The sequence below is a fragment of the Anastrepha obliqua genome, chromosome 5, assembly GCF_027943255.1.
Source record: "Anastrepha obliqua isolate idAnaObli1 chromosome 5, idAnaObli1_1.0, whole genome shotgun sequence".
NCBI classification, from domain to species: Eukaryota; Metazoa; Arthropoda; class Insecta; order Diptera; family Tephritidae; genus Anastrepha; species Anastrepha obliqua.
This window is the reverse complement of record NC_072896.1, coordinates 110,777,601-110,921,779: the sequence shown is the minus strand read 5'-3', so window position 1 is coordinate 110,921,779 and position 144,179 is coordinate 110,777,601. Positions and strand designations below refer to the sequence as shown.

Sequence of the window (144,179 nt, the reverse complement as noted above, 5' to 3'; positions counted from 1 at the left end):
AGTCGGTAGGCGCCACGTCGAACATATGTGTGTGACACACTAATTAGTTAAAAACTGCCTCTTTCTAAGCAGAAAATATTACCAGCACTACCCTAAATTCCAATTTTGACGTCTCTGATGAGATTTAAAAAAAAATGCTGTGGCCCCAGAGGATCTTATTTGCTGAAAGTGCCTTGGCAGTCAATGTGTTAATTTTGTAACATAAAAATTTGCAAAATTTTCTTTAATTAATATTTGTTTAACGAAACGTAAGCGTAAAAAGTTATGAACAACTTTTTTTTGTCACTTTTGAAAAGCACAGCCGTAAGATTTTTTTCTTATTTTGCTTTCACAATTTCTTAAAATGAAACGCGCTTAAACACTTGTTTTTTAATATATACTTCTGCTCAAATATGAACGAGACGGTATCAATAAAACGGTCCGCGGATGACATATGGCAAAAATAAATTTTTTATTTTTTTGGTAGGACTGTTATAAGTTTACATGGCAAATTTCAGCGTGATATGCCACATAGTTTGTTTTCTGTGCTACTGTAAACAAGTCAAGTTCGAGTGTGTTCTTCGAATTTAACGATGGAAATTCAAGTTGAACAAAGAATTTGTTTGAAATTTTGTTATTCCAACAAAACTTCGGCTTCAGACGCCTTAAAAATGTTGCAGACAACCTATGGGGACTCTGCTCTATCGCGTGCACATGTTTTCCAGTGGTACAAATCGTTCAAAGAGGGCTGTACATCGGTTGAAAGCTTGCCTCATGAACGTCGTCCAGCAACATCAGTAAACGACGAAAACATCGGAAAAGTAAAGGAAATTGTGCTTGAAAATGGCACAAATCGCAAAAGCGGTTAACGCTGAATATTATTTAGACGTTTTAAAGCGTTTGCGCGAGAACATTCGTCTTAAAAGGAAGGAATTGTAGGACAACAAGTCATGGTTCTTGCATCACGATAATGCACCAGTTCACACATCATGTCTTGTTCGCGATTATTTGAACAAAAATAATGTTAATATCGTTCCGCAAGCACCGTATTCGCCTGATATGGCTCCGTGTGACTTTTTCCTGTTTCCCAAGCTCAAGTTGCCGCTCCGTGGAAAATATTTTGAGACAATTAAAGTCATATAAGAGAATTCGAAGAACACACTCGAGCTTGACTTGTTTACAGTAGCACAGAAAACAAACTATGTGACATATCACGCTGAAATTTGCTATGTAAGATTATAACAGCCCTACCAAAAACAAAAAAATTATTTTTGCCATATGTCATCCGCGGACCGTTTTATTGATAACGTCTCGTTCATATTTGAGCAGAAGAAACACTTCAATATTTTTTTAATTTTTTGAAATAAATACACTGAAAACTCATTTTTGTTTAACTTTTTAAAATAAGATATAAGTAATTTTTTTTTAAACAAATTTTTAAAATATTTCTTTTATTCCTTCATTGTTTTACTTTAAATACTATAATAATACTAATATACTTAATTTGTATTTTTTAATATTTTAAAATAAAATATGCTTAATTTTTTTTTAATTTTATAAAATAAAATACTCAAATTTTTCTTTCAATTTCTTAAAAAAATACACTTAAAAAAATGAGTTTAATTTTGTAGAAGAAACCATACTTAAATTTTTTTACGTTTTTTTTAATAAAATATATTTAAAAAAAATTTTTTTAAATTTTTCAAATGAAAGACACTTAAAGTTTCTTTTGTTCACAGTTTCTGTGTTTTTAATAAAACACACTTAAAATTAAATTTTTTTTTAAAGCACCTAAAAACAATTTTTTCAATTTTCTAAAATAAAACATCTTAAAGTTTTATTTTATTAAAGCAAATTTTAAGATTGTTTTTTTATTTTTTAAAATAAAATACAATTAATTTTTTTTTTGTTTTTTTTTTTATTAAATCCACTTAAACAAGTTTTTTTGTTAATTTTTTTAGCGAAACGTATACGTAAAAATGTTATGAAAAAAATTTGCTTATCTAAATGTCTGTTCTTCGCACTGATCTCTCCATCCGCAAACTGTGCTTTGAGGGTTGTGCTAGGGCTATCTTTCCGAGCAGGCAAGCCTGCAAGGAGGGGAGAGTCGTCACGGATATAGATACTTCTGTTTTCACTGACGGATCCAAGATGGAATCTAGAGTGGGAGCGGGGGTTTTCTCTAAATCAGCCAATATTTCAGTCTCTTTTAAACTGCCGGAGACGAGCAGGGGTTTTCAAGCAGATGTCTTCGCGATCCTGCAGGCATGCAAAATGCTTTTTCCGATAGTCAAGCTGCGATCAAGGCCCTGTTGTCGCCATATTGCAGCTCTCTTCTGGTAAACTCCTGCAAGGAGGAACTCAAACATCTCGAACGTGCAGGAAACATTTCCCTCATCTGGGTTTCTGGGCACAGAGGGAAATGACATTGTCGGTGAGCTTGCGAGGAAGGGGTCGACAGAACCGGTTTCAGCTGTCCCCCTCTCAGACATCGGTGTCCCCTTGACCGGTGTTAAAAAGAAACTACACAATTTCTTTCGAAAAAAAAGCGCAACACAGATGGAGGTCTGTCTCATCGTGCCCTATTTCGAAAACACTATGGCCCCAATATGACAGAAACAGAACGCTTAAAGTGATGGGAGTCCCCTGCCATTCAATTTCCAAACTCATTGCGGTGTTCACTGGTCACTGGGGGATCGATACTCATGCGGAGAAGCTTGGAATTCCGTACAACCCCTATTGCAGAAGCTGTGGATATCCTCCACAGAAAGAGACTGTGGAACACTTTCTCTGCAAATGTCCGGCTCTGGCAGCTAGGCGCTTGAGATTCCTTGGCGTGCCCTTTAGGGATGACCTGAAGAAATTCTCCAGCCCAGATCCCTTTACTCTCCTCCACTACATCAACAGCAGTGGATGGCTGTAGACGGTTTTTCTCTTCCCTAATTCTTTTCACAGGTAGTGGTCCACATTATATTAGCAAAGCGGCACGTCAGTGCTACTTGAAGTGTGCCTGTACTCTTGCCATTTTACCTACCTACCTAAATGCTTAGAAAACCATTGTTTTTGTCACTTTTGAAAAACACTACCCTAAAATGTTTTTCTTATTTTTCTTTCAAAAGTTTTTAAAATAAAACACGTGTTGAGCTTCCAATATTTTTTGGTAGCTATGTTGCGAAATAAAAACTAAGTTTTTTAATACGTTATAATTTATATTTTAATTTAATTGCGTGGCCGTGTTTACAAAAAGTTCAACTGCTAATGCTAATTTGCGAATATTTGCACGTATATATATATGTGCATATGTAACTGTATTAGGCAAGCGAAAGGAGGAGTAATGTTATGTATACATATCTTATGCTAAGTAAATGCCGGCGTATACTTTGTATTTTTGTATGCCGTTAAGCGAAAAGGAATATTGTAAGGAATGTATAAAAACTGAAAAATAATATAACATGACATTTTAAGGTGACCAGCTTATATAAATTATAAATATTGGCTATAGTTAAGCAGTTACTTTGTAGGTTGTGGAACGGGATTAGCTGCTGCTCCGAACATCCTCCCCCCCGTTGAAAGGTCAGGGCTTTCAACAGAAGCATTTACAGGAAGGACGCACAGCTTATTGATAGCTCTACGTGCAATGCCAGTAGGTGTACGCAAGACGGCTACTCGTGCAACATCGTCAGTTCCAGTGATGAGTTCAACTACCCGTGCCAAAGGCCATTTTAGTGGAGCCGTGTTTTCCTCTTTGATGCACACAATGTCGTTGACCTGGATGCTAGGCTGAGGCGTCCGCCATTTAGCTCGCTGCTGTAGAATAGTCAGATATTCTTGACTCCAACGCTTCCAGAAAATTTGTTGAATGTAGGATACGCGTTGCCATTGGTTGAGCCGGTTATAATTCAGCGAAGTAAGATTAGGTTCAGGAAAAGCGGTTGGTGGGCCACCAATCACAAAGTGACCTGGCGTAAGCACATCAAGATCTTCTGGATTCTCTGAAAGTGGAACAAGAGGTCGCGAATTTATTATAGCTGTTATTTGACATACCAAAGTACGCAATTCGTCAAATCCAAGAATTGAGGACCCAACTGAACGATATAGATGCTGCTTGGCTGTTTTAACCGCTGCCTCCCATAGGTCCCCAAAATGCGGCGAACGAGGCGGTATGAAGCGCCAATCAAATCCATTGCTAATGCAGTAGTTATTAATTGCGCTACGATGATTTTCATTGAGGACTAAATTTCGTAAGTCGTTTAACTCGTTTCTAGCGCTTACAAAGTTTGTGGCGTTGTCTGACCAGATGCAGCTAGGTATGCCGCGCGTAGCGACGAAGCGTTTGAGAGCGCCTAAAAAGGCGTCAGTAGAAAGATCTTTTACTAGTTCTATCCAAATTGCCTTTGTTGAAAAGCAGATGAAGACACTCAAGTAACATTTTTGTGGAGATTTGTTGCGAATTTCAGACTTATAATAAAATGGGCCACAATAATCTACCCCAGTTATCATAAAAGCCCGTGTAGTCTGAATGCGCTCTTTAGGTAAGTCAGCCATGATATGCTCGAGAAGACGCGGTTTTGATCTACAACATATGATACACCTTCGTATGGCTCGCGCAGTAGTTTTCCTTCCTCCTATGGGCCAAAACTGCATGCGAAGAGAAGCAAGCAAAGACTGCGGACCTGCATGGTGGTACTTACGGTGATAATGTGTTATTATGGCGAATGTCAGTGGGTGATCCCTTGGAAGGATGCATGGATGACGTGCTTCAAAGCTGAGCGTTGAATGTCTTAGTCTGCCACCTACACGAATAAGGCCAAAATCATCTAAAAATGGCGACAGCGAAGCGATGGGGCTTGAGGCGTGAACAAACTTATTGTTTTTCAAAGCCACATACTCGGACCACAACTGCGCCCTTTGAACGATGCGAATCAACAATTGAGTACCGCGATGAATATCCTCAAACGTGAGTTGCGAAGTTCTTGGTGAGATTCTGCTTGTTATAAACTTGTTTACATATCCAAAAATACGTTGCATCTTGCCAAACGAATTTATGTACTTAAAGGATAGTGTTAAGTCGGTTCGATCATTTGACAAGAGCAACACCTTTTGTCGAAGTTCTATAATTTTAGTTTTAGGTGCGCAAAATTGGGGCCAATTGTTGTCAACTTCTCGCAAGAACGAAGGCCCATGCATCCAAAGTGGAGATTGTGAAAGTGTCGTTGGTGAGGCTCCCTTCGACAAAATGTCAGCAGGGTTTAATTCTGTAGGAATGTAATGCCATTGCATACCCTCTGTAAGTTGCTGTATCGCGCTTACCCGGTTAGCAACAAGCACATTAAATTTAGATGGCTCTTCACGCAGCCATGAAAGCACAATCGATGAATCCGACCAACAGTGAAAGCGGCCGGCGAAAAGTTTCATTTTGAATATCCCATTTACTAATTCCGCAAGCAAGGCAGCAGCGCAGAGTTCCAGTTTGGGTATCGTAAGTATCTTCAATGGAGCGACGCGAGCTTTGGAACACAGTAGATGTACTTGCGCGCGGTCATCCATTATCGAACGAATGTAGATACAGGCACCATACGCTTCGATACTTGCATCACAAAATGCATGAATTTCGACGGTGGCTCCAGGCTGCAGTACGTACCGAGGGAATGATAAATGCTGCACTTCGACGAACTCGTTACGAAATGTAGACCAAGCAGTGTTCAGTGAGTGCGGTAAGCTTTCATCCCACTCCAGCTTATCCCTCCACATGCGCTGTAAAAGAATTTTTCCTCTGGTCAAAGTGGGGCCAATGAGTCCAAGCGGATCATAACAACGAGCTAACGTAGATAACGCCGATCGCTTGGAATTCTTGCAAAACTCAGGTTGCGACTTAAACGAAAATAGCAGATTGTCATCAAACGGCTTCCAGATCAAGCCCAATGCCTTGGTGATGTCGCTGCCGTCATTAAACTTAAGCAAGTCTTGTTTATCAGTATCAGGAATATTACGAAGAACATCTGGACTATTGGAACACCATTTTCTTAGCTGGAAGTTACCTCGAGCGAGAATATTCGTTGTTTGTCGTTTGATTTCTTCTACTTCTTCCAAAGTATCGCCACCACTTATCAAGTCGTCTACGTAAAAATCTCGAATGATGGTTTGCGAACCAAGTGGATAAACTGAGGATTCATCCGACGCAAGTTGGTGCATTAAACGAATCGCTAGGAATGCTGCAGATTTAGTTCCATATGTTACAGTGTCTAATTTATATATATTTAAGTCATCTTCAGGAGAATCACGCCACAATATACACTGGAGCATGCTATCCGGTGGGTAGATCCGGACGCATCTATACATTTTGCAGATGTCTCCAGTGAGTGCAATCGGAAACGTACGAAAACGAATCAAAATATTGAAAAGTTTGGGCTGAATTGTTGGTCCAGTCATGAGTAAATCATTAAGTGATAAACCCGAGGTTGTAGCTGCAGAACCGTCAAAAACAACTCTTAATTTTGTTGTAGTACTTTCGTCTTTAATGACGCAATGATGCGGCAGAAAATATTTGCACTCATGGATAGCAGAGTTTGGAAGTAACGACATGTGATTGAGGTCACGATACTCTTTCATGAATGCACAATATTTTGCCTTGAGCTCAGGATTACGTACGAGTTTTCTTTCTAGGTTTTGAAATCGGCGTCGAGCTTGTGAGTACGACTCACCTAACGAATCTAAATTTAGCTTTGTTGGCAGGCGAACCGAATATGCGCCTGAGGCTAAACGAATGAAATTTTGCTTGAAATGCAACTCACAGTCAAGCTCCTCTTTAGAATTTTTAGAAATCGGTTCAACGACATGATCGATCTCCCAAAACTGCCGGACTAAAACATCCAGCCGATCATCAATATTGATATCTGTAGTTGAGCTGTGACTTGCTACGAATGTTGAAAGTTTGGGGGCTTGTTGCTTACCGCCAGACAGAACCCAGCCAAGGCGAGTTTTTTGAAGTAATGGTAATTCAGGTGCTAATTGAATCTGTCCTACGCAAAGTAGCTCATAGAAAAGTCCTGCTCCGATGAGCAGATCAATACGCTGTTGCACGTTAAAACCAGGATCAGCTAGTTGAATGTTTGAGGGTATGTTCCAATTAGCGATGTTTACTGAAGCGACTGGTTGACTATCGGTAATTGTTTTCACCACAACAGCAGTGATATTTGTACAAAAATCTGAAGTCCGCGACTTCAGAACTATATCAACGGAGCACCCATCAGTCGAAAAGCTTGCATCTCCAATGCCGGAGACTGCGACCAATGATTTCGTTTTAGTAAGTTGTAGCTGGTTAGCGAAACGAGTTGTAACGAAGTGAAGCTGCGAGCCCGAATCTAGGAGGGCGCAGCAAGGTACGAAGGTTCCGGCACGATTTTTAATTAGAACAATTGCAGTGGCGAGAAGCACAACATCAGGAGAAGGAGTATGAGCATGGGACGTGACAGATAATGATGCAGTCCTAGCATTCGATTCAGAAATAGTGCAAGGTGCTTGGCACTGAGTAGTTGGTGGAATGGATAACCGATCAAAATGTAACAGTGTATGATGCTTCGCTTGACAGCTGCGACAGGGTCCCGATTTGCAGTCACGAATCTGATGACCTTTCTTCAAACAATTAAGACAAAGGTTGAGCCTTTTAGCTTCTTTCTGGCGTAGATTTGGCGACAAATTGACGTAGCGTTGACAACGGTAAATTACATGTTCGGGGGATTCGCAAAATACGCAACTACCTACTGAGCTATTCGAAGCAACAAAAGATTTTCTTGGATTTGTACTCACGCTTTTGATGACTTTTACCGGAATGCTAGCTTGTGTCTGCAATGCATATTCGACGTTTTCGAGTGTACGACAGCGTTTTTCTAAAAATCCAGCTAGTTGGTTCCAAGAGGGTAGGTCGTTGCTTGTCGAATTCTCCTCCCATTTAGCTTGAGTCACCTTGTCTAACCTTTGCACTATCAACTGAATGAGGATGCTATCGGATATTTGTTCTTTTGAGCCGATAGATTGTAGAGCGCGCATGTGCGCGATTGCCTTGTCTGTCAATGCCCGCAACGTGTGTACGGACGAATCCACCTTGTCCAACTCAAATATTCCCCTGATGTGTGCCTGAAAGATAAGACGTTTATTATCAAATCGTTTTTGTAAAAGTTCTAATGCAATTTTGTAGTTAGTGTCGTTTATCTCGAGTGATCCCACGGTGTCCAGGGCAGCACCACTAAGGCAATACCGCAAATGTTGAAGCTTGTCCACTTGTGTCAGTTCACTGTCTTTGTCGATTACAGATGTGAACATTGCGTAAAAATTTGTCCACTCCGTGTAAGCACCACTAAATTTGGGCAACGTTAGTAGTGGCACACGCGAACGATTTGCGTTTACAATTATAGACTGTGTGTCCGCGGTGTTCATCCGAAAAGTTGAGCAATGTTGTGAAGTACTGCGCTTCCCGATCTCCCGTTGCAGAGTGGCTCTGAGATTGACTAGCGTGGTATCGAATTTGGCAGGTAGGTCACTGGTAATCGACTCGAAGTCCAGTTCCTCCAAACTTGTGTGGGTGACCGAAAAACTGGATTTCAGCTCCACCAATAATTCCAGTATTGCGTTGAGAGCATATTCATCCTTACTGTGCAGATTATCAGGATCCAAGTCGGTGGCTATACTTTCAAGGCGATTAAGTATAGCTTTCGATTTCATCTTCAGAAATGTCACTCGGCCCATAGGCGGACCCATAGTCGGCCCATTGGTTGGACCAACATCATACGTATCGTCTCTTGCTGGTGTACCAGTAGCCGGGCTGAATGGCATGGCGAACAAATAGGTTAACTATAACGCTGCGCGACACGTATAAAAAAAATAGGTGCGTTATACTCGACGACAATGTTATACGGTAAAAATAAATGCACCGTATCTAACTGGCCGGAACAACTGTTTTCCAAAATTTCGCCACCGGTTAATAAGTTTATTGCACTATTTTACAGGTCCTATTTAACTGTCTTATGTACTCCGCACTAAGTACACAACAAAAACAATGCCCGAAACCGCAACGGGAAAATATGCAACTTTAATTTATTTAATTTAAATTATTAAATTAACGCGAAAAAACACGGCGATCACGTCGGGGTCACCAAATGTTGAGCTTCCAATATTTTTTGGTAGCTATGTTGCGAAATAAAAACTAAGTTTTTTAATACGTTATAATTTATATTTTAATTTAATTGCGTGGCCGTGTTTACAAAAAGTTCAACTGCTAATGCTAATTTGCGAATATTTGCACGTATATATATATGTGCATATGTAACTGTATTAGGCAAGCGAAAGGAGGAGTAATGTTATGTATACATATCTTATGCTAAGTAAATGCCGGCGTATACTTTGTATTTTTGTATGCCGTTAAGCGAAAAGGAATATTGTAAGTAATGTATAAAAACTGAAAAATAATATAACATGACATTTTAAGGTGACCAGCTTATATAAATTATAAATATTGGCTATAGTTAAGCAGTTACTTTGTAGGTTGTGGAACGCGATTAGCTGCTGCTCCGAACAACACGCTTAAAAACATTTTTTTATTGAAAAAAAAAACTAATATAAAATTAAAAAATTAAAATTAAAATTAAAAACATTTTCATTTTTTTAATTAATGAACAATTAAATTTTTGGAAATTAAGTCCACAAGAATTTGTTTACTTTTTTTAATTTTTTTAAACGAAATGTATACGTACACAAATTATGAGTTAGTTATTTTTCTTATGTTGCTTTCACAATTTTTTAAAATAAAACATCTTTTTTAATTGAACACTTCAATATTTTTTTTAAATTAAATACACTGAAGAAAGCATTTTGGCTTAACTTTTAAAAATGAGAGAGACTTAATTTTTTTAAAATAAAGTACACTTAAAAGGTTATTTTTAACTTTTTTTAAATAAAATGCATTAACCAATTACACACTCAGACTTTTTTTGCAATGTTTTATTTTAATTTAATTAAAAAGAAAATAAAATATATTATATTGTTTAAAATAAAATACATTTAAACATTTTTTTTAACTAAAAAATAATAATACATTAGTAAAAAAGAAAATAATACAAATTAAAAAAGAAAATAATACAATTTTTTTTTTATTTCGAAATGTTTATAGAAAAAAGTTTTTTTGGTCACCTTCGAAAACACTGTACTCAGATTTTTTTCTCATTTTGCTTTAGCAATAACGTAGATGCTGCTTTTTAAAATAAAATGCAATGAAAAAAGTTTTTTTTTTAATATTTCATATAAAATACGATTAAAGATAATTTTTCTTTTATTTTGTTAAGTAAAGTACCTTTAGAATTTTTTTAGTTTTTTAAAATACAATACTTTACGAAGCTTCATTTTTTAAAACAAAATGTACGTAAAAAAATTAAAAAAAAAAATATTTTTAATTCTTTTAATAATTTAAGTTTTTTTTAACTAAAAATTTAATTAGAAATTAAAAAAAAATATAAAAAAATTATTTCTAATTTTTTTGAAATAAACATTTTTTTTCGTGTATTTTGTGGCAAAAAGTTAAAAAAATGTGTTTTCAAAAATTTTGGAAAACATTTTTCTGAACACTTGAAAACGCTACACTCGGATGTTTTTCTTATTTTGCTTTCACAATACTGTAGATGGGTTTCTCATAACTTCCCAAATACATAATGCAAATCGGCGAGAAATTCCGCCTTAGCGATGCGTATCAGTGAATCAGCGAAATAAATACCAGAGTAGTCGTAAAATATGCATAAAGTTATATGCTCGTCCTACGCTAGAGCGATAATTATCATTGATTCGCTGTAGGTATTTGAGTGTAACTCATCCTGAATATTTCTCATTGAAATTTACCTCGCTCCGGCTATTTACACATCATTTCTTTTTAGGTATCTAACTCATCTATCCGATCCTGCGACTGACAAAAAACATCTGAGAAGTCAAGAAAGTTACACTCAAAGGTCAGCTTGTGGATATCAGAAATAGAGTAGCCAGATTTAGTGTTTTGCTTGTGAATAAGAGAAACCCAGTTACGTGGGTAAAAAAAAAATAATTATAGCTTTGGAGCTAACCACTGTCCACTGTCGGTGATAGTTTTCCGTGGTATTTCTTTATTACTTGTAAAATGAATCTTCCAGTCTCAAATGGAGTACTTCAGGTGCTTTGGGCGATTTTATCATTAGTAGCATAGAAAGAAGGTATAGCTGGATATGCAAATTAAAATTTACTAACAACAATGAATTGTATTCTCTCAGTGTGAACTAACCTTATTATATGATATATTTGACATAACTTTTGTACATTTGGCAATGCTGAATTATATCTATTAGAAATAAAGAGTCATTAAGTTTATAGCAATCAATGCGTGTATATCTCAACGGCAGCCGAATTGCGTGAGTACACACATACAGCAAACTTAACAACTGGCGACGAGGAAAATTTTAAACTTTTACAATGGCTGAAGAATTTTACAAGAAATTGTTGGAGGAGCAACGTGTCTTCACAATGAACGTTCTAAAGGAGCAGAAGGCGTGGATGGACAACTTTGCGAAACGGTCTCCAGGTCAAGATAGCACTCCCGTTCCAGCATTTGTTCAATTCAACAGTCAACACCAGAAATGGGACTCATACTTGGAGCAACTAAAACAACACTTCTCTGATTACGCGGTAATTGACGCCAACAAGCAGAAATCATTTTTCTTATCTTGGTTGGGCAGTGACGCATACGAAACCCTCAAAAAGCTTGTCGGCGTTGACGAGTTACAGAAGCAAACATTTAATGAACTTTCTGCAAAACTAACGGAGTTTTATAAGGAAAAGGTTCATGTAGTTGCAGCTCGTTATGAATTTCATAAGGCTGAAATGGGTAATCGTACATATAAAGAATGGATTGCCGAACTACGAAGCATAGCCCGGCAATGTGATTTTGTTTGTAAAAAAGAAAATTGTCTACATGATTTTTCAGACGATATGATTAGGGACAAATTAATTTTGAAGTCACCGCATGATGCAGTTCGTACAGCTGCATTACAAAAACAACAACCAACATTGGCAGAAGTTCAGCTAATCGCTGAGTCATTTGAAACAACAACGAAAACAGTAAGTACAATCAAAGACAGAACGGACACTGCAAATGCAATAGACAGCAACGGAATTTATTCGATGACAACGAAAAACACAGAAAAATTTAGCATGCGTAACAAAAACAAAAAGAACCAAAAATCAAAATACCGTTCATGCACAGGTTGTGGAGTTTCACATAATCGTGATGATTGCAAATTTAGAAGCGCTGTTTGCAGAGGCTGCGGTAAAACAGGCCATATCATAGCTGTGTGTTTATCGAATGAAAAAAAGCAGGAACAAAAGCAGAATAAAGGGAGTAAAAACATCAAAGGTGAGAAAGGTGACAAAATAGATTACATTTCAACGGCATTTTCGGTAGCTAGCGCAGCTAGCAACAAAAGTAAGAAACAGTTTGTTCAAATTGTGGTCAATGGAAAAGAGACTCGGTTTCAAATGGATTCGGGCGCGGAAGTCTCAGTTATAACACTAGACACTTACGAAATGTTAAATAAACCGCCAGTAAAGCAATGCTCGCGTGTACTATATGGGTACGGTCATACGCAAATAGAAACTTTAGGAGAAATCGCTGCCAAAATACAATACGGGTCAGTAGAAAAAATACTGCCTCTTGTTGTTTCTAACGTGCGTGGTTCAAACAATCTATTGGGCGTAGATTTATTTGAACAATTAGGCTTTAAAATTGTGCAAGTTGATAGCGTGACCGCCAAGTCGAACGCAAAATTACATACAATTTTGTCCACCTTCGCGGACGTGTTTACTCCAGCACTTGGTACAATGAAGTCAGTCAAAGCCTCGATCAGACTTAAGGAGAATGCAGTGCCTAAGTTCATTAAAAGTAGGCCAATTCCTTTTGCTCAATTACCAAAATTTAAAGATGAAGCTCAACGGTTATCACAAGCAGGTATTTGGAAACAAATAACTTTCAGCGACTGGGCATCCCCCATCGTCCTAGCAACAAAACCGGACGGATCGATACGCATCTGTGGAGATTTTAAAAAAGGTGTTAACCAGCAGATTGATGTAGATCAATACCCTCTACCCACAAGAGAGTGCCTATTGCATACCATTCGATACGGTAAATATTTTTCTAAAATAGACTTGCGTGATGCATACCTACAAATGGAGCTCGATGAAGATTCCAAAAAAGTGCTGGTGGTCAACACACCGCTCGGTTTATTTCAATACCAGCGATTACCGTATGGGGTAGCAAGCGCGCCAGCCATGTTTCAGAAACATCTCGAGCAACTATTATGTGGAGTCGACGGATGTGCAAATTATATCGATGACATCATTGTGGCCGGTGCGAGTGAACAAGAACATATTGAACGCTTAGCCAAAGTTCTGCATATACTCCAATCCGCGGGCATAAGATGCAAAAAGGAAAAATGCGAGTTCCTAAAAACAAAATTAACTTACTTGGGGCGTGAAATAAGCGCAGATGGCATTCTGCCCGACGAATCTGGTATTCAAGCAGTGAAGAACTTACGACGGCCCAAAACCTTGAAGGAGCTTGAGGCATTTATGGGTAAAATAAACTATTACCACAATTTTATTCCGAATTACTCTCAACTCGCAGCACCCATGAACAAATTGAGGCGAAAGGGGGCGTCATTTCAGTGGAAGTTCGAACAAGAAAACGCGTTCAATTTGCTAAAGCAGCACATCATTAAAGCTACGATGTTGGCTCATTTTCGAGAAGACTTACCTATAGTCGTGGCCACTGATGCATCATCGTATGGGGTGGGAGCCGTGCTTTCACACATCAATTCAGACGGGACTGAGCAGCCGATCGCCTTTGCCTCCAAAACACTCAACCGACACCAAGAGAACTACAGCCAAATCGAAAAGGAGGGCTTGGCGATAATATTCGGAGTTAAAAAATTTCACCAGTTTTTATACGGGCGGAAGTTTACGCTGATCACGGATCACAAACCGTTAGTCAGCATATTTAGTCCCGATAAAAACCTCCCAACAATGACGGCTCAACGTATCCAGCGATGGGCTATTACGCTCATGGGGTACCAATTTCAAATAAAATACCGCAAAACAACAAATCACGCAAACGCTGACGCGTTATCGAGGTTACCATCGGGTCCAGATGAAGACTTCGACAATGGTGAAATTAACCAAGTTGTCGCTATACAAACGCCAATTGATATTGAGGTCATACGGAAAAGCACCAACAGTGACAAAATACTTCAAAGAGTTAAAAAATATATTCAGAAAGGATGGCCGCATAAGTTGAGTCCAAACGACCAGGATCTCCGGCCATATTTCAATCGTAAGTTGTCCTTGATTACTCAAAATGACTTAATTTTATTACAGCGTGATGTCACACGGGTTACTATTCCATACTCATTACGTGATCAAGTTTTGCGCCGGCTCCATGATGGACATTGGGGTGTGGTAAAAATGAAACAACTAGCACGACAACATTGTTGGTGGGATGGCATCGATAATGATATAGCGAGAATAGCAGCTGGATGCGAAAACTGCAAACTAGCGGGTCCAAGTGATCGGCGGGAATATTCAAGCTGGCCTGAACCACAAGCACCTTGGCAGAGGGTTCACATTGATTTTGCTGGTCCGGTATTTGGTTCTATGTGGCTTCTGTGCATAGACGCGTTCTCGCAATTTCCATTCGTTTACAAACTAGCAAATACAACGACGGAATCAACGATTTTCGCATTAACCACCCTTTTTGCTAGTGAGGGTTTGCCAGAAACTATAGTAAGTGACAATGGCCCACAACTTACGGCCGATGCGTTCAAAACATTCTGTCACCAAAATGCTATTAAGCACATCACGATTGCACCGTTTCACCCACCTTCTAATGGACTGGCTGAAAGATTTGTGCGTACTTTTAAAACAGCTGTAAAAAAGAACATAGATGACGGCTTGCAAGTAAATGAATCGGTTCTTAAATTTCTTTCATCCTATCGCACTATGCCAAACGCAAAAGGCATATCACCAGCACATCTTTTACATGGTCGTCCTGCACGTACTCTCTTTTCGCAAATGTTTTCAGTGGAAAATGACAAAACTGACTTTAAACAAACTTCAATCAAATTTTCACCTAACGAAAGTGTCTACATTCGCAACTACGGCCGCGGAGAAAAATGGTTAAAAGGGGTCGTGGACAGACATCTTGGGAAAGTCATGTACGTAGTAAGAACTAGTATGGGCTACTTTAAACGACATCAAAATCAAATGAAATTTCGCCTTGTGAACGACGCAAAACCAGTTGAAGACAGCAGAGGAAAAACTGATTCAGTTACCAATATATTGCTACCTGATACTATGGTGGATACTGCTAATGAGCATTCTCAGGAACAACCAAGAAGTCCACTAGAAGTGCGTCGAAGTGGCCGTATTCGTAGATCGGTACACCGCTACCAAGCTGAAGATTTTCGCAATTAAAGCGGAGGATGATGTTGTATATGCAAATTAAAATTTACTAACAACAATGAATTGTATTCTCTCAGTGTGAACTAACCTTATTATATGATATATTTGACATAACTTTTGTACATTTGGCAATGCTGAATTATATCTATTAGAAATAAAGAGTCATTAAGTTTATAGCAATCAATGCGTGTATATCTCAACGGCAGCCGAATTGCGTGAGTACACACATACAGCAAACTTAACAAGTAGCATAGAAAGAAGGTATAGCTGGATACTTTCAAAATCTTAGAGGCCAAAATAGAGACCACCTTTCACTTGAGTATAAGTTCTAATTTCAAAAATATTTTAGCTTTAGCTATTAGTGCCTTTTGTAATGCAATATAATTATTCTTAATTATATTTCTGCTAAATAATTAAATAAATACTTCATTTAAATCAACTAGCAGAGAAAATGAATATCTTAATTTTATTTGCTATTTCACCTACGCCTGACCCCTGCCATGTAAACCAAATATTTTAAACGTTTAACTTCGGTTTCTTGCGCCAAATCGGGCTGATTGATATTTTCATTTGATCTCTGTGAGTATCGAAAAGCCAGTGCCCACAGTTCACAGTTTTAATATTTTCACAGATTTATACCATTTCATCACAGTAAAGCTAAAAATTTTACTTTTAAAATGCAAAGCTTTCAAAACTTAAATTATCCTCCACTGTTTTAATTTTCACTAGACCCATTCGAGGTATTCAACACCAACCAATTTTAACCGGCATGACTAGAATTTAATATTAAGCGCATCTCCGAGCTTTTCCGGGCACTTTGCTTTCAGCTGTTCAGTTCAATACTCCAATGATGCCCATGCGGAATCTACCACAAGACGCCTTGCCGCCGCTTTCTAATGAAGCGAAATGACACGAAATAGCGCCAGCTGTGAATTGGGGTGAAAAAAAACTATGCAATGCAGAGGCAAACAAGCGAACATAAAATTTACTGCATGGTAGACACCATTGACGGCGCTGCGGCGACAAATGAAGGCAATTCATGGAACGGCGGAAGCAAAGTTTTTGCAGCAACGGGAAGGAGCATCGTGGCGTATGTAGTGGCTTGTACTCGTAGTTTTGTTCAAACCTGGCAGGAAAGTCCACTGGTACCGAACTAGTTTGTGTGTGGTTGTTTGGATTTGAAGTTCGTGTTTTCATATACAAAAGGTGAAATTTGAGATGAAGTTTGCTTGCTTTCTGAAATTTGAAATATCTTAGCAAAACAAAAAATAAATAAATAAATAAATAAAACTAAAAAAAAAGAAATAAAAAAGTATTATACCAAAAAAATAAAAATAAAAAGTTAAAAGAAAAAATAAATAAAACAATATAAGCGAAAAAAATAACAAAAAACTGAAAAGGAAAAAAAATAAAAAAACTTAAAAAATGCATTAAAAAAAAATATTAAAAAGAAATATATAAATAAATAATTGAAACTAAGAAAAAGAAATAAAAAAATTAACAAAAAAAAAATTAGAAATAAGAAATAAAAAAATCAAATAAATAAAACAAAATTAACCTAACAAAATTTAAAATAAAAACTTTTTTCTATTAAAATTAAAAATAAAATAGAAATAAATACAAAAAAAAAAGTAAAAAAATTTAATAGAAAAGAAAAATAATAGAAAAAAAATATAAAATTAAAAAAAAAAAATAAAAAAGGAAAAAAAAATTAAAATAGGTAAGTCTGGTGAGTAAGCCGTATGCACCAGCGGTTCCCAATCGTACGTATCCACCAATTCTCGGGTCGCTCTTGTTCGATGTGGCGGTGCATTGTCATCAAGAAAAATTACTTTTTGGTGCCGATCGACATATTCTGGGCGTTTTCGGTATATAGTGTCGTTCAAATCGGCCAATTGTCGTTGGTAACGTCCACCGTCAACCAGGTGAAACAGTTTTAATAGCTCATACCAAATCATACCACGCTAATCCCAGAGAACACAGCTGGGCAGACCATACGATCGTTTACGCTTAGGATTGGAGAAATACACCCATTTTTCATCACCCGTAACGATTCGATGCAAAAAACACTTCCTTTTGAAACGGGAGGGCAGCATTTCACAAGTGGGTTTTCGGTTCTTTTGCTGTCTTTCAGTCAGTTCATGCGGCGCCCATCTTCCGACCTTTAACATCATGCCGATGTCTTTCAAACGTTTGGAAATGGTTTTTTGGGTTACTCCCAACTACTCTGCCATCATTTCTAGCGTTTGACTATCATCTTCATCAAATAATGCTTACCATTCGGCGTCCTCAAACTTTTTCGGTGGCCGGCCACGGTCCTCGTTCTCCACGCTAAAATCACCACTTCGGAATTTTTCAAACCACCTGAAGCACTGTGCTCTAGTAACCATAGAGCATGTTCACCATAAGCTTCTATAAGCATTTGATGAGCTTGAGAATCGTGTTTCTTCAATTGATAACAGAAAATCAACGATGTCCGCAAATCGTAGTTTGAAGATACGAAATTTGACATTTTTAAGAGCGACAAAAATGCATTGTTATATGAAACGTAACAAACAATAAACTGAATATTGTTGGCAGATGACACGAAAAAAACAAGGAAGGTTTAAAAACACTCTTAGCGACGTCTATGGACTAATAGCTGAAAGTCTTATTTCATAGGTAAATAAATAAAACTAAATAAAAAAAATTAACAAAAAAAATTGAAGAAAAAAAAAATAAATAAAGAAAAAATTAAAAAAAAAATATATATTAAATAAATAAAACTAAAGAAAAGAAATAAAAAAATTAATAAAAAAAATTAAAATAAAATATTAAAAAAAAAAAATAAAACAAATAATTCGAAAAAAATAAATAAATACAAAAAAGCAAAAATCAAAAGGGAGAAAAAATACAAAATGAAAAATAATTAAAACAAAAAAAAAATTAAAAAATTAAAAAAAAAATTAAAAGTATTCAATTCAAAGTTGACTCATTTTTGTTGCACTTGAAGATTCTGTCACTATCGTCTCAAGCTCGCGCCTGATGCTACTGGAATTCATTTTCTGCTTTTTTCATTACTACTGAAAATTCGCCACTTCCGCACCTGTGAACATACATATGTACACACACCTTTATGCACCAACACCCGTTCGATGGCCTCCAAGAAATAGCCGCAGACGTTATTGCGGCCACAATGGCTGCTCTTGCCGCAGACGCTACCTACCCAAACAATATCCGAAGTTGCAGCAAATGATAAAAAATTTCCGTGAAGATGAACTGCGCAAACGATTGGCAAACTTCGACAAACTACAACAAACAACAACTACACCATAAACTAGCGCTTCCTCTTCACGCGTAGTGAGAGTGAATGCGCAACATAGTGAATTTCTTAAGTTTCCAATTAAAAGCTCAAGTTTAATGAATCGAGAATTGAGTGGTGCGTCGATGTTGTGGCTGCATTCATCTGCTCTGCACGCGAATCGCTTGTCTATGTGCACTTAATTTATTGCTTGTTTGTGTTAGTTGGTGAGTTGCAAACTTCGAGTAAGTAAATAATTTCTTCTTCATTTTACTGTCATTCTTTATTAGTGAAGCGTGAGCGCGTTAAGCTTTTAATGCGCCATAGCAAAGCTCAAATTCATTAGGCTGATTGGGTTTTCGCTTAAAATCAAAATAAGAAAAGTGTAATTCGGCAAAGGTGTGAATGTTGCAATTTTGTTGCCAGTTTTTAGGCTCGACCGCAAATTATACGCCATGCCATTCAATCGTAGGAAGCGAAAAATTGTATGTTTCTCGCGAAGAGCTGTTTAGTTGGGGTCTTATAAAATACGTGATTAAAGTCTGGAAGAAGAATATTGACTTGATTTTAATATCCATGTTTAAAGCCAAGTTTTAAGGTTTTAAGGCCGGATGGTGACTATATTCGTTGAGGCGTCACTTGGAGTGTTTGAGAGAAATATTCTGCGGAAGATTTTTGCCCTTTACACGTTGGCGACGGTGAATATCGCAGGCGATGGAATAATGAGCTGTATGTACTTTACGAATTTGTCGAATTTCGTGCCAAATAATGTGTTTTTGCGGGGAATTTTTTAATATGAAGAAAAAAGCAGCCGAAAGTCATCGTATCTTGGTGGAAGTTTATGGTGAGCATGCTCTAGCTGAGCGAACGTGCCAGAAGTGGTTTGCACGCTTTAAAAGTGGTGATTTTGGCAGCGCCGCCAAAGTTCATGGATACCGAATTGGAGGAATTGCTCGATCAAGATCCGGCTCAAACGCAAGAAGAGGTTGCAAAAACTTTGGGAGTTGATCAATCAACCATTTCCAAACGTTTAAAAGCCATGGGAATGATCCGAAATTCAAATTTCGAAAAAAAACCGCACGAACTTATTCATAGACCTATTACATCTCAAAATTTAGATTCTTTCAGGATCCACTATTTTTATTCCAAATAAGGCTCTTAGTAATTATTTTTAAAAAATTGCATAATTTAAATGTCCACCAAGGTCACGTCTAGATTTACAGGTAAAATTCGGAAAACAGTCGATTCATCAATGCCTAATTGTAGAGAACGTTGTTATATCAGTGCTTAAGATGGTTCAGTAACACTTTGCTCTACAGCAGAAATATTGTCAACAGGACGTCCAGTTTTTTGTCTGCCAGCCCTTTTTATATTCCATTCTATCACCGACAGAACCAATTTGTAGAAATTTGTTCATCAACCTTGGAATTCGACAAGAAAAAGAGATCCATTATTTTCTCGGTACATGGCTGTAGTGATCGATATCTCGTAAAATATAGATAAAATAATTTTAGGTTTACGCCTTTTGTCAAGGTGACATTTCACACTAAAAAATTCGTGTGCTATTTCTTGTTTGTACCATTCAGTTGTGAGTTACAGGGTGGGTGGTAACAATGGGGTTAATTTCTCGTGAAATCCAAACAACCCCTTTTTTCTGTTGATATCCAAACCCGAATATTTTCTCTCGTACAATTAGGTACTTTGGAGCATGCATCAGCTCATCTGCAAAATATGGCTAGCAGAAAGCATGCCCGATGGAAAATACCCATGAAAAGCAAGTCGACACCCATCATCTCTTTGTCGACTATAAAGCTGCGTTCGATAGCCCGATAAGGGATTGCCTGTACGCCACCATGTCTGAGCTCGGTATACCAGCGAAGCTCATACGGCTTTGCATAATGACGTTGAGCAACACAACCAGCTCTGTCAAGGTAGGAAATAACCTCTCCGAGCCATTCAGTACCGTTCGAGGTTTCAGACAAGGCGATCCACTGTCATGCAACCTCTTCAACTTCGTAATGGAAGGGGTGCTCCGAAAAGCAGGTGTTCATCGTAATGGCACTATTTTCTACAAATGTGTCCAGCCGACGACATTGACATTATCGGCCGCCGTAAGCGAGATGTCACCGCTGTGTTTTCTGCTATCGAAAAGGAATCTTCACGAGTGGGTCTGGCAGTGAACGAGGGTAAAACGAAGTATATGCCATCTACAACGCGGAATACACGGCGTGTAGGAACGCACGTCATTGCGGACAACTATACCTTCGAAGTTGTGCCAGAATTTATTTATCTTGGCACCGCCGTTAACAGCAACAACGATATCAGCCTGGAGATCAAACGGAGAATCACTCTTGCTAATAGGTGTTACTATGGACTAAGTAAGCAATTGAGTAATCGAGCCCTCTCTCGCATGACCAAACTTACACTTTACAAGACGCTCATCATACCCGTGTTGCTTTATGACGCAGAGGCATGGGTAGTGTCACAAAGGGATGTAGCCGCTCTTGGGGTGTTCGAGAGAAAAGTTCTTCGTAAGATCTTCGGTCCTGTGCACGTTGGCGAAGACTACCGTTCAAGAATGAACCACGAGCTGTATGAGCTCTATGCCGACATTGACGTAGCTCAACGCATCGCCATCCAACGCCTGCGCTGGCTAGGGCATGTCGTGCGTATGGATGAAGAAGCTCCAGCAAAGAAGGTGTTCGAGGGCGAAGTCCAAGGGAGCCGACGCAGAGGAAGACCATTGCTCCGGTGGAAAGACCAGGTGGAGGAAACCCTATGCTCGCTTGGTGTACAGAATTGGAGAAGGCGCGCGCGGAGCAGAGGCGCCTGGAGAGAGCTAGTGAGGTCGGCCGTAACTCGGTAACGGGTTTTTATGGCCACCTAAGTAAGTAAGTACAATTAGGTACTTTAGGCATTTTTCTTTGGAACCATCTACAAAAAAAAACCAACTTAAGGAATCATTTCGATCATAATACTAAGATTTTAGCATTTATTTGACATGTAAGATTCAATTTACTATCATCTCTTAATAAATAATTGACAAGGGCAAACCTATAAGTTTTTATCCAGCTGATTAACTTCTCCTGAAGATTGACAGTTTCAGATATCGACGCACAAATTTTGTTTAAAAATCGCTCCAGGACCCAATTTTTGACCAATTTTAATAATTTTTACCTTAAAATGCTCGTAAATTATTTTGAAAGAGATTGTATAAGCCCGAACTTTAATTTTTTTTAATTATATCAAAACACACCTCAAACAATTCAGAAAAACTTTAAAAATAAAAAACTGTATGGACTCAAATTCGGTTTGGCATTTTTTATTCTAGTTCTCATCGACGGTAATACATCACGGCAAGCACCCGAATTAGCAAGAATGGGTTGGCGCGTGATCACCATTCGGAATTCACAGAGAGGTCGTTGGTTCGAATCTCGGTGAAAGCAAAATTAATAAAAACATTTTTCTAATAGCGGTCGCCCATCGGCAAGCAATGGCAAACCTCCGAGTGTATTTCTGCCATGAAAAAGGTCCTCATAAAAATATCTGCCGTTCGGAGTCGGCTTGAAACTGTAGGTCCCTCCATTTGTGGAACAACATCAACACGCACACCACAAATAGGAGGAGGAGCTCGGCCAAACACCTAACAGAAGTGTACGCGCCAATTATTTATTATTATTTTTTTTTATTTTTTTAAAGGACGAACCTATAATATTCACTTGAAAATTTTCAAAAAAATTATTTATACATTTTTGGGATCGCTGAGTCCTTATCTATTTGTCCTTACGAGGTCAAATTAAAGGTAAGTTCAAGACCAAATAAAAAAAACGAAAAGTGAAAGTTATAAAATTTATATATGTTAATGCAATTTATAAATTAAGTTAAACATGGTTAAGAAAGTTATATTAGTAAATTTTGCTCTGTAAATTTTTCCGAAAGTCTTGTTTGGTGATCTTGAGATTTTCCAATTGAGTCTGTTGGTTATTGAGTATTTAAAAGCGAAAATTACCATCAAAAAATTCCTTTTGGGGATTTTCGGATATGATAATTTAAGTCTGTAACTTTTTTTAGTATTAGAAATCCTCGTCATGGTGCGGTTTAATACAAAAAACTCCTCATGTTGACAGGTTTTTTGACAAGGAAGGTCGTAAAGTCAAGTCGCAAATATTTCTTCGAGACCAACAACTTTAAAGTAAAAGTAAAACAACGTTTAAAATCGTCAGCCTGGAAAACTAGGAAACTGCTTTTCTGTATACAAGGTGGCGTAAAATTAATCATCCAATTTTGTTTTTGAATAACTTTTTTACTCTATAAAAAAAAAAACAAAAAAATTGGAGTAACGATGTCTGTTTGTATGCTGCAGCTGTCTAGTTCCCAAATGTCAAAAATTGTAAATCTTCCGATGAAGTGGTTAATTTTATGGTATCTTGTACAACTTAGACTTTGAGAAAAACTCGTTTTCACATCTTCCTTAGAAAAAAAAACAGGAAATGTTATACAGTTAAGTATCACAAAATACTAGATTCTTGACAGATATCGATTAGTTGTTGCAAGCTTTGGTGGGCAGCCACTTAATACTTCAGTTAATCTTTTAATCAAAAAGGTTAGATATATATATATATAATAGCGCTTACACCCTTTTTGGGAGTTTTTGGCCGAGCTTCTCCACCAACTTACGGTGTGCTTGCTATTTTCCATAAATGGAGGGACCTACAGTTTTGAGCCGACTTCGAACGGCAGATATTATATATTTTATGAGGAGCTTTTTCATGGCAGAAATGCAGTCGCAAACTTTGTTTGGTGTTTCACGGAGATTCGAACCAACGTCTTCCGATTTCCGAATGGTGGTCACGCATCAATCCATTCGGCTACGGCGGCCGCGGTTAGATTTCTTGCGGTAAAGTACTTACCCGTGCTTTGAAGTTCACATTGCCCAAGTTATCGACTGCAATGAAGAAATCCTAATCCGTATCGCATACCTCAAGGTGGTGCTATACAGCGATAAACTGGTAAAATAAATACTCCCTCTTGTATTGAACACTGCAGCAATTAAATATTTATAATAAAAAATTAAGATTTTCTGTACTAAATCTCCTTTAATTTCAACTTCCTCATATCCTTTTTATATACCCCTTTTCTCCCTTTCTTTAAAATAAAACATTTGCGTTTTTTTTTACAATATTCGTTTGCATCTTCAGCGGCATTTTATTCGATTGTTTATGAAAAAATATACAAAAGTAAATAATCAAGCTCTACAATAATTAACTTATCTACTCGTATTTACAAACTAATCAAACTGGAAAATAATAGAAAAATGTATAAATTGCAAAGAAATTTTTAGAAATAAATTGAAGTAAGTATAATATATAAGCATAGGTAAGTATGTCGAGTGGTATGTATTGTGATATGATTTACGGCGTATCGAAGAAATAATATGCGCATTTCTGTTTGCTCGCATTTCCATAATAAAAAAACGCCACATGAATATAAATTCAGCAGAAATTAGAAGCCATAAAAATATGAATATTAAAGACGACGCAAAAGCGATTAGGTATTTTATAGAAAATCGGCATTGAGATACATCGCACAACGCGGGCGGAAGTGGAAAGAAGAGACATCAAAAGGCGGAAGAGACGAGAGTTGCGTATAAATCATGTTTTAGGCGATGAGCCTAATTCGTTTTGTTAAACTTATGAATAACCTAAGTATTGTGTATGTGTGTGTGTGTATGAGCTTATAGGTCATATTGATAACGAAGCAGCGACGTTTATTATTTTACGCGTGTAGGTACTTCTTCATATTTATGTTCGAATGTCAATCACTGCATTTTTATTTTACTCGGTACTTATTTTTTGTTGTACACTATTTATGTATATATCTTTGCATGTACGTATGTATACATATATCTATGTGCCTATGTGTCTATGTATATTATTACGCGGGCATACACTAATCGACGATTGGTAGGGGTTTTTTTTTGTTTGTTTGTCATCACAGTCAATATTTGTGCATTATAAAATTAAAAAAAAAACATTTATCAAACAAATTAAATTAAATAAAGATAAAAAAAATTAAAATTAAAATAAAATTAGTTATAAAAATGCAAGAAAAAATGAATAAAAAATATTAAACTAAAATTAAAAATAAATAAAAGTATAAGTAAAAATAAAATATAAAATACAAATTTAAGGCAAAACACAAACAATAATCAAAAACAAAATTTAATAAATCCCAAAATAAAAGAGAAGAATAAAAATAGCAAAACAATTTATTAAAAAAAAAAGATAAATTATTTAATATATGGAACTAAAAAACAAAAGTAAAAATAAAGATTAAAATTTTAATACCAAACACAAAAACGGAAACAATAAAAATGAATAAAGCTACAAAATTAAAGTACAAAAAAAAATTTAACTAAAAATAAAACAGAAAAGGGTTACAAACAAAATAAATGTAAAGCCAGAAAATAAGAATACTAACTTAAAAGTAAAAGCAATGCAAGCAATGCAAAATTAAACGAATTATTTAAAAAATGAAATAAATAAAAACATGGATATAAAAAATATTGAAACAAATTTAAACCATAAGCAAAATAAAAATCATGCTAAAATGATTTTGGGCAATAAATGAAATGAAATGAAATGAAGCAAAATAAAAAAAATCAAACAATAAAAAAATAAAAAGACGAAAAAAATGAGAGTGAAACAAATAAAATTAATTAATTAAAAAAATAAAATTAGTAAAAATTTAAATCAATATACAAAATGAAAATAATAAAAAAAAAAAAATTAAAATACAAAAGAAAAATTTAAAAAAATCTACAATAACAAAAAACAAAAACTAACTTAAAAACATAATATCTTTGACCAAAATCTACAATAAAAATCTCGGTTAGGTGGGGAAGTCATATAACATAATGAGCTCTAGGGCAACACAACGGACCCAACTTGCGGTCTATGTGGCACTCCGATGCGGGGTCACCCTTAAACCAACCAACCAACCAACTTAAAAACAGAATAAAAATAAAAATAAAGAATAAAATTAAAAATGAATAAGCGAGATTCAAATAAATAATAAACAAAATTAATAAATAAAATTGTAAAAGTAAAAAAAAATTAAAAGGAAATCAAAATATAATATATAATAATAAATAATAAAAATAAAAAGTAAGAAAAAGATTGAAACGAAAAACGAAATAAATAAATAAAAATACAAAATAAAAAAAATGAAATTGAAAAAATACTTACTTACAAATACCAAAAGATTAAAATTACTAATTTAAGGGGTTATATACCTTATGTTGCACTAAAAAATCGAAAATTTTTTATGGCATGATGTTCTTTATCATCTTAAAAATATAAATTAAAAAAAATCATAAAGATCGGAGCACTAGAACGAAAGTTACAGACCCTGGAAACGCGCGACCTTATCCATAAATGAAGTGCACGCAAAACTTTAGGCGCAATTATCTCGAAGTAGTGTTTTTTGAAAATTACCGTCATTTATCAAAAACTACTTGAGCGATTTGCATAAACTTTGTTTTTTAATTATTCGAAGTTACAACCTCGTGAATCTGCACGGTTCAGTTTTTATAAATATTTGCATAGATCGCTGGAATTAATTTTTTTTTAATTTTTCAACCCCTCAAAAATCGTTTTTTTGGTGCAAAGCGGTTTTCATATGGAGAAAAAATTTTTTGGGTAAATAAACCGTTCGGTTCCATTTTTTCGGGCTCACAAGGTATATAACCCCTTAAAAGAAAAAAAAAAAAATTATGGAAGTAAAAAAAAAATATAAAGGAGATAAAAATACAAAATAAAAAATCAGAATCCTAAATAAAACAAAAATAAAAAAATTGAGAATTAAAGTACAAGAGAAAATGAAAAAAATGTGAAAGAATATTTAAATTAAAATACAAAATAAAAATAAAATTGAATATTAAAATTTCAAGGCATTATTCAAAACTGCAAAAATTTAGTCTTAATTCAGATACATAGATGACGGCAGATACCTATGATGTCGCTAGGAGTAGTAATAAACCTTCCGAAATTTTTTGTTTTTTTCGTAGGTCATCTGTCAACAATATTCAGTTCATTGTTTGTAACATTAAATACAACAATGCATTTTTGTCGCTCTTAAAAGTGTCGAATTTCGTGCCTCCAAACTACGATTTTCGGGCATCGTTGATTTTCTGTCATCAATTGAGAAAAAAACGCTTCTCAAGCTTATCAAATGCTTATAGAAGCTTATGGTGGACATGTTTGAAAAATTCCGAAGTGAAGATTTTAGCGTGGAGAACGAGGACCGTGGCCGGCCACGGAAAACGTTTGAGGACGCCGAATTGCAAGCATTGTTGGATGAAGATGATGGTCAAATGATGGCAGAGCAGTTGAGAGTGACTCAAAAAACCATTTTCAAACGTTTGAAAGACATGGGCATGATTTTAAAGGTCGGCAGATGGGTGTCGCATGAACTGAGTGAAAGGCAGCAAGAGAACCGAAAAACCAGTTGTGAAATGCTGCTCTCCCGGTTCAAAAGGAAGTCTTTTTTGCATCGAATCGTTACGGGTGATGAAAAATTGATGTATTTCTCCAATCCCAAGCGTAGTCGTATGGTCCGCACAGTCACAAGCCAAACACAACGGCCAAACCAAATCGCTTCGGCGGCAAGGCAATGCAGTGCTTTTTCTGGGTAAAACAGCAGTTGGCGGTGCACGCTACCAACGACAATTGGCCGCTTTGAACAGCGATATACACGATGAAATTTTTCTTGATGACAATGCACCGCCACATCGAACAAGAGCGACCAGGGAATTGGTGGAGACGTACGATTGGTAACCGCTGGTGTATGCGGTTTACTCACCAGACTTGGCGCCTTCCGATTATCATTTGTTTGCATCGATGGGCCACGCACTTTCCAAGCAGCGCTTCAGTTCTCACGAAGAAGCCAAAAAATGGCTCGATGATTGGTTTGCGGCTAAAGACGGCCAATTTGTTTGGCGCAGCATCCACAAATTGCGTGAGAGATGGTAAAAATGTGTCGCTAGCGATGGCTATTATTTTGAAGATTAAATTTGTAACCATTTTTTGTTAATAAACGTTTGAAATTGAAAAAAAAGTTTCATTTCATAGGTATCTACCTAGACTATTTAAAGAAATTGCAGAGAACTCAAATTAAGAAGAAAAAAAGGAGATAAATGCAAAAAATTCTAACTGCATAGTTTCGTTATTCAAAAATTGAAAAAGAGAATTAAGAATGTGAAAAAAAGATGTACAAAGAATATTTCTTAATCTTTTTTACAGTTCCACACTCTGAAGTAGATTTTTTTTTATTAAAAAAGTCGCCATTGACAAGTGGAAGTTTGAAATTTAGAATATTTTATATGATTGAGATTAAATAATAGAAATCCCAGGAACAGCTGCAAAGGGTGCTTACCCAGTGCCAGCTAAAAATTGTTAATTAGAAGTTCCAAATTGGGTGCTGGGATGCTACTGATGTTGTGGAACAGATTAGTGATACCTAACTCAGTATCCTGTTTAACTTAGCATGCAGTTTTTGGTAATTCCAGTTAAAGTTTTTAGCATTTACTTAATTATTGTACTATTTAGAAGAATGGAAGGTATTAAAGAATAATGAAAAAACAATATAACCAAATAAAAAGTTATTAAAAAAAATTTTAATCTTTAAAGGTTTTTAAAACATCCATTGCGAAGCTTTTCAAACCTATTTTATATACTTATTAAAAATTGGGCTGAAACTAAATTTAAAACTTATATGGAATTTGTGAAAAATATTTACATAAATCTTAAAAAACAAAAAAATTCAAAATAAAAATTGTAAGAAATAAAAACAGTAATTAAAAAATGAGAAAATATTTTGAAGATTTAAATAAAAATAAACTTAAAAAACATTTACACATAACTAAGGTGTAGTTAAAACTATGGGAAATCGTTTTGCGTTTCACGCATTCACTTCTTCAGCATTCGCTGGCACAGTCGTATGCTCGGGCAGGGGCACAGTCGTAGTGTCCTCCATATTCACTTCGGTATTCGAATTTGAATTCGAATTCACATACCAATGAGACATGGAATTCGCATCTGTGTTCCCATTCACATCTTCAACTGCACTTACATTCTCATGTACACCCCCATCGCCAACCCCGTCCCCTTCAGGCTTATAAACCGGATGTATATTCGTAATTATCACAGATGAATCTTGATTCACATTCGAATTCGTGCTAATCGGCGGATTCGTGTGAAAATTTGGTATCAAAATCGTATCGACATTTGGCTGTGCTGGTGCTGAAGGTGGCGGCGCCAGCGTTGGCATTGCCACGGTCGCAGTGGCTGGCGTCGGCATGAAATTTGGCAACGCTGCATAGACAGAATGTAGCGCACTATATGGGCGCACATTCACATTTACACGCTGACTAGCGCTGCCAATTGTATTCGAATTTAAATTCGCATTCGAAATCGAATGGAAGTTAATATTTAGGCGCGACTGCATATTTGAGCTCCTTTGTTGATGTTTTGCCTCCAGTTGTTGCTGTTGTTGTTCATGTTGCTCTTGTACTTGCTGCTGTTGTTGTTGTTGTTGTAATTGTTGAAGCTGTTGCTGTTGTTGTATTTGCTGTTGCTGCAACTGTGCACTCAACTGTTGTATGCTCGCATTGATTTGTTGCGTTTGCTTTTGCTTATAATTCTCCACGCGTCGAATATTCCTTACAAGGCGATTGTACACGAGCGACTTGACATCGATCGCCCATAAAAAGTCCAAATGATTGAACTTCTCCATGGGCACCAAATATTTGTCAATCACATTGGGCAATTCGCGTGCCAAACGATCGACACCCGTTGTCGACACCAGCATATCGTTCATCGAGTAGTAGAGCGCTACCGGCACCTTCACCTTGGACAGATCGTAATCGGGCGGTGTGATGCGATTGTATTCGAGTTGATTGCGTAAGTAGCCGCGATCGAATTTGCGAAAATGGCCCGATTTCATGAGTTGTCCGAAATGCTCGAGTTGTTTTATGGATGCGCCCGAAGGTGTGTGGCTGAGCATGACGGGCAGCATTGTCTGAAAGTTAATATATTAGAGGAATTTGTTGTAAGTAAAATTTAGAATGAAAGAGATTTTGATTTAGTCAAAAAAATGTTTTTTATAAATATTTATAAAATTAATTATAGGCCACAGTAATTTTTTTTAAGTTTCGGGAGTCTAAATTCATTATTGAAATATGATTTTCAAGCGCAACTATTAGGAAAACAATAAACGCAACCAGGCAGGTGGGTAAAGGCTTCTAATTAAAAAAAAAACCAAAATTATGTTAAAAAGGTACTTTACATTTCAACAAATATTGGAATAAAATTCCCGCCGCAGATGAACCACACCTCGGTCATAGCAATAGAGTACGAAGTATCTTTAATAATAATTCACAAAACATATAAGTTAGGGGAAAAGATAAAAATGTCGATAAAATCACAAAATAATCGAAGTTGACCGGGATGTTGGTAGTCGTGGCAGCGCCCAGGAGCTAAGGATCGACCATAAAACAGCTTAAACCATTTGCGCAAAACTTTTACGCAAAAATAATGGATTCCTTTTTCCCTAAACTAATATAAACTACCATTCGGAGTTCACAGAGAGATCGAGGGTTCGAATCTCGGTGAAACACCAAAATTAAGAAAAACATTTTTCTAATAGCGGTCGCCCCTCGGCAGGCAATGGCAAACCTCCAAGTGTATTTCTGCCATGAAAAAGCGCCTCATAAAAATATCTGCCGTTCGGAGTCGGCTTGAAACTGTAGGTCCCTCAATTTGTGGAACAACATTAAGACGCACACCACAAACAGGAGGAGGAGCTCGGCCAAACACCCAAAAAGGGTGTATGCGCTAATTATGTATATATAATATATAATATAAACAAGAAGAAATTTTGTTGAGAAAAAATTATTTTGCAGATCAGCCAAATTCATTTGAAGACAAAAGACTTAAGGCACAAACTCGAAAACGATCGCATGACTAGATTGTGAGTTGCCATGCTAAGAAAGGCTTAGTAAGATTTTTATTATTCTTAACACGTTCACGCCGGCGCTGTTATTTATGGTCTTCGCCCACAGACGGCAATGTTTACATCTTTTCGCTCTATCGGGAGCGATTGCAGGTCATAAAACGAAATTTTTTCGTAAAGGTAGTCGTTTATGGCATCTCATCTCATAGGTACCGTCTAATAAAGTACCATTGGTGGTACCCGCTGCCAGGTGACGCAATCTTATGCGGGCCACCGGTGGTACGCGCCGGCGTGAACGTGTTGAACCAATTTTCACAAACTGAAATCGTGACTAAATATTTATATCAAGCTAGTGAAATAGCGAGTGTAGTCAAATGTTGCTCAACTTTGTTTCTCCAAGGCAGAAGAAGTCCTCGGTTTCATATGCCACCAATAGCGATTCTTATGCTAAGCGCAAGATTTTTTGGATTTTACTAAGCTTTATGCCATGGATCTAAATACATATTATCCGTATTTTTGATCCTGCGTAAACAAACAATGCTATTTCTTCTTTCTCTCTACAGACTTTTGCATGCCGTAATGCTTCCGATTGATCTTCTGCTCTTTATACAAAATTAACTCGCTAAAAATACTTCTTTTGTGTATTTTTTTATTGTGCGCACTGAACCATTGCTTGGGTAGGTTGGTAGGTCGAAGTGGCAGTCGGTTGTTAAGCAAACTCACTGGGGCCATTGCGGATCCATTGTGATACCTCCTACTGTGGTCACCTGCTACGCCCGTTAAACCACTTTGTTTTAAGTGCAAATCCATTGACCTGGCTGACACTTATATCCCTAAAGTCATCAGTTTCATTCAGGAGCGATGAGCCTAAGTATCTAGTGGCATGCCACGATCCATTGCTTACTCAGATCGCAGCACACTTGTTGAACCGAATAATTCTCCCCTCAATTGTAGACTCATGACATTGTGCGCCAAATTAAGCGCAGCTGATGACGGATCGGAACTCATTTACATTTCCTGAAAGCACACCTATCTAAGAGTATAACACCAGCTGGTCTTGTAAGAACTACTAGGAATTTTTTTATGGTCACTTAAAATTTTGTATATTCAGACTATTTTTATACATCTAAATCTCACTTCTTCTGTATTTATGAGAAATTATTCGAGCTTTGTCCCTATGATTGGTCGTAACTATAAATAGAAAAACAATGTAAGCAAAATTGGAAATTTATGAACGAGTGTTGAAAGTGTATAACGACTTTTCGCCATCAATTAGTACAGTAGAAATCCATATTTTCTTACTGAACTCAAACGTAGTCGTACAAGCCTTCAAGACAATCTACGTCAAGAACGTCTAAAAACAGCAACAACTACAGAAATCATAGAAAAAATACAGGAATTGGAAAATCGTCCACTCACCGAAAGAGATTTAGTAGAAAGCCTAGGCATCTCATTGCCATAAGCCATATTTTGACTGAAGTATGGGGTTTCATAAAGCTGTGTGCTCAATGGGTGTCGCCTTCCTAACAATGGCACAAAAACACATTCGAGTGCGACTTTCTCTGCTAAATTAGAGCATTTTCGAAAGGATAAAGTAGATTTTATGCGTCAGCACTATGGATGAGACTTGGGTCTACCACCATGATCCTAAATTAAAACAAGAGGCTAAAGAGTCGTGTGAACCTTTTTTGTCGGCTCCGAAACAAGTTCGTGTCCAGAAATCAGCCAAGAAGGTGGAAGCATCCGTTTTTTTGCAACTTGCACACTGGTTAAACAATAAATTTTCAAAATTCTTTGTAACCTTTTAGACCAGCTGAAAGAAAAAATTAGTGAAAACAAAAGAAAAAATTCGTTTTCATCAGGGTAATGCGCCGTTTCACAAGAGCATTTTTACAATGGCTAAAATCCATAAATTAAAGCTCGAACTGTTGGAACAACCACCATGTGGACCAGATTTGATCCCTAGCGACTTTCATTTGTTTCCAGACGTCAAAAAAATCTTGCGTGGAAAGCGTTTTTCATCAAATGATAAGGTCACAACAGCTGTGGAGGCGTATTTTGCAGCCCTTCCAGATTCTCACTTCAGGGATTGAATTCATAAATTGGAATCTCGTTAGATCTCCCGGGAGACTATACAGAATAATAAAGCGTATTTCAAATCATAAAATTGTGTTTATAATAAATCTTTCACAGAATTTTCACTCCATGAAAAATATATTTTGGGAAATTATTAAGTGAATCGCCGCCACAGCTGAATGGGGTGGTGTGTGAATTGCACAGGTTGGAAATTACGGGCATGAAACACTAAATGATAGAAAAGTTTTTTGAATAGCGATAATTAAAAACGCCCCATAAAAAAATATCTGCCGTTCGCTTTAAAATTGCAGGTCCCTTCATTTGTGGAACAGCAACAACACGCCACAAATAGGAGGTGGAGCTCAGCCAAACACCTAACAGAAGTGTACTCGTACGTGCCAATTTATTTTATTAATTTTTTTATTTAATTTTTTATTATGTGAAATTAAAATTCATTATTGATTTCCATAAACCTTTTTTTTAATCTAAATAACGCTTGCAGGTTGAATATTTTGCTTTCATTTTGCGAATTGATCAATTCTATGATACCAGTTTTTATACAACCTACAACTACATCAATAATTTCGAATACCAAGTCAACCACTTTAAATGTTATGCAGAAAATTTTGCACAAATGAGCGCACGAGCAAATGTTGAATACTAGCAAAATTTGTAGGTCTTAATGGTGGCAGAGATTCATAGGAGCGCTCGGCCCCTGTCATTTCTGACATTTCCTACAGTAATTTGGATGCATAGGCAGTCAAATGGCATTGTTGCTCTATTTACGGCCGCGCTGAATGCAACATAATTGACACACCAGTAATGGAGCAAACACCGACGCACGACACCACCAACTGCCGGATGTCCAAAATTGAAAACTGGAGATTGAGCGCTTGCATGCAAATGCGTTGATGCCGTGGGCGAAATTCGAAAATGCAAAGCTTAATGCCGAGCGAAATTAGCAATGACCCAAACTCACAATAGACTCAATAGTGCAAATAGCAAATACTCATATGAATGTTTGTCCTTATGTAGGCACAAAGATCCATCACTTCTCCCGCCGGCGGCATGAATGTACGAGTGCTAGTAGATTGCGCAATGTGACTGCTGTAGTAGGAGGAGAAAAAGCCAATGGATCACTTCACCGCTGATGACCATCAGACGTACTAATATACGAGTATGCGCGTAATTTCCATAGCAGTAGAGCAGCAGCTCATAGATGATACAATAGAAGGGAGGTTCGACTCGTTCCCGCACTATAGCTCGCGATTATGTGGATTCATTTGTTCTTCCAGTTATGCGTTTATTGCGAAAATTGCTATGCTTTGCTTGGTCATACATCTATGCTCTGCGTGTAAATTACGCAATAGTCAACACAAGCAAAATACTAATTTCTATGTACTACAGGCAAACAACTAAATTTGCTGCCGCTTACATGTATGTCTGCTTTCGAATAATCCACGGTCTCGTGGTCGCCGATTATTTGTTTATTTTACTATCATACATTGAGGCAGAGCAAAAACTAAAACAAAAACAAAAATAAAAAACAATTATATGTTGGTAACACTGTACGCTCGCACACCCATCAGCGAAAGTTAATTTAATGATATTTAGGAATTTTAAGTGACAAAATTGTTGGGGTGTGTACTAAGTGCTTTATGCATTATTTAAATATATGTACATACACACTCGTATGTGTGCTTGTGTGTGTGGACTTTTGTACGTGCAAAGAAATTGTTTTTAACAAAATTATGTCACCGCAGTGAGAGGTCTTTGACATATGGTCGTAATTTGTGATGGCTTGCTTTGATAAAAACAAATTATTCATAAGCAGGGAAATGGCACGATTATCGTATGATAATTGAGCTAAAGGTGCCGCCAGACAGCTGGAAGGTGAAGGCGCTCATATGCAAGCCTGCCTAATTGCAGAATTTCGAGAAGTAATTGCATGAGAGATTACGCGGCGCACGTCAGACAACGATTCTTAAATAAAAGTCTGTCTGATCGAAGAATTTTGAGAAGTGAAGTAGAAAGTAAAAGGTTGCACGATGCATGAACATTACTTTCTATTGTTGTTCTAAAAAGTGACTTGCATCATAACTTTCTGAAATCACTTTTCGGCTGTTTCACACTTTCCATAAATCTTTTTTTAGTATTTTTTGAAATTAAATTGGTAGCGCGTGATTGTAGCGTTGGTTATTGCTCACCTGCAAAAAGGATATTTATAACACGAAAATATACGAGTATATCTATAACTTTTTTTTATACTGGGATGCCCATATTCGACGGACCTATGTGTTTTTTTTTTAATACAAAAAATACAATTTTTTTATGTCGACGATAATAATAATTTTACTTGGTTCAAGTAGATTTGTTGACATCACTTTTTGGATATGATATCTCTCAAATGGCCGCCTTGAGCCTGTATGGTGTATTGTGCCCGTTTTGCAGCACTTTCCATAGTTTTAGCTAACATTTCGGCTGGAATAGGGGCTATTTCCTCACGCATGTTGTTCTTGAGCTCTTCTATGGTCTTTGGCTTATTAATATAAACCTTTGATTTTAAATGTCCCCACAAGAAGAAGTCAGGTGGCGTTAAATCGGGCTAACGCGATGGCCAGTCAAAATCAAACAACGAGGAAACAATTTCTTCAAAAAATCGATTGTGGTGCGAGTTGTGTGTGGTGGAGCGCCGTCTTGTTGAAACCAGAACTGCCTCATACGCTTTCGACGAATAATTGGCATCACAAAAGTGGTTATCATACCGCGGTAACGCTCCTGATTGACGGTAACAGCTTGACCATCTTCATTTTCGAAGAAAAACGGCCCAATAATCGTTTGCGCACTAACGCCGTACCAAACAGTGACTTTTTCGTCGTAAAGAGGTACCTCTTGAATTTCGTGAGGAATTTCAGTGGCGTAAATATGGCAATTTTACTTGTTTACCGTCCCATGAAATAAGAAATTAGCCTCATCGGACATGATGATTTTGTTCCAAAATTGCTCGTAATCTTCAGCCATTTCGATGACTCTTTGGGCCCATTCCAATCGACGAGGCTTGTCCTCAGGCAACAATCTTTGCGTCAATTGAATCGTATACGGGAATAAATGCAAATCAATGCGGATAATTCGTTGTAAAGTGGTCCGAGCAATGCCCAACTGCTGAGAACGGCGATTTTGGGATGTCCTTGGCGACGTCTCAACACTGGCCCGTATAAGAGCAATATTCTCATCCGATCGCCTTGGTCCTACAAACCTTGGTCATACCTTTCGTACAAACGTTTAATGGTGTTCTTAGAAGGCGCACTTTTCACATTATTTAATTTTTTATACGCACGTTGAGTTTTCACAATTGACTTTTTTTGTTGAATGTAAATTTCAACAATTTGGGAGCGCCCGCGTGGCGTATACTGTTCCATGGTAAAAATCTGCTTGGACTGACGCTTTCAACGCGGTATATCATTAAGCGATTTGACGTCTCTGTCAAAAGATACAGGGTTGCCAGATGGGTCCGTCAAATATAGGCAACCCTGTATATATATATATATAATTGGCGCGTGCACCCTTTTTGGGTGTTTGGCCGAGCTGCTCCTCCTATTTGTGGTGTGCGTCTTGATGTTGTTCCACAAATGGAGGGACCTACAGTTCCAAGCCGACTCCGAACGGCAGATATTTTTATGAGGAGCTTTTTCATGGCAGAAATACACTCGGATGTTTGTCATTACCTGCCGAGGGGCGACCGCTATTAGAAAAATGTTGTTATTAATTTTGGTTTCACCGAGATTCGAACCAACGTTCTTTCTGTGAATTCCGAATGGTAATCACGCACCAACCCATTCGGCTATGGCGGCCGCCGAACTTTTTTATACTAAACAAAAAATTGATAGTGCGAAGGAAAGTCGTGAAAATAACTTTGGTTGAATAAACCCATACCATACATCACCAATAGGGGTGCCTTTTTTTTTTTAATTTTGCCAATTTTTACAAGATTTTGGGTATCTCGATATTGCAATCCCGGCATCACGGGACTGTGAAAATTGCTGGTTTAGAAAATCTACGCCATATTTCACCAAGAGAGATGTATATATTTTAGATTAAAAAAAAAAACTGATATTTTCGGGATCTCGATATTACAATTCCGGGTTTACGGGACTGCGAAAAATTGTTGGCTTAGAAAATCCATATCATATTACACCAGGAGGGATGTTTATTTTTTAGATGTTTACAATCCCGAAATTCGCGGGATGTCTATACTGCAAACCCGAGACGACGGGATTGTGAAAAATGTTTGCTTTAGAAAATTCACACGATTTTCCACCAACTGCGGTATATATTTTTTAGCTTAAAAACCCCGATATGTTCGAGATCTCTATATTGCAATCCCAATATCACGTGATTGAGAAAAATGGTTGGTTTAGAAAATTTACACCATACATCATTAATAAGTATTGTAATTTTTTAGCATTTTTATGATCCCGGCATTGTGAGAAATTGTTCGTTTAAAAAGTCTGCACCAAACATCTCCAAAAGGGTTGTACATTATTTCCATTTTTACGACCCCTGGATATTCCGGAACCCGTTATTATATTTCGGGATCACGGAATTAGTCTTCCTATTTAGTTATTTATTATTCTCTTTACTTAAAGCGAAATTATTTCATTTGTAGCATGAACATGTCTGACGAAATAACTAAAAGAAACATACCTGTAGAAAAAAGCTCGAAGCAAAAATAACTTAGAAAGTAAAGAAATGGATTTGTGGTTGAAAAATATTCATACATATTTGAATCTCGCACAATTCAAGCGGAAGGTAGAAGGCTTTAATGCATTGAAAACAGCAGCATGTCTCAAATAATCCGTGCTTAAAATTTTGCCTCAACTTATCAACTTTTGTATTTTTTTTAATTTTGTTAAGTATCTTGGCGCTCATTTCCTTACTACGCCTGTTGATATAGCAGGCCTTGATATTAAAAACCTGATGAACTTCATTACCAGTACGAAGCGGTTAACACCAGCGTAACTCAAACATCGTTCGATCGTCATTGACAAATGTACATTCCCTACCCTGCTAATTCCTTCCTTCTTATTAGTTTCTTTACCTTCTTATTTTCTTTGCTTCTTATTTCCTTTTCTTCTTATTTTCTTTCCTTCTAATTTTCTTTCTTTCTTAATTCCTTCCCTTCTTATTTCTTTTCCTTCTTATTTCCTTCGCAATAGTTTAACAAAAGACGAATGTACGAAAAGATGACGTCGAAGTGTTCCCTCTCACTGGGCAACCGTTTCAATCTAACCTAACCTGTCAACTTTTGTCAACTTTATTTCTTCCTTTTAGCAACCAGATATACACATCCTTATGTTAGCTGCAATTTTTTTGTTCTCCCTTTTCCAAAAACGTTGAAACACATCTAAATTTGCTTGCTAAAAACTTAAAATCTAAATTGCTTTCCTGTTGCTATATTATAAAAATGAATTTTTCTGTCTCCCTTTCAGACGCTTCGTAAGAAACTACAAATCGCTAAAACTTCGGGATTGTTGGCAAATAATCTTGGTACTGTTGCGGCTTAAGAAAGCTGAGATTGCGGTGTCCCAGCAACCTGAAATACCGAGATAGGCCTAAACTATGCTGCGCCTGTCTGGTCGCCTGGAACTAGTGATACGCAGTGGACAAAGCTACAGACATGTCAAAATACCGCCATTCCGACAGCGACCTGATGTCTCCCATTCAACACCTACATAACGAGGCACAAATGCTCCCAGTAGTGGAGCACAACAAACTGCTCAGCAAGCAGTTCCTGCTTGGATGTTACCGCAGGTTTCACCCCTGCAGACACCTGCTTGAGCCTGAGCCGCCTCCCAGGCACGTCAGGAGACACCTCCTAGACTACGCTGACGAAATCCAGGACAAAACTGACCGCAATCTACTGGACCGGACAGTATTTGGACAGTCAATAAACGACATCCACCGGGAGACCGTTACCACCTTCATGAACTCCCGTCCTGTGAATGCCGTAATCGGAGTCCAACCACCACCTATTGTAGACGAAGAGCTCCAGCTTCCCCGTGAGACTGGTGTAACACCGGCACAACTACGTTTTGGATACTGTAGCAGGTTAAACTCCTACATATCCAGAATCGACCCCGACATACCAAACACATGTCCGGCATGTGAAGGTACCCCCACGACACTAACCACCTCTTCACATGCCCCCTCAAACCGACTCATCTAACCCTCCTCTCCCTCTGGACCCAACCTGTCGAAACAGCATGTTTCCTGGGCCTACCCCTAGATGAGCTAGACGAAGATGACCGGTGATATGCCTACACTGACAGGGCTACCTATGCTGTTAAAACACCAACAACCGAGATAGGCCTCCCTAATCACTAAGAATTACTTGCGAGTCGAAACTGAACAATGTATTTGAAATTTTTACACACAGTTCTCAGGAGTAACTTGTTTTTTATGTGAGCAAATATAGAAGAGGCTCAGCGCGACCAATACAAAACTTTATATACATAATCAGCGCACGTTTTTACTTCAAATAAGTGGCATTTCCTTATTTATTTCAAAAAAAAAAAGATCGAAACTAGTAAATATAACTTTGAAAATTGATTCAAGAAAAATAATAATTCACGCGTAAACTTCTGTTAAGTGTTTTGCCGAGACTCTTAAAACTGATTTACATTCCAATAAATACATTCAGCCGAGGAGCTAGGAGGTTTTCCTTTCGAAATTGGTTGCCTTGATTAAAAAAAAGAAACAATTTTTTTGAGAAAACTAAAAAAAAAATGTTTAATACTTTTTTCTGAGCGAAAACAAAACATGATTTAAGAAATTTGTTTGGAAAAAAGCAAAAAATCTGTAGGTAAATATTTTGTTTTGAAAAAAAAAAAAATTTTTTTGAAAGTGAAATTAGTTGAAAGTTGATTGTCTTGTCTGATGGCACCTTAAAATTAAATTAAATTTAGCGTACGCTCATTTCTAATTTTTCTCTTAACGTGAGTATGCTAATTTGGGCTCATATAAATTGAAAGCATAATTTTATTAAAACACTAATGGGGTCAAATGGCTTTACCTTCTTCTCCTTTATATAGAAATTTATTTATAATAGTCCTGTACGAAATATATTTACGTGGCTATGAAATATTGGAGAATAGTAGGGCGCACATTATGGTGCTTGGATCCCCGAGTTGGCACAAGGTACGATATTTTTACAACACTTTTATATAAGGTTCGAAAAGGTTCTAGTTAACAAAATTGGTATACTAAAGGGTTTTCCAGGTGCTATTTTGAATAGCCCGCTATTTCTGTAGATGTCACTTTTGAAGCTGTCATTTTTTGATATTTGACAAATAGAAACTACGCCATTAATAAAAATGGAATGAGACACGCTTAAACAACGCATTGAAATTATTAAAATTTGCTATAAAAATGGGGAAAATTTGGCAGAGACGGTACGTAAAACTCGAACATTTTTGGGTATCATGAAGCACCTTGTCGGACCGCAATACAGAAATTGGTGAAAAGATTCGAGCTGTTGGGACAAGTAAGTGATGTGAAGAATAAAACCCGTGCACGTCGCTCAAGAACAGCCGAAAATATTGCTGTTGTAGCCAAAAGTGTTGAAGAAAACCCAGGTTTGTCCATTCCTCGTCGTTCTTTGGAATTAAGTATTCCACAAACTTCATTACTCCGTATTTTGCATAAAGATTTGGGTGTTAAAGTCCAGTTAACACAAGAACTCAAGCCGGCCGGCCAAATGCATGTAAATTATCCGGAATTCCATGGAAAAATCATCTTGAGTGATGAGGCCCATTTCCACCTCGGTGGCTTCGTCAACAAGCAAAATTGTCGGATTTCGGGGTCAGAAAATCCAAGAGTTATTGTTGAAAAGCCTTTCTATCCTCAACGTGTGACTGTTTGGTGCGGTTTATGGTCCGGCGGAGTCATTGGATCTTACTTTTTCGAAAATGAAACTGGAGCAACAGTTACGGTAAATGGATTGCGCTGTTGAGAGATGATTAACAATTTTTATTGCCGAAATTGGATGGTATTGATCTGGACAATGTTTATTTTCAACAAGACGGCACTACGTGCCGCACAAGCAACGAAACCATGGATGCCTTACGGGAATAACACATCTTATTGGAAAACCTTTTATTTTTATTTTATTTATTTTTATTTTGTGTTTTTTAAACATTAAGCAATATTTCAAATCTATGTAATTTATTTAAAATTAGAAACATTTATGGAATAAATACAGTTGTGTAACCATTTACTACATTAAGATACATAATAATTTAGACTAATTTATTATAATATGAGGTATGTTGCAGTGAGAGCTTATTTTCCAGAGAAACATGAGAATTTCGTTGCAGCAATCAATACTACAGGGTGGGCCATATAGCGTTTGCTTTTTGAGGTACCTATATTTTTGAGGATGACATGTCAAATGTGTTCATAATTTACTTAAAGGTTTGACATTTACGAAATGGGACGCTATACGCTTGAACAAAATTGGGAAATATTGAAAACCTATTTCCAAAGTGGTGAGTCTTCTTCTTCTTCCGGGGTATCGAGGTACCGAATAATCAGCTGAAATTCCAATATCAAGTGGCCACCTCGAAGCTGTGATTTAAGCCCGTTGGACTATTTTTTGTGGGGAGCCGTTAAGGACAAATGCTATGCGAGCCAGCCAGAGACGATTGATGCTTTAGAACACGAAATCGAAGTTGCCATTCATGAAATTGGAGCCCAAACAATCGAAAATATGCTTAAAAATTGGGTTGATCGAATGGCCTACTGTAAAGCCAGTCGTGGCAGTCATTTGAACGATATTATTTTTCATTCAAAAATGACAATGTTCAATCATCAAAATAAAAAAAAAAGTTTGAAAAAATATTGATTAGTTCTTTTTTTTTTGCCGATTCATAAAGCAAATTTTACCACCCTAAAGAAGGCTTCTGAGTTTCATTCCTGCAGCCTTCTGTTAGGCCACATAGGGGTAGAAGTCAATTGCAGTGTTATCTGCCAACGTGCCGACTATTGTTTCTTCAGAAGCTGGTAGGTTGTATGTTTATAGGCCCATAATACTGCCTTGGGGTACACTAGCTGAACTTTCACATAGTTCAGACTGTTCTTCGCCTAGGACTTAATAGGCTAGTTTAGGTTGAAGCGGTTGCCCATTGTAGGACACACTCAGGCTCATGGCCCATTGTGATGCCGCGGGGTTATATTTCGGTTTTCAATTAAAGTCATAATTCTTTTGAGAAAAAGGGATTCCATTACTTTAGAGGCAGTGGATACATTTCTTGCGAATAATCGCATTTACTTTCCTATTTGAGGGCATTTGCTAGTTAGGTGAGAAAACTATCTTCGTAAAATATGGAGCTTTATAGATTTTCACATTAAGTGCCAGCTTAACTCCGCTGTAATACGGCGCATGTTTAAAGAGTCCTTGATTTTTGACACTTTTTTTGCAGGCCGTCTTGTGTATTTTCATAAAATATTGCACCTATCGTTTAGCAATGAGTAATTTAACTTACAACGAGATGGAATGGGAGTGATAGTGAAGGCCCAATGCCCTCAAGCTCATTTAAAAGAAATAGCATGAACAAGGAGTGATTAACAAACAACGATAAATACGATTAGTTGATAGTTAACCACATAGATTTTGAGAGACCAGTTGGTGTTTGACGGTTAAGTCGACTTTGGGTAGATTTCTCTTTATTTGGGAGTCTTCTCATCATAGGTTTTGTGTGCGTAAATAATCTGCTTCTGTGACTTCCGCTAACGTTTCGTACTGTCTCGTTAATAGTATCGATGTCAATGTCGCGATGCATACCTGCGTTAGGTACAGTCTGTTACATAAGAGCGTGGTCACTGTTAAATAATAACAACAATTGATTTTTCGAAAATTTGCAAATTTATTGATAATTTGGTCGTCAATACTCAATGCAAATACCTCAGAAGCAAGTCCAATCTTCTGTATTGTCAATTATGGCCTGGCACCGTCGGGGCATACCTTTCACTGGTTTTTCTGCATATTCTATCGGAAAAGACCTCCAAATTTTCCAAATTTGTCGAGAAAGTTGATATAAATTACATGGCTTGCATTTGCGAAGCTGCATTTTCATCAGAGCCCACACATTTTCTATGGGATTTGCATCCGGTGACTGATTTGGCCAATCTAAAGTGACAACTCCGTTTTGCGCCTTCCACTCGCTACACGCTCGACTCCGATGTTTCGGATCGTTTTCCTCTTGAAGGATCCAGCTTTCATTTTTTTTTGATATACCATTGCTTAGCAGATGGTAACAAAGCCTTTTGATATATTTTATTCATTTTTTCGGTATTTAAATTCTCGGTAAATAAGAACAAAGTACCGACACCTTTGGACCTTGACGGGGTGTTTAACAGTCCATTGAGGCATCCTACTGGTGGAGGTTGTCCGGGCGTTTTTGATACTCAGAAATACCTAGAAGAAGGATTCATCAGAAAAAATTATGTTGCTCCAATCGCGGTCCAAGTTTTCCTTCGTCCATTCTACTCGTTTTGAGGTGCTCTCTATGTCATAGAAAAAGACACAGGACGCTCTGATTTTTTTATCTACTTGTAACACTGACCACGCTCTTATGTAACAGACTGTATATACCAAAGTGAATCATTCATGGTCCTTACCAGACATTGTTCGTTAGGTCTCCATGTGGTGAGTCTCGGGATTGCTTCAAATCCTTTCTGCAGAAGCTGTCTGGAGGACGAAATGGAATCATCTCAGCACCTTCTTCTCAGCTGCCCTACTCTGGTGGGGAAAAGATTTAGACATCTGGGCTCTTACTTTTTTGGCGGATCTGCAGATGTTGCGGCTTTAAATATTACACACCTGGTGAACTTCATCAGTGGCTTAAAGTTACTAATAACGAACGTAAATTACGCACTGTTGGTCGTCATTTTCTAATTCCAAGGCTCCTTCTTCTTTTTATTTGTCCTATCTGGTTGCTTTCCTTCTCTTGTCCCCTGTGTGGTATCAGAACGACCAGTTTTGAATATTTGTCCAAGTGCGCCTTTCGCAAGGCAGCCATTTTTCCTAACCTAACCGAACTATTTTAGACTGGGTTCGTTGTCGTATACTTAAATAACTTTGTTTAGCAGTGCCCCAAATCTGAATTCCAAATTTCCAGATGGGTAAATATATAAATAATAAATATATGTGGAATGCCATTCTAAAATTTTTGAAAAAAATTCAAATTTTGGGAATTTTTTTTATTTTTATCTGCACAAAGTTTGGCTCTTGGCTTTATGTATGTACACACATAGCTTTTATAGAATAACGAACCAACTTCCAATAAGAAAATTATTAAAAATAAATGAATAACAACTGAATTGTCAAATTGTGCCGGTGCCATGCTTATGAAACGCACTGTATATATAAAATAGAACCAAAATCGGCACATACTATACTTCATATTTTCTCCTAGTGGATACAATTTTTCTACATACAGTTATTTTAAGTAATTTTAACCCGCCGTTGGTCCCCTTTTTTAAAATCTTCGATTGAGCACCCGGCTCTGGCCATTTTTCGCCTTGTTCGAGGATACTTTTCAAAAGATTGTATCCATAAATCGATAGAAAATTAAATTCTAGGAAGCCCAAGTCCTTAGCTATAACAGAAATATGTTAAATTCACGTCCAAAGCCGAAAAAGTCTGGCCAGACGCGAGTGCCCAAAGAAGGGCTAAATTCAATTGTAGTGCGATTTTTCAGAATATCTCGACCACAGCGCCATTTAACGGGCCCAAACGAACTAGTGAACCTTCTCAGACGTACTCAAAGTAACTCACTTAAATTCCATTGTAAGCGGGTGAATGGTTTAGGAGTTTATTAATTACAAGCAAATAAGCTTTAACATTTACTTGAAAAGTAAAATAGTGTTTCGCTGGCTCCCTTCTTTGCTATTTCATAATTTTTCATTTCTTAGAAAAATAAAAAATGCAGAAAAGGGTCTATAGATACGCGCTCTGCAAAAATGGTCAACTCTCTTATAGCACACACATACACACACACTCATACATACCTTATTTAACTGCTCCGAATTGTAGCCGGCTACCAAGAATAGAATGTTCGAACACACATCCTGTGTCATTGCATTATCATGGCACACCACCTGGCTGTGATCCACAAACAACTTTGTATTGGGCATAAATTCAGTAATGCGCAGCATGCGTGTCGCCGCCTAAAAGCAGACATTACAATGTAACAAAGAGTTGTAAACACAAACAGAAAAAATATCGCTAGCGGTCAGTAATCTATCACCGTCGCTGTCAATGTGACAGAGCGTACGCACCGTAAGGAAATCTAAAAACACAACCAAAGTACGAAACAGTGGACTCTTCATGTCCGATATGAATGCTATCGGCGCCAAAGCGTGCATGGATAGAATTTTTTGCGTATACGCAGGCTGCTCCGAACAGAGAACCCAAAAGACAGCGGTGCCCTATGGAAAAGAATTAAAGCTTGTAAGGCAGAAGGAAAAGAAAAAACTCGCCACAAAGCAGAGAATTATGCTGTGGGCGGCTATGCAACTCACCTGCGAGTGTCCCACGTAGTGCAATTGCTCGTAACCTGTTTTACTGAGGATGTAATCAATGTTGGCAGGCAAATCGTATTTGCCCATTTCGTGAAAGGTGAAATCCCAGAATTCCTGGTAATCGCTATTGAGGCTGGTGTGATTTTTCGAATAGCGATTGCCACGCGCATTGCCCATCCAAACATCATAGCCCAGATCGGAGAGCATGTAACCTGTTGGCCAGTGGTAAAATTCAAAGAGAATGCATGGTGAATGAAATGATGGAAGGCAATGAAGTAGGATGATTGTGGTTAGTACAACAACACACTCGCATATGCATACAAGATACACGCGAGGATGACAAAAACACAGAAAGTTAATTAAAAAATCCCCAAAGGGCTGAATGCTGCAAAGTTGACGATGGCGTGCAAAAGAACTGACTGTATATGGAAAATGTGAATGCATGTATTTGGAAAATATACAAGTAGGCATAAAGAGTGCGCCATGTAGAGAGAATGGTATAGAAGTTTCAAATGCAAAATAAAAAATTTTCCCTGCCAAGTTGGGCGGAAAGTGAATTTTTGCGACGACAACTCACCCAACCCCGACTTGGGCCCCATTAGCACCCATGTGGCCGATGTGTCCAATATGCCATGCATCAGCAGCACAGGTTGCGCGCCTCGTTTCGGTATGCGATGCATCTCCAGTATGTAGCCATCTTTTGTCACAACGGTATGCGTCTCCGATGGGTAACCGTACTTGCGTATTAATTTCGGCTGCAAAGAGAGGGGAGGAAACAAGAAAAAACAATGAGTGAGTTTTTAGATGTGAGTTTTTGGACAGTTGTCAGTGTAGTGATTTATATTTAGGAATTAAGGACTTTAAGGAGTTTTCTGCTTTTGACAATTTCTGGTTGTTTTCAGTCATAAGTGAGCAAACGGCCACGACACCTTAAATGTCTTGATTTATTTTTGTTCCAACATCAGGCAGCCTCAAAATTAAGTGTACATCACATATGGACAGGTTTTGAGTATTTATTTATTGATTTTGTAATTTGAATTATTTTTGTTATAAAAATATAGTTCAGACTACAGCGAGCATCGTATAAAGCAAAGTTTCAAACTTTGTATCTAATTTGAAACATTCGACCAACTGTCAACAAAGTTTCAAACTTCTTATTCAGAATTTGTAGAAAAATTTCTGGAATACATTTTTATAGATCATTTAGTTTTAGTCTAATAAAGTGCAAGTCTCAAGTAGATCGAAAGCACACAGATTTTTGAGAATTTGTTTTCGGGCGCGCTCTAGTGAATTTTCTCCATTTAATGCCTGCTGCTCATTTTTTATGTGGAAGAAAACACCCAGTTTTTTAGAAACATTGCTGGTACGCAGTTTTGTAGAGCATTGAATTTTAGTGTAATAAAGTGCAAGTTTTAAGTACATCAAAAATTTCACTGATTTTTGAGAATTTTTTTTCGGACGCGGTCTTGTGCATTTTCCCATTCATTTCATTTAACACCCACTCCACATATTTTTGATATGGAAGAAAACACCCAACACCATCAGCAGAAAAAATTGTCAAAAATCAATGCAATGCTTGAACCACTTAAAACTTGGACTTTGTTATACCAAAATTCAATGACCTATAAAACTGCGTACCAGAAATTTTTCTAGAAATTCTAAATAAAAAGTTTAAATTATGATAAAAATTTGCCCAATTTTTACAATTTTATACAAAGTTCGAAATTTTGCTTTAAAAAGTTTTTGTTGTATTTAACTATATTTTTATAAAGAAATAATTGAAATTAAATAATAAATAAATTAACTATCAATCTGTGTTATGTACTTTATTTTGACGCTGCCTGTATTTGCGTCGTGGGCTTGAGGCCATTGCGAGTAAGAATTTGCCATGCGATTTTGTGTTAGGCGGCGCTTGACTGAAGTTTTCCTTCAAAGTGTACTTGTTTCTTGATTTTGTTTTACAAATAGAGAGCGCTACGCTGTCTCGGGACGTTGGTTGCTTTTTTATTAATTTAGACTTGAAAATTATACATTGACTGCCAAGGAGCGATTGCTATTAGGGAAAAGTTGTTTTTATCATTTGGGTTCATGTTGACATAATCGAATCATCGAACCCGGTCCCATTTGGCATGCAGTGGAGAATATAATGGAAGTTTAGAACGAAAGCTTAGAAAGAAAGTGAAATTATGTTTTTCGAAGAGGAAAATTTTCGCCTTTTGTGATGATTAGGAGCTGTATTACCAATGAAATACATCGGATTTCATTGGGAAAAATTGCAATATTGAGCGATTCTAAGTTATTTCCTCGCAAGGTAAGACAGCTTTTTAGTCAATTAACCCTGAAATATGATACTTCGTCGAAACGACGACGCAGGTTTTTGTTTTTGGTGTTTCTCTTTAATTTTTATGTTTTTTTTTGCTGATTTTTTGTATGGCATCAGTGTTTGCTGAACTCTCTTGTACTCTGCATGTACAGCTCAGATCTGTTTGGCTAAGTTTTTGTTTTCGTGTTTGCGTCGTCGAAACGACGAAGTATGATGTTTGTGTAATTTTTAGAGACTTGGCATGTGCTTTAATAGTGTTTATTTTTTATGTATATTAGTTTTTTAGTATTTACTTTAAGGATTAAAATGGCAACTGGTACACGATTAACTGATAAAAAATTTGAAATTTTTGCAATGTGCGATGACGAAATCGAATTGGACGATGATCAAGATCAAAATTTGGAGGATAGCAATATATCAGATGGTGAGCTGTTAGAAGAAGATGAATATAGTTCATCAGATGAACCAATCGATTCAGATGACGATGATGTGCCTTTGAATACTTTAATATGCAAGTCAAATATAGTGCCGTTGTCAAAATCGATATTACATGGAAAAGATAGACACAAATGGTCGACTATAAAACCTAAGTCTCACCATAATGGATTGAATATCGTGCATCAAGTACGAGGATTTACGCGACAGTGTAATAACATCACGGACGCAGTTGTGCAGTGATTTCAGATGTTCATAACTAATGAAATTATCAACGAAATAGTTCGATGGACAAATGTGGAGATAGCTAATCGAAAATCAATTTCACTTGCCATTACCGATGAGCCGCAAAGGAAACTTTTCTTCAACTTCACAATAGGAAATATCACCTCTTTTAGGAATATTAGTTTTAACTGCTTTTAAGAAGGTCCAACATCTATCAGCAGATTAATTGTTCGATCGAGCATATTCAGGTGCTCAATACTTATCCACAATGACTAAAGCTAGGTATAGATTTCTTTCATCTTGCCTTCGATTTGATGATAAAGCTGTATGCATTCTGCAAGTTGGTGACAAATTTGCCCCAATTAGAAAAGTGTGGGAGATAGTTATTCAAAAATATTGTGACAATTATACTCCCGAACTGTACCTTATAATTGATGAACAGCTGCTGGCATTCGGAGGCAAATGTAGTTTTCGAATGTATCTACATACCCAACAAACCAAAAATGGTAATGATTTGTGACAGCGGGACGAAGTATATGACTGATGCTCCCCACAAACACAATAAAAATGCCACTTGGTGAGTAATATTGTGAAGGAATTAACAAGAACCGTTTATGGGTCAAACAGAAATATAACAATGGATAACGGGTTCACATCAATTCCCCTTGCAAAGTCTCTTTTATGTGAACCATATAAACTAACGTTAATCGGTACTCTACGTTCAAATAAAAAAGAAATACCCACAGAACTAAAGAATTCTAAAGGACGTAAATGCGGCACATCAATGTTCTGCAACGGCAATGCATTAATGCTACTTTCTTACAAGCTAAAGCCCAACAATATTGTTTATTTGCTATCATTATGCAATGAATTCTAATAAGCCATGTATGGTAGAATTTTACAATAAAACAAAAGGTGGTGTGGACACTTTTGACCAAATGTGCGCTACTAGGAATTGCTCGCGTAAAACAAACAAATGGCCAATGTGCCAATTTTACGATACACTGAATGTGGCTTTTATAAATAGTTACGTCATCTATACTTAAAATATGTTTCAAGCAAATCTTAAGCCTCTAGGACGCCTTGAGTTTATGAAAAAATTACATTTTTCGCTTATTCAACCACATGCTACAGAGAGACTTCTTGATACGTCAACGTTGAGAAGATCGGTTCGCGATAATATTGCAAGTGTATTGCCGGCTGATACAGGAATCAATGCCGATATGTGTCAACAGCCAAAACACGAGAAACGAAAAATGTGTGCATTTTGCCTTTCGTTTAAACGACGAATGACTAAGTCAGTTTGCGCAAAATATAGAGTTGACTTTGTGCCTCTTGTACAAATTAAAGTCTGAATATTTCAAAAATATATATTTTTTTCTAATTCAATACGTTAGCTTTATGAAAGAAAAAAAAAAAATATTTTTTCTATTTATTTGTTATTTTTTATTTTTTTGTTTTTGTTCTGTTTTATACATAAGGCAAATGAAATAGTGCTGTGAAATCTTTTTTTATTAATAAATAATATAAAAAAACTAAACTTTTTTGTCTTATTTCATTAAAATACATTAAAAAGAATTTATTAATAAAATTGAAATTATTTTTGTAAACAGGAGACATCCGTTGTGCCCTTTTAAATATTATCGTAGTCAATTCGACGAAGTGTGATGTTAACGTTTTAAAAATAAATGTCATATTCTAGGGTTAAGGAATACGTTTAGATGTACTGGTGTGCTCGCGAAACTTGCCGGACTGAAGGGCGAAACACAGGTGTACATGTTTTTTTTTTTTGCTTGTATTTTCATCAAAATCGTTCTGTATCTATTTTACTTTAATTATAAGAAGCTATACGTATTTATTGCCTGTGCAAAAATATCTGACTGTTAGTCCATTCTGTAGATGTTTTATAAAAGACTTCAAGTCTTACATACACAACTACATATCCTAGATAAATAAAAAATAAAAACAAATATATGAGAAATTTGTAAAAAAAAATCCAGAATTGTCATGTATTTGAAAAAACTTTTTTTGAGCTTCAACTTTTTTTGAGTTGAAAATCTAAGTTTTTATTGAAAAAATTAAGCATAAATGAAGGATAACAAAACTTAAGCAACTTTAATTTGATGTTTAGTTAATGAACTCAATCTCCCGATTTTAGAAATCTTTGCAATCTACCTTTTTTTAATCCAAAACCGTTATTCGGTCATACATATATCGAAAATTGAGTGACGGAAAAAGAAAAAAATATGTAAATTTTCGGACTCAGCGATCGATTTTTTATAGAAAATTTATAGGGATACTATGGGTAAAAAAATCATGAATTAAACTAGTCTACAAGGAAAAGGTACTTTGTTCAAAACACGTGTTTTTCTCTAATTTGGGGTCGCTGAACACGAAAATGAAATCAATTTGCCATGAATTTTACATTTTCCGTTCAATTTGGGTGGTTTTGTACTGCAAGTTTTCGCAATAAAATTTAGATTTTGTTGGAATTGAATGTTTTTTGAAATTTTTATGATCTTCCTCTTTTTTTTTTAATCCAAAACTGTTATTTGTTATCTGTTAGCTCGAAAACTATGTGGTAGAAAAAAAGTATGTGGATTCTTAAACTCAGCGACCGATAGGAATTGCGAGACCTCTTTCTTGAGTAAGGAAAATCATTAATTACACTAGTCAACAAAGAAAATTTGCTTTGTTCAAAATGTGTGTTTTTGGCTAATTGTGGGTCGCTGAACACGAAAATGAGTTTTATTAGTCATAACTTTCATTTTTTGTTCAATTTGGGCGCTTTTATACTGCACGTTTTTGTAATAAAATTGTCCAAATTTTAAATATATTTTTTTACAAAGCGTATTAACTTATAAGACAGAATAAAAATGAACAGTTTTCGAAAAAGCTTTAAAACGTCTTTTATTTTAACGTATTTAACATTTTTTTTACAAAATGTTTCAACTAAAAAAACCGAATAAAATTTAGAAATTTCCAAAAAAGCTTGAAAATTTCTTTCATTTTAACAGTTTTAATTTTTTCCCCATAAATTTTATATTTTCTGTTCAATTTGGACGCTCTTAATCTGCCCATTTTCGCAATAAAATTGTCCTTTATTTTAAAATGTTTAATATTTTTTATTTTTACAAAGTTTATTTACTCATAAAAACTGAATGAAAAAGGAAAGTTTTCGAAAAAACTTAAATTAGTTAAAATAACCTTTAAAAATTTTTTTTTTACAAAATTTATCAACTCAAAAACGTGAATAAAAATTAGAAATTTCCGAAAGAGCTTTAGAATGTCAAAATTTTTTGAATTCAAATTCCCGTAACTCAAAAATGTATAACTCGATTGACGGAAAAATATATTAATGCGAAGAGGGGAGAAAGAGGGAAAGGTTACAATTTTTGGTAATTTTTTTGGTAAAATATATATTTTGCCATTCTCTCGGAAAAGATTCTTGTTAAAAATAAATCAAACTCGTTTTGGAGTCCAAAAACTTCCACTTGCGAGGGTCGTTTGAAAAATCCGCGCAAAAATAAAAACTATGTAATTGGAGTAAACCTTTCTTTAATTTTTCGACATAATCTCTTTTAGGCTTATACACTTCGTCCAACGCTGTTCTAGTTTGCCCAGGTCTGAAAAATAGCCATTCGTTTCTGCAATCACCACCGAGTTAGCATTCTTTAAGAAAATATTTGTATACTAGTGTTATTTCTAAAGCTGTTTTATTAGTAGCACTATTGTTACATGAGTTATTTTCATACTCATTTTCTAATTCATGAAAATAAGTACCGCTGGCTTATGCCTGTCATGCAAAAACAAAAAAAAAGACAAAGAAAACCCCACAACTAAAATTTGCTGGTCCCTCATTTTTCAAATAAAGAACTGTAGGCTGGCTAACTTCTGCACAATTTTCAAAGTCATATTTTAATGGTGGCTGTCCTTCAACCCTTGAATTGCCACTTTTTTATAAATATTTTTAAAACATTAAAGCGCGCACAATCCAATACCTCTCTAAAAAAATAAGTAAACTAAGATGTAGTAACTAGAAAACAGTGCTAACTATTTTGCATAATTTTTAAATGTTATGACATACTTTTGTTTGCCTACAATTAAGCTAATAAACGTTACCACTTTGGGCAATTTTGCACATTTTTGGCAATAAGTGCCAGCACTCAATAAGCCGGTAAACATTTGCCAAATTACTATACTAAATAAATATGTACACATTTACATACGCACACATACATTTGTACAAACATTTGGGTGCATGTAAAGACGCTTGCCTCTATTGTGCGTGCATGAGAATGCAGGCCGAGGCAGCAGAAACTGCTAAAAGTAAAGAAACAGAAAAAAATAGTGAAGCAGCGCTGGGTTACTCATAACTTTTGCTATGCGTTTACTATGTTTGTTTGTATGTATGCATGAGTGTGTGTGTGTGTTTTTCTTGTTGTCTACTGATGTGCCATTTTCATGGTAACACAAAGTGTGTCAGGGAAGTGTTAATGCAAAAAATAATAAGAAGAAAAAATCGGAGATGGCCACACACAAACGAATGCTGGTGCCAGCTACTGAGCGGTTAATCAATGATTTCTGTGCTGTTTTTCGCAAGCAATGAATCTGTTACTTATTGTACGGCTTAGCATTTACGTTTCTATTTCTGATTTGCATATGAAATGCTAGTGAATGGTACTAAGTAGCAGGCTTTGTGGTAGTTTTGATGAAACTTGAATAAAAGTAATTAAATTTTTACTCTGTGAAAATGTAAATTTTTTGTTAGGTCAAGTAAAAATTTCTGAACATTTTTTCGCTTTATTGCGATGATTAAATTTACACAATTAGATAATCAGATTTAAGTCAAATGTGGGCCTTTTGTTCGACCACTTTATATATAGTTTGTACGCATATTTTTAAGGTATTTTAGATCTTCGCGAATGAAGAAGTTCCCGCCTGCATTGGTAAACAACTTGACCAGCTCATTTTCTGAAGACTCTCTTGGAGCCAGTTTTCTAGCATTAAAAAAAAAATTGGAAACACCTGAAAAGATGATAATTGCTTTGTGCCAGAATGCGATAGAGTCTCACATCCAAGCTCTCGAACCTTTTGCCGCGTCTTTAAAGCTGTGTGCGGAGAGGCGCTGTCATGAGGTAACATAAGACAATTACTATTCCATAATTCTGGTCGCTTCTGCTCGATTACCTGATTCAATCTGATTAGTTTTTAACAGTAGAGAGCCAAATTGATTGGTATGGAAGCTCATAGTGGGTGATTCCCTTTCCCTTAAGAAAAATACACTCACAGCAAAATCTTTGTGATCATTATTTTGGACTTGGCGCTAATGATGACCAGCATACCGCGGCTTAAAGACTATTTTCCCCGGTTAGTGCTCATGTATGTTACCAATTTTGCATCACCAGTTATTCTCCGCTTGAAATGTGAGTTCACTTTGTAATTCCTTCAATAAAGAAGTGCAGGCGTAAATTCAATCCAAAAAGTTTTTGTAAATCAATGCGTGTGGCACTCATACATCGAGCTTTGTCCTGTGAGCAGCATTACATAACTGGTTTGAAAAGGTTTTTTTTTTTTTTTTTTTTTGAAAAAGTCAAACAGGATTTCAAACTAATATATATTACCTGAAATGATGATAATCTTCAGCGAGTTCTATTCGAATTCGAAAAGACAGCTGGTAAATTTAATATGGAAGTTTCAGCGGTAAGTGCACTAGCCTGCCATCCCACAGATTGTGGATTCGTATACCACGTAAATCACGGTCCTTGCACTTTCCCATATTTACCTAATTTACCTAATTTCCCATATTTATCTTATTCATTAACCCCAAAAACTTATCCCTTCCATCCTTACTCCCGCACAATAGTCAGCACATTATTTGCATTGTGGCTGCTAAAACAAGCAAAAACACACAGTAATAGATTCCATCAGTGGCGCCAGCAAGAGGAAGCGGGCAGCCGCGGTAATAGTGCAGACACACCAAATTTTGTGAAGCCCTCAACCATCGATCCTTCTGACAGAAAAATGTGAAACACAGATGGCGCTGCAAGCAGCAAGAAGGCGTTGTTCCTAAGCAACGACAGGTGGGCATTCCCACTATTTAGGACTGGTAGCGGCAGGTTGATCACCTACCCTGAGACTGAGTCTTGTCGAGGCCCTATGCTCCCGAGAGGAGTGAACAAGGAAAAAAATGGTAATACCGAGCGAGCACTTGCAATGTAAACTGGCAGTTTATAATAGATCAATCGAACAGGTTCTTAAATTCAACTACCTTGAAACTCCAATTACCAACAACAAGGTTTAGAAAAAAAATAGTCGAAAATCCAGTTAAGTAAAGTGGCTACAATATCAGTAGACCCAAACGATATAATCTAGCGTAATAAGTATTTGCGTATAAAAAATTATCATTAAAATTAAATTAAATCATTAAAATCACGAAGTTTCTGTCGAATAATCAATTACTGAACAATGAAATAGGTGCTCTTATGGTGACTTCGCGACTTTTATAATCATTTCCGGCAATTATCCTCTCTGAGCCTCATTTTCAGCGTCCTTCATACCGAAACGGAATCAGTGCTATCACCGATTTGTTCAACCATTCCATACCTAAATCTGTTGCGATTTCCTTCCTTGATCGTAGTGGTACTGAATAGTGTTGGGAAGAATCCATATTTAAAATATATGTATACAGTGTGGCGCAAAATTAATCATTCTAATTTTTGCAAATGGCGTCGCACGTCAACCATATTTGAAACTCGTGAACTAGGCAACTGCGGTATACAAACATACCTACATGCAATGGAGCGCGTAGAAGTCAAAATAAAGACTTCCATCACTCACAAAAATTTTTTTTTATTAAATTTTTTTTTAATGAATATTTCCTTCTCTAAAAATCATTTTCTCTTTATTTAATTCTTCAGAATTTACTCTTTGGCGCAGAGCCCGTTCTGCCACTCCCTTCTGCTGCCATCAAAGCCACGGTTAGCAAACGGAATACTCTAACCCACAAGCGAGCTTGGCAGGCTGAGAGAGGCTGCAGATGGACAAAACTGATGTTACCTGTCATGTCCGACCGACTGTCGCAGATCCTTCTGTCACTAAGCAGAGGGGACTATAGGCAGCTAGTTGGACTGATGACGAGCCACTTTCTATGGGCGAAGCATATGGAAAGGGTGGACATCTCAGACAGTGAACTCTGCCCAGCTTGTGAAGAGGATGATGAGAAGGCGAACTACTTTCTGTGCGTTTGCCCCGCTTTCGCTCGAATCAGACTTGAGGTGTTTGGCAATGATGTGTTAAGAAGCGACCACCTTGCCTCCTTGACACCACAAGATCTATTCAGATTTCTTCGGAGGTCGAGAAGATTTAAAGAAAATTAAAAGGGAATCCGAATGGATGGACTTAATTGTGTCTGATTGTCTGTACTTGCTAGTTGTTCCGATAAATAAAAAAATGCAATGATCCTGAGTGCGATGCCGGCGGTAGCGTATCTACTGGTGGAGCCTCCTAAGCCCGTAAGGTCGATGGTGATCAGCGAAGCTAAAAAAGATTACTAATTGTGTCTCATCGGAGGTTAAGGGCGACTACAGCGGGCGTCCATGCTGCATCCGGCGACTCGCGATATAACCGTGTTGCTAGGGCATGTTCATATATGTCTCCATAATTAGCAATTGCAGAGTGCAATTCAAGTTAGCAGCCCTACCATTGGACTAGAAGACCTGGGCTAATCCCCCATCTTTTCAAAGGAAGCTGATTATAAAAATTAAATTGGCCCTATGCTTCCCCCAGAGTTAAAGGATATTATGTTGGTATGTGCATATAAAGGGTTCTCCAATAACAGATGTTACAGGTGAATAGATTGCGCTATCGAGAAATTAATAAGGCTAGAATTGGATGGTATTGATCTGGATAACGTTTATTTTTAACAAGATGCGCTACGTGCCACACAAGCAACGAAACCATTGATCTTTTACGGGAAAAGTTTCCGGACGGTGTTATCTCTCGAAGAGGTGATCACAATTGGCCACCCAGATCTTGTGATTTAACACCTAGTGACTTTTTTCTTTGCGGCCACGTGAAAGACAAGGTCTAAGTCAACAGCCCCGGGTCGATTCAAGACCTCAAAGATGGAATTCGTGAGGCTATCGAGGACATAGGGCAGCCACTTTGCAATTCGGTTATGATTGAACATTATCCTGTAAGAGTGGTCGTGCTGATGGTTTGCCTGATGTTATTTTCCACTATTAACGGCATACTTTCCTCTTTTCCTACTTTCCTCTCCTCTAATATAAACAAGAATTACAGAAACAAGATTTGCTGAATACGAATTAAAGCCATATCAGTGTATTTATAGTAAAAATGAGGACAGAAATAGCAGATAATACGGAAGAAACCTAAACAGCCTTATCTTATTAAGCATAACAAATTTATTTAAAAAACATACAGAGTAAAGACAATTTGTCACGCATACAAAGTTCTTTAAGTATTTCAATAAAAATTTAGTATTTTCTTTTCTTTTAATGGACATTTTATTGCTCCACAACTAGGCAACACTGCAGTTTCGAATAAGAGATTTGGCTCATAGGAGAAGAGAAGAACAAACTTGAAAAAAAAATAAATAAAGTAAAAAAATATCACACACAAATAAAGCAGGCCACATATAAATTAAATTGGGTGTAGGACTAGTTTAAAAGGCGGCATGAGTTTTCTCGTTTTAATTAATTATTTTTTTTTTTTGCTGAGAGCAAAGTAACGGGACCACGATAGGCCCAATCTCATTATTCTCTCCATCGTGTAATGCACCAGTTTAAAGTGACTCAAAATATGTGTTGATTTTCGATAATTTATTTTTGTTGACCGTAATACCGTCTTTCTTTCATATAACGAATGCTCGAAATTTTTTTATAAGGCGGAAATGCATCAGACCGCTAGCAAAAATGAACGCGATTTATGAGCTACTTCAAACTTGCACTTTCTTTGCAAAAAGCAAAGGGCTTCAAAACGGCATACTCAAAATTTTGATACAATTTGGTATTAAAAAGTATGGAATATTTATGAAAAATTTCAGTATTTTTTTAAATTTTCGACAAAATTTGAAATTTTGAATTATATGGTTTATGCAGTGTAGGCTATTTTTTATAAAAAAAAATAAAAATTAAGTAAATAGTCAAAACTTTGCAATATGTCGCGCTGCTATTATTTTGAGCACAGCCCGACATGTGCCGTGCATGCTTATTGTAAATAAATCTCCACTTATATGATTTAAATAAACAAAAAATATTGCTTAGTAGTTCATTAAATTTGTGTTAATCCGCGAGCACCAAAAAAGCGCACACAGCCATAAAATGTGTAAGCAAATCACAATCGTCATATTTTTAATGCATGTCCTCATTTTCTTTGCCAAGGTTAATTGGAATGCGCGTCGCATACACCCCATTTACACACGGAGACATCTGGAATGGAGACACTGGAAATTCTCTTTTCATGTCTCATTCGCGGGCACACGGGCAAAATTGTTTTCGGCGACATTTTGACATTTAATACTTTAGCATCGTATGGTTCGGAAGTATTTTCGCACGCGCTTACATGTAAAGCGGAAAACGTTCGTCAAAAATTTCTTAAATATATGAATGAAAAATGCAAACTGGTTAAATAATAAATAATTTGTTGGTTTTTTTATTGAAATATATTTATAAATTCTTATACTTGAATAAAAAAAATTAAATTAAAAATACTTCATATGTAAATAATTAACTTAAAATTAACTTGAGTATCTAGAAATGCAGGGAAAAATTAGAAATCAACATAAACATGTCCCATAACTATTTTAAATTATACCTAATTTACTACCAAAAATAATCGTGCATTTCCCAAGCAGCGTTCGGATGTTTGTCATCGTTGTTTTCTTCCGTTTGTATGAAAACCAACACATAACTTAGAACTTTCTTCCACAAAAGCAGAAAACGAATGAAGCAACTGTCAAAAATTGCTTTAAGATTGGAAATACGAATAAGTGCCCATTTACACCATGTCTCCACTGGAAGGGAAACATTTTGTTCGGGGGTGAAGGACGGCCGGGGAAGAGGGAAGGGAATTTGTCTCCTGTACTGGCGACACGCTTTGCTCTTCTTACACCCCATTTACACACGGAGACATCTGGAATGGAGACACTGGAAATTCTCTTTTCATGTCTCATTCGCGGGCACACGGGCAAAATTGTTTTCGGCGACATTTTGACATTTAATACTTTAGCATCGTATGGTTCGGTAGTATTTTCGCACGCGCTTACATGTAAAGCGGAAAACGTTCGTCAAAAATTTCTTAAATATATGAATGAAAAATGCAAACTGGTTAAATAATAAATAATTTGTTGTTTTTTTTATTGAAATATATTTATAAATTCTTATACTTGAATAAAAAAAATTAAATTAAAAATACTTCATATGTAAATAATTAACTTAAAATTAACTTGAGTATCTAGAAATGCAGGGAAAAATTAGAAATCAACATAAACATGTCCCATAACTATTTTAAATTATACCTAATTTACTACCAAAAATAATCGTGCATTTCCCAAGCAGCGTTCGGATGTTTGTCATCGTTGTTTTCTTCCGTTTGTATGAAAACCAACACATAACTTAGAACTTTCTTCCACAAAAGCAGAAAACGAATGAAGCAACTGTCAAAAATTGCTTTAAGATTGGAAATACGAATAAGTGCCCATTTACACCATGTCTCCACTGGAAGGGAAACATTTTGTTCGGGGGTGAAGGACGGCCGGGGAAGAGGGAAGGGAATTTGTCTCCTGTACTGGCGACACGCTTTGCTCTTCTTATTCGTATTTCCAATCTTAAAGCAATTTTTGACAGTTGCTTCATTCGTTTTCTGCTTTTGTGGAAGAAAGTTCTAAGTTATGTGTTGGTTTTCATACAAACGGAAGAAAACAACGATGACAAACATCCGAACGCTGCTTGGGAAATGCACGATTATTTTTGGTAGTAAATTAGGTATAATTTAAAATAGTTATGGGACATGTTTATGTTGATTTCTAATTTTTCCCTGCATTTCTAGATACTCAAGTTAATTTTAAGTTAATTATTTACATATGAAGTATTTTTAATTTAATTTTTTTTATTCAAGTATAAGAATTTATAAATATATTTCAATAAAAAAAAAAACAACAAATTATTTATTATTTAACCAGTTTGCATTTTTCATTCATATATTTAAGAAATTTTTGACGAACGTTTTCCGCTTTACATGTAAGCGCGTGCGAAAATACTACCGAACCATACGATGCTAAAGTATTAAATGTCAAAATGTCGCCGAAAACAATTTTGCCCGTGTGCCCGCGAATGAGACATGAAAAGAGAATTTCCAGTGTCTCCATTCCAGATGTCTCCGTGTGTAAATGGGGTGTAAGAAGAGCAAAGCGTGTCGCCAGTACAGGAGACAAATTCCCTTCCCTCTTCCCCGGCCGTCCTTCACCCCCGAACAAAATGTTTCCCTTCCAGTGGAGACATCGTGTAAATGGGCACATAGGCATTTATGTGCGTGTATACGTGTATGTAAGTATTTATTTGCTATAAGTATTTCTCAAATAAATGGATGCGCTAAACCGAAAGTTCACGAACCGCAAAAAAAAAAGAAATTCATATCAGAGACGCAACGTAAATAAATACATTTTCACATACACATAAATCATACACATACATACAGATATCACACACATCCATAAATCATACGAAATATAAATGTACGTGTGTTGGTAATGGAGCGTAAATGCCTATGAATACGTCACAAAATTCGGTCGTTGCATGCCACCAACTGCCGGGCATCAGTCATCAACCGCCGTCAGCCACTTAGCGACCATTAACCGTCTGCTTCGGGCGCCGCTCAGACAATTTGTTTTGCATATTTAAGGCCTATTTGACCATAATTGGCGTCTCGAGTGTTTTATTGTTGGATTTTTATTTTTTGTTTTCTTTAATTTTTATTTTATTTTCATTTTTGTTTTGTGCTTTTTGTAATAATTTTTTTTTGCATTTAATATTTATTTAGGTTTGATTTTTGCTCGCCAGACAAGCCTTCCTCCTCCACCTACACCTGAATCGGCAAGCGTAATTTCTTTGCGTTCGCTCGCTTGTTGGCCGATTGATAGATGGATGTGTGGCAATATGTCTGGGCATTGGCATTTCTAACGTGATTATATAATTTTATTATAGCTGCAGTTTTTGTAGTTCCGGTGGTTCACATATGTATATAAATTAGCATATTTATTTATTATTTACATATTTTTTATTGTTCGGTTTTTTTCTTCGTGTGTTTTTTTTTTGTTTTTTGTTTGAGTTGTTGAATTATTTTAATTTTTCAAAGAAAAAAGTACTGGATATTTAGTTTTGTGTCTCCACTACTTTCATTCTAGCAGCTGATTCTGATTCTTAAGCAACTTGAGCAACTTATACCCCATCTATAAATTAGTTTCGCACGTCTGTACGTTTTTGCGGCTGTTCATGCAAACGAAAATTTGGTAGATTATTCAGGTAGATGTTTAACCGAAAATTATACACTATTTGAACTCTGATACCATAATACGTATTGCTTTTAAGTAACTTTGCCATTTCAGCGATACAAAAATTTTGTAGTCCAGTAACTTCTACACAGAAAAAGCCGGTTTCGGCAGAAATTTGGAAAAATTGGCCAAAGTTCGTCTCGATTTCAGTGATGCTCGGTCGTTCTCTAGTTGATATGAATGTAAATACTATATTTCCTACAAAGTAAAACTACTTATACGAATTTAGAACTATTTTTATTTTTTAAATTTTTTATTCTGCGTTTTTCATTCATTTTCAAGAAATCAAGGATTACAGGTAAAAAAAATATTAAAAGCAATTTATTTTGACAAACTCAAAATCACGAGATAAACATATAGGTAAATAGTTTTAAAAAATTAATAATAAAAATTAACAGTCAAAAGTCGCATGAGTTTTGAAAAAGTGCTGAGATTTTTTTTTTAAGTTTTTAAATTTTTTCATATTTTTAAAAATTTTTTTAAATTAACGCAAAGCGTTTTTTTAATTATTTTTGAGTCTCTACATTTTCGACTTTCAAATATATTATATATATATACGAGGTGTGTTCAAAAAGTATCGCGAGTTTTGTGGTTTTTCAAAAATTATTTATGTATTCATTCATATCTATTTTGCCCCCTTCAAAGTATCCCCTTGAGATATTATGCACTTGGGCCAACGTTTTTTCCAATCTTCGAAGCACTTGAAAAAATCATTTTTTTATTCTGTTCAGCTCCTCCTTTGATGCCGTCTTTATCTCGTTAATCGTAGCGTCGCGTAGCGCAGTCCTTTCATGGGTCTCTTCACTTTCGTGCACAAGAAAAAGTCACAGAGGGCCAGATCTGGGGAATACGGTAGCTTTGGCATTATTAGTGTGTTGTTTTTTTCCAAAAAGTCGCGCACAAGCAACGATGTGTGAGCAGGTCCGTTATCGTGATGTAAAAGCCAATTTTTGTTTTTCCACAAATCCGGGCGTTTTTGGTTTATTGCTTTGCGCAAATAGCGGATAACTTGCAGGTAATACCATTCCTTACTCAACTGCTGATGCACAACGCCTGTGCAATCGAAGAAAACGGTAAGCAAAATTTGTACATTCGACCGAACTTGGCGCTCTTTTTTCGGCCTTGGTTCGTGCGGCAGCTTCCATTGAGATGATTGAGCTTTGGTTTCTACGATTCGTCACCAGTTATGACCCTCTGGAGCAAATTTGGGTCATCGCGGACAGAGTCCAACATCTCATTAGCAATGTTCATGCGATGCTGCGTTTGGTCAAAATTGTGCGGCGAACCATCTCATGCAAAGAATCATTGAAAAAAATCGAATAGCACAAGCCAATCGATGTGTCTAGGTCCTCAGCAACTTCTCTAACGGTGATTCGACGATTGGCCAATACCATTTTATTCCCTTCATCAATTTCGTCTGTTGTTGAAGTGCTCGGGCGTCCGGCACGCTTTTCGTCGTTCACATCTTCTCGGCCTTCTGAGAACATTTTGTACCACCGATAAACGTTGCTTTGGTCCAAAGTAGCTTCGCCATATGACACAGTCAACATTCGGAATGCATCCGCGCACTTAATTTCGTTTTTCACACAAAATTTGCTACAGATTCTTTGATCCATTTTTTGAATAGATAAAAATCGAAGACGAGTCGAAACACGAGCAAGCAAAACAGCTGTCAACAATTAACTGAACATTCAAAATGGTCGAACTCGTCGGCATGAGTGAGAGACATGAATACCAACATATCGCCACAAAAAAATCGAAATTCGAATATACGTAACCTGCGAAAACTCAAAATTCGCTATACTTTTTGAATACACCTCGTATATATATAATTTGCACGTACACCCTTTTTGGATGTTTGGCCGAGCTCCTCCTTCTATTTGTGACAGTTTCATGACAGAAATACACTCGGAGGATTGCCATTGCCTGCCGAGAGGCGACCGCTGTTAGAAACAACTTTTTCTTCTTGATGTTTCACCGAGATTCGAACCTACGTTCTCTCTGAACTCGGAATGATAAAATATGTAAAAAAAATGTTAATTTTTTTTAATATAATATATATAATTTTATTGTAAATATATTAAAAATAAATCCTTTTTTTTAATTTTCCAAATTTAGTTAATTTGAACAATGTTTTTATATATTCAAATGAAAGCATGCCATTCTCATGAAATTCTCTCTTTAAAATGATGCCTTACTGTTTGCTTTCACCGATGAAAATATTTTGACCAACATATCGAACATTTTTTTAAACTTTTTAAATAAAAAAAAATTTAATGAAGTTGTGTCCAAACTTCCACACTTCTGATTTTCTTTTTCAATTATGCTAAATTAAAGTGTGAATTTTGGTCTAAGGTGGAAATAAATATTACCTTACAACAGATTGTATTTATAGTGGACTCTTAACAACATTCGCCTGATAACTATTTAATTAAACCCTTCAGAGTTCTGTTAGGCAGGCTTTGTTGCTTAAATGGGAAAAAAAAGTTAGGAAAATAAAATTAAATAAATTATTGCTCAAAATAAAATGGCAGCTTTATGCAATTTTCAATCATTTAATCTTTCAATAATTAGTTATTGAGAATGCACGAAATATGTTAATTGTCGCTTTAGAAAAAAACTTTTAACATCACACAATTATTGTTCAAAGGTCAATATCAAGGTCAAATAGAAGGGAATTCCAATATCGGAAAACAGAGCGTGGCACACTTATTCTATTTTTAATGAAAAATCGATTTAAATGATACTATTTTTATTGCGCTGCTACCCACATACATATACATAATTATATACAAACATGCGCTACTGACACTATTAAGTATATCAAAAATATCTTGTTAATTTCAGCCAATTCAATGTGTGTGGAACCGGCTTTATGATACTCAAGACCAAAGCAAACAACAAAACAATATCAACAAATATCGCAATTGGCCCAAAATTAGTGTAACATGAAAAAAAACACAGTGGTACTACTCTACTGCTACATAAGAGCATACCCTGTAGGAAAATATGCACTGTTGCCAAAAAGTGAAATCAGAAAAGTTGGCGCCAGGGCATGACTACAGTTTTCTGACTATTCTTCCACTTCTTTTGCGCTAAGTTAGAAACAAGATATAGAAATTGTCTCACTCTTACCAATAAAAAGTAAACCACCCATTATGGTACCTTCAAACATACTACAATGGAGCGTAAAGGAAAGTGACAAAAAAGATATTTGAGTGAAAAGGAACATGAATTTCGGATGGAAAAACGCTGCGTGCCTGATAGTTCCTTAGCCTCGCCGAAGCATGTGGAGTATATGGTGAGGTGATTCCTTAGCATCATTTGCAAGATAGCTTCCGCAGAAGAGATTTTATGTAACTAAAAATTTTACCAACTTTATAATAAACGCTTTAACGCTAACGCTAAACGCGGTTGAGCCAGGTAGGTAGCAACACTTACATGGCTGTATCTTTGTAAGTTTTGCTCCGATTCATCTAAAATTTTCACAGAATATTCTTGAAAGGTTCTTCATTTAAAAAATCAAATAAAAAAAAAATGCAAAAAAAAAAATTTAAAAACGTTACCCCCCCTTAATGTAAATACCCTCACCGTATTCTTTTTTCCTTGTATTCTTCACCTTTTCCTACTGCAATGGTATCACACGAAATATATATACGGTCCAACTGGGTCCTCTTGAAGGCAACCATATAACCTAACCTAACCGAAGATGTCGAAGTGAAAAATTCACTTATTTCTCTTAACGCAAAAATAACCACTCGAAATAGTATCCATAGTAAATTCACTAAAAATATAGATTTCCCTACAGGGCCTGTACAAAAGCCCGGGTACATTTATAATATATGTGTACCGATCGCAGCATCCGAAACAAGAAAACAAAAGCATTCGAAATCGGCAATCATTGAAAGTTTTGTGATCATTAGTTGCCGTTTGAGTGGTGATATGAATCGCTAAGTTGGCTGGAAGTGCGATTGGCGATAAATAAGACCTGTTGAAGTATTAGTAAAGTAAAAACTGAGCCCAAAAAAAAAAAGTTTGATGAAGGTGAGAAAAAGTTTGACATATTTAATAATAAATATCAAATAAAAATAAACACAAAAAGGAAAGCAAAAAGCATTAACAAGTCTTAGGCATTCAAAGAGTCAGTCAAAAAGGTTCAAGTGTTGCTTGTTGTAGGTAAAACAAATGGGTGTGACGCGACGATTCAACCTGAATAGCAGGTGAATAGCGCACTTACACCTAAACATATTGACATACATACGTTTGCTCGTGTGTGTATGCATGCCAATGTTAATGTGATTTATGTAAATTTACCTATCTTTTGTTTATCGCTGATTTTGGCCTTTGATTTAATAATAAAAATTTTCAAGATGCTGCTAATGAACAATACAACACTAAATGATCCGTCGAGTATCTTTGCAACATGGAAATACAAAAAAACTGAGAAAACATGCGGAGTTGTGCTGATTCGATTGTGAAGCTTAGAGTCCTGAATGAGTTCAATGCAGGTATATAAATTACACTGCCCTGCAAATTTCAATTTTTCTGATGCGAATAAGATGTGACCTAGTGTTCCCGAAGGGTTTTCGAGAAAAAGCGTATTTGGCCATTTTTCAAAAATTGTGGAGCAGAACCCTGACGTGCTACGATCTTCGTTATTGTTAGTAATTGAAGGTTGAACTTTGCTCTTTGAAATAAGCCCAAACCCAAATTGTTCGTATGGACCCTTAGAGTAGGGGGTGTACTTATGTCTACTCCGAGTGCAAAAAGAATGATTAAACATCGATATGACAACGTACAGTGTGGCGTTTTGTGGGCGCAAATGAAATAAATTTAAATATCTTTATATGGGGGAAAGACGCCATGCGTATCCACCTGTAACCTTCATCGCTTCAATGTCGTTGAGAATAAGAAAAGATGCCCCCTTATAGTAGTATAAAATGTGCAAAAAGTGAGGGAGACAATATTAAGTGGTTGTCGTGGGATAGAGGTTAAAAATTCGAACGTTTTTTGTGTTAGTAATTTTATATATATAATATATTTTTATTAGTTGCTGTAAGTCAATTAATTTTCGGTCTAAGAGAAAACATGTGAATGCTTCATATTGAATTTTTTTGGTATTTTCCGATAAAAAATAAAAAAACAAAAATTCGAAAAATTCGTTTGATCAAATAAAAATAAAAATAAAATAAAAACAAAATGGATTCAAAAGTAAAACAAAAAATTAAACAAAAAAACAAATTTTTTGTATAAAAATTGATAACATTTTTGTATAAAAATTGATAACATTTTTGTATAAAAATTGATAACATTTTTGTATAAAAATTGATAAAATTTTTGTAAAAAAATTGATAACAGTTTTGTATAAAAATTGATAAAATTTTTGTATAAAAATTTATAAAATTTTCCAATTATTTTTTTTCAATTTTATAGACTAAAAAAAATGTTTTTTTTTTAATTTTTTAACTCAACATTTTTTTAACTTTTCCTTAAATCTTGTTGAACTTCGACATTTTTTACTTTTTTCCTATCTCCCTGATTATACCCATTATTACATACACCTCTGTAGTCTGGTGGAAAGCCACAATGGTTAATTCCAGAGTGAAACCCCTAAACAGGCTACCTAGAAGTGTGTGCTTGGGTATCACAGGTGCCATGAGTACGACATCTGGTGATGCCCTTAAAGCCATTCTGAACTTGCAACATCTAGATCTTCAAATTCGAAAGGAATCAATGAAGCGTACAGGCTCAAGTTAAACGTACTCTGGAGAAATGAAGTAAGCACTGGCCACTGTCAGATATACCACCAGTTACCGGAGTGGTGCACAGTATTCTCGATGCCAGTGGACAATCGAGTGCCAGATAGATATCAGTGGTGAAGTCCAGAGAACCTATTAATGGGATATCAGCACACTTTCTACACCGACGGATCTAAAACCAGTGGTGGAAGCGGATCTGGATGGTACATAGTCGGAGACACTAAGTACTCCTATGCCTCAGAACAGATGGCCCCGGTATTCCTTACGAAGGTCTATGCCATCTTGAATGTGGCGTACAGGCTAATTGAGAAAAAGTGGCGCGGCAACAGTATTGGAATTTCTAGTGACAGCCAAGCTGCACTGAAAGCCCACGCTGCTTTTCGAAGTTAGTCGGTGAATGTAAGACAAAGCTGAACAGTGTTGCAAAACACAACAAAGTTAGTATTATTTGGGTGCCTGGATATTGTGGTATTACAGGGAACGAATTAGCTGATAAATTGGCACATGAAGGCTCTGTAAGTATAGCACCAGGCCCTGACTCCTTTTTAGGTGTCAATTCCGCATCGATTCAACTATGGATTGACGACTTCATGAGGTCTACCCACAGAGGTCGTTGGTCTGAGTTGAACTCGTGCAGAGTAGCCAAGTGCTTTGCGAAAACTGTCCTAAAACTCAGCAGAAAGGACCTGAGAGTACTGGTGGGTGTAATCACAGGGCCCAACGTCTGTGGTCAGCATATGGCCACCATGGAGGACGTAGACAACCCAATATGTCTATCCTGTCTTGAGAATGACGACACTGCAGACCATTTTCTCTGTAGCTGTCCTGCATTTCCCAGAATCAGACTTAGGATATTGGGTTGCGATATACTGAGTATGGACAAAATTCATACTCTTCCTCTTCCGGATCTCTTAAAATTCATCAATGATTCTAAAAGATTTGTGGAAGAGTGACCTCAAACCAATTTATCCGTTTTACCATCCACTTTTTATTTTTCCTATCTCTATTCTTTCTACTTATATCTATCCGGGTGTAGTACAATGGTCTACTGACTGAGTGCTTGAACTTGTCCAACCCCCAACAAATCTAAATCTAGTCTAATCTATCTTTTTGCATATTTTCTTATTCTTCCTATAAAAATAAGTAAAAAAAAAAATGTTTCTTGAAATTTTTTAAAACTAAAATCAAAATGTGGTTTTTTTAATTCTTTTCCAAGATTCGCCAGACTTCGATTTTCTTAATTCTATCAAAATAATAATTAGCTTTTTATTTGTTTCTGAGTAAAATATGTTAACAAGAGATACATTTTTTTCTACAATTTGTTTTCAACTCTTTCAAATTTTGAAATAAACAAACATTTTTTTTTTTTGAATTCCTTTTAAACTTTGTCATTTTTGCCCTTTTTTAATTATGCTTAAACGAAAACTTGGAATTTTTAAATTAAAAATAAAACTATCTTATTAATTTTCCAATAAAAATATTAACAGAAAGTGAAAAAACTTTTGTGAATTTTTTTATAGCAAAAATATAAGTATTTGTTTAGTTTGTTTCTAAACTTCGTGAAAAAAGGTTTCCATAACTAAACATTTTTTTTATTTAAATATGTTTTTTTTAAGATTTCTATCGGCGTCTCAAAAGCGGATCTCCCAGCTCTGCTTATGTAGATTCGCCAAAAGCACTGACATCCTACATGATGTCTACTTTCAGTATTCATAGAGGTCCATCTGGTATCGCTAGGGACCAAAAGGTCTATGCGTGGGTTATTGCCAACCAGGCTAACCTAACCTAACCTATCAGTGAAAAAAATTGTTTTAATTTAAATATTTTTTAAAATAAAAATTTCCATAATTCAAAATAATTTTCTTTTTTTAAATAAATTTGTTGTTTTCTTTAATAAAGATTTCTACCACTGAAAATATTTTTTTTTATTTAAATATTTTTTTTTAATAAATATTTCTATCACTGAAAAAATGTGTTCTAATTTTATTTATTTTTTTTAATAAAGATATCCATCATACAAAATACTTTTCCATTTTAATATTTTTTAAAATAAATATTTCTTTTATTCAAAATGCTTTTCATTTTTTTTAATATTTTTTTCTAAATTTTTTCTAAAGAAATAAAGATTTCCATCGCTGAAAAAAATGGTTTTATTTAAATATGTTTTTTTAAACATTTTTATCACTGAAAAAATTTGATCCTATTTTATTTATTTTTTTAATAAAGATATCCATCGTTCAAAATACTTTTTTAAACTATTTTTTAAAATAAAGATTTCCATGATTCAAAATAATTTTTCTTTTTTAAATAACTTTGTTGTTCTCTTAAATGAAGATCTCCACTATTTCCAAAAATTTTTTATTTAAATATTTTTTTTTAATAAAGATTTTTATCACTGAAAAAATGTGGTCTTATTTAAATATAATATATTTCTTTAAATAAAGATATCCATTAATCAAAATAATTTTTTTTATTTAAATATTTTTTAAAATAAAGATTTCCATTCTTCAAATAATTTTCCTTTGTTTTAAATAAATTTTTTTCTTCTTCAAATAAAGATTTTCATAACTCAAAATATTTTTTTATTTCAATATTTGTTTTTAATTAAATCTATTTATTTATTTTTTTTTCAATAAAAATATCCATCATTCAAAATTCTTTTTTTAAATTTTTAAAATAAATTTCCATTCTTGAAAATAATTTTCTGTTTTTTAATAAAGATTTCCACCACTGAAAAAATGTTTTCTTATTTAATTTATTTTTTTAATAAAGATATCAATCATTCAAAATTCTTTTCGTTTTTAATATTAAAAAAAAAGATTCCACTATTCAAAATAATTTTCCTTTTTTAAACAAATTTTTTCTTCTTTTAAATAAATGTTTCCTCCACTGGAAATAGTTTTTTTTATTAAAATATTTGTTTTTAATAAAGATTTCTATCACTGAAAAAATTTATTGTTATTTAAATATATTGTTTTTTCAAACTAATTTTTTCTATTTCAATATTTATTAAAATAAAGATTTCCATTATTCAAAATAATTTTCCTTTTTTTTTGTTTTTTTTTTTCTATAGAGATTTGCACTACTCAATTAATAATTTTTTGTATTTAGTAAAAAAGTGATTCAAAAACCAAATTGGATGATTAATTTTGCGCCACATAGAAATTGTTCATCTAATACCACATTTTAAGGCACCTCTTCGCAAAGTGTGAGAAATCGCAAAAGATTTCAATTTCCAAAAGATTACGCGCGTCCCCATTTGCGGCGACGGCAAGTTGAGTAAATGATCTATTTGCAAATACTCTTCATGTTTTCACAAGTTCAGACAAGTGTACAAATGCACGTATTTACGCACATAACTACTCGTATTTGCTTAACTTCAGCCAATTGTGAAAGAAGCAACAGAGGTGAAGTGGCATTTTTAGCGAGCCTGCAAACACCTAAGACAAATAAGAAGAGCATCAGGTAAAACACAAACGTAGTTAAATAAGCAAACGTCTGCATGTACACATACACGAGTACATACTTATAGATTTGTATGTAGAAGGATGTGTACAAATTAATAAATATTAGAATTGCTTGTGCGAAAATATAAATAAGTGTGTCTGTATGTCTGTAAATATTACGCGTAAGTGTATTAGTTCAATCTTTGTACAATCGCATTTATATAAGAGAACTCATACATGGGCATTTACATGCGTACATACACATATGCACTTATTAACGAATGCACACCTCGATCGACTGGTCAGCGCAATGCCAGCAACTGCGTTATCAAGACCGATGTGGTTGTTATTATTTTCGTTTTTATTTGCCTGTTATGTAAATGCCTCGGCTTTGTTTTTCCAGTTTTAATGACAAAACTTTTGCTATTAGTTGAAAATTTGTTGGTTTGGGATGCTAATATTGGATGCTGCTGCTGTTTTTCTGTGTCTTTACTGCAGCCACTTCAGATTCACTTATGATTTTGACATTTATTTGTATTCAATTCTCAAATGTTTGCATTTCAAATAAGAAATTTACATTGGTGCCTTACTTACGTACATAGCTAATTCAGATTTACCTTTATTTAGGTAAATATTTGCATAAATGTTAGCAAGCAGACATTTATACAACAAAAACCCCATATATGTATGTGAATCAAGATTTTACACTTTGTATATATTTGAAAAAAATCCAACAAATTTTCATTGACATTTCTAACTGTTTGGCCAAAATTTCTAGAAAAAAATTGTGCGTACGCAGTCCCTACAGGTCATTCAATTTCAAATTAAAAAAATAAATAAAGAATTGGCGCACGCACTTCTGTTAAGTGTTTGGTGGTTGTTCCATAAATGGAACATACAAAAAACAGCAAAAGAATTTTTTAGTGTGAAATATCACCTTGCCAACGAGCATAAACTTTAAACTGTTTCATCGATACTTTACGAGATATCGACCACTACACTCACTTACCGAGAAAATAATGAATTTATTTTTCCCCAAACTAAGTGAAGGTGGCCTAAGAAGTTACGCTAAAGAGCAACGGAAAACCCATTTTTTACATAAATTAAAATAAGTCCAAGTGACTGGTTTATCTGACGATATCTCAAAGATCTAGGAGTCAACCCAGACAAAACACAACACTAGGAAACACAGAATCCCTCAGCTAAGTCCAATTATGCTCAAGGGGGAAGCTCTTGTGATTTCGGAAGAAACAAAGTACTTGGGACTAAACATAGATAGCACAAAGTAAATTGAAAGAGAAGCTTAGCCTAAGCCAGTTATGGTTGAAGCGTCAGCATTTTAATATTATTATTATCAGTAATTGTTCGGCGTAATCTCTGTTTATTAATGAGATTTTCGCAAATACGCATAATCATATTTGTACTCGAAAAAAAATACTATTTGCCTATTTAATTTATTGCAGTTTTGTAATCTGCAATTGCAATTAGTATTCGAATCACTAGTGTCACCGACCCGTATAATTCTGGTGAATAATGCATAATGCAATTGATTATCTTGCTTATATTAATAAAAAATAAATAAAAAGTACTTTAATTATCTAGACATTATTAGGAAACCTACTTGACCCTAATTGATGTGAATCGCTATAATCAGTTACGCTACTGGCACGTTCGCTGTGTAGTACCCAGCAAACATTTAGAGTCATAAACGAGTAATTGAAAATTTTCAGTTCGGAGCATTTACTCTGGCATTTTAGGAGTACGCAATGAAGGTGTGCCCCCTCAGTTCCTACCCAAAACGAATTTAAATATTATACACTGCATGAGGGTATCGAACATTTTTCAAACTAACAGGGCAATGGATTCTGCTAGAAGTTTTAACTTATTGCTGGCATTATGGTTGGGTTTTATGTTTTGATGATTTAAAACTCAGTCGAGTTTCATGATAAATATTTTTGTGGTACATTTTAACTCATTCTTTTCCTCGTTTTTGAGTATTTTTGCCCTTTCCTACAAAAGAGACAAAAATAGCTCATTCATTGTGGAGTTAGAGGGTTAAAATTTCCCAAAAATATTCATCGCTATTTTTTTATACCTAAAATCTAAGGATCTATGCCAATTTAGCAAAAGAGTGAACACTTAAACCCACCTGAATGGAAATTCAAACGTAAACTTTCAAATCGCCGATATACTCGTATATTAATTAGTATGGGCAGAAGATATCCATTATTTTCTCGGTAGATGGCTGTAGTCATCGATATGTCGTAAAGCATCGATCAAACAATTTAAAGTTCGTTGCTCTTCGTCAATGTGACCTTACATACCAACAATTTTTTTTGCCGTTTTTTGTTTGTTTCATTCAGTTGTGAGTTACAGGATGTGAACAATGGAAGTCAAGAAAAGAAGAAGCGGTACATTTTACAGTTTTTCTTTGACAAAGGCGAAATTGTGAATGGCGTTTATAGTGCCGCTACTGTAACAGCTAATTACATGCAATTTTAGTTTCGTCGATTCCATACAGGAATTTTTGGTGATGAAGAAAATGGCGATAAAATCAGAGAAATAATCACAGAAATAATTTTGAAGTACAATCCTTCCGGTTAATGATGGAACACAACTTCATTCATATGGCTGCCTCGGCTAGCCATGCACCATCCCATACGATCGGTCCAATTTTTCAACACATTTTCGATTGTATGCGGCTGTATTTCAGCTATGACATCGCGTATGTTGGTCTTCAGGTAGGAATACTATATTAATAGGAATACTAATCAACAGTTATCGTCTGGTTTGGCCATAGCGGTCATATCCCACCAAATAGACAGGAGAATCTTTTTGGGGTGAAGGCCATCTCTAGGGGTCCGTTCTGGTGTTTCATCTTTATCTAACCATTAGCGTTTGCGAACAGGATTATTGCAAAGGACCCATTTTTCATCACCAGTAACGATACGGTTCAAAAAACTTTTATTTTCAAGCCGTTGCAGCAGCTGAGAACACACATTCACTCTCTGCTGAAGGTTGGCGACGGAAAGTCTATGCGGAACTCATTTTCCCAGATTTGAAACCTTTCCCAACTGAACCAGGTGCCTTTGAACTGTTCCATGCGATGAATTTAACCTCTGAGCTATCATATCCACTGTGAAATTTGGCTCAGCTTCCACGAGTTCGAGCAAGGCGTCGGAGGTAAATACTTCAGGACGACCAGCGCTCCACGTCGCAGTTACCACGTCGGAATTTTGAAAACCACTTTTGCGCAGTCCTTGCACTCACAGTATCCTCTCCGTGAACAGCTGCTGATGAAATACAGGAGTTGTTACATTTTTACCACTTTTATAAACAAAAGTACAAAATACGCCTCTTATACGCGTGCGAAGATTCCATTTTATTTTTTAACAAGACGTGCTTCTATCCGCGATTAAAATTACTTGTTGAATGCACAATATATCAAAGAAAACATAGATAGTCCGTTATATTCCGTGAATAATTTTTTGTATGCAAAAATCGTACAAAAGTGAAATTATGGGTAAAATACGCACGAACTTATGAACTGACCTGATACTTATACTGATATACATATATGTACTAATATTCAAGTACTCCGAATGTGTGTGGGGTGGGGTAGTAGGTAAGCGTAAGATCGGTTCCTAGTTTGGGTAAGGAATTCAAGGTGTGTGTTCTTTTTATAAAAATCTGAAAAAAAAAATTCTTGAGAAGTAGTTCGGAGGCATTACAAGGCCATATGTATTTGGATTTGTAGACAAAGTACAAAATGGGCACCAGATATTTTGAGAAGAAATTTTGTCTCACCCTGCTTTAATGAGTTTTTCAGTCCAGCTAAAAACGGTGTTGATGACAAGCATAAGATCGGAGATAATTTGTGCAGAGTGATAGGCGTCATTAAGACCCTATTATATGTAAATATGTAGGTATGTATATTGCCATTGATAAAAAAAGTTATTGTGTTTCAAAATATCGTGTTGTTTGAGTTGAAAAGTTGCATTGAGTGAAAGGTTTTCGTGATGAAAAAATAAAATAAAAAATAATTTTTGCTAACGTTATTAAAATAAACTGCGGAAATACGCTTTTTAAAAAAATTTGTTAAAAAACTCATTAAACCGTTTTAAATATAAAAACAAAAAAAACAAAAAAATCATATTTTCATCGCCAGCAAACTCGCATTTAACCAATAATTAGTTGAATATTTTATTGCCTAAACATTTATTATGCGTTTGATAAATTAATTAGCATTCAAGTGTCAAAGTCACGGTGACAATTAAATTATGTCATATATACACACATATGTGCATATGCATGTGTATGCAATTAAATTCACCGCAGTGGACCAAGTTGTCATTGCCGCACACAGCCGTCACAGGAGGCATCAAATTCAAGTAATACCAGGAAAAAACATCAGCGAATATTTTATAATAATAATTGAAAAGAAGAAAAAAAAATGCAAGAAAAAATATAAAAAAAACCAAAAACATCATAAAAGTATGTAAATATAATTGTAGATAGTGAATTCGTTAAAAAAAGTTGCTGGCGCATGACTTTGGCAATTGTATTCAGGCACATTTGCGAATGCAAGTTTTTATGTAATCATTACAAATGCACAAAATGTAGTGGAAGCGCCACAAAAATTCGGAATAGTTTAACCTACTACAAGTATTTGCAGTGCAAGCTCACACATGCATACACACATGCACACATACATATATACATACATACATACATACATATACGCAAGAAATACGTAGTTGACGGAAATTTTGTTGAGTCGAAAAAAAAGTTGCAAAAGCGACATGAACAACAGCAAAATCAAGTTGGCATACAAACATGACTTGCGAATTGTTGACAAATATACCAAAAACATGTGCTTGAGTTTTTGATAAGCAAATGAGCCAGCAGAAAAGGCAGGTAAATGAGAGACGCCAGGTGGTCAAGCGTAAAGTTGGTCATTTGGCTTTGGATGTGAATATCGAAGCAGATAGGAGGCAAATGGGGGCGAAGAAATTAAAAACATGCAATTACATTTTGTCAGATTCTGCGGAAGATTTTATGGACCTTTGCACGTTAGCAACGGCGAATATCGCAGACGATGGAACGATGAGCGGTATGAGCTTTACGACGACATAGACATAGCGCAGCGAATAAAGATCCAGTGGCTACGTTGGCTGGGTCATGTCGTCCGAATGGATACGAACGCTCCCACTCTGAAAGTATTCGATGCGGTACCAGCTTGTGGTAGCAGAGGTAGAAGAAGGCCTCCTCTGCGTTGGAAAGATCAGGTGGAGAAGGACTTGGCTTCACTTGATGGGTCCCACTGGCGCCGGTCAGCACGAGAAAGAAACGACTGGTGCGCTTTATTAAACTCGGCCAAAACCGCGTAAGCGCTTATCGCGCTAATTAAGAAGAAGAAGAATTACATGTTGTCAAAAATGTGCGCGGGAATTGGGTAACATAACACAACATATTTGTTATTCAGTTAAATCTATGGCAGAGTACTGAAAGTAGGCCACTTCCGATATATGTAAAACACTTACGCCAATAGCCCATCATCAGAACCTTCTTGACATTGATTGAATCACTAATAGGTGATTGAGTACAACTACAAATAAATACAAAATTTTAGTCAAAACGGTTTATTAGCCTTTGAAATACCGTCAGATAACTAAGTCAATCCACGGACCATGAATTCAAACTGGCAACAGAGAAAACAGAGCTAATATTTCTAACCAGCAGACGTGTCTCATAGATGTTGTATGTAGATATACAAGTGCTCGGTGCTACTTTATCGACAAAATTGAGTACAAGTCGACTCAAGATTAATTTACTGGGCGCACATAAGTCGTGCTGCGATAAGAGTTGCCAAAATAAGCGGCATGTTATCGACAGGAAAGCGGGCTTGGCAGGCTGAGAAAAGCTGCAGATGGACTAAACTGATGTTACTTGTCGTGTCCGACCGACTATCGCAGATCTTCCTATCATTAAGGTCGGGTAGATTTAAAGAAAATTAAAAAGGGAATCCGAGTGCAGTACAATGTACATAATGTTGTCTGAGTGTCCAACCCAGAGTAAGCGAAAGCTTTTCACTTAAGGTGAAACGCCGGCTAAAAATTTTACAATCTGTGCAATGTACCTGCGCTCTCGGAGTGGCTTCCTCATATGAAACAGTGTCAGAAGCAGTGGTTTTAGTTATCAGCGGAACCATCTCTATAGGCCTACCAGCACAAGAGCGTAAATGGTGATGGGAGTATTCAAACACTCACGCTTTGGCAGGCAAGATGGAACTCTAAACAGTACGCTAGATGGACAGCTAGACTAATACCCGATCTAAAAAAGTTAATGGAAAGAAAAAGCGATGAAGTTAACTATTACCACACATAGCTTTTGACCGGACGCAGGCCCTTTCGCAAGGTGGCAAATGGGAGAGGTGAACCTACCAAATTGCATTTATGAAAATACTGAACACGATGATGCGTGACACACCTCTTTCAATTACGAGAGGTGCGACACAAAGAGAACTGCTCTGCAACTAGCTATGGGTTTATTTACACCTGAAGAATCAATCGATGAAACAATGATAGGTGAAGAAAAATGGAATGCTGCCGCAAATTTTTCTGACTAGATATATATCGGTAAAAAGAGGCGTTAAATGCGAAATTATACTGGAGATCATTAAGCATTTGATTTTCAAAACAGGCGACTCTGGAAGCAGCAGGTGAGTTTAAGTGAATGTGTCCTTCTTAGGACACCGTCTTAGACCTCTACCTCGAAACAATGCGGAAGCAGTCACGTGGTTGAGGGAAACATCCAAGAGAAGGGGACGGATGTTTTTAATGGAGTCACCACACACGTAGTAACGATGGTTACTATACGGTGCGAAGGTGTTTTCAACCCAAACCCACCGTCCCAAAAAAAACCTCTGTATCATCTACGACCATTTTGAGTACCTTCCATAAGCATCTTCGTAAGTCTAAAGTCAGCGCAAGATGTGAAAATCGGAATCAAAATTCATACGAGTTTTTGAATCTGCGTCGTGAGAACAAGGCTGCTTTTATGAAGTGGTTACTTACTTTGAAGGAAACTTGGTTGCATCAATATTTATTAGAGGCGAAGCGCGGAGTCTATGTAGCGGCTCCAAAATTTACACCGCAACGGCTCAAATAATTACAATCAAGATCTTGACTGAAAACAGGACGGCTACTGTTTTTTGGTATACAAAGGCAAGGTATTACCCGATAATGAAGAAAAGTGAGCCAGTCTTATAGGAAAATTTCAACTGTACTTTTAGAAGAAGCGAAGGATGTCTTTAAGAAAAAAAGAAGGAGAAAAAAATGAAATCGAGATATGCTTTTTTTGCTCCACAATTCGGCCGTTTACAGGAGTCGTGGTGCGATTGGTGGCTTTGAAACGTTTAATCACCCTCTCTCAGCCCAGATTTAGCCACTTCTGATTATTATTTATTTCAGAAAATAACTGATTCGAAGTCGGTTATTGCTGCCTATTTGAAGCCTTGAGCAAAATTGTTTCTTTGATGCCATAAGTCAGTTTCGTGGAAGAACTGAGATGTTATGTAGGCTTAGAGATATCACAAAAACCAAAAGGTGCGTGTAGCGTAGTACACCTAACAGAAGGTAAACTTTCAAGGCAGACAAAGAAAAAGGGAGAGACCCGAGAGAGAATCAGCTAGAGAGAATGAGAGAGATAGAGAGAAAAAGAATATATATCTAAATAAATTCACACCATTTGCAGAGAATACAGATAGACAAGATTTACAAAAAACGGAGAAGGGTCGACCGGTGTAGGTAAACGCCGGACACAAACCGTGGCAACAACGCGCACTACTCCGAGCGTTTATCACCCGCACAAACGCAGCGATTCTAGGACCACAGCAACGGCACAAATTACCGCAAGGCAATACCAATAAATCCGACGCCGGAATGGATAGCACTTTATAGTACGCAGAAGCACTAGCCAGGAAACGGAAATAGGCGTCATAAAATAGGCACTAAAAAAACGCCAAAAAAATTGGGACCAGAAAACGCCTCAAACAGTAGGCACCAAGGAAATATAACGCCAAAAATTAGTCACCAAAAATATGTTTCCGACAAGTTTGCACAAACAAACAAGCGCCAAAAAGTAGGCAGTGTTATTTCTCACTAGAAACTAGCAACCACAAGGAGAAACTCAGGAAAAACAGCCTAAAGTGTATCTAAGATATATATAAGGTATATCTCTCTCTCTCCTTTTCCTCTACGTTGTATCTTTTTTCTCTCTCGTGGAACGAAAATGCCCAAAACGTTGCATGGCTTTAAAATTTTACTCTCCATTCTCGCTCGTCCATCGACGCCTGAGAAGTTTCTCTTCAAAAATAAAATAAAAAATAAAAAAATGCATATTTAATTTCCCATGCCGTTCTCTTCCTGCAGCTCACTTTAGACTTTCCTCGAATCTTAACAGAAAACCACAATAAATAAGAAGAATTAAACCTTAATTCAAATTCGTTACCAGGCAAATTTTATTTATAGTCTCTTTAATTAAGTATACATCATTTCAGAGCATATTTGAAACCTGTCCCTATGTTTTTCTCGAGTCGGACTGCGTAGCGCATTAAAGTGAAACTTTGCTTTATTTCTTTCGCTAGCTGCAGTCTAATGAAGAGTCACTGAATTACATATATAGGAATTGGAGTGGATTAATTTAGCTATCCTGCAAAACTTAATTGGTATGCCACTCCACGTGCGACAGTATCGATGGTGTGATGCAAAATGTTGATGTAGTCGCATGGCTCTAGTTGAGCTTCCCATTTAGTACGTGAATTGCTTGTTCTAGTTGTTTCAATTCTTTCCGTACTTTCTAAATGATCAGTAGCAGTCATTTACGAGAATAGCTGCCAGCTCGTTTTGTTTTGTAAGTGACTACGCACACATACACATACACATGCACATATACTTATATATATATAAATAGTTTTTTTGCTCCACTGGTATACATCCATGGCGATAAGTAAACCACTATTGTAAACAAATATTTACGTATGCTTGTGTGCACCCACATTTGCATAAGATTACAGGTACGTATTTATCCACCCGCAGCAAATCCACTTGCGCTACAAAGCGCCAGTTGCACATTTACATAACAGTAATGCCACCACCAGCCCAAAACCAAACAGGTGAATTCGATACTTGCACTGGAAATAAAGACCAGCAACAAAATAAGGAAATATTTGTATTTATAGACATATTTGTGTGCATTTTGTGCTTGTTATGCTTTACATAGCTTTGAATGGGATTTAAGTTTTTTCTTACTTTTGGTGATACTATTTGGTTTCTTTGCGCGCAACTTGGCACAATTTTGCTTGAAATTTTTTTTGTCGGTGATCAGCAATTCAAGTTTTATTGTTTTATTTGATTCAATAGTAAAACAACATTTCTATGTAAAGTATATATTGGATATATATGTAGATAGTAGGGCTACTACTCCCGAAATCCCGAAAATTTCGGGACCAGGAAAATAGCGGGATTACGAAATTTCGGTATTTACATGTCTACTATCTAACACGTAAGGTAGGTAGGTAAGGTAGGTAAGATGGCAAGAGTACCCCAGGTACACTTCAAGTAGCACTGACGTGCCGTTTTGATACCATAACGTGGACCACTACCTATGAAAAGATTTAGGGAAGAGAAAAACCGTCTACGGCCATCCAGTGCTGTTAATGTAGTGGAGGAGAGAAAAGGGATCTAGGCTGGAGAACTTCTTCTAGTCATCTCCAAAGGGCACACTAAGGAATCTCAAGCGCCTAGCTGCCAGAGCCGGACATTTGTAGAGAAAGTGTTCAACAGTCTCCTTCTCTGGAGCATCCCCACAGCTTCTGCAATAGGGGTTGTAGGGAATTCCTCCTTGGAACTTCTCCGCATGTGTACCGATCACCCATTGACCAGTGAACATAGCAATGAGTTTGGAAATTGAATGGCGAGGGATTCCCATCACCTTAAGTGCTCTGTTTCTGTCATATTGAGGCCATAGAGTTTTCGAAATAGCACCCGATGAGACAGACCTCCATCTGTCTTGGGCTTTTTTAGAAAGAAATTGTGTAGTTCCCCTTTAACAACGGTCAAGGGGACACCGATGTCTGAGAAACGGACTGCTGAAACCAGTTCTGTCGACCCCTTCCTGGCAAGCTCATCGGCAATTTCATTTCCCTCTATATTCATATGCTCAGGAACCCAGATAAGAGAAATGTTTCCTGCACGTTCGAGACGTTTGAGTTCCTCCTTACAGGAGTTCACCAGAAGGGAGCTGCAATACGGCGACGACAGGGCCTTGATCGCATCTTGACTATCGGAAAAAATATTCATGTCTCCCTCCCAACAGCGATCCCGAAGCATTTTGCATGCTTGCAGAATCGCGAAGACCTCTGCTTGAAAAACGTTGCTTGTTTCCGGCAGTTTAAAGGAGACCGAAATGCTGGCTGACTTAGAGTAAACCCCCGCTCCTACTCCAGACTCCATCTTGGATCCGTCAGTGAAAACAGAGGTATCTATATCCGTACCGACTTTCCCCTTTTTCCAGTCTTGCCTGCTCGGAAAGATAGCCCTAGCACAACCCTCAAAGCACAGTTTGCGTATGGAGAGATGAGTGCGAAGAACAGAGAAGGAAGGGGATATCTGCTTCAAGATGCTACTATGTCCTACAGGAAGTTGTCTCCAAAGGCCAATCTCCTAACACGTAAAGTTAATCCCAAACTTTTCGCGGTATTGGGTTTTGCATCTCTGCTATCTAATCCCTAAAGAACGTCCCGAAATTTTTGGGACCGTACTAACAACAGGATCCCGAAAAATCCGAAGTTTAGGGATTAGATAGTAGGGATGAAAATCCTGATATCTCGGAATTTTTGGATCCCATGGTTTGCATGGTCTCGAAAATTTCGGGATTTGCTTTTTTCAATGTTATGTTTAGAAGCTTCCACTTATTGCATTTGAATATGAAGAAAGTTTTGTGCCAGGTCAGGCAGTGCATTCATCTCTTTTGTAGGAGGCATCGATGACAAAGTAAATTATATTCAGTTCGAAGGAACCATGGGAACCATTTCCTATTACGTATATGTATGTATGTGAAATCTTTTAAGCATTTTACCCCTTTGGGGACGGAGCCGCTAGAAGGGCGAGCGTCGATGAGGACGAGAGATATTTGAGTGCGCAGTAAAGAAAATAAATACGTTGAACGTTATAAAAACTAGCAAAAGAAAAAGTTTTCATAAAATCAAAAAAAAAATTATAAACAAACTGCTATCACTGCTAGTGTGAAATGCCTGAGTGGATACCTTATTGCGCGGATTTCATTTCTACTTGACAAAGTAATGCCGCCATCTTCCGTTTTATCAGATTCAAAGTAATATTCGTCAAAATTGTCACTATCTAACGTATCATCTCTAGAATGCTTAGCCATCGCGCGTAGGATATAAAAATCCTGCTGATTCCTCTGGCAGTGACACTGAGAGACTGAATCGAAGAACTGAAATTCGTTCTGACTCTACCGTCGTCTCACATCGTGAGTTCACATTATAAGGAAGACAAGATTTCGCTAATGGCACCTAATGTCTGTGAATGAAAACGTGACTCTTTTACTATATCTATGCGTATCATATCGCTCAGACTGACAGACAGGCTATTTAATACTACTACGCACTAAATTATTGTACACCCCCAGTAGTATTAAATAAAGGTCACTGGTTGTATTTGGTCGCTGGACTGCCAGTTGCGGCTTCTAGGTTAACTCTGACAAAATGGAGCTGGTGGTATTTACAAGAAAATATAAATCCCCACACTTAAGACTTCCCAAATTAAAGAACCTTCTTCCGCTTTCATCGAAAGTTAGGTATCTTCGAGTGATTCTCGACTTCAAACTTCATTGAAAGCTACGTATTGAAAATGGGATAAAGAAGGCCAGTATAGCTTTTTACTCCTACAAATCTGGGGACTTAAACCACAAGTCGTTCTTTGGAGATAAAACGTAGGCACCCCTACAGACATACAAACTGCTTAGGGAACGTTGAAGCGAAAGAGATATCAATATTTTTTCCGATAGTCAAGCTGCGATCAAACTAGTTAACTCCTGTAAGGAGGAGATCAAATCTCTTGGGTGTTCCGATAACATTTATTTGATCTGGGTTCGAGGACATAGGAACATAGATGGAAATGAAATTGCTGATGGGATTTCCAGGAAGAGAACTGAATTGGTCTTAGAGACCACCGACTCGGTCATCAACATCCCACTGACTGTTGTTAAAGGCAAATTATACAACTTATTTCTCAGCAAAGCGCAGAAAAGATGGAGCTCCATTTCTTCGTGTGCTATTTCAAAACCATTAGGCCCCAGTACAATAGACAAAGGTCACAGAAAATCTTGGGGACTCCACGCCATTCAATTTCCAAACTGGTAGCTCTGTTTACCGGTCATTGGACGATCGACACACACGCGGAAAAACTTGGTTTAAAATTTAATCCACACTGCAGAAACTGTAGTGACCTCTCAGAGAAGGAGAGTGTTTGAGAACTTTCTTTGTAAATGTCTGGGTTTGCTGCCATTAATATTCTGCATTACATCAACAGTTCTGGTTGGCTGTAGATATCTGCCTGTTGGAAGTCTCATAATGGCATCAAAACGGCGAGGGAGTGCCAGAGTGGTACTTCAACCATTATGCCTACCTACCTCCCTAAAGTAGTGCGTCTCCAAAATATGTAAAGCACTAATGCCAGTGATTAATTCAATCATCAAAACATTTTTCGAACAGATTTTTCGAAATCGAAAATGTTTTTATATTTTTTCTATCCATTAGCAACGGGTGCATTCCGAATTCTGGAGAGAGAAAAGTTGGCCGGAACCAAAGTAAGTGAATACAGTGATTGATCCATGATATTTCTTTAGTTCTTAGGCAGAGATTCGTTCATAATATTAGTCTTCTCAGATGCTGCATTACAATGTTGCAAAAAAACAAAATATTTTGCCATTTTTGCCAGGGCTTTTTGGGCTAATTTAATCCGTCTTAAATACCGCTCAACACCAAGAAAATATTCTGTGTTCACTTACTGTCGTTTTTATAGGATTAGCTTCTGGTATTTTTTTGACCGAATGCGCCACTACAAGCTGGAGTAGAACTTCTTTGTAAAGCCTTGATCAAGCCAAAATACTTCAAATTATAAAAAGTTTTTTTACTGTTTTTTTTTTCACTATTATTATTTGCCGAAGCGCCTATTATGAGGCTTGAGACATTCGCCTAAATGATTTCCATTTGCTTCTCTCGTTGGTCGTTTGTTTAGCTTGCATCCAGGTGTGATTGTTGCTGGATAATTCCTGGTGAAGGCTGCGCCACCAGGATCTTTTGGGTAGAGGACGACCCTGTGATCGTGACGTTTCGTTGGTATTTCTTGCGCTAATTTTCTAAGAGTGTTTCCGATCCAGGTCCGCTTCCTTTTATAGATTTCAATATTGATTGCGATCTTATTGCATCATCTGTGAGAACCAAAGTTTAATATCTAGTTTTCTGCAAAATTTACCAGATATGCAAAATTCTGAACTTTGTCATTTGGCGTAAGTTTAAGAATTTAGTGTTGAAAAACTATGCGTGTATTCAGCTGGTCCATGAATCGTCGCATCTTTGAACTATGTTTCGATTTGCTTTGGCTTTTCGAAATGGGTTATATCCTTCATCGCCAGTCACATAGCGCGGCAAAAAACGGTTTTGCTCTTTGAGTAAACTCCGTACGACGTCTTGCGGCACTCGTTACGTCGTATGACAACGAGAACATTATCATTTTTTTATCAATACTAAGGCGGTCAAACGATGAGGTGGCTTGCGGAGCCGAGTTCAATGCATCTGGCATGGATATTTGTTCGGTAGGTTTACTAAGTCTTTTCTACTTTTCCTTATCGTTCACGTTGAAAAAACTACCTTTGTTTAAAAGGAAAGCGCAACCAGTTAGACATTTGGGCTACTAAAAGCAAGCGCATATCTCTACAGGGTTTGTGCAAATCACTAATTGATTTTCCTCTACATTTGTTCTTTATTCTGTAATGCTAACTAATCACTTTAATTGCGCTCAACGTGATTCCATTTCAGCATTGCCATTGCAATAGCCTATTTTTTCTAATTTGAATAATTTTCTTGCTTAATACTTTCGACTTGTAGGGCCTTCGATAGGGTATGACCCATTTACTGTGCTTTCTCTATTCACTAAATCCAATCATTCTCCAAATCTATCCTATTCGAGTATATTTGGTTCGTACCCGAAAATAGCAAGTAGTTTTTGGAAAATAATTTCAGGAGATAATTTCGGATCGATTATAGGAAAATAAAATGATATAAAGAAATGAGCCATTATAAGCTCTACGTATATATATGGTTACGCCCATGTCCTATTCCGTAAAATAAAAATAAAATTATAGGTACATTTCTCTACGTACCCAAGGAAAAAATGCCCCATTTGCTTTGTTTACATTTTTGTGTTTTTTAGCAATTTAAATTTGTTTTTATGTGTTCTTAAACTGCCGTAGAATTGTGCCAAATTTCTTTTTCCCCAATTCGTCGCTCTTTCGTTTTTAGTTTCTATCTTAACCCCCCCTCTCCTTACCTCGATTCATTTGTACCGCCAGTTAGTTAAATGATTTGGATTTACAATAAAATGCAGCATTTTCTTCTTCTTCTCTCGCTTTGTTGCTGGTACCTCTGCTGTCGTTGTTAAATTGACAGTGACAACTAGGAAGCAGTAATTGTGTAAAATTACATGGGTTTATTGAAAGGAGAATGTCAAGCGTTGAATGATTTGCATGCATGCAACAGTGACGTCGATTCGCGCACACAGAAACACACAGGCACACAAATGCTCCAGTAATACTGGAACAATACAGTCCCAGCATTCGTGCATGTGTGAATGTGTGTGAATATATATGTGATTGTTCACATGCATGTCTTTATTGGCACACTGAACTTTTAGTGTTTTATGTTGGTTAAGTTTTATAGCTTCTTTTGCTTATGTAAATACGAGTGAATGGAGAGTTTTGCTTTTAGACCAACCAAATAATTGCAACAATTTATTTTCTACGTCTTAAAAGACACATCATTCATTGTACTTGCATATGTGTGTATGTATGTACATTAACCCGCTGGGCAACATTTTTGAAACTGGACAAGAAAGCTTATTTAGGACATAGAATTTACTTTGTGGGTGATTCAAGTTTTCGGTAGTTAATCTTTAAAACTTGGACTGTTTCAAAAGGAGCCTACTCCAATACTTCTGCAGCATTGATGCTTCGCCTGCCCTTTGACTACCAGAAATCTGCGTGCGAAACTCTACGAGGGTTGCATTTGAGCGGTGCGACCTTCGCAACACTACAAGTGATGAACTGTGGATTGAAAAATTTGGTATTTTCTAGCATAAACTACATATAACGTTTTTGCTTACGAGCTTTGTTTGTTCTTTTTTCAGTGAGTTGAAAAATTCGTCTCGCCCAAATATGGAATTTACTCGCGAAAATTTTCGTGCGATGCTTTATTACGATTTTCATTTTGGATTATTGAGACAGGAGTGCATTGATCAAAAAAAATTAAAACACTGGTACACAATCATTTCTTTGCCAGAAATTTTGGGAAAATTAAGCAAAACCAACCGCCAAAGACGAATCATCCTTTACCGTCACAATGCGCGCTCGGCTCACACAAGATAGTTGTTGTTTTTTTTGCGTCCTTTATTAATTACATCTGTCGTATGACACTAAGTAATTCTTTCTACAGCTTGGATTTCATAATATTAATCATTATCAATATCACATTTTTTTGGTTAAGTTTTTGTGTGAGTTTACAAGCGTATGTACATAACTTTAAATTATTCTAGTTATCAGCTGAGTTGGTGTTGGTCGTTTGAGCCGCCTGGAGTTTGCCCTTTCTGCTGATGGGAGTTCGTGCATGTCAGTATTCATATGGTTCACTAAACGGGAGCAGTTTATATAGAATTAATGGGCAATCTGCCTTACAGCTTTGATTTGGCACCGAGTGATTTCTTTTTGTTCCCGAACATCAAAAATAAAATGCGAGATCAACGTTGTACAACATGAAAGCTCTGACCGAATTCATTACTATTTACAAATCCAAACGGAAAAGCGCTGTTGGGCCTATGTTTACCAAAATAATAATTTAATTTAATAATTTTCGATGCGTCGATGCTTTTTTTCGCTGCATTGCATATTACCTAGCGGAGGCTATAACAAGCTCAATGGTTGATTTGGGTGTCGCCGAGGGCTTTGTGAAACTTACAGGACAGTTGCTACTAGGTAGGTGCGTAATTTCGACGTTGGGCCTCTCGACGGTACGCAGATCCGTCAAGAGGGGCACCCCTCAAGGCGGTGTACTTTCTCTTCTGCTGTGGATTCTGGCAATGAATCAATTGTTGAAGAATCTAGAGGAAAGGAGGATACACCTAGTGGTCTACGCAGTCGATGTTGCAACATTAATAAGGGGGAAATTCCCAGATACCATTTGCAACATAATGCAAAATGCTTTGAACGATGTAAGCCGGTGGGCTGCATCGAGTGGTCTTGAGATAAATCCCAACAAAACAGAACTAATCATGTTCACAAGAAAATACAAGATACCTGTTCTAAACCCCCCTACCCTTGAGAGAATCACACTATCAATTAGAGAAGAGGCGAGCTACCTAGGACTAGTATTAGATAGGAAGCTCTCGTGGAAACATACAATTAATGATAGAGTAAAAAAGCAGTCACAGCACTCTATACATCCAAAAGAATTGTGGGGGAATAATGGGGCCTAACCCTAAAAATAGTTCACTGGCTATATACAGCAGTGGTAAGGCCTATCATGACATACGGTGTCTTAGTCTGGTGGCCAACACTCGAGAAAAGAACAACAGCAAACGCTTAGAAAGTATTCAAAGGGGCGCTAGTCTCTGCATAAGCGGGGCACTCACTCAAGACTATACCCACGGCAGCGATGAATGTCATGCTGCAATTATTACCGATTGAGGCCTACGGCAAACAGCTGGCAGCGATAATTGCACTTAGGTTAAGATAATCTTCTAACTTAACCACTAACAGAAGAGGTCACGAAAGACAAATATCCCTTCCTACATTAAACGACAGAACTTTGGAGCTCAGTAGAGTTGCATTTAAACACATCCTTTACCACAACTTTCCCAATGAGAGAAGATTGGGATAATGGGGTAATGGACAACAAAAGCGGAATCAGCATCTATACTGATGGTTCCAAGCTAAATGATCAAGTAGGTGGAGACCTGCATTCTGAAGGAATGAATGCCAACATCTCATTCCGGTTACCGGATCACTGCAGTGTATTTCAAGCTGAAATATTCTCTATCAGGGAAGGTCTGCTAGCCCTAAACAAAAGTGTCCTCACAACAAGAGATATAAACATATATTCAGATAGCCAATCGGCCCTAAAAGTAAAAGAATGTATCGACGTTCTGACAGAACTATCATAGTACTTTGTAATAAACCTGCTCTGGGTGCCGGGTCATAAAGACATAGAAGGGTACCACATTACCGATCCAACTAGACAAAGCTAATATACCTGTACCTTTAGCAACTTGTAAAATGCTCATAGATAAACACACTATCAGTGCTGCCAAGAGGCTATGGTCTCAATCCCTGACCTGTGCAACTAAATAGTAGAATGACGTGGCCGGAATGGAATACGAGCCGCACAAGCCGACTGCTGAACAGGAAAAATATGAGAAATCTTCTCGGGGTCCTAACCGGGCATTGTCTGATTGGTAGACATGCCAATAGACTGGGAGCACCCTATAACGACTATTGCAGAAGCTGTAACGACATTGAAGAAGAAGAGACCATAGAACACTTTCTATGCGGGTGCATGGCTCTGGATAGAAGAAGGTTCGACATTTTAGGAAAACGTTCCCTGAATAATTTGGCAGAAGTAGCCAATATAAATAATACAAGTCTTGTTAGATTTATTACAGCCGCAGGTTGGTTCAATGAGAACAATATAGAGTGAGGAGAGGGGACAGCCCTGGTGGGCCTACAGCAGGCCTAGGTGTGTCAACCGACAACCACTGTACTTACCTACCTATCTACCTACTATTAGCTTTAAAAATGTTTCCACTTCATTGTGCCTCAGCAAAGAATCGCAGCCCTCAATTCAATCCATGGGGTTTTTGTGCGCCTATTCGTGGGTCAGCCATACCTCGAGCTTATTCTTGATACCAGCCATGTAATGCAAGTAATTCCAATTGGTTCTCTGATTAATCTGCTGTTCCTGAGCAATGGAATGGAGTACTCACATACTGGTCAGACCGATGATCCGTGATTTTCATGAGCGGCAGTTACGACGTTTGGCCTACCAACATCTATTACAGTTACGGGCAGGAACCACTCGTACCAATTACTGATACAAAATTGATATTTTTGGGTACAGTAAAACTTTTTCCTATTGTGCCAAAATTTTGTTCATAATATCTACTATTATGTACTCTACTTAATGCTATTTATTCTATGAATCTACTAGCTTTAACAACTTTAATTGCTTTTAACTTTTTCTCTCCAAAAGTGCAGTTTACGTAATCTCAGTATTATTTTAATATTTATCGGACCCTGAATGAAATATTGTTATTTAAAGTATATTTTTATCATGTCGCATTCATTACGTTCCCATTTTATTCACTTCTCTGAAGCAAAACGATTGCCAGTCATATGCAAATCAATCAGTGTTGATATATCCGAGTGATAACTTAAACTGCTTTTTAAATATAAATACTTTTTGCGTGACCAGTGGAGTTTGTATATATGCATGGCATGCGTTTATGCATGTTTGTGTTTGACATTTACCCAATTATTTATTCAAAAGCAGTGGCTTGCCAAAAAAAAGAAAAGAAAACAATGCGCAAAAGCAGTGTTATGCAATCGCAATGCAAAGAAGCAAAGTGGGGAATCGGAAGTATCGTAGTAAAGTAGGTGAATACCAGTGGGCACGTCCCAGACAAAACAATGTGCATAATCATGTGGATTCGTACTTTGATATGTATTTATGTACGAGCATAGATATGCATGCAAATGCACACAGTGACAATTAATAGTTTGATAATTCCTTACTTGTAGATGTTGCAGATATGCCCTCAAGGGTGGTTCCCACACCTGGATAACACCTTTTAAAGTCGTATTTCATTAGTTTAATAAACATTTTTTTTAATGGGAATTGTTAGTTATGAATTTACATTGGCTGAATTTATATATATTCACCTTACCATTTCATAATTGTGTTTCAATGTACGTAAATTCGTATAACGGAGCGCATTGTAAGGCTCAGCACGCATTGATTACAAAACAAAGTCATTTGATCAACGACTTGAAGTTGAATGGCACACTTAAATTGGGTAAATTCACAGACTTCAAGTGAAAATTGCAAAGGTGGTTGTAGAAAATTTTGCTGCCAGCATTATAAACGGTATTTTACCATTGACAAAATTTGAGTTTTTTCCACGAAATGAAGGAGTATCTGGTGTGCTGGTAAGTGACTATAAAGTGAGCTGTGATCATGGCAAAATAAAGGCATACATATTTATGTTTTACGTGCGTGAGTGACAGCTGTCTTATAAACAGGTAAACAAACAAAGACATTAATTTTCAAACCACTTAATATAAAAGCAATACGTAGGCATCGGGGCAGCAAAATAAAAATTAACAAAAAATAGTCCAACAGGCCAAATGTTTTCTTTATTTATTTCTATGAAACACAAATGAATAAATAAAATTATAAAAAATTACATTACAGGACTAAGGCAACTAGCAGCTGGTGTTGGACCCAAATAAATGTTCTATTAAATATGTCCGATATTGCAATCTGTGGCCTGTCAAGTCAAGTTCGTCGACTGAAATTTTTTGATTAACTTTTTTCCTCCAGGTGCTGTCGAACGATTAGAACGACCGAAAATACATATCTACACACATATTTGACAAAAGATACGATTTGGTAACCAGCAACAATGGTTAGTAAATGAAATGAAATCAAAATAAAAGGTTTCATAGTGGTTTTCTCGTTATACAGGATTCACGGAAAGCCTCTTGGGATGGCAAAAAAGCCATATCTACTATTGTTTTAAAAAATCTGTAGAATAGCTTCCATTTGGATAGCAGAGAGCAAGAATGATAGAAAGAAGATTGCGCCCATCAGAGAGTGCGTGACGTCACGTTGTGCAGTATTGCCAACCATTTGCTCTTCATAATAAATTTAGTGCCTTTTTATACCGAAAATGCGAAAATTTTAGAGTTTCGTGTTTGTTTCTTTTTTTTAATTTAAAGCTACCGAAACTTTAAGTTAAAAAAACTGTATTATTATACAAAAGAAGGTTAAAAAGGGTCACTCTGAGAAGATTTTAGTGCTAATGAAAATTAGTTGGTTCTTATAAAATTTGATATTTTGAAAGTGTGAATTTAATTTTTTGCTCCTTTTAAGGGTATACAAGAATATTAAATGTCACTCTCTCAACTCTTCTTAATATTGAAAAGCTTTTTACACATTTTAAAAGGCGTTTGAATTTACTGAATGCGGATTAAAACCACAGAGGTGTAATTGCTTCTTCCGGCCATCAACTCTTAGTGGGACATAGGCCAACAAGAAGTGTATTTATTGCAAAAATAAGCCACAAAATACCTGAAAATACCAAAGAAACCATACTGACATTTTTACAAAAAGAGTACCTTATTTCGTTACATAACCTCAAATATAGCAGAAAAATCATTCCCTTTACAAAATAGTCTCGCTTAACAGAAAAACACTCATAAATTAAATTGCACATAAGCATAACACATTTATTAAAAAAAAAACGCACATTCTAAAGACAATTTGTCATGCATACAAAGTTCTTTAAGTGATTCAATAAAAATTTGGTGTTTTATTTTCTTGAAATTGGCATTTTAGTGCGTTTTTATATCCAAAGCTAGGCAACGCTGCAGTAGCGAGAGAGAGATTTGGCTGCCGAAAGCAGAAGAACTCCAACAACAGCTGCAATCGCGGACAATGCCACCAGATGTTGAAAAAAGTATCTCTAAATAAAACTGTATATTTTACAAAATTATAAACATTACATTTTAATTAGAACAGGCTAGAAAAATGTCATGAAGAAAGAACTAAAACTCCGAGACTAAATAACAAAAACAAAAAATGCTAAATCAAGTTACGAAAATGGTAATCTGGCCATACTGGTGCTAAAATCACGTAACTCGTTGTCAAATTCGCTGAGACCAAAGTAACGGGACCACGATAGGTGGCATCTCATTATTCTTTCCATCATGAGCAGAGAGGACATATCTATTATTAAAAAAAAAAAAAACTGTAGAATGGCTTCCACAGAATTTAAAAAAATTTTTTTTGTAATGAGTTGAAGTACGAAACAAATTTTTATCAAGCAGCAACTTTTATCTGTCAAGGCATGGTCCAAATTTTTTATTTTATTTCATTTATTCATTGAAGTAAAATTAGTCAACAAATACAAATTATCTTACAGATTAATACAGATATTCTACCAATAATTCATAATAATCGCACCACGCGCCCCCGAGGCATCTGAATCTAATGCCTTCTCTTAAATGATTTTCGAAGAAGAGCAGACGCCGCCAGCTCAAACGTTCTTTAAATATATATTGCCACGTATGGTTGATGTCGTCCCATACATGGGAATATTGCTTGTGAACAAATCCATCCATTCATCGAAAATAAGAACTTTAAAATGGGAGTAAATCGCGCAAGATTTCCACTAAGATTTCCACACTCAGCTTGATAATAAAATTGTGTTTTCTATCTACCAAATTTGGCATGTTGATTTTACATTCGTAACTGAATAATAAAGAAGAGATTTGACGCTGCAAAAACAACATGTCCGCCACAGTCTGCCATCATTATATTGGGCTGGAAAATTATTTAGCGATTTCAATGAATGTAGGCCATGTCACGCATGAAGGTGTGATGTGATGTGATGTGATGTGATGTGATGTGATGTGATGTAATGTGATGTGATGTGGTGTGATGTGATGTGATGTGAGGTGATGTGATGTGATGTGAGGTGATGTGATGTAATGGGATGGAATGTGCTGTGCTGTGCTGTTATGTGATGTGATGTGACGTGACGTGATGTGTTGTGATAATTTAGAGAAAAAATGGAATGAGTTGCGAATAGGAGAGAATTATGTCATGTAATGTCATAGATATATATTTTTTGCCTCGAATTTTGACTCTCATTGAACTTAGTTCAATTTTTTGGTTATTATATTTATATGTATATTCGCAAACCTTATCGATCTATAATTTAAATATCCAATGCACGCATGCACTTTGCTGAGATAATAGCTTTTGCTCAAGATTATATCAGATAATCAGCGCTAAATTACAGAGCTGACAGACCGGTTTGCTGCTATTTGAAAAACTACGCTAATATGACGTAGGGAATCAGAATTATTTAGAGTTCTAACCTCAACGGGTTAAATCTACTAGTTCAGAGACAAAAACTTAACAAAAAAAAACTAAATAATGTAAAAAAATTTCCACAGTGTCACTTCCATGTCCAGTTACTTAAGCAGTTAATGACACTCACAGAAGCCACCACAAAAATGAGCAATAAACATAAGAAATAAAAATTACGCCTACTTGGAAATAAAATAAGCATCATAAACAACAACAATGAAAACTCGACCAGTAGCACAATCACACAACCGCAAATGCAACATCATCAATGCTAAACATACGCCGATTTCCCGCGCGCGCAACATTGGCCATGAAAATGGCGACGCAGTCAGCACTGCAACACTCGTCATAACTATTGACAGACGATCAGCACAAATTTTCGGACAGCCGGACAGATAATAAAAGCGCACTCGACTGCGACACGGTGGGCCAAAACCAGCAATCTAGCGGTGTTAAATTAGTACATCGCTTGTTTCATTTGCGATATGCGCCATATTTTCAGGTTTGATTTAATGATTTAATATGCAATATAGTCGCAATGTTTTTATATATGAATATAATTTTTTCAATATTTTGGTTTCTTATATGGTTTTCAATAAGGCTACATATGTACGTCATTGGGCTCTAAAGAAAAAAAACATCAGTTGAATTAAAATTTACAAGTATACCATCGTCAATCGTTTACTGAGAGAGAATATACTATCAATCCTTTTTTTTGGTGAAAAGTGGGTTCGATATATCAGAAGTGGGGAATTAAAAGTTAAGTTCTTGATCGAAATAATTCATTAAGTTCGCAATTTATTTTTTATGGTTATAAAAAGAGGTCTTAGGTGCCTCGAGATTAGGATTATTTCAATAGAAATACTCAACTACTTCAACAACACAAACTTCGAGATGGAATTATCAGTGTCAAAGTGCCAACTCTTCATGGTTTTGAAAAAATTGGGGGTGAAACCCATAAAAATGTCTCTGGATGGATTTTCTCTCCTTTTCACTAAAACTTTGCATGCTAGAGACTTCAACTCACACTCAAATTAAAGATCAGATCTTACTCTATAATAACCAAACATGCAAATTCCAAAAAAAGAACTTTTAATAAAATGCGGTTAACCTTTTAAGGTCCAACGATTACGAACGAATTGCAAATTGTTAACAGCTAACCTCATACAATTTATCAGTCAGACGTTTTTTTGTACCGTTGATTACAAATGTATGTCGCTGATTATAGCCATTTGCAGTTATTAAAAATTAGCATCGAATTTGTAAGCATATTCCTCTTCTTCTGGATTAGGGCAATATGTGTATACTGAAGCGGTTTGGGCCGAGTTTAACAAAGCACTTCAATCGTTTATTTCTCGTACTAATCGGTGCCTATTGAGAACATCAAGTGAAGCCAAGTCCTTCTCCATCTGATCTGCCCAACGTAAAGGAGGCTTTCCTTTTCCTATACTTGACATGAACCGGCCAGCGAGGTCTCGGTATCTTTATTCGCTGCACATACAACTCATTGTTTCATCGATTGCGATACTCACTGTCGCCAACGTGCAAAGGCAGAAATTTTCTCTGGGAGTTGAATTGGGTAATAATGTATCAACAGCTCTAAAGAATAGGAGTATGTCGGAAGTCTTTTAAGACCTTTAAATGCCTTTTCATATGCCCACTTTTTAGATCGGAGATGCCTTTACTCTACTAACTACATTAATGAATAATAAAATATCAAAAAAAGATGAACTTGAACTGTTTGGTTTCTCTTGACCCATATGGCAAAAATATTAAACTGATTTTTTATTTTATTTAATTTTAAAGCGTTTGGAACTGCGTTTTATACAATATGTATTAGAATATCAGCTCCATCGTTATAATATAATTAATTGAAAAAAAGTAAATTTTGACAAAAGTTGCAAACAATGCACAAAAGTATTTGAACGATTTTTACTAGGAATCACTGTTTACTGGCCGTTCTTCACTGTGTGCCGGCCCGACTTTACGTATTATTGTCTGTAAATATGTACCCATGTTTGTCTGTCTAGCAGCCAGATCTGTTGCCTATCACTCGTTACTTTTCTATAAGTATTTGTATGTAGGTATATGTGCGTGTGTGTGTAATAAATATTTCACACTTTTCACTGCTCTTTGCAATCACCCGAAAAACTTGCTGCAGAAAAAATAGTGTATAGCAAAAACAAAACATGATAATAGCAATAAAATTCAAAGCGCAACTGCAGTGGCTTTAAAGCGAAGTGAAGCTAAAAGAAAAGAAAAAGAGAAGAAAACAACAAACTAAAATGGCACAGCTCTAAAAGTCACATGGTGTGGATCCCATCGACGAGACTTGGCATGAAGTTGAATGACTTTTAGTTTCTATGCATGTTTGTATGTACTCGTATGCATTTGTTTGTTTGTGCCACTGTTAGCTGCTGCCAAAGAATAACAATTGTGCTAATGACCAGTAGAATCGCTTCCAACAAAGCTACTTAACTCACAAACTCTTGGAATGCTTAGGTACATGCATGTGTATGTATATGTGTATATATATATATGTGTGTGTGGGTAGGTGCTTCGACAATCCGATGCGACAATTCATACTTAAGAGCACCTGATATGGGTCATTAGTATTTGAAGGTTTTCTCACTGCTGTTGAAATTCTGAAGCTTGTTGGAAAAACTCATTAGCTCTACAGTGTGAATTAAATAATGGCTGTAGTATTGTATAGGTAAGTACATAAAAATTGGTATGAAAATCAGTTGAATGTAAGTTTATTTGAAAACTACTTAAATGCATACAATGGCTCGAAATTAGGTCAAAGCCATTTTGTTCTGGTGACTTTGGGCTTTAATTGTCAGCTCAATGACAAATGTGGACACTTTACGAAAGCGTCACTTAATTTTCACACTTAAAAAGGTTAGAGATTTGTCTACCGAAAAGTGATTGAGCTGTACTGGTAGATGTAAATTGAATGGAATGAATTTCTTAAAACTATCTTGGTTGTCGTTCCTCAAACGAAGAGAGCTGTGAAGGAATATGACTTCAAGAAATCTTTCTTGGGCATTTTTTTGTTAACCGATGGGCTATTAATACGATTTTTGGGCTTTTAATTATGATATTTAATTCGAGTTTAACGCAGGTTATTTTTATTCTAACTTCATAAAACACCGACTACAAGGCTTTCAGTAGATCCCTGTGGACATAAGTGAAATATCAGAGAATGTGAAAAAAAAGTTTTTTCCAACAACTATTGCTCCTCGGCTGGTAGTATCCACCTTTGGAAAATGCGCTTACAATACTTTTTGGAGGCTTCAAACGCGTGGCGGTAAACCTCAAATAGCTCCAATTACATAATATATATAATAAAAAAAATAGAAAATGCACAACAATGAAAAAACAAAACAAAATTAAATACATAAATAAATATTCAAAAAGCATTAAAATCCGAAAAACTTATTTTTAGGAAAAAAATTTACAATTTATTGAAAACTTAAAAAATTTGTATTAAAGAAACAAATTTTGCGGGAAAGGTAAAACGCTATTTGCAATGAGTAAAACAGCTATTTCCAATTAAAGTTAAAAAAATTGAAGTACACTATTTTTAAGTAAATAAAAAACAAAACTTCGTAGCAAAATAAAAATAATTAGAAATGGTAAAAAATCTTGAAGACCTAAAAAAAAAATATTTTTAAGCAAGCAGAAAAAATTTAAAATAAAAATAAAAAATAAAAGGTAATAATTAAAACCTTAAAAAAATTGTGTCCAAACTAGAAAGAAAACTTCGTAGCAAAATAAAAAGAATTAAAAATGCTAAAAAACCTTAAAAGCCTAAAAAAGTATTTTAAGCAAAAACAAAACCAATAATAATTTAAAAGAAATAAAAGGAAATAATTGAAAACTTAAAAAATTAAATCAAATAAAAAAATAAAAATACAAAAAAAGAAATTCAAAAGTGCTAAAAATTCACAAACATATTTTTAATATAAAAGAACTATTTGCAATGACCGGTTAAAAAATCTGAAACTTATTATTTAAAAAAAAATACAAAACAAAGAAATTAACTTCTTAGCAAAAGAAAAAGAATTCGAAATACTGCAATGCTTTAAGAATTAAAAAAAGTATTTTTGGGAAAACAATAATAATTTAAAGAAATAAAAGCTAATATAAGGTTGGCAAAAAAGTCTTGCGGTATTTCCGCAAGCTTGTCTTTGCAAGCGCGTAGTTCTAGTTGTATTCGTCGCATCGGTTCACGCTACAGCTTTTTGGAAAGCCCTTTTCACGCGCTAACACGTGTTTGATTAATTGTTGTTTGCTTTTAGTCGTTCGTGAGTTATAGCGTCGCAAACATGGAGCAAAATAAAGAGAAAATACGGCATATTTTACAGTACTACTACGATAAAGGCAAATATGCATCTCATGCTGCCAATAAAATTTGTGCAGTTTATGGACCCGATACAGTTTCCATTTCCACCGCACAACGATGGTTTCAACGTTTTCGTTCCGGTGCAGAGGTGATCGAAGATGCACCACGGTCCGGAAGGCCTGTCGTCGAAAATTGCGATAAAATCGCTGAATTGATCGAAAGAGACCGGCATAGTAGCAGCCGTAGCATCGGCCAAGAGCTGGGCATGAGTCATCAAACCGTTATAAACCATTTGAAGAAGCTTGGATTGAAAAAGAAGCTCGATGTATGGGTGCCACACGACTTGACGCAAAAAAACATTTTTGCCCGTATGGATGCATGCGAATCGCTTCTGAATCGCAACAAAATCGACCCGTTTTTGAAGCGGATGGTGACTGGCGATGAAAAGTGGGTCACTTACGACAACGTGAAGCGCAAACGGTCGTGGTCGAAAAGCGGTGAAGCTGCCCAGACGGTGGCCAAGCCTGGATTGACGGCCATTAAGGTTCTTCTGTGTGTTTGGTGGGATTGGCAGGGAATCATCCACTATGAGCTGCTCCCCTATGGCCAAACGCTCAATTCGGACCTGTACTGCCAACAACTGGACCGCTTGAATGCAGCACTCATGCAGAAGAGGCCCTCTTTGATCAACAGAGGCCGAATTGTCTTCCATCAGGACAACGCCAGGCCACACACATCTTTGGTGACGCGCCAGAAGCTCCGGGAGCTCGGATGGGAGGTTCTTTTGCATCCATCGTATAGTCCGGATCTCGCACCAAGTGATTACCACCTATTTCTCGCCATGGCGAACGAGCTTGGTAGTCGGAAGTTGTCCACAAGAGAGTCCTGAGAAAATTGGCTCTCCGAGTTTTTTGACAATAGGGAAGCGAGCTTCTATAAGAGGGGCATTATGAAGTTGGCATCTCGTTGGGAACTCGTCATCGAACAAAACGGCGTATATTTGACTTAAATCGCATTATTATAACCAATTTTATGAACAATTGAAAATTCAATAAAAATACCGCAAGACTTTTTTGACAACCTTATATTTGAACACCTAATTTTTTTTCAAAGAGAAAGAAAGAGTTACAAAAACAGTTACAATAAAATTGTAAAAAAAAGTTAACAAAGAAAATATTCAAGAGTCGTTAAAGTAAAAAAAAAATATACATACTGTATTAAATATACATACTGTATATAATATAATATAATATAATAATATATATTCAATGAGCGTTTTAAAACCTAAAGTAAAGTGAAGTAAGCTTTTAAGTAAATAAAAAACAAACAAAAATCAAACCGGCAAAACAAAATAAGTCCTAATTGCTAAAAAGTCAAGAAACCAACTAAAAAAAAATATTACGGATTAATTAATTAAAAATCAAAAGGTAATAATTGAAAAATTTAAAAAATTTCTTTTCCAAAAAATTTTTAAAATTATAAAAAAAAATTGGTAAAAAACTTTATAAAATAAAAAGCTGAGTTCTAAAAACAAAAATTATTTTGAAAGCAGAATGAGATATATTCGAGGAAATTTAAAAAGGTGACAAAATATTCAATGCACAATACGCCAAATCTTGGAAAAGACCCATGAAAGGAGAATCGACACACACCATCGTCTCGCCGATTTCAAAGCTGCATTCGACAGTACGGAAAGGAGTTTCCTGCATGCCGCGATGTCTGAATTTGGTATCCCCGCAAAACTAATACGGCTGTGCAAGATGAGGCTGATCAACACCAGCAGCGCCGTCAGAATTGGGAAGGACCTCTCCGAGCCGTTTGATACCAAACGAGGTTTCATACAGGGTGACTCGCTACCGTGTGACTTCTTTAACCTCATGTTGGAGAGCTTCATACGAGCCGCAGAACTTAATCGCTTAAGCACAATATTTTATACGAGCGTATAATTGTTGGTGTATGTCGATGATATTGACAGCATCCCTCTAATCGTTCCCCAATTCGCAGAAATGGCTAGCGGGAAAAAGATTTTATTCAAACGGGTAGCTGATTGCAGAAGCGAATGGCTATTTTTCAGACTTGGACAAATCCTTTTACTCGGAAGCGAGCAACAAACCAGAACAGCGTTGAACGAAGTGGATCAGCATGAAAGAAGTCTATGTCAAAAAATAAAATAAAAAAAGGTTTAACCCAAACAATTAAGTACTTATTATTTTTGTACAAACTTGTCCCCACAAACTGTGTTTTAAAAATTGTACATGCACAGACTAATCCATGTTTGTTTTATTATAACTAGTTTATGCTCGTACAAAAAGTATATTTTTTTGTCTATTTTTTAGTAATATAAAACCCTTTAGAAATTTTATTATCTCTACCAAGTTTCACGAACCAATTCCAAAATGTATCAGGTATTTAAATTTTCTATTGTAATATATTTAAAATTTTACGTTTTAAATTGATTGGCGAAACCGGGCTTCATTGTTGTAGACAAGCAAACACACAAAGGTACATGTATCGTTTTGCTTTACCGAATTAGCTTCCGAGACCACTTGGAATACGCTAGCAACAAAGCTGCGACTGAGACAGCAGCCCTGGCTAGAATAATGGCGAACATTGGAGCTCCAAGACAGCAGGCAAGACAGGTTCTGGCTGGAGTAGTGAGGTCTATCCTTTTATATGGCGCGACAGTTTGGCGCGATGCATTCCTACACGCTTCATACGTACGAAGTAGTAACTCCACAAACCGCTTGTGTGCTCTTAGAGTCTGCTCTGCTTTCAGGACAGTCTCAGAAAATGCGGCGCTCATCATAGCTGGTCTATGCTAACTCGACTTGATAGCGCAGGAGATGGACGAAATGAGACGTATGAGGAGGAACAACCAAGCCCAATGCGACCAGCTGGCACTGAGAAAATCCGTAAATCCCCGCGGCGTGGACCAGTGGCAGACGCGATGGGACAGTGCAAATAAAGGCAGGTGGACCGTCTCATTCCCAACTTTGAAGCTTGACTCCAGAGAAAGCACGGAGAAGTAGACTTCTATATCTGCCAAATCATAAGTGGTCATGGATGCTTTAAACCGTGCCTTCACCGCTTCGCACACGAAGAAAGTCCATACTGCGAGCAGTGCACACCAGCAGTTGAGGAGGACGCAGAACATGTGCTTCTCACGTGTCCACGCTTCAGAAGAGTAAGGGCTAAAATGGAAGACAGCCTTGGCAGCCTGCGAATTTAGTGCCACTAATGTTGAAGAGCCAGGACAATTGGAGCAAAGCTTAACATATGGCTGCTGAAATAAAGCAGCAAATCCGACATAGCGAGCAAGCAAGGAGGATGCGCGAACGCTAAATAAGAACGTGAAGCCGCACACCTATACAGAGATGGAAAAGCACGTAAACTGACGATACCACTATCAGAAACTAACTTTTTCTATGGTAACGAAACAGGGACATGGGGCGAGGGGCGAGGGGGCGTATAGATCCGACAGGGGTGGTTCTCTTCAGATATGACTTAACAGTGGTGGTAATAGGCAGATGCAGCTTGTGACATTTTGCATCAGAGCAGTAAGTGACGTTGAGTGCAACGCTCAAACCGCTCAATACTTGATGGTAGTACCGGGGGGATCGGTACTTTGACGGTAGGAGATTTAGTTCGGGTTAAAGTCCCACACTGACTGGGTAAGGCTTTCGATGCTTCCTCCTCATAAAAAGAAACATGTTTTAATTTCCACCTTTGTCTATTTTCAGTTTATCATTTTACCACATATTTTATTGAGCTGTGTTTCTATACATACCGTTATCAGTGACGCATCCTCCAGCACATCTGATTTGAGATTTCGCCCACCGCCAGCCAAATTCGCATTACTCGCCAATAGCACTGAATTTAATAGATTCTTAAAACTCAACGAGGTGTAGCTGAATGGCGAGAGTATAGTGAAGGCTTCTGCGGTGCCGACGAGTAGCTGCAGTGTCAACAAAAAGGCGAACGCTAACGGCCATAGGCCAAAAATCCGGTAACAAGTATTTTCACTTTTCAGCATCGTTGTCTTGTCGGCGTTGCCTTATTTTGGCTCGTTATTTACAGTGTGTGTATGTGTGTGTGTAACGCGAAAAAAGTTTATTACAAGCAAAAAAATTAATCTGCTACGCGCCAAACGCGCCCAAAAATGTACACAGCTGTTGCACAAGTCAAAGATGCGAGAGTGTGCGTACAAATAGAAAATTTGTTCGAAGACACATAAAAACAACAAAAACAACACGCGTAAACAGTGAAAAATTAGCACGCAGTGTGGCAAAAATTTTTCTTGAAATAATATTTTTGCAAAACCAAAATCACTGAAACGAGCGCTGCGCATGCGCGGCACGCAATCCACGCGCTAGACGAAGAGTGGGTTGGCAGGTGGTGGTGCAGCTTGTGCAAAGTGGGCGAATGTTTGCGACTACGGCTGCTACTTTCCTTCACCACTTTTCTGCTGGCTCAGTGATTTAATTTTGTTTGTGAAAAAATTTGTTATTTATAAATTTTTGTTTATTTTCTTGCTGCGTTTTGGCTACTTCCTATTTTTATTTGCGCCTTCCAAGCACTACCTACTGACTTTGTGGCTTTAACTGAATTACCGTTATGTGAATATTTAATAATATTTGATGTTTTTCTAATCTATTTTTATAGTTCAAAATTTCACGCACTATAATTTTTCGATATTTTTGGTGTTTGGTGTAGGAAATGCAGTTTTCCGTTGAATTTCTCTGTTTCGAGTTTCCGCGCTTCAACGCAACAAATATTCAAATTATTTGCACTAATTTCAATTGCTTTCCGCGCGCGCGCTTCACGGCCGAGCAAACCCGTTCACATTAGCTTATTGCATTCGCTTTACCGTTAATTAGGCCACGAATTTGAAAGCATAGAAAAAGATACCATTAATTTTGCAGCACCGAAACAATGCACATTCACATTACGTTTACTGATTCTTTGTTGTTGTAAAAATGCAACGATTATTTAATATTTTCCTTTCGCGCTTTTTCACTACTTTTCTTCTAAGGCTTCTACGATTTATTTCCCACACTACCGTTTGGCTCGAACCTCGCAAACAAACTGCAGCGGTGCTAAGCGCCTTTTCAAGCAAAGCTTTCGTTTTGAAACGGCGATCGCTGTTGGTTCGCTTAAGCATCTGCTCGTCTCTTGTTATTGGCGTTGATGCGCTCCAACTCGTGGGGCTTTGCACGAACAACAGAGTAGCGAACTTGTTTGATGGCGACAGCGAACCGATGGCTGCATGTGCTTGGTTGACAGGTGGTGGCAGTATAAAACAGAAGAAAATATTCGACACATAAAAACAGAGTTCTGTCAATACTGTTTGCTCAAAAGTTTGTTTCTATTAAAATATATTATTTGTAGTGCACAATTTTAATAAAGGGGATCAACTTAGAGGTATCGCATTTTAAATTGAAATAAAACAACGAAAATTCAAGTTGATTGGGCAATTTTTTATTTTTTTTATGTAGAAACACTAATGGCATTTATTTTATTTTTGAAGATAGTCCCTCTCAAATGTTGCTGCAACTGCGTCGTAATTCGGCCAATTTTGAATGACTTGCAGGAGGACTTCGGTCGGTATTTCGTTAATAACTTTCCTAATGTTGGCTTCCAATGCCTCAATCGAAGCTGGTTGATCCACAAAGCATTCAGACTTTACATACCCGCCTAAATAAAAGTCCAAAGGTGTGATATCCCAATCACACTGGTACGAGACGAGAGATAAATTTCTCACCGAAACAGTAAATCCATTGTTTCAGTAGCGCTGCCTTGTGGAGATCACGGGCATCAATTTTCGGCATGTAATTAGTTTGGCAGTAGTCACGAGTAATCTGTCAAAAAAACCCAATTGGAAAAAGTATCTCCAATCTGATCATCCTTTATTCGAAAATTACAAGATATTAACTGAATTGTACTAGACAGCTCAGAGCTTAACGTAAATAAAATAGGTGAGTTAAAAGTTCTGACCATTACCCGCTAGATGTCTTTAAAGAGCCACAAGTTGGAATGCATATATTGCCTCGATGATAAGTAAAGTCTTATACCAATACCGACCGTTCACAAACCCAAAATTTTGGGTATCACCTTCGACAGTTCGCTGTTCTACTCAGCGCATACAACGGCAATTTTTAATAAAATCCAAAACCGCGACAAGATCCTCAGATCGCTATTCGTCAGCACTTGGGGAAAAAACAAAGAAATGGCTGGCGACATTTAAAGCAATTGGCCGGCCGGTAGTAAATTATGCTGCTAGTCACCTGGTACTAATGATTCGCAGTGAACAAAGCTCCAAACTTGTCAACATACTGCTATCAGGACAGCCACGAGATGCCTCCTGATGCCTTCCCTGCAACACCTTCTGGACGGGGCTTCCATGCCGCCGGTCAAGAAGCACAGTATAATGCTTCACAAACAATTTCTGCTTGGATGTTACCGTAGGAATTAACCCTGCAGGCATTTGCTGGAGCCTGAGCCACCTTCCAGGCGAGTCAGGAGATATTTCTTCGGCTGCACCGACAAGTTCCGAGGCGAAACACGACTGCAACAATTGGATAAGGTAGTATATAAACGTATGTATATTAAATGACGTTCTTCGGGGGACTCTCACCACCTTTTTAAGCTCTCGACCCCCGATTACCGTTATCGGGCCCCAACCACCACCGTTTGCATACGAAGAGCTTCAGCTGCGTCGTGAAACCCGCGTGAGCAGGGTGATTTCGATCCGCTGAAACTTGTTCTCAAAATAATACTTGTATAAGGAATTTAGTGGTAGGTATTTTTATGATTTTAACGAACGGGCACTGCAGCCGAGAAGATCTTTACTGATGCGATGCTATGTATCTAACCTTAATGAGCCAAGACACCTTTAAACTCCTTTATAATGGGTAAGAGATTGCAGGCATCTGTATTTCCAAGCCTCATATTATCAGTTAGCATCTTCCTCCAAACATAGTCGAATTGCCCTCTCGACTATAACCGGTGTGGTAAGCTGTGTGCAATCTTATGTTGGCCTGTAGATCTGTAAAGTGTTTGTGACAAGCCCGAACAGAGAACAGTCGAACTTTCTTCTTATACTTGGTAGAAAAGACGTTCGGTTGATGGTCGGTATTATTACAAGACACAATCCATGGGGTCACCACATGACCACGATTCGAATCATTGAGGACCCGATTTGCCTGTCTTGCTTAGAGGAGGCGGGTAGCACTGAGCACTTTCTCTGTAAGTGTCCTGCCTTTGCTAGAGCGCGGCTACGAGTTTTGGGTTCCGATGTAATGAGAATGAGTCAAATTCGTTCTCTGAAACTGGAGGATATTTTCAGACTTGCCAAAGAATCTGGAAAATTCTCACAGGACTAGCCATCTTTGTCTCTGTCTCTATTCTATTCTACCTCTTTCTTTTTGTTAGTTCTCTCCTTACCTTTTTCACTATCTACCTTTTTACTTTCCAGAGCTATAAAAGCCATGGCCTTTTTAGCCAGAGTGTTTTAGAAGTTACCAAATCTCTCGGTGCTTCTTAGCTCGACCTTTTCAAATTTCAATTTTCATGTTGGCCCAGCCATCCAGTTACCTAATTTATACTAAGGGCAAGTTCAAAAAGATTTGCTTATCATGGGCCACCCAATGTACCCTTCCAATATCCCCCTTTGCTTATGATGTTATTGGTTCGTACATCCTTTGTTAGTTATTTGGCAGAGCCTTTCATCCAATTTGTGCTGTGTGTCTTAATTTATTTGCACATATAGAGTTTTACGCAGAACCTACAGTTTTATGCTGAACCTAAAAAACAGTTCGGATTTTTTTCTTAGCTTTTGTAGAGCTGAAATACTTTCGGAGGTTTGGTATTGTCTGCCGATGGGCGATCGCTACTCAAAAAAAAAAATTTTTCTGTCATAGTCGGCTTCAGGCGCAGGATGCACCGAAAAAGTGGTTACACTCAAATACAATCGACTATGAGAGGCACTCTGGGTATACTACACCCTATTTACGATTTAAATACCCCGGTCTAAGGTCTTTGTAAGTTTTCTAAATATTAGTTAGCTAAGAGCAGAAAAATATTCCAGTCTCTGAAAAACAGCAGATGAAGCAAATACTTCTTGGTAAATGTCGCAGAATCTCTATATTTTATACTCGAATCAATAAAAAGTTCATAAGCCGGACGATTTCTAATCAACCTACTATTTCATTTACTCATTCTTGCTCAATAATATCACACGGCTTGTAGAGGTTGTGTAGTTATCTGCATACTGGCAAAACTCATTTGCAATTTGGTATAATACATAGTTTTTATTTCCACAACCACCAAAACTAAGTGAGTATTAAACCCAAAAAAAAAAACAAAAAATTGTGTGAAATTTACAAAGAAAACTTTACAAAGCAAAGAAGAAGAAGAAAACCTACTAAACATCACCAGCATCTCCAGCACACCGCTTGCAGCAACATGTCTGACCCAACGGTATGAAGCGATCGATTTCTGTTTTGCTCCGATCAGCTGATAGGAAATCTCGACATGCTTCAACTGCTACCTGCTTTACGAGCCGCAAGCAGGTGTTCGACGGCATTCCGCAGTGCATAGCGCCAATTTGGCGTACAAAACCTACGGACGCACAAGCATTTGTTTGAGTGCATGTGCACTTACGCGTTTGCGGTATGAGTGCATTGGTGTGCCTTAAATGGAGGTAAGTCTGCCGGGTGATTGGGCGTTTTGGCTTGAGGCAGCTTTGATGACAATGCGATTTTGACTCGTGCCAAAGCGATGCAGTTGTTGTAATTATTTGCTTGATATGCTTGTGCATATTTTCGGTTGTGTGTGTGTATGTATGAATTTATGTATGTATGTATGCATGCATGTACACTTGAGTTCACAATATTAGCAATGTCACATATTGCAAAGTTTTAATTATTTACTTAATTTGTATATATTTTTTTATTATTCAATTTTTGATTTTTATAAAAATATAGTTTATATTACAATAGAAAACATGCAACCTAACCTTTCAAACTTTGCATAAAATTAAAAAAATGTAATAAATTTGTATCAAATGTCAAAATTTTTTGTTTAGAATTTTTAGAAAAATTCCGGGTACGCAGTTTTATAGCCCCTTCAAATCTGTTGAATCTTTCGTACGCTTAAACTGACTCAAAAATTACGCAGATTTTTTATAATTTTTTTTTGTTGATAGTGTTTTGCATTTTCTTCCATATAATGACCATCACTAGATTGCTAACAAAAAAAAAAAAAACTTCCATAAATCAACGAAGTTTTTAGTGACTTTGTATTTGCACAATATTATAAAAAAATTTAATGAACTATAAAACTGCATACCCAGAAATTTGTAAAAATTTTTGCTAAAACGTTTTAATTTTTGATGAAATTTTTTTGAATTATTTTGAATTTTATACAAAGTTTGAATCTTTGTTTTGTATGACTTTTGCTGTAGTATGAACTCTATTTTTATATACAAACTAGCAAACCCGGCCCCCTTCGCTGGGCACACTAAAATAGAATAGATATGGTTTAGAACAGAAAATATGTATATGATTTTCATATTATTTATTTCTTTATTCTTTATTCAAGCGCTTTGGCATAAACAATATTTTTTGTTTTTCTATTTGTTTTTGAGTAAATATAAAATATAAATTGAAAATCAGGAAAAAAGAAGACTGTTTTTAAATGTCAAATCAACGCATATGAATAAACAATCGTCTTTTTTCCTGATCCATTGGAGCTTTTTTAACCATTATCCATTTATATTTTTCAAAAAAAAAAACGAAAAAAATTTTTTTTTCACGAACACATAATTTCATTCGGATTTCACATTAAATTCTCAAATTTCGTAAGAAATTATTCACTGTTCCAAAATCCACTCCAAAAAAATTCACAAACAATTTTTACATGTTGCACTTACGTTTTTTCCTTATGGCATCCAAATCAGAAAGAAATATAGACCCATTGTAACTCACACTGTCAATTTGACAGTTCAGTTCCGCCCCAAGCGTTAAAAAAGTAAGCGACATTATGGATGGTTCAAAAGAACGCTGTACCCGTTGCCAGTGCTCCGAATTACAACCAAACTTTACGAAACCCATTTTCAATACTTACTTAACAATGTGCGTAAGTTTGGTTTAATTCGGTGCAAAGACACGGCGGGTCCACGTTTTGGCATATATTTCGAGACCCTAGTCATCAATAGGTATGAAAATTACCCCGTATTAAAGCACTTATCAACAGCTTTCATTTGATACCCATATTGTACATACACAACCAAAGGTTACCCGGGTCCACGTTTTGACCTATATCTCGAGACCCCAGTCACGGAGCGGCATGAAAAATACTCTGTACTAAAGCATTCCCCAACAGCTTCAATTTGATATCCATATTGTACAAACACATTCTAGGCTCCACGTTTTGGTCTCTATCTCGAGACCCTAGTCACGGAGTGGCATGAAAAGTACTCTGAACTAAAGCATTCACCAACAGCTTCCATTTGATACCCATATTGTACATACACATCCGAAGGTTACCCGGGTCCACGTTTTGACCTATATCTCGAGACCCTATCTACCAATAGGTATTCAAACTATACGGAAATCATCTTCAATATCTACTTAACAATGTGTGTAAGTTTGGTTTAATTCGGTTCAAAGACACGGCGGGTCCACGTTTTGGCATATATTTCGAGACCCTAGTCATCAATAGGTATGAAAATTACCCCGTATTAAAGCACTTATCAACAGCTTTCATTTGATATCCATATTGTACAAACACATTCTAGGGTCCACGTTTTGGTCTCTATCTCGAGACCCTAGTCACGGAGCGGATGGAAATACTCTGAACTAAAGCATTCACCAACAGCTTCCATTTGATACCCATATTGTACATACACATCCGAAGGTTACCCGGGTCCACGTTTTGACCTATATCTCGAGACCCTATCTACCAATAGGAATCCAAACTATACGGAAACCATTTTCAATACCTCCTTAACAATGTGTGTAAGTTTGGTTTAATTCGGTGCAAAGACACGGCGGGTCCACGTTTTGGCATATATTTCCAGACCTTAGTCATCAAATTACCCCGTATTAAAGCACTTATCAACAGCTTTCATTTGATACCCATATTGTACATACACTTCCGAAGGTTACCCGGGTCCACGTTTTGACCTATATCTCGAGACCCTATATACCAATAGGTATCCAAACTATACGGAAACCATCTTCAATACCTCCTTAACAATGTGTGTAAGTTTGGTTTAATTCGGTGCAAAGACACGGCGGGTCCACGTTTGGCATATATTTCCAGACCCTAGTCATCAATAGGTATGAAAATTACCCCATATTAAAGCACTTATCAACAGCTTTCATTTGATACCCATATTGTACATACACAACCAAAGGTTACCCGGGTCCACCTTTTGACCTATATCTCGAGACCCCAGTCACGGAGCGGCATGAAAAATACTCCGTACTAAAGCATTCACCAACAGCTTCAATTTGATACCCATATTGTACATACACATCCGAAGGTTACCCGGGTCCACGTTTTGACCTATATCTCGAGACCCCAGTCACGGAGCGGCATGAAAAATACTCTGTACTAAAGCATTCACCAACAGCTTTCATTTGATACCCATATTGTACATACACGTCCGAAGGTTACCCGGGTCCACGTTTTGACCTATATCTCGAGCCCTATTTTCAAAATAAAATATAATCCATGTTACTCGTGGATAATGTAGCTTTCGAATGGTGAAAGAATTTTTAAAATCGGTCCAGTAGTTTTTGAGCCTATTCGTAACAAACAAACAAACAAAGTTTTCCTCTTTATAATATTAGTATAGATAAAAGAAGTCAAATAAAAAGGGACTATAAAACTGCATACTGTTTTCTGAAAAGTCTTGCCAAATAGCTTTAATTTTTGATGAACATTCTTAAATTCCTTTTTTTTAATTTTACACAAAGTTTTTGAACTATTTTGTTATATAAAAATAAAAGAAGTCAAATAAAAATTAGTAGTAGTAATATAGTCAAAACCTTGCAATATCTCGCTTCTCTGCACTGCTATTATTGACCACATAGGTGTATGTACATATGTGTGTCTGTGCCCGGGCACTCACAAAACTAGCATGGAGCTTACACATAAAAATATTGTCCGCCCCATACCAAAATTGTTCGGTTCAATAGTTAATGTTTGTGGAGGAGTGTACACTCAGAGGAATAAATGAGTCGACTTGAGTGCATCTCAGCAGTTTACTGACTCTACATTCTCTTTATTGTGCAAAAGAAACGAATGCTATTTGTGAGCTAGCAAATGCAGTACATGCAGGCATACAAACATGAGCACTAAATATATTTACATACTGAGGACTTGGCTCGCAGACATTTCTTGGCAGCTTGAAATGTCTGTCTCCTTAGCCACAGGTAAGTAGCCGCAAATGCACTTAGGCCACGAATGGCATACTTCTTTATTTTCTGTCATTTTCTGCTTCTTCTCGATTAGTAACTTTTCCATTTCATTCGTTTCACTGCTTTACTGTGCATTTTTTGATTTTTTTATAGCATTTTTCTTTCAATTTATTTTGCTTTGCTATTTTCCTTTACTACTTTGCATTTTATTTTTCTTCTATTCACACCTTTTTCGCCTATTTTCCTTTGCTTTGCAGACATACATAAGCACTCACATACATACATACATACATGCAGTCAATCATACATACATACATACATTCATATGTTTATAAAATATGTATATTGAGTTTTCACGTTTGTTTTGATGATTGCCGCGCCTTTGTTTGCATTTTTTGCTTGCGAATATCGCTTGCTTTACGTTGTTGTTGCTTGTAGTTTACATGAATGCGGTAATGCGGCAGATGTTTGGCTGAGAGGCTCTTGAGTGGCTCTGGTCGAGTGGCTGATTCACTGTTTGGTTGGTTGGTTGCTTACTTGATTGGTTTATTTGTTGCTTCTCAGTTTGATTATTTGGTTCGATGATTGGCTCAGTGACTTCATTGACTTCAGTCTATTATTGGAATTCTTCATATATAAGTCTTTATGTTTGCATTTCGCATTCTTCTTAGCTACTGTCCATGCTAATCTGGTTCTTATCTGAGCAGCAGCGGCGCGAGGTTATTTGGTGTTTGTGACTTAATAGAGCATAGAGTACGAAGTTTGTTCTAAAAAAGTTGCTTTTCAAATTTTTTATTTTTTCCGTTCTTTTTTATGTAATTTTTTAAATTTTGTTTTTAAATCTTTTTTCTGTTTTTTGGCACTATCAGCTATTTTGTTTCTTTCCCGCAAAATAGAGTTCTCGCTAACATCTCAACGTGATGACTGTGAAATTTTGTAAACACAACGTCCGCGCTCCACGCCATTGAAATATGAGCAAATGGAAGGCCGATGAGCACCACTAAGTCTGACAATGACTTCAGAGGTGCATCAAGTTTCACCTTACTAGCCTACAACCAGCTTATTTAAGAACAAATTTCAGGAATAGTAGATCAAGAACAGCATGCAGAGTTCAGCTGCTGAATTGCTCTTCAGCTTTGGCTGACAATAAGCGCTAAAGTTTTAAAATCACTACTCACATTCAGTAGATATGTCAATCGCATTTAACTACAGTAAGTACTGGATATTCATGGACTTTCTTATACGCTGCCACTGTCCTTCCACTGCTCGGTACTATCGTTGCTAAGGTCTATCCAACTTTCGCTTGAATCTTCTTTACGGAGCTTGAGCATCTCGGATCCATGTAGATTAAAAACTGGAGGAAATTCAGTTTCGGATGTAGAGTTATTCTAAATGAGCTGGCTTTGCAGTACACGACGACCGTTGTCTGGGTCCATGCACATTGGCACACTCCTTCAAAAGAGTATCTTGAATGCTCTGACCTGATTTTAAATCAGTAAATTCTGATCAGTGTGCGGACATTCCTTTATCCTCGAAGAAGCTCTGCCATTGTTGTAGCAGCTTACTAAACCCTGTCAGTTCAATGTAGTTACCGGCCGACTTCGTCTAACTCATCTAACGGTAGGGACAGGAAACGTGCTGTTTCAACAGATTGGATCCAGAGGGAAGGGGATGTTAGGTGAATAGGTTTGACGGGACATATGAAAAGGTGACCATCATACATGCCAAACATATATTGAGTATGTCGGGGTCGATTCTGTATAGGTAGGAGTTTAGTCTGTAACAGTTTCCAGAACGTAATTGTGCCAAATTATGTTGCTCTCTCGGGGTAGCTGAAGCTCTTCATCTGCAATAGGTGGTTGTTGGACTCCGATTGACGGCATTTAGAGGTCGGGAGTTTAGGCAGGTGGTAAGAGTAACCTGATGAATGTCATTTAGCGTTTGTTTGTATAGTACTGGTTCGGTAAAGTAGTTGTAGGTTCTTTTTTGTCCTAGAAGCTCTAGATCAGGTGGGTCTACATCACGCAAGTTCATAGCAGATAGACCATGGAGTCAACTGACAAGGTTACTAGATAGGTCTGATCTAGAAGGAATGAAAATAGAACTAGGTCTCTAAACAATTTTTACCGGCCGTTCATTAGTACAGAGATTAGCAGAATCTGCGGAAAGTGGCTACTTAGAACACATATCTAATAAATTCTGTCGCAAAAAGAAGTGAAAAGTGTAAAACATTTTCTCTGACACTGTCCCGCTCGGGCCAGAATGGGACATCCCTAACTAAACTCTTACTTCTTTGGGTATCTGGGAGGCAACCACAAAATTTCATCATTTATTAGAGAGGAGAAGTGGCTTCACCCCAACGGACATTAAACGGGATACAGGCTCTATGCTCCACGAGGAGGGAAGTAATTAAGTAATTGTGTCTAAATGAGTCTTCAGGCCTAAGTGACCTCTTCTAAATTCTCATGGAGAGCGTCAACCACCATAACGTAACCTAACCTAGAGGCGCCAGTGGAGGTGGAGAGCCCCTGTGTAGCATAACGAGTAAACAGGATCCTGAGAATGTTGCACTAGGCACCAAATTAGACCAAAGCAAACCTATTGGAACCTTTCACAGTTCATCTTGCAACGAGCTTCCTCGGGCTTTAAAGAATTCGAGTGGGAAAATGCATCACTACGATTTGAGTTGACTTCCTCTAGTGGAAGTTTATCGTGGTATAATGCTTTAATTGGTAATCAGTATCCTTCTTTGCGCCATAAATGAACTCCTTCAGTTGGGTAACTAAATCACCATTTCTTCACGTGAAGCTCCATTTCTTCATGTGCTATTCCCAAAACTTTTTGACCCCACTGCAAAAGACGCAAGACTCAGAGAACCCTGGGGACTCCACGCCATTCAATTTCCAAACTCGTAGCTGTGTTTACCGGTCACTGGACGATCAGCACACATGCGGAAAAACTACGGTATGGTAACCCCATTGCAGAAGCTATGGAGACCTTTCGGAGAAGGAGCCTGTTGAGGGCTTGCTCTGTAAATGTCTAGGTTTGGCAGCTAGACGATTAAAGTCATTGGGTGTTCTTTTCTTCGACTGCCTGTTGCGGTGCGCCAATCAATCTTCTCCAGCATCTTCTCTTAACAGCTTTGGCTGGCTGTAGATGTCTGCCTGTTGGAGGTCTCATATTGATATCAGAACGACGCTTTAGGCTACTTGGGGAATGCCAGAGTGGTACTTCAGCCAGTTCAACTACCTTCCCTTTATTTTTTCAATTAGCGTTTACTCGAACTAAAATTTGTTGTTGTGAGCTGCCCAATCTGTCGAGTGAGGAATCAATGCCTAACAATTTTTATGCAAATGTGCTTCTCTCATCGAAATAATGAGTTTCGAATTTCAAAAGCCAGTTGAGAATTACTGACAAGCAAACATTTCTATTCATTGTGCATTTGTAAAAATAATTATAATATTTTTAATGTTAAAAGTTTTTGGCATGCAATTTTTTCTATTCGTCTCCATTAATTTGTGAAATCTTCCGCATGAATTTCATTTAAAAATTTTTTATTTTTTGGTTCATATTACTTTCACTTGAGTCTTCTTTTCAAACGAAATTTCTATGAGAGACCCTGGCACATATTTTTTACGTTCATATAAACTTTTTTTCTCTCATAATGCGTTTCTAAAAGCTTTTGGGTTCCTTGCAAATTTGTGTCATTTATTATGAATTATTCTTCTCCTTCATTTCCTCATTTCAAGTTTACTTTCTCAAGTGCACCAAAAGCATAAGGCTGACGTTTTGAAATATGCTATCCTTTGTTTTATTTATAAATTTATTATCTGACTTGCCTTGTGTCTTGTACTGCTTAAAAGCTGCCGCTTATCGTACTTTCGTAAAATAAAATGTAATACTGCCGACTATTTTCTCAGTCCCTACTTTGCTGCCACAATTTTCAAGAACTTGCCATTATCCCTTTTGTCTCATTGAGTGGCAGAAACATAATATGCATATGTATGTATGTACATTTATCTACATACATATATGTATTTGTATGTATGCGTGTATGTGTCTACAATATACTTAAGTATTTCTATCCTTTCGTGTATTTACATATTTATGGGTTTTCATGAATATTAATGTGCGCTGCGTACCCTGAGATTTATCGCCATTTCAACTGAAAGAACCGCATAGGAATTCTATGACGCAAACATCACTTCATTCAGACGATCTTATAGGGATTCTATCACTGCTCTACATACACTATTAGAACAGCTGCTAGAGAGTACCTGACAGACGAAATTCGAGGCGTATCTTCCCTTATGGCCGCTAGAAAGTGTGGAATAAAATTGAGCCCATCAGATGGCTTTGGTACACATTATTATTTTTATGATGCGATTTAGCACTACGATCTGAAAGATCTATTGTGCCTTCCGCCCTTCAAGGATTCAGAATATATTTCTGAGCGCAACTTCGTCAATAAATTTGAGCATTTGTCATAAATTATTTCCATGACTTTGGTAAGTTAAGCAAATATCTGAAACCCTTAATAAGGACCGCTGCAACCGAATGAGTTGGTGCGTGACTATCCTTCGGGAGTGCGTAAACTTGAATCTCCGAGCATGAAACACCAAAATGATAGAAAAAGTTGTTCTAATAGCGGTCGCCCCTCGGCGGACAATGGCATACCTCCGAGTGTATTTCTGCTATGGAAAAGTTTCGCTTAAACCACCACCTGCCGATCGGAGCTGGTAAAAAACTGTAGGTCCCTCCATTTGTGCCCTTAAAATCTTGTATATTCGAATATGAGAAAAATTGAGGTTTGTGATGCAGAAACATCGGTGATGCCAGGTAATTAACATCAGTATTAAATACTTGTTTCATATTCACAACCTTTCATTACGAACTCCGCTGCCTTCTTAGTTAGACTGGCAAGCAAAGTTAGGTACAATTGAGTTTGCACAGTTTTTACTTGAGTTTTGAGCTCGGTGGTTCCTCTGTTTGTACATTCTATTTTGGCAGCATAAACATGTCCAATAAATGTTTGGGAAATGCTGCCGAAGTGACAGTCCTGTGCTTGATATAAATAGGGATCGTCCGGTGATGTAGTCTGAGGCCTACTAACTCGCTAGTTATTAGAATTCTCGTATACAATGAAAATGGTCAGAGGTGCAAAAACTCTATCACAAAAGCTGGTTGATTGTCTAATCCCATGGTGCATCATATCTGGATATCAATAATCGGATGGGATGTTGTCTTCGTAGTATGCAACATTGAAGATGGTTTCAAAATTCGGCAAGTGTGATGAATTTCTTCTTGTATTATATACCCAGGTGATGTCGAGAAATAGCTGATTTTAGTTTATTCTTCCACTCTTAGCGGAAATTGTATTTCTTCTTTTAGATTTCCCAGCATCACTTCAGAGTGCCGTCACCTGTTATATACCAAAGCTGCAAAGGCCTCCGTGCGGCTCGCCAGTAGAGTAGAGCTCTAATTGAAAGCGATGAAAAATTCAAAAACATTGAGAAAATAAGCATCTGAGTGGTGTCTATTGAGACCGCAATTCTTCTCGCCAGACACGTTTATTTATCGCAATGAATCGGTAACGGTCTAAGTGAATTGGTTTAGAAACCGACCGTCATTTCTACCTGATATGAGATGAGTGGTTTTGATTCAACAGGCTTAGTTAGTATTTTCATATTGTTGTTGTTGTTATTTGAGTGGCTGTAATTACTGAACTGGGAACGTCTGGCATAGTTCTATTACCACAATCCTCTGCTGCTTTGGTGATTAGCTTTTCAAGGGTACTCTTTTCTAAAGCCAGTTCTTCTTTTTCTTGTATTTGGGATTTTTTCCCTGTTCTCAAAAATACAGTATGCTGATAAAGGACGTTAGTAAAAAATGGATTTTGTTATTATGCTTTCATTTAGGTGAAATTATCTTGAGACCTCGATGTCAAGAACTCGTTTCATCTTCTGCCTTGTGGCAATAGGGTATAAACCCCACTCTGGGCTTCCGCGAAGCATCATACCAATGATGCAGGCTCACTCCAGGCAATTCTAAAGAGAGATGTGCATGATTTAAAGTGATCATGTCGAAATCCGAAATGTCTGTTTCTCTTACATGGAGCGACTTCCAACCGCGTTTGTACCCGAATCGGGTGGTGGAAAAATAAATGACCAGTAAAGGTCAATAAAAAGTCCAATCGATTGAGGCTAGCAACAACATACAAAAATACAAATATCGGATATAGACACTTCGTTGTCTCTAAAAAGATAAGAATATTCCTAGGTAGGTAGGTAGGTTGGATGGATGTCGTAGCGACACACTTAGACCTTTCGCAGGTCCATTGTGATACCACTAGAGCTTATCCTTACCCTACGTGTGGCTTTCCAAACCATCCGGTAGCTTTAATAAACGAGCAGAGCCTCATTAGTTTTAGATGCGCTATGTCCGCTACATTGGTTAAAAATGATGTATCAAGAGTGCGCAGCCTCCTCATAGCTAAGCTTTCACACTCACATAAAAGGTTTCCTCTTCTTTTGTATTATGATAGCTTCTACAGAAATCGAAGTACGGGAGTCCTAACCTTCTAGCGTGGCTGCCTATGACCAGTTAATACCCCTATTATTTTTCTTAAATCTTAACAAGATTTTCGATCGACCGCTGTTCCAATTCGGCCATGTCTGTCTGCATGTTGTGAGGGTTTGCCAGCTTGTATTTACCTTTTTGATGGTTTCCCTGTCTATAAGTAATTTACAAGTGGCTATAGGCATTGGTATCAGCGTCTTATCCGGTTGGAGATCGAGCGTTGTACCGGTTCGAGCAAGTTCATCCGCCTTGTAGTTCCCTGCTATATTCCCGTGGCCTAGCACCCAAATAAGGTGCACTTTGTAGCGCTTAGATACGTCATTTAGAAGTTTAAAACATTGTAAAACTGTTTTTGACGTTTTATTTAAGTTGATATCCTTGGTCTTACAGAAATCCGTTGTGCCAGGAATGAAGTGGAATTTTTCTAAAATTGAAGAGTGTCCTCTCTGGTTCGTTCTGAGTAGGCCTTTTTCTCTTAGTTTGAGAGCTGCTTTGGCAGCTGTTTGCTTACCGAATTGCTCTATTGGTAAAAGGTTAAACATAATATTTAGTGCCTCTGTGGGTGTAGTCCTAAGGGCCCGCAGATGCAAAGACTGGCCATTCTATGTACATGTACCATGGGTCTTTTAATATATAACTTATCTAAAGCCGGCCACTATACTATGTAGTATGCCGTATGTTAGGATTGGTCTGACAATTGCTGTATAAAGCCAATATACGATAGATGGGGAAAGACCCCAACTTAGTCCTATCAGCTGTTTACAAGAGTAGAGTGCTATTGTCGCTCTTTTTACTCTATTTTCGACAAGAAAATTCCTAAATTCCAATCTTAAAATTACATCCGTGTTGTTGACGAACGGTATGCCGACACTTCGTGAACTTGCCCTTGACAAAACCGGGCAACTGCAAAGATAGCGGAAATGTGCTTCCTTTTTATTTTATTGCGTCTTTGACCTCTACAAAGCCATGTAAAACCCGCAGCCAGTCCTGAGATTTCGAGTCCGTATGTGGATGCAGAAGGCTGAATAGCGGACTTAGTTCTAAACATCTTTTGCGATAGTATCCAGCAAATCAGAGTTAATTTTATCACACTTTTCAGCGCCTTGCTCGATCCGGATGTAGGTATGCGAGATTAACTTTATATTTTCCGTAGGTAAAATGCATTCTTTGGACTCACTGGTTTGCAGGCTAATGAAAATAGCAGTCTACCTCATAACAGTTCCACCCTGCGGTAATCCTAGAGCAACGCCAAATCCCGCTTGATATTCGAGAAGTGTAAAACAAAAAAGTGTGAAAAGCTTAACTCAACCAGTGGGTTGGTAAAAAGCAATCCTTCAGATTAAACCCCTTGGGATTTGCTCAAAGAAACCACTTCGAAAATATAACCGCTTCGCAAGGTTCGCGTTTTATCGCGCCACATTTAGCAAAAACTCCAGTCATTCACAACTTTCACAGCATTTATTTTCGCTGCTGGGAATTGCATTTCCTAGAGGCCTCTTAAATCACAGCTTTTAGGTTTGCAGCAGTAAGCAGTATTCGAAAGTCCTTGTAACACTTTCCTCAGCTCGGCGTTGCACCAACTTGGCTTTATGCAGCGGAATTGTGTCAACTGCGGCAACACTGCATTAACTGCTGCAGTTGCAATTCCCACATAACGGATTCTGCAGCTACACAGCTAACCGTCGGCTTATGTGTATGCGGCTGAGTGCGATTGTGCGAGTGTTTGTGTGTGGCTGAAAGCCATGCATCATTGAGAAATTATTTAAAAAGCGCATTTACTTAAGACAACCGTTAAGGTGGGAAGAAGACGAAGGTGAGCAGGAAAGGGAATGAGAACCAGCAAAAACGCGGCTTGTAGCAGCTGTAAAAGCAAAAGCGGCTATTGAGAGCGCACAAAAGCTACAAAAACGCACCGACAATTGCAAGCACAACCACACACACACCTGAGTTGCAGCAACGGCAAAGGCAGCAGAGGTGGCAGCCATTCCTGTCAAGGTTAAAGCGGATTAACACAAACTGTGCGGCACATATTGCTCTGTGCGTGCGTGTGTGTGTGTGTGTTTGTGTTTTTGCAAAGCTCTTCGGTTGCTTTAATTAAAATTAGTAAAAGACAAAAAGTGAAAAGTTAAGTGAATACATAAAATATGAGCGCTGATTAAATCAACGGCATGGCACTTGTGAAGTAACTGCACATATACACACACACACTCTTTCATACATCCATACATATTTATATCAATCTTTCGCGTCATGTGCTTATACATACATAAGCAAGTTCGTGCTACTGTTGCCTCAGCTGCTGCTCGTTTCATCATTGGAGTTGGCCACATTGCCGCTGCTGACGTCACTTCAATTGCTGGCCCACAATAGCCGCACTTTGCAACTGTCGCTTCGTTACTTCTTTTCTTTTTCTTTTGTAATTTCAATGTCATGCACTATTTCAGCCGGAGTGCGTTTGGCCAAAAATTAACGACAAGAAACACCAACAATGCGGCAATAAGCAAATTAAGGTTAAAATAATGGCAATCAGGCTGAGAAATTGGGAAAATGACAAAAGCTGGAATTGTTAAAAATTGTAAAAAATTCAACGATGCGTAACTGATTGCAGTCGTTAAGCGGCGTTTAACCTTGAGGTAACCGTTGTTGTGTGCAACACCCGCGTAGCAAAAGCACCGGTTGGCCAGATGCAACGGAAGAAGAAGAAGAAGAATACACGAAAACGTGTTTATGGAAATTCTCTCTTAAATACTTTTATTATCGAATTAATTTTGTAATAATTATTTAAATTTTTTAGTAAAAATATGAACAAAAAATAATAGTTTAAGAAGCAGGCTTAATGCGAGTGTCAGCTTTTACACTGCTTTACAGCAAAAATGCGCCACGGATGCCACTATCCAATTTCTAAGTATAAGTAGAGTCGCTCACTGGTTCCGAAAATTGAATTACTTTTTTTATGGGCAACTCTCCAAGATATTTAAAATTTACCGTTATTAAGCAAAAAAAAAGAATGGTGCCGCCTAACCAATTCCTTGAACAATCTTAATACGAATCGTAGTAAATGCAAAATAATACAAGGTGAAGTCAAAAATAAACAGGACTGGCGTCATAAAAATATGTTTGATGCCACCATCTTTCTAATGAGTTAGTGCGTTGGAAGTTACATTCCTACCTGACTGCCAGTGAAAGCTTGGTGGCATTCGGTTCAGTGAAGGCGGAGTTATTGCGTCTAAATTGGCAGTATGTTTGCGTCATCGGTACAAAACTGAGTTTCGAACAAAGAGCTAATATCAAATTTTATATTAAAATCGGTAAAACGTTTACTGAAACATTTGAATTGATCAAAAAAGTTTAGGGCGATGGTTGTCTATCTCGTGCCAGAGTTAATGAGTGGAGAGAGATGGTTGTGAGGACGAGAATGCCAATGAACATACGGGCCGCCCAAAATCAGTAATCACCGAAAACTCCATCGATATTGTTCGTAAATTTAACAAAAATGAACCGTAATCATCATTAAAATTCATGAAATCGGAGTTGAACTTCTTCAAAACATCGATTTATCGCATTTAAACTGATCATTTGGGCTTACGAAAGGTCTGTGCACGTTTCATTCCGGCCAAGTTAACTGAGGACCAAAAATTACTCAGAATTCAACATCCGAAAGACCTCATTAAAGAGGCGAGAAAAGACAAGCACTTCCTTTACAACACTGTAACTGGTGATGAAACGTGGTGATGATGCTTCCAACAAGAACCTGAAACTAAGAGTTAAAATGCCGAATGGAAGGTCCCAAACGAGCCACCACCCAAAAAATCGCCTTTGGAGAAATCAAGAATCAAATCGATGCTCATTTGTTTTTACGATTCCAAGGGAATTTTCCACAAGGAGTTCGTGCCAATGAGCCAAACTGTCAATGCAATTTTCTATCTTTGCGTTTTGAATCGTTTGTTGCATTCGTCGAATTCGCCCTGAACACCGCGAAGGAGAAAGCTGACGCTTATTGCATGATAATACACCATCTCATCGATCCACTCTTGTGACTGATTTTTTGACTAGAAATCGCATTTTGATCATCAATCACTCACCGTATTCGCCTGAGATGGCTCCCTGTGGCCTTAATCTATTCAGAAAATTGCATTTGGCTATGGAAGGAAAACGTTTTGCGTCCGCAGAGGCGATCCAAAGGTCTTGTTCCAACATCCTGACGTACATTCCGGTAAATGACCTGAAACACTCTTTCGAAAAACTTTTTAATCGCCCAAAACAGTGAGTCCTGAGATTTCGAGTCCGTATGTGGATGCAGAAGGCTGAATAGCGGACTTAGTTCTAAACATCTTTTGCGATAGTATCCAGCAAATCAGAGTTAATTTTATCACACTTTTCAGCGCCTTGCTCGATCCGGATGTAGGTATGCGAGATTAACTTTATATTTTCCGTAGGTAAAATGCATTCTTTGGACTCACTGGTTTGCAGGCTAATGAAAATAGCAGTCTACCTCATAACAGTTCCACCCTGCGGTAATCCTAGAGCAACGCCAAATCCCGCTTGATATTCGAGAAGTGTAAAACAAAAAAGTGTGAAAAGCTTAACTCAACCAGTGGGTTGGTAAAAAGCAATCCTTCAGATTAAACCCCTTGGGATTTGCTCAAAGAAACCACTTCGAAAATATAACCGCTTCGCAAGGTTCGCGTTTTATCGCGCCACATTTAGCAAAAACTCCAGTCATTCACAACTTTCACAGCATTTATTTTCGCTGCTGGGAATTGCATTTCCTAGAGGCCTCTTAAATCACAGCTTTTAGGTTTGCAGCAGTAAGCAGTATTCGAAAGTCCTTGTAACACTTTCCTCAGCTCGGCGTTGCACCAACTTGGCTTTATGCAGCGGAATTGTGTCAACTGCGGCAACACTGCATTAACTGCTGCAGTTGCAATTCCCACATAACGGATTCTGCAGCTACACAGCTAACCGTCGGCTTATGTGTATGCGGCTGAGTGCGATTGTGCGAGTGTTTGTGTGTGGCTGAAAGCCATGCATCATTGAGAAATTATTTAAAAAGCGCATTTACTTAAGACAACCGTTAAGGTGGGAAGAAGACGAAGGTGAGCAGGAAAGGGAATGAGAACCAGCAAAAACGCGGCTTGTAGCAGCTGTAAAAGCAAAAGCGGCTATTGAGAGCGCACAAAAGCTACAAAAACGCACCGACAATTGCAAGCACAACCACACACACACCTGAGTTGCAGCAACGGCAAAGGCAGCAGAGGTGGCAGCCATTCCTGTCAAGGTTAAAGCGGATTAACACAAACTGTGCGGCACATATTGCTCTGTGCGTGCGTGTGTGTGTGTGTGTTTGTGTTTTTGCAAAGCTCTTCGGTTGCTTTAATTAAAATTAGTAAAAGACAAAAAGTGAAAAGTTAAGTGAATACATAAAATATGAGCGCTGATTAAATCAACGGCATGGCACTTGTGAAGTAACTGCACATATACACACACACACTCTTTCATACATCCATACATATTTATATCAATCTTTCGCGTCATGTGCTTATACATACATAAGCAAGTTCGTGCTACTGTTGCCTCAGCTGCTGCTCGTTTCATCATTGGAGTTGGCCACATTGCCGCTGCTGACGTCACTTCAATTGCTGGCCCACAATAGCCGCACTTTGCAACTGTCGCTTCGTTACTTCTTTTCTTTTTCTTTTGTAATTTCAATGTCATGCACTATTTCAGCCGGAGTGCGTTTGGCCAAAAATTAACGACAAGAAACACCAACAATGCGGCAATAAGCAAATTAAGGTTAAAATAATGGCAATCAGGCTGAGAAATTGGGAAAATGACAAAAGCTGGAATTGTTAAAAATTGTAAAAAATTCAACGATGCGTAACTGATTGCAGTCGTTAAGCGGCGTTTAACCTTGAGGTAACCGTTGTTGTGTGCAACACCCGCGTAGCAAAAGCACCGGTTGGCCAGATGCAACGGAAGAAGAAGAAGAAGAATACACGAAAACGTGTTTATGGAAATTCTCTCTTAAATACTTTTATTATCGAATTAATTTTGTAATAATTATTTAAATTTTTTAGTAAAAATATGAACAAAAAATAATAGTTTAAGAAGCAGGCTTAATGCGAGTGTCAGCTTTTACACTGCTTTACAGCAAAAATGCGCCACGGATGCCACTATCCAATTTCTAAGTATAAGTAGAGTCGCTCACTGGTTCCGAAAATTGAATTACTTTTTTTATGGGCAACTCTCCAAGATATTTAAAATTTACCGTTATTAAGCAAAAAAAAAGAATGGTGCCGCCTAACCAATTCCTTGAACAATCTTAATACGAATCGTAGTAAATGCAAAATAATACAAGGTGAAGTCAAAAATAAACAGGACTGGCGTCATAAAAATATGTTTGATGCCACCATCTTTCTAATGAGTTAGTGCGTTGGAAGTTACATTCCTACCTGACTGCCAGTGAAAGCTTGGTGGCATTCGGTTCAGTGAAGGCGGAGTTATTGCGTCTAAATTGGCAGTATGTTTGCGTCATCGGTACAAAACTGAGTTTCGAACAAAGAGCTAATATCAAATTTTATATTAAAATCGGTAAAACGTTTACTGAAACATTTGAATTGATCAAAAAAGTTTAGGGCGATGGTTGTCTATCTCGTGCCAGAGTTAATGAGTGGAGAGAGATGGTTGTGAGGACGAGAATGCCAATGAACATACGGGCCGCCCAAAATCAGTAATCACCGAAAACTCCATCGATATTGTTCGTAAATTTAACAAAAATGAACCGTAATCATCATTAAAATTCATGAAATCGGAGTTGAACTTCTTCAAAACATCGATTTATCGCATTTAAACTGATCATTTGGGCTTACGAAAGGTCTGTGCACGTTTCATTCCGGCCAAGTTAACTGAGGACCAAAAATTACTCAGAATTCAACATCCGAAAGACCTCATTAAAGAGGCGAGAAAAGACAAGCACTTCCTTTACAACACTGTAACTGGTGATGAAACGTGGTGATGATGCTTCCAACAAGAACCTGAAACTAAGAGTTAAAATGCCGAATGGAAGGTCCCAAACGAGCCACCACCCAAAAAATCGCCTTTGGAGAAATCAAGAATCAAATCGATGCTCATTTGTTTTTACGATTCCAAGGGAATTTTCCACAAGGAGTTCGTGCCAATGAGCCAAACTGTCAATGCAATTTTCTATCTTTGCGTTTTGAATCGTTTGTTGCATTCGTCGAATTCGCCCTGAACACCGCGAAGGAGAAAGCTGACGCTTATTGCATGATAATACACCATCTCATCGATCCACTCTTGTGACTGATTTTTTGACTAGAAATCGCATTTTGATCATCAATCACTCACCGTATTCGCCTGAGATGGCTCCCTGTGGCCTTAATCTATTCAGAAAATTGCATTTGGCTATGGAAGGAAAACGTTTTGCGTCCGCAGAGGCGATCCAAAGGTCTTGTTCCAACATCCTGACGTACATTCCGGTAAATGACCTGAAACACTCTTTCGAAAAACTTTTTAATCGCCCAAAACAGTGTATCGAGGCTAGAGGGGACTTTTTTGAATGAATAAACTCGAAGTTATCAGAACAAAACTCCAGTCGTTTCTATTTGAGCACAATTTTGTTTATTTTGAACTTAACCTTGAAAAATTCGCCATCAATTCCCCTTAAAATTAACACAAAAATAAAATATTGGTAATGGGAATAAGATTCCGCCCTCGTAAAAGAGGTGTCGCTGATGATACTATTTTTGTGTTCGCTCTAGTAATTTACTGGTGATTTGAAGGGGAAAATGTGAGGTCTCGATCGCAGTAGTTCACATTCGTTTGAAGCGGAAATATCATTTTTTATCTGACGTCAAATATGTAAGCGGCCATTGGTGCGTGACTACCATTCGGAATTCAGAGAAAACGTGGGTTCAAATCTCGGTGAAGAAAAAAATTGTCTAATAGCGGTCGCCTCTCGGCAGGCAACGTCAAACCTCCGAGTGTATTTCTGCCATGAAAAAGCTCCTCATAAGGAATATCTGCCGTTCGAAGTCGGCTTGAAACTGTAGGTCCCTCCATTTGTGGAACAACATCAAGACGCACGCTACAAATGGGAGGAGGAGCTCGGTATATATCAATGTCTACGATTGTCCCGAAAAAGAAGTATTTGCGGGAAGTCGTGATAGTGAATTACCTTTTAAAGAAAAGTACAGTTGAAACGTGTCGTATATTGATCAATATTCCCAGCGATCACGTGTTATCAAATACAACTTGTAAAGAGTGGTTTCGACGCTTCTAAAGTGGCAACTTTGATTTGAGTGATAAAGAGCACTGTGGTTGTAGAATGATCTTTATTTATTCTTGTAAATCAATTTCATCCCCTTCAAAATAATCCCCTCTCGATCAAATACACTTATGCCAACGATTTTTCCAATCCCCGAAACATGCCAAATAGTCCATTTCCGGTATAGCCATCAGCACCTTCTTCGATTCAGCTTTTATCTCCTCAATCGACTCGAAACGCGTTCCCCGGAGTGGTCTGTTGAATTGTGGGAATAGCCAGAAGTCACACGGAGCCAAATCAGGCGAATACGGTGGTTGCGGAACGATATAATACTGTGTCCAAAAAATAAGGTGACATTTGATTTTAAACTGCGCGCTTTGAAGGATTAGGAGAATTCTTTTTTTTTTTAGGTTGGTAGTACTGTGAGTGACATCTATGTCAAATTTCATGTGAAATATTCATTTACTGTTTGAGATACGCGTCGTTTTGTGAGCTGCTAAAAGTGAGTTTCTCGTTTTTTGCAATGTCGAAATTTGTTGAGCAAAGAATTTGCATTAAATTTTGTTTGCGGAATCAATTTTCGGATACGTTGAGGATGGTGCAGAAAGCCTTTGGTGATGAGGCTATGTCTAAAAAAAATGTTTACAAGTGGTATAGTGAGTTCCAAGCCGGTCGTGAACGTGTCGAAGACGAAGAGCGTCCTGGGCGACCATCAACCTCAACTGACGAAGCTCACGTCCAACAAATCAAAGATTTGGTGTTGAAAAACCGTCGATTAACGATTAGAGACCTTGCTGATGATGTTGGCATATCGAAAGGCTCAGTCAATACCATTTTGAAGGATGTTTTGGGCCTCAAGCGCGTCAAATCTCGACTGGTACCGAAAACATTGAATTTTTTGGACTCGTAATTCGTGATCATTTCATCAAAAACTCAACCCATATCGTTCCGCAACCACCGTATTCACCTGATCTGGCACCGTGCGACTTTTGGCTGTTCAGCAGGCTCAAAAGACCGCTCCGGGGACACCGTTTTGACACGATAGAGGAGATTCAAGCCGCAACGAAGACGGAACTGAAGGCCATCCCGGAAAGTGACTACAACCAGTGTTTCGAAAATTGGAAAAAACGTTGGCATAAGTGCATTGTGTCGGGAGGGGATTACTTTGAAGGGGATGAAATTGATTTGGAAGAATAAATAAAGAATTTTCAAAATAAATACAATGTCACCTTATTTTTTGGACACAGTAGTACGTAGAATTTTTGGCGAAATGGTCACGAAGAACGAGTGCAGTGTGAGACGGTGCATTATCGGGATGCAAAAACCAAGAGTTGTTGGCCCATAGTTCTGGTCTTTTTAGACGAATTGCTTCACGTAAACGACGCAACTAACAGTTTGGCCAGGTGGAAGGAATTGATAGTGCACCACACCACGAAAATCGAAAAAAAAACTGTCATCATGACCTTTATTTTTGAACGACTTTGACGTGCTCTTTTCGATCTGGCCTCGCCTTTAGCACGATATTCGCTTGATTGGTCGGTTGTTTCAGGGTCGTAAGCATAAGTCCAAGTCTCATCTCCCGTAATGATGCATTTGAGCTTGTCCTGATAGTCTGAAAGCATTGTTTCACACACATCAACGCGACGACTTTTTTCCAAGAAATTGAGAGTTTTCGGTACCAAACTTTTCGTAGGCCCAAATGGTCTTTCAAAATGGTTTTCACAGATCCTTCTGATACTGCGATCATATCAGTAAGGTCTTTAACAGTCAACCGACGATTTTTGAGCACTAACTCCTTCACTTTATTGACGTGTTGATCATCTGTTGACGTCGATGGTCGTCCGGAGCGCTCCAAGTCATCAACACGTTCTCGACCCTCTTTGAAGTCTTTGTACCACTTATAAACATTTTTCTGCGACATGGTCGAATCACCAAATGCCTTCATTCCGCAAACAAAATTTGATGGCACTTCTCTGCTCAATCAAATCAGACATTGTAAAAATCGAAAAATGCACTCTTGGTCGTTTGGTAAAAACAAGCGTAAATATATTACTGATAATGACATTCACATGAAAGTTGGCCCAGATGTTATTGACAGTGCTGCCAACTCATGAAAAAAATAACTAGAGCGAAATTTTAATCCCGCGAAGTTTGACAAATAAATTCACCTTACTTTTTGCCCACAGTAGTACTCAACTAAATACAACCATTATTGGAGGAAGACGCCTGTCAAACCCTTGATGAGATGTCCAAAGAGTTGGATATTGAAAAATTAACCGTTGGCAAAGAAAGCAGTTACCTGGGTGCCACATCAATTGAAGGGAAGAGATATCGGGAGATGTTTGGTGACGTGTGAGATGCTTCTTGAAAGGCATTAAAGAAACGGTTTTCTGCATTTCACCGTCACTGGTGATGAAAAATTGAAGAATGTGTGATTTGCATCGTCAATAGGTGCATCTCCGTAGATGCGTTCAGTGGTTTACGTTTTCTCTATTTTGTTTAAATATTTTTGAAAATACTTATATATAATATAATAACATCTGTGTAATGTGGAAGCTCAGCTCTCCGAACTGTCTGTCATACCTACCATTTATCTACGTTTGGTATAAGTCACGCCATCCATCTGCCTTTCACCTCTGACTCCCAGTGCTCTTGTCATGTTTGTTTGTGTGGCTTAGTTCCGTAAATTTAGTGTGAAATGTTTACATGTTTAATCTTTTCTTTTCTTCTTAGTTCGAATCTCGGTGAAACACCAAAATTAAGAAAAACATTTTTTCTAATAGCGGTAGCCCCTCGGCAGGCAATGGCAAACCTCCGAGTGTATTTCTGCCATGAAACAGCTCCTCATAAAAATATCTGCCGAGTACTATTTGTGGAACAACATCAAGACGCACACCACAAATAGGAGGAGGAACTCGGCCAAACACCCAAAAAGGGTGTATGCGCCAATTATATATATGTACTTGTTTGGCTGAATAACGGTAAATTGCAAATAATTAGATATCTTGCCCACACAAAAAATTAATTCTATTTTCGGAATCAGCGAGCCATTCTGCATAGGAATTGTAGAATTGTGTATTTTTACTAAATAAACGAAAAATATTTTAATTTTCTATGCTATTAAAATTCGAAATTGACAGCCCCCGGGAATTGCATTTAACATAGCCAAGTTAGTGATTATTGACTATTGTTGCATTTGTTTTTTAATATCATTGGCTCAAATTATGGGACATTATTTCAATTTTTTCATTGTCGCTCACACATACTCTCGTATATTCGTACATGTAATTAAATATTTTCGAATGGAATGTTTTTTCTATTTGTAGTCGCTTTAGCTGGCAATTGGAATTCTCTAAATGGCATTTACGGTAACCCCCTTGAGCTTTTGCTCTCCACGCCCACTTTGTCATTTGTGGTATTTGGTTTAATTGTTAGCGCAAATTGGCAGCGCTGTAACATTCTGTGAGCATTTTTTTCGTGCCGCCCAAAAATTACCAAACAATTAACGGTTTTGTGCTGCTAGTAAATTAAGTCCAAATTAAAGTTTAAATTGACTCTGGTTATCAAGGACCAATTCAGCTTTCAGGAATTCGCTTTGATCTAGAAACTTTTATGAGTGTTGCTCATTGGAGTATTAGTCGGTTAAATGCCTTAGTCAAGGTGATATGAAGAGCGGGAAAGATAAAATAATTGGGGTGTGATTTTAGAAAGTCTCAATAGCTGATTTTCAGTTTTTGAATTTGAATGATTCTTTAGATATCGTACAAAGTTTCAACGCCGCCTTGCTGATCATTTGGGTGTTTAAGAAGCGTCGAAAAGCTGGCGTTGCGCTACTGTTGCCTTCTTTAATGATTCACTGCACGTAATAAAATATATCTCAAAAAGTTCCGGGAATCATATTATGAAGTTTGCATAGGTTATAGAGTAGAATCTAAGAATCTTTTATTAAAGAATTGCGAGAAGAGTTTCTTTTTCAAAACTACTAAAAACATTTTTTTTCGACCAATTAAAATAAAATAAAAATATCTGTGCTTTTACAAAAATTATCTTCATCATCAGTTCCTTTTGTCTCGAATGGAACATAGGGGCTCAATGTTGAGGTCTCAGTTGGAGCACTTTTTCCATATAAACACAAACTCTGCACCTCCAATCTGATGTGCGGCAGCATGCGTAGCAGGTGGACCTTCCACTTGAAGACTGTATTCGTAGCGCGATTGAAGTTACAGTTCTAAGGAAAGTCTGTGAGTGAGAATAAGAAGGTGAGTTCTACAGATAAGATGACCAGATATTCTATAACATGAGCTGGTTTCTAACCTGAAGAGCAGACGCATTTTGGAACTTCAGGAGGACCTTGAATTTTATATGTCAAAGTAGCGCCTCCGAAGCTGCCCCTCTTGTTCGTCCTAACCATGTCTCCTATGGGAAGAAAACAATTTGGTGACAAATGTTGCGCATAGTTTAAGATATTAGAAACAAATTTGAGAAAATTATAGAGGGTTTTTTCAAACATTCAATGAAATACAAATTTTCGCAGAATTTTTAAGTAATTCAAATAAAATTGCGTACTCTAAACCATTGCTACAGAATAATTGAAAATTTGAGAGGAGTAGTTTTTGGAACTGTCCGAAAAAAACTTGTTTTTAAAACTTTTGTTTTAAATTAAATATAAGTTAAGCAAAAAAAAAAAATAAATAAAAGCATTAGGCTAAGCTACTAAAAAAAAAATAGGAGACACTTTTTTTGGAATTTGATTAAAGTGAATAGAATTGTGTAGCCTAAGCTATTAGTAAAAAAAAAAAATAGAAGACACTGAGTGTTGTTTTATTGACTGGAATAAACTTTGCTTGCGAAAAATTTGTAATAATTTTTATAAATACAATTGCGGTCCAAACATATTGAACAAATTAAATAAAATCCCGTGCACCAAACTATTATTAAGAAAGTAAAAAAGAGCTGTGACAGGGTACGAAATGAATAAATGAAATTATTTTTCGAAATATTTTGACCAAATACATCGAAATTGCACATTCCAAATTATTACTAAAAAAATAAAAAAAACATCTTATAGAATTTTTTTCAAAAAATGACTGAAATAAATTGTTTCCCAAATTTCCAGCAATTTTAATGAAATTGTATAGTCTAAACCAAAAAAAAAAAATGTTTAGAAAATTTTTGAGCAATTTAAATAAAACTGCATCTCTAAACTATGCAAATCTATCAAACTTTTGGCAAAGAAAAAACAGAAAATCTGAGAGGATTGCTTTTTTGAACTGTTCGAAGAAAACTACCTTTTTCAACTGAATTGCATAGCCTAATTTCTAATAAAAAAAATTCGAATCCTTATGGTGTTAAAAAAAAAAATTAATGAAATGACAAAACTGCTACTAAAAATTAAATAAGATAACTGAAAGTGTATTGTATTTAAAATTTCCGAAATAAATTTTTTTCAGAAAACTTTTAAACAGTTTAAATAAAACTGCATTATCTAAACTATTGCCAGAGAAATAGCAAAAAATGTGAGGGTGGTGCCTTTTAAAGCTTTAAATTTATTCCCAAAAATTTTGAATATATTAGGCAGAATTGTATAGTCTGATTACTTCTAAAAAACTAAAAAAAACATTAAAGTGCTTACAAAAAATGTATGAAATATATTCTTTTCGAGTCTAAATTATTACTAAAAAATAAGAAATGTGCATTCCTTTTTTTGATTATTGGGTGAACTAAATTAAAAAAAAAAAATAAATAAATAATTGGCACGTACACTTCTGTTAGGAGTTTGGCCGAGCTCCTCCTCCTATTTGTGGTGTGCGTCTTGATGTTGTTCCACAAATGGAGGGACCTACAGTTTGAAGACGACTCCGAACGGCAGATATTTTTATGAGGAGCTTTTTCATGGCAGAAATACACTCGGAGGTTTGCCATTGCCTGCCGAGGGGCGACCGCTATTAGAAAAATGTTTTTTTATTAATTTTGCCTTCACCGAGATTCGAACCAACGACCTCTCTGTGAATTCCGAATGGTAATCACGCACCAAACCATTCGGCTACGGCGGCCGAAACTGTTATTAAAAAACAGTATTTTTTTAAAAGCAATTTAAAGCAGTTTAAATGAAATTGTTGGCCAAATATTTTTAGCAAATTAAATAGAGCATCATAGTCTAAGATATTATTAAAATTTAAAAATCACCAAAAAAAAAATTTCCGTAAAATTAAAAAGAAGAGGTTGTCTGTAAAGTCGGTTTACTGACTATAGTTTAACGTGATAACGTCATGGGAAAATACTGATGGAATTGTTGCATATTTCAAAAAAAAATTTTAATTTTTTTTGTTTTATAGATACTTTGTTTGGATATAGAGAAGGAGGTAAATGGAATCGCAATGGAATAGGTCAAGTTACATTTACACAAACCTGAAAAATGACGAAGCATTTATCAAATTCATAAAAGATATGTTCAATTACGATTGTGCATCAGACGTTAATAAGTCAACAACACTAAGAGTCACCATCATCGACTTTTTCAAGACACTTTACACTCGAAATACCCCCTTTCATTTCCTACTTTTCCTCTCATCGTCGTATTCTCAACAGAGAAATGGTTCATTACCATGCACACAGGAAGAAGGCTTATGCAAATACAAATATGTGAATTTATATACATATGCGCATATACATACATACATATAGATACATATATATGCTCGCTCAAGTAGGAGAGAGCCAGATGTCGAACGTTGCCGAACGCGGAGGCCGATTGTGCCTCTTTGTCGTTCGTTCCGCGCTCTCGCTTGCAGTTCAAGTAAGGTAACGCCGCATGAGCAAGATAACGACGCATATTTTGGTGCGTGCAGCCGGCTACATCGAATTATAAGACGTTATCACGTCAAAAAATTAAAAACGATATTTAAATTTTTTAGGCTTTTTATTTAATTACTTTTGCATATAAAAATGAGAAAAAAAAATTTTTTAATAATTTTAAAAATGGCGCTGAAGTTGACCCTTTCGCAAAATTGGACCTGGACGGTGTTGTCTATTTGGGCTCTTCTATTTATCTGAAACACAAAAACCAAACAAGTTATTAATCAGTATGACTGTAGCTATGTCCTGTACTACAATAAAAAAAAATTGCACAAAATGGCGCAGTTTCTAACTCGACACTTTAAAAATCAGAGTTTTTTTCAGTTTTTTATCAAAAAAAATACGAAATAATTGAAATACTAATATGATTCTAGTACGAGCTATAGCCATTGATGTTGCGAACAACATATTAAAATTTCAGATGATTCGGTTGAATAGTTTTTTTGTTTTTTTTTTTTTGACAACACCAGGCCGAAGAAAGTAGTTTTGAGTTAATTGAGTTTAAAGTTTTGATAGTGGCCGCGTGACATATTTGAATCTACCTGCTAAAACAGCTTTAGAATCGAAAATACTGGGAATTCGACAGCATATTCTTAAAAACCTTTACCTTCGAAATATAAAAAAAAAGTTTGAAAATTCTAGACCATCCTTAATACATTTCACTGCAAAAATATCAGCAACCTTGTTTTCCATATTAAAAAAAATCGCCAAATTAAATTAAATTAAATTAAATTTTAATTTCAAAATCTTTTCAGTTCATTTCTTAAGGGGGAACGCCACTGTGCGGGATCAAAAAATAGTCGATTTTTGGGATGTTGTTTTTGTAAGTAGAAATGATTATTCGAAGATCGGACAAAAGGCAATTTATTATATATGTATTAAACTATGTTGATGTAAATTTTTATTAAAAAATATTTAAAATTGGCAAATTTATGTAAATAAACGCAACGAGTTAAAAAAAAAGACGTCATCTGGTGGCAGCGATACAGCAATGAATAATCATCTGAAATCAAAAACCCAAAAATTATATTAATCTACGCAATAGTGGCAATCGTTCTACGTAGCCGTTTTTTTTTTTTTTTGACAAAATGGTGGTGACTTGAATTTCGATGTGTGTTTCCACCATTTTTTTGATTTTTAACAGGCCCAAAAAATAGTTATTTTCAAAATTTTGAAAATCGGCTACGTAAAACGATAGCCAATGCCATAACAAAAATTTTGAAAAAAAAAGAAAATTAAAATTGGTTCATTAGTCCTCGAGAAATCGTTGCCACCGTATCAAGAAAAGTCGTTTCGAGAAAAACGCATTTGAAATAAAGCATCGTATCGTAAGCGCTACGTTGTCGAACTGACGGGCGCTCCTTAAGTGCACATAGAATCGGGAATAAAGCGAATTTCGCTTTACAATTTTTATCACATTTTCTTGAGTATTTATACCAACAATTTGTGCATTTTTTTGAATTTTCACAGTGGCGATCCCCCTTAAGTTTATATACAGTTCTACTAACAAAACAATTTGGAAAAACAGACGACAATGTTCGGAACACTTAGATCACTGGACAAGAAATCGCTCTATATGAAATAAGAAAAGAATAAAAATGAATATATATTAATTTTTTTTCATTTTACTAATACCTCACCAAAATGGCTCACTATAAATCGATTGCTTCTCACATTCTTGCGTGTCTTTCCTCATTTATCCGGTGCAATTTTTTTGCTTTTTTTGTCATTCTTGTTTTTCGAACGCATTTTCGTTTACTCGCTCAACTTGTTTCTCATGCGGCTTGCAACTTATTTTATGCTATTACAATGCATTTCGTTGCTAAATTCACCTTCAAGCGACTTGTTTTGTCTACCTCCGTAGTATTTATCACTACCAGACGCGTTTGGCGCCAAGAATAAAATCGCGCACTGTCGATTTTGGAAATTAAATTTCGTAATGTGCTGCTTAAACTTGGAGTTGCGGAAGGTCAAGTTAAATGGAGTTGAGCTGAAGTTTAAGCCACTGGATATACTTAAAATGGTAGTTACAGAAACTGATTGGTGCACCGGAGAATAGTAGTGAATAAAGATCGAATTTATTCGACTTATAGAATGGGAAATATTATTTTATTTGTTAATAGTAAGTGGATTTCCTTAACTGCCAGAGAAATAAAGAACTAAAATACTGAAGGCCCGAGATAATAAAGTTAAAAAAAAATTTAAAAATTAATTTAAAATTTCATATTGGAGTATTAGAAAAAATTACGATAAATAAATATGGCAAGATCGGCCATCTATGAAACTACAATATGAACTATGATTTTGAGTATTAAAATTCTTATAGAACTATTTACCGGCGAAGCTAACAATTGCTAATTAATTTATTATCCTAATTTAAATATTTTCTCAACTTTTAATTTAAGTTTTTTTTTTCATTACAAGAATTTATTCGGAGTTTGCTATTGCCTTCCAAGCGGCCACCACCATTAGAAATAAATTTTTTTATATGCACTTTAATGTCCACAGTGGGCTTCGGATCCGTTCCCACTTTCACTTGAGGCATAAACGTCCAATATGACTTTCCAATAAATAAATAAGTAAATGCAAATAAAATGCTCAGATGTGCTGGACCACAACGGCGCCAAAAATACTCAGCATGATGCTTTTTTCAGACATAGGACAATCTGATCCCCGTTTCTTTTCCTACAAATATACTATTGAATAGTTTTTTTTAATATCTAAATTTACTTTTATCATTTCCTCATATTTTTTCTCTTATCTGGACGCAAACATCCATTTGCTTATTCTGCGTTCGGAGGCGTCAAAAGCAAAAGAATGCAGCAACATTAAAATGAAACCAGATGAGGGGCTTTTGCTCCATCCATAACCACACACCAGATAATGACGTCACAAGTAGTTTTGTTGTGACACAAGCGCAGAAGACATGACAGCTGGAAGCAATAAAATATTTTTGCAACTGAGACGCAACAAGCAAGCAATAACATGAACTTGTTTTTGTTTTTGTTTTTTTTTATTTTTGTTTTTTGCTTACTTAAACGTTTTGCGTGACCAAATATAATAACTGCACAAAGAAATTATAAATAGTAAAGAAATAAAAACATGAAATAAAACAAATGAAATCGAAAAATCAACCAAGAAATCATAGCCCAGACGTGTGGCGTTAAAAAATAATAATTTAGGCCATTAACTGGACCGTCCGCAATGAATAACAGTAGTAAAACGTATACAAGCACACAAGAATACAAATACACTAACAAAAATGCATTTTAGTTGATTTCGCATAAAAACATGCATACACACATACATACATACATCCACTTGTACATATCTACGTACCACAGACTGTCACAATAACAGAGAGAAAGATTGAACTTACTGATGCAAAACTAACTGGCAGAGAGTCTGTCGACTTGTCGGCCAGCAGTTAAGTGTAGTTTTTTTTTCGTCCACCTCCGGGCGAGTGACTTTGGTCAGTGATCGCCACTTCACTGTGGCATTGTGGTCAGGAGTAGACCGGCAGTAGGCCGAGCGCAGTCTGCGCTGTGTCTCATCGAACAGAGTCAGTGGTAGCAATCAAAAACAAAAGCAAAAACAACAAATGAATGGCTACAATTAAGTGATTACGGGCGGCAATTGTGCTGGCAACAACAACAGCCGCAATAGCAGCATCCAGCCAGAGACTTTTATTAATGTTTTTCTGCAACATTGTTGATATTTTACTGTTGGTGTTCGAGAAATGATGCAGCGAAAGGTGTTTGGCAATCAACACCAAACTTACCGTTTAATTGCTGCTTTTGTGGGGCATACCACTGTGCTACTGTGTTACCAATGACAATCGTTTTGTTTTGTTATTGTAATTATGTGCTAATGCTGCAACAAAACTGTAATTGTGATTATGCTTTCCACGTAATATACACATCAGCAAGAAGTGAAGGTGAAAAGATGGTGTGGCTGAAATTGAATGAAAATAGGAAATTAGAAATTAAAATGCAAAGGATAGTTTGAGATGCTGGTAAGATTTCGTTTTGGGTACTACGGATATGGATATGGATGTGGATGTGGATATAAGTATAAGGGGGGGGGGGGGGGGATATGGATATAGATCCATGGATTTAGATTAACGATATGGAGATATGGTTGTGGATATGGATATGGATATGGATATGGATGTGGATATGGAAATGGATTTGGGTATGGATATGGATATGGATATGGATATGGATATGGATATGGATATGGATATGGAAATGGATATGGATATGTATGGATATGGATATGGAAATGGATATGGATATGGATATGGATATGGATATGGATATGGATATGGATATGGATAAGAATATGGATATGGATATGGATATGGATATGGATATGGATATGGATATGGATATGGATATGGAAATGGATATGGATATGGATATGGATATGGATATGGATATGGATATGGATATGGATATGGAAATGGATATGGATATGGATATGGATATGGATACGGATATACATATAGATATAGATATAGATATAGATATAGATATAGATATAGATATAGATATAGATATAGATATAGATATAGATATAGATATAGATATAGATATAGATATAGATATAGATATAGATATAGATATAGATATAGATATAGATATAGATATAGATATAGATATAGATATAGATATAGATATAGATATAGATATAGATATAGATATAGATATAGATATAGATATAGATATAGATATAGATATAGATATAGATATAGATATAGATATAGATATAGATATAGATATAGATATAGATATAGATATAGATATAGATATAGATATAGATATAGATATAGATATAGATATAGATATAGATATAGATATAGATATAGATATAGATATAGATATAGATATAGATATAGATATAGATATAGATATAGATATAGATATAGATATAGATATAGATATAGATATAGATATAGATATAGATATAGATATAGATATAGATATAGATATAGATATAGATATAGATATAGATATAGATATAGATATAGATATAGATATAGATATAGATATAGATATAGATATAGATATAGATATAGATATAGATATAGATATAGATATAGATATAGATATAGATATAGATATAGATATAGATATAGATATAGATATAGATATAGATATAGATATAGATATAGATATAGATATAGATATAGATATAGATATAGATATAGATATAGATATAGATATAGATATAGATATAGATATAGATATAGATATAGATATAGATATAGATATAGATATAGATATAGATATAGATATAGATATAGATATAGATATAGATATAGATATAGATATAGATATAGATATAGATATAGATATAGATATAGATATAGATATAGATATAGATATAGATATAGATATAGATATAGATATAGATATAGATATAGATATAGATATAGATATAGATATAGATATAGATATAGATATAGATATAGATATAGATATAGATATAGATATAGATATAGATATAGATATAGATATAGATATAGATATAGATATAGATATGGATATGGATATGGATATGGATATGGATATGAAAATGGATATGGATATATAAAGATAAGTGTAAAGATATAGATTTTATTATATAAGTATGTGTATACGAATGTGTATAGCGATAAGAATACGTATAGGAATATGGATGTGGATATGGATAAACACTTATATATGAATATGAATGTGGATCCTGATTTGATTATGGATAATGATGTATATAAGGGTATTGGGATGTGTGTGCAAATATATATCGATATGTATTTTAATATGGGTGAATATTAATATGGATAAGAATGAGGATGTGGATGTGGTCACTTATAATGGATACTGATATATATATGGAAATGAATATGGATATGGATATGGATAAGATGTATGAATATAAATAATAGGCCGGATCGATTTGTGGGGAGGCAAAAAAAATGGCCCATTGCTCTGTGAAAATCATATTCTAGGGATCAAAATAAGAAACTTTGCCGAAGGAACCATACCTCTAAAACGAATTCTGATATCCCCCAATTTGGGTCGAACTTTTTAGTTTCTTTTCTCATGTAAAGGCCACAAATGGTGATATTTTGAAATGATTGTATGGGGAACCCCCCAGGGGAGTTCTAGGGGGTGTGCCACTGGCATGGGCATGGGTGGATCGGCCGTCCAAAGTTAGTGGGGGTCGGTCATACATTTGGACTCGATTGGAGCACTCTAAATGGGTCAAAGTGGGATTTTTCGTTCGACCCAAATTGGGGGGCATCAGAATTCGTTTATGGTTCCTTCGGCAAAGTTTTTTATTTCGATCCCTAGAATACGATTTTCACAGCGCAATGAGCGATTTTTAAATCAACCCGCCCTAAGAAATAATGATATAAATTTGGATGTGGATATGGATATGGATTTGATTATGGATATGAATGTGGATATGCATATGGATAGATGTGTATAAGGATATCGATTTGGATATGGATACATATATGAATGTAGAGATGGATATAAATAGGAACATGAATGCCCTTATTAATGGCATGGATTTGATTATGGGTAAGGATATAGATATCAATATAGACATGGATATGGATACGGATACATGCATGAATATAGCTATAGATATGAATAAATTTACGAATATAGATGCCCATACAAATATGGTTGCATATATTGATTTAAATATGGATCTAAAGTCATAAAAGGGCTTATTAAAGTAAATGACCCATTAATGGTTTATTCACATGATGCCTTTATCCAGGTTTTCGATAAGGTGAAGGTTTAAAAGCTCGAAGAGCAGGTTTTCGATGAGGAGAAGGTTCAGAAGTTCTAAGAGCATGCTTTGAGCGATAGTGTTGAAGCTTTTTTTCAGTTTCTGCTTTTTTTTTTTTGACATGACTTTAAAATTGGCATTACTCTAAATTTCTGAAAACGGTACACCCCTAAGAACGTACATACCTGAATTCTCGGACTTTCACTAGTGTCTGTTTTGTTATTTCCAGGAACACTGCCTTAGAATCCCCACATACCTTCAGTTACGTACAAAAAAAAAAGCTTTCAACGAATTAATTAATCAGCTATTAGATAAATGAGTGGAAAATCTAGTTTTTTTATTATAATTTCACGTAATCATTCGCACTTAAGTAAATGCTTATGCATGTAACTCCCTGCAATGCGATAATCAGCTTAGTAGGTAAAATACAAAATTCGTTAACATTTAATTACTATTTCTTTCGTCAAATAATTTGTCATTAAATCGAGAAAAAAAAACATTCACTCGAATAAAGCTAGCGCTACTCACTTTCAGTTAATTCACATACTCGGTCGTACTTTTATTCGGTTAAATGCTTCCAAGTAATATTGCGCACTCCACCTGTTTGCCAGCTTAACAAGAAAGTGCTCGCAATAAAAGAGGGCACATGTTTTTATTAGACATTTCGCTGACCCAACCCGCTTTACGATTAACCTTTTCATGCCACTACTACAACAAAAAAAAAAACGACCAAAAAATGTGCGAACGGAAAACGAGCACTAACCGGCTGATATAACTTCTTGAGTAATTAAAAGTGTTGGTGCACTGCATAACGGTTATTCAAGAGATGGCAAGACCTAAAAAGCAACGCACTAACGTTAAATATAAATTTGAAAAACGTAATGAAATAATTTAGCTTTTTTTTCGGTAAAAGGCAAATGAAAATTTATAATCATTTCTATGTTGCAACCCTAAAAACGCTCGTACGTAAAAGGTACGTAAAAGTAGCCACTAATCAGCTGAAGCTCTTTGCTCACGCCACACTCGCTAAGCAAAAGTAAACTTGAAAATGTTTTATGACATTATTTGGTGAAATGTGTCACAAAGTGCACGTAATACGGCGATTTAAATGCTTGATTACGTGTGGCAACGAGCTCTAAACTTTGTTTTATGAATGAAACCTATTTGAGACAAAAGTGGTAAGTGTAACATTAAAATGATGGTTACTTTTTTAAAAATATGGTTTAAATTAAATGTTTGCTTTTTACGAAGGTGCATGCAATTTGCGTTGAACAATACAGTTACTCAAAAAATTGTACTATCAAAAATAATACAACATATGCGAGATTTTTGTAAAATCCTATGAGAGAATGTATGCTGCCTTCTGCATCCACTGCTGTAATTCTTCTTCTTCATTTCTTTCTCGTACTAACTTGCGCCTGTTGGACACACCACGTTCTTCTCCGCCTGCTCGTTGCAATCCAAAGGAGGCATTCCTCTTCCTCTGCTGGTAACGCATCTAATACTTTCAGAGTGGCTCCGGGTAAGCCACGTTTACGCAAGGTTGTTCTCATAGGTACCAATGTCATAAAGCTCCAACTGAAATATCCTTCTCGCTTTTCCAAAACGCCGCTCTGACTATTTTAGCTTCAGGTACTTTAAAAACTGTTGGAGTGGTGATGAATCATGGGACAATTTAGACTGCTAGTTTGACAAGAGAGAGGCAGTTTGCTGAGGCCCATTGAGTTAGCGACACAATGGACATAGGTACATAGATTCCACGATAGTTACTTCACTTTCTTCTAATTAATCCTTTTCTGTTCTATATTTCTTGCCAAAATTTCCAATAGTAGATTTAATTGGAGCTCACAGCTTGGCAAAACTCTAAGTAAAGCCGTGTGAGGTTCTGTTCTCCACAAATAAGGCGGGAAAAAGTTATTTCAGTGAGCTTGTAGCACAATTCTTTTTAAGCTAGAAGTAAATTGCAAAGTGTAGGCAACGAATCTATGAAAATTTTCCTAACTGCGGCGAGGGATATCACTTTGGTAGAGATTCTTCGCGTTCTTATGCGAACAGCAGTAATATTCAGAAAGCGAGTTTCTCGGGTCCTTCCGAAAAAAGTTCTAATGAAAATTTTTGGTTTGTTAAGGTGCAGTATTTTCTACTCAAGGTATTCATGAATATTTTTAATAGAGAGTTTTAGAAAGGCTCAGTTTGCTCTCACCTTCAGATTTTTGGAATGCTATGCGGAGGCTGGCACTGCAATCATTATGAGTTTTATCAAAAAAATTGATTTTTATTTTGAGATATACGAACTTGCAGGCAAACATAATAATAAATTTTTGAGTTTTATGGCATTGTTCCGTAAATAAAGGGTTGTGAAATTTCAAGGGACGATGCTGAATGTGAGCCCCACCTAAACGTCGGGGTCGTTGACTTCTTTCTTCGGGATTATTTGAAAAAAAAGGTGTACGTTGATAAACCAGCAACAATTCAAGAGTTAAAGGATGAGATAATTTGGCACATTAACGGCATAGAACCTCAATTATGCCTCAGCGTCATCCAAAATTTGGACCATCGGATGGTGTGCCGCCGAGGCCGCGGCGGCCATTTGGTCGATATTTTATTCCATGCGTAATTGAGCCATACCAATATTATCATAATAAAGAAAAACGACAATAATTTCCTAAAAAAATTGTATTTTATTTAAAATGCTTGAAACTTAAACACCCTTTATAATCAGAAATCAAGTTATATTTTTTTGATTAAATATGAATTTCTTGTTCAAAAAACTATTATTTGATGGGTTGCTCTTTTTTTTGATCAGAAACACCATTTTTGAAGTACAGTATCAAATTCGAATTTGGAAATTCTGCAACGTTTCCAGTCTATGGCCCTACGCACTCTGGTAAATGCTCCGTGGTACGTGACGAACGCTCAAATTCATCAGGACTTAAAAATCCCTTTAATAGAAATGAAAAATTTAATCAACAAATACCGAGATCGTCTTCAATCACACTCAAAAATACTGGCCTCTACTCTATCACAATTGCGTATCTTTTTAAGGTTGAAAACGGAACACTGATCCAGCTCATTTAAGTGCTACCAATAAAATGTTAAGTTTGTTTACTAGAAAGGATATTTCACAGGAAATATACCTTCAATACTCAAGTTAATGTCACTTTCTTCACAGGTCTTCTATGAATGAAAAGTATAGACAGAATACAATATAAAGTTTATATTTATTTAATTGGCGCGTACACCCTTTTTGGGTGTTCCACAAATAGCCTGTCGAGGGACGACCGCTATTACAAAAAACCTTTTTCTTCATTTGGTTTTTCACCGAGATTCGAACCTACGTTCTCTCTGAATTCCGAATGGTAGTCACGCACCAATCCAATCGGCTTCGGCGGCCGAAAAACAAAAAAAAGAATTGTTAAATGGAGAATTCTAGTGATAAATCAGATTTTCATCAAACTTAGGAATAGAAGATCAAAACTGACGGCGTATGCTGACAACGTAGCTGTTATTATCTCAGGTAGGTACCCACAAAAGATGAGTGAAATACTCACAAATAACCTTAGAGAGATGTAAAAATAGACGAAACAAGTCGGACTGGAAGTAAATTCAGATAAGTCAGACCAAATACTACTTACAGGAGAGTACAAGATTGCAGAGGCTTGCAGAAGTTGAGCTGACATCACAAACATCGACTAGGACTAGTAAGATGAAATGTGGAAGAAAGAGAAAAGAGTATCTAGTACCTGCAAAAGAATGTTCGGTAATACTTGGGGCTTATCTCCGCCTTTCACACATTGCATATATATACATGACGGTCATTAGAACAATAATGCTCTATGGTTTACTAGTATGGTGGATGGCTTGCGATAAAGTGATTTACGTCAAAAGACTGGATTAGCACAACTCCAACAGCGGCAATAGAATAATTTCTCGATTGTCATCCAATCAAATTAGTAGTACGAAACTCTTGATTTGCACTAAGACCGAGGATGATTAGAAAATTTTCACACAGGGCTTTTAGTTACAAGATCAATCTGGTTTCAAGCGGAAGGTTAGACTACGTGAGTTAAATTTGGTAAAAAGCCTAGGGTAATTATAGAGCCAAATGGATGACAGAAAAGTCTAGAATCTGGTATATACACTTTATTTACAGATGCGTTCACAATGGTAGAAGGAGTAGAAGCGGCTGTCTTTTGTCCGCAATATGATTTGAAAAAGTATTTAAGACTCCCTAATTACTGTAACATATTTCAAGCTGGAATCTATAACTCCTCTTAATACTCGGACAAAAATTTTCATTGATAGCCAAGCGGCTATCAAAGCAATTATGGCTGCTTAGACTAGCTAGAAATGTGCTTAACAATACAGATCCAAAATGAATGACCTCTGTAGAAATGGGCAGGACACTACTTACTGAATATCAGGGCACAAAGAAATATATGGAAATTTGAGAACCGATGAACTCGCTAAGCAGGTATTTAGCTCGTCAGATATGTGCCCATCACTCTCCTCTCTGAAAACGGAACTATACAAGGAACTAGCAACAAAATCGACATGGGAACACTCAACCTTGTACAAAACCGCCAAAACTATGCTAAGGACTTGGAATACGAAAATCGCAAACTTTATTTATCACTCTTTAATTGCCAAATATTGTCTGGAGTATTGGCGGGACACTGTCTCACCCCACATCACACTGCCAAATGGGATAAGTCCATAGCGATACGTGTAACACATGCAACGAAGCGAATTTTAGGGGTGCTTTGTTAAACCGACCTTGCCACTGCCCTACTTTTTGTAGAGCTCGAAAAATGTGCGTAGGATCAGCAAATTTTTCATCCTTTAAGGATATTGCTAACAAAAGGCTGAACCGCTTGTTAAAACTCGCGAAGACGTGGATTAAGAATTACGTAAAATAATAATTTTACTCCAAATACATATCACTGGAAACGTAATGCGGACCTTAGAGATCTAAGTGAGATATTTTTACAGATCAGCCAGCACTACTTAACCAAACCGATGGATCTACATAAGACCGCCAAGCGAAAGAACAATGTTCTCCAAATCCGATAAAATGTTTAGCTATCTTTCCCATCTTTTTTCGCATTTATTAGAATTTTATTTGGTGGAATAATGTCAAAATCACTCCACTCCCTTTGGTATTACAGCCACTCATTTGAAGTTCTATAAAACCTTAATAGAATAAAAGATAATAGAATAATTCTCTGAAAAGCTGGCTGATTTGATTTTAGAAAGAAAATTATTCAATAATCGTTGATCAGACTTTCTTTTGCGTCCAAAATTTCTATTCTGATATATTTTGTAGTGTTGATTATAGCGAATAGTCTTATCAAATAATCTTTCATTGGACTTATGAGTCGTAAGCAATATTTATTCTTATTTATGCAGCAGTCTTGCATCGTTAAATAGAAACATAATATTTATGTATAACTAAATATTTTTGAGTTTTAGGATAGGATGGTATATTTTCCTAACCCTACCAAGGTCAATCTAGCTGATTGCTCCCCAAGTGTAAGAGGTCTCACTTGCAGTTAAGAACTCCCTCGAGCGCTTATACGGAAATTATGTTATAAATTTATTAAATCTCTGATAAATCTATTCTACATTTTTTCGAATCACTGTTTTCCCAAATACCTGCTTATGAGCGCCACGGGTGCGTATGAGTGATATTTATTTACAAGGCAGAGGTAAGGCGAGGTATAAACTTGTGCCGGCTGCAAACTCGATATTGCGTGCAATTGAGCTGAATGAATGGCAGTGAAATGTGTAATAATTATAGCAAAATACACAGAAAAGTATATGAGCAAGTCCGACATGCATGAGCATACCCGGTAGGGAGATTAAGTGGACAAGTAAAAAGGTAGTTTCAGTTTTATGGGTTAGGTTAAAAAGGAAGAAAGAGAGAGAGAGAGGGAGGGTGTCAAAAGTAGCTATAACAAGGCAGAATGATATAGTAGGGATGGGTGTAGCAGTGATTAAATTTAATTTATAAGGTCGATGGACTTTTGGTAACAGAGAGTAAAAAGGTTACTTAATACTTAAGAGGCCGTTTAAATTTTATTATTGCAAGTACAGCACTCAGACAACATTATGACCATTGTACTGCACTCGGGTTCCCTTTATAATTTTCTTTAAATCTACCCGACCTCTGAAGAACTCTA

The 144,179-nt window shown here is 36.6% G+C and overlaps 3 protein-coding genes across 3 annotated transcripts; 1 reads left to right on the top strand and 2 right to left on the bottom strand.

Moving 5' to 3' along the window:
• Positions 1–3,489: 3,489 nt before the first annotated feature.
• Positions 3,490–8,808, bottom strand: LOC129248922 (uncharacterized). Its single transcript, XM_054888534.1, has 2 exons — positions 4,671–8,808; positions 3,490–4,322 (listed from the first exon to the last, which is right to left on the bottom strand). Exons 1-2 carry the CDS (start codon positions 8,806–8,808, stop codon positions 3,490–3,492), a joined length of 4,971 nt encoding a protein of 1,656 aa, XP_054744509.1.
• A 2,652-nt stretch (positions 8,809–11,460) lies between these two features.
• LOC129248921 (uncharacterized protein K02A2.6-like) lies at positions 11,461–15,510 on the top strand. Its single transcript, XM_054888533.1, has one exon. It carries the CDS (start codon positions 11,461–11,463, stop codon positions 15,508–15,510), a length of 4,050 nt encoding a protein of 1,349 aa, XP_054744508.1.
• Positions 15,511–28,670: 13,160 nt separating this feature from the next.
• Positions 28,671–101,228, bottom strand: LOC129249232 (lipase 3). Its single transcript, XM_054888922.1, has 6 exons — positions 100,850–101,228; positions 46,026–46,203; positions 45,449–45,660; positions 45,206–45,355; positions 44,936–45,094; positions 28,671–29,857 (listed from the first exon to the last, which is right to left on the bottom strand). The coding sequence occupies exons 1-6, from the start codon at positions 101,093–101,095 to the stop codon at positions 28,739–28,741; spliced, it is 2,064 nt and encodes a 687-aa protein (XP_054744897.1). The 5' UTR covers positions 101,096–101,228; the 3' UTR covers positions 28,671–28,738.
• Positions 101,229–144,179: the final 42,951 nt, after the last annotated feature.

Bases quoted from the DNA above. Each gene is read 5' to 3' on its own strand.
- LOC129248922 (XM_054888534.1), bottom strand. From the start codon at position 8,808: ATGCCATTCAGCCCGGCTACTGGTACACCAGCAAGAGACGATACGTAT. The intron at 4,323-4,670 runs GTAAGTACCACC...ACGCCTTTTTAG, and splicing joins CATAATAACACATTATCACC to GCGCTCTCAAACGCTTCGTC.
- LOC129248921 (XM_054888533.1), top strand. From the start codon at position 11,461: ATGGCTGAAGAATTTTACAAGAAATTGTTGGAGGAGCAACGTGTCTTC.
- LOC129249232 (XM_054888922.1), bottom strand. From the start codon at position 101,095: ATGCTGAAAAGTGAAAATACTTGTTACCGGATTTTTGGCCTATGGCCG. The intron at 46,204-100,849 runs GTATGTATAGAA...CTCTCTTTGCAG, and splicing joins AGGATGCGTCACTGATAACG to CCGAAATTAATACGCAAGTA. The intron at 45,661-46,025 runs GTGAGTTGTCGT...ACTGGCCAACAG, and splicing joins GGGGCCCAAGTCGGGGTTGG to GTTACATGCTCTCCGATCTG.